Source organism: Balearica regulorum, chromosome 6 (genome assembly GCF_011004875.1).
Source record: "Balearica regulorum gibbericeps isolate bBalReg1 chromosome 6, bBalReg1.pri, whole genome shotgun sequence".
In the NCBI taxonomy this organism is placed as follows: domain Eukaryota; kingdom Metazoa; phylum Chordata; class Aves; order Gruiformes; family Gruidae; genus Balearica; species Balearica regulorum.
The window spans coordinates 27181950-27326128 of NC_046189.1; the positions used below are offsets into that span (position 1 = coordinate 27181950).

At 44.7% G+C, this 144179-nt stretch overlaps 1 protein-coding gene across 1 annotated transcript; it reads left to right on the plus strand.

The window, feature by feature from the left end:
- The first annotated feature begins 7372 nt into the window (after positions 1–7372).
- BIN1 (bridging integrator 1) lies at positions 7373–108645 on the plus strand. Its single transcript, XM_075756994.1, is given in 19 exon segments — positions 7373–7408; positions 7410–7472; positions 51124–51204; positions 57945–57999; positions 58438–58532; positions 60453–60548; positions 64943–65050; positions 67729–67821; positions 73075–73160; positions 74942–75017; positions 76878–76960; positions 84517–84667; positions 88529–88657; positions 91532–91639; positions 93455–93478; positions 97112–97204; positions 97993–98103; positions 99520–99621; positions 103076–108645. Coding segments are annotated over 19 exon segments (1683 nt in total). The 5' UTR covers positions 7373–7387; the 3' UTR covers positions 103184–108645.
- Positions 108646–144179: the final 35534 nt, after the last annotated feature.

The window sequence follows — 144179 nt, forward strand, 5'->3', positions numbered from 1 at the left end:
ATGACATGTAAAAATGTCGCATAATCTGTGAAGAGAAATATATCAATTCTAACTAGATGACCCTCAATTCTCAGTCTCTCCAGTATTTCATTGTCAATCATGGATCAAATATTTGTCTATGAATAAAAGAACACTGATAATTCAGCAAAGTTGGAAACAGCTAAATATCTGCATCAATCGAGTACAGTATTTAGAATGTAGGTAAGAATCCAGATTGGAATAGCAAAGAGCTGTTCACATTAAAAACCACTTTGATGGGATCGTCTGCTCTTTTCTTTCAGAATGGCTTATGCTTCATTCCTGGTTTTCTAAGCCTGTACTATCACAATGCATGGATCCACATTATTTTTAAGGTGGAATAGTTGAGTGATGCAGCTGGCATCTAGATAATATAAGTGGTTCCAATGCATGAAGGCTTACATACAGTAAACGTCTACTTTAATTTTCTCGAGCCTGGTCTTTTCTTTTCACTAGCAATTAACCCTTTGTTGTGCACCAAATAACCATATCAAGAATAAAGTACATGCATAGTTCGAAAAATTCCTTAAAGTCCCTATAATATCCAGAAGCATTTTTTTCCTATATCATATTTTTTGACTAGAAATGCAAACATTTGTATTGATTTACCTTTAATAAAAACTAGTGACTGAGAGTGGGTTTTGTAAAAATGTACAGTTAACTTTTAAATTACTTACTGTGGATCTTTAATTCTTTTGAGGTCTTCACTGTTTTTCACTGAATCTTTATGAAAGTCTTTAACAGAGTTGATAAAGCCAGCTGGTGGAAATGGCTGATTTGTTACAAGTAAGAAATTTTTTTTTTTTTTTTTTTACATTTGTCTGTCTTGTATTTTCTGCCGTTCAGTCCTGGTCCAGGACTAGGAAAACACTATTATAAATGTCAGTAATTATTAATTAGAATAGATTGTATAATAATGGTGTATTGAATATGTGCAGAAAACTGCACTTGCCCAAACCAGAAAGTTACCATCCTCATTTTCTGAAAAATCAAATCCCAAACACTAAAAGCAGAGTTGGATAATTTTGAAAACTGAACAAATCTGAAATGATAGTGAGCTTACAGTAAATGAAGGTGAGAGAGCTCTCATAAATAATTTGTAGTGAATGAGTCACTCAATTTGGTTACCAAGGAAATGAAACAAGGCTATCGGTAAAGGGAAGCAAGGAGGAAGACATTGCAACTGGGGCAACTGTTACCATTACACAAGTCTTCCTGGTATGGTTATCACCAGTGTGAAACCTTGTGGAGGTATGTTTGATAGAAAATATTTTCTGGATTTCACTGATCTTTTGTCCTGTCGATATGGTGTCCTGGTGGTACGACATGCTTTGTGCTATTCTACCAGATAGGCCATGTGTTCTACCATAGCTATAGATGGGGATAAACTGGCCCGTCTATCAGAGTATATAATTAATTTCCATTTTAAAAATATTTTAATAAATAGTAGAAGGCTTCTGGAATTCTCAGAATAATTTCCAAAGTAAGCACACGATTCTCTCACCTGCTCCCTTGTTGACTGACAATAATGAAAAACTAAAAAGATTTGTTTCATATGTGCCAAATTTCTTCTTTTCCCACATGACAGTGCACATAGAAATTTTGGTGAGCTTCTTGGAAGTGTATTTATTTGTGCAATGCTTATGGACCATTCCCATACTTTACTCACTTCATGTATTAGTGAAGGGTAGCTAATCTGTCACAAATCCAGACCCTAAGATGATTTTGTGGTGGCCAAATCCACACAGGCAGAAAACAGAAAAAAGCTACATGCAGCTGAATCAAGCATCCAAAATAGCACCTGGATAGAACAGAAATTTGATCTGAATTTTGAAATTCAGTGAAAAATCTGCCAAAGTTTTGAGGTCCCAGTAAGATGTATCATGAACACCACATAATTCTCAAGAATTCAAGCAAGCTTGCAATCAAGGGACAGTCTTCAGTGAGATACGAGACAAAGTTTTAATGTCATTTTATTTCCTGCCTCTCCCCTTTCTGAGCAGGTGAGTCTTTGAATTAGACTGGCAAAACTCTCAGCTTTTGAGCCTTCCTTGGTATGGTAGCAGGTATTTTTTTTGTGTTTGGGACATGAGAAGAGTCATTTAGGTATCATCTTCTGTTTCTCGTAGTGGAGGCATTCAATAGAAGTTGTGAATTTGAGATGTGGGAGATAACACCTTCTGGACACTATTTTTAAAATCGAAGTTGTTTCATCTTGCTTTCGTTTTAAGGGACAGAACACATAATCACCGAGGTTTTATCTATTATTTTTATGGCAGAAACTTCCTAATCCTTCCCAGCACCTTTCTGTGGGAGAACAAAGGAGAGTTTGCATGAGAAAACAGTCAGAAAGGAATGCTAAGGCAAACTAGATGATAGTGAAATTGATGTCTGAATTACCCTTGATATGTTATCAGGTTAAAAGGAAAGATAGAAGTCACCTTTGTAAGCTCTTCCTGAATATTGTCCCGGAAGAATGCATAATCTGCAATGGAAAGAAAAAAGTGAGCAGGCTGTTTAAGGCAAGCAAGGTTGGAGTCAGAACTCTGTTAGATTTTGCTACATAATGTATTTTGTGTAATTTGTTATTTTCAAGGTGTTGGATTTACTGTCTTAAATTAATCCTTCAGCTGACATCACTAAAGCAAGGGAGTGGTGCTGGCAATAAGCAAGGCCAACTGACTTGTAGTGTATGGCTAGAGTTAGAGCTGGAACAAGACTACGGATCCAAACAACCAGAGCCTTTGGGGTTGTTTAAAATGCAAACCTTGGCTTTGAATACAAACAAGAAATCATGATTGAAATACACCCATCTTGCATTATATTAGTTCTCAGGGAGAAGGGCTTTAGAATTCCTGGAATAATTTATTGCAAATAATATTATTTAATATGAATATAAACATTTTAATAATTCAATAATTGTATATTTATGTTTACTGTAAACATCTTTGAGCTCTACCAAATATTTTTAAAAACCAATAACTATAAACTTAAAATCAGAACTCCTTGCTGAAAAGAAACAAAAATAAATGTAACTGTAACAGAGAAAATATACTTCTAGTTCCATGAATGGTAGAGACCACTACTATTGTGATTTTAAAATTATTTATTTAAATGAATTGGATTATACATGAAAAATTTTGACACCAGTAGCAGGGAAGCAGATACATTTTGATTATCACAGCTTATATGTACCTCTAAGCACACAGCCTACAATGAAAAGGTTCGAGTCAGAAAAAATAAATATATGGTAATGGACATATTGCTGAAATCACTCTTTTAAAAATAAAATTTTATACCAATTTAAATTAGGAATCATGAAGAAAACATCCTGCTTCCAGATGGACAAACTTGGCAAAATATGAATAATAATAATAATAAAAAAAGAGATGTAACAACAGTTTGTGCAAGGAAGGGAATAAAAATTGTACCTAAACTACAAAATAATAGACCCCAATCCAGGAAGCATTGTAATTGTAAACAGGTGACCTGTTCATCGCTCTTTAATGAGGCAGCTGAGAAGCAAAATGCACTTACGGGGCTGAGACCTAACATAGGCATTATTGGCTAGAGTATTAATCAGTTAAGAAAGCAATAAAAAAGCAGTGGTAGGTATGTACATGTTAAATACGTGCGTTTGTGCTATTGTGTTTGACAGTTGCTTCTTCACTGTGAACTGTGTAAATGAATCATACTGTCACCAGGGAGGTGGACTACAGGTGGGTTTCATAACCCATCTGGCTTTCTTAACTTTAGCTATTTAAGCAATTCATCTAATCTCCCTCTGTAGCTAAGGGGGAAGGGAGATGTTTCTAGAAGCTGTTTTACCTTTTATCATCCTTTGGAGGTAGTGATTTCTCTCTTTTGACTATAAAAGGAGCCTAGGTGACTCAGCTAAAATTAAACTAGATACATTTAGCTGGTACAGTTCGGTGAAATGAAGTGTCCTAGGGTCTAGTGTTAGAATAAATGAGACAACTATGCGTATATTGAACTTAATGCATCTCATTGCAGGAGATGGATATAAGCATTAAGTTCTGCTTCTTTTAACTCCAGTTGTACAGAATCTGTCACTGACAGCTTCTACAAGGTTAGACAGCCCTGCCTTACAATGACACAAACCACAAATGAACGTAAGCATGAAGTTGCTAACCTGTGTGTTTATTACTATTGACATATGAAATTGTTTACATTTATAAGATTGTAAAAAACCTATAAGCTTGAGATCAGAACAATGGTGTAGATGTGAGACTGAAACCTCTCCTGTCCACAAAGCAACAGCCTTCGGCATGTATCACCTGGCTAAAATGGCTTATATGTTCATCCAAATGCATAGCCACTCACAGTATGTGATGTTCACTGGGTCATGCTAGGGGAAGCCCTGCAAACGCTTTGCAGCTTTGGTGCTGATCCAATCAAGCACAGAAATAACTAGGAAATGACTCATGCTGAGAGGTGGATGCTTGCTGTTAATTCCAGCTTTTAAAATGAACACAGTTTGTCATCATTTTTCATTGTGGTGAACTTCTGTGTCTGGCCACTTTTTGTTTCACAATTGCCTGATATTTGCCATGGAGTCTCTTTTCAGCCCATGTGCTGCAGCCATTCGTTTTTCACTCGAAAGGACGTAATCAGACAAAAATCCCTTCAAAACCAGTTTCACTGAAGAAAAGACCTAAGCAGAAGAAGCAAATATATGAAGTAGGACGGAGAGGAATGTGTTCTGACCCTGAAACATCTGTTCTTTTAAACGTGATGTTACAAATGTTTAACCACATGTGCATCTTTCACTCTTAAAAGCTCAGTTAAGGAGGAGGAGATAGGGAGTGAGAGACAAAGATGGGAGATTAATTATGTTTCCAGATGATACTGAGTAGTGAGATGTTGCAAAATTATAGATGATACTGGACAAGAAAGGTAATGTGAGAATACCTAGTAAGGGTGAAATTATGGGCAAAATGAGATGCATTTGGGACAAACACACAGTTGTGTATCTACAGAAAAACACACAGAAATATGAATACTAAATGTAAAGCCAGAAAGGAATTGAATAAAATTGCAGTTTGCAACACAGTGTGGCATCACAGGTACACACACGCTTGAGTCTGTGTATGTCTTACATCACTGCATTTTTCTCACATACAGCTGAAGTACATGCCTAAGTATTTTATTAAATAGGAATAGTATGTCTACTAACATAATTGAAGTATAGCATGGATTTAAACCAGTTCCTGAACGAGTTTTTTTGTCATTAAAAAAAAAAAAAAAAGCCATTGTCATAACAGGCAAGAAATGCAGAGGCACTATCTCAGGAAGCCTCACAAAGAGGTGTTGACAGGTTCTCTGCCCACAGTTTCTAAGGCCTCTGGCAAGACAATTGGTTTTATTCCAAGTTCTGAATGAACAGAAATAGTACTAAAGCAGAAATGGGAAACAAATAAATGCAATATAAGATGAGAAATCTGGCCTAGCTCTCTCAAGTAATCACCTTCAACATTTTTCTGTTGTTTTAGATCGCAATGGTGAGTGCTACCCTACCCACTATGTGTGTGAAACTCTGGAGATAACAGTCTTCATCTGGCAAAATAAAGACTGTATGAAATTGTCTTGGAACACAGGTAGGTTTTGGTACTATCTTACAGTTAAAATACGTGTAAGAGATGCATCTTAAAGGCAAATGCAAGTTCCTTACATGTCTAAATTGCCTGCAGAGCATTGGTTTGGTTGATACTGTACTGGGTACTGTGTGTGCATGAAGCAGATGTAAGGTCCCCCAAAGAAGTATGACGAGTGTGCAGAAGCAGGCTAGGAAGGAAGCTTCCCCACCACCTGACCGAGCCCCAGTGTGTGGAACTGACGGAAGCTTTGGGGCTGAGTATTAGGATATGAATAACAGCGCTGAGGTGGTGGCTTTCTGTATTCCAGGAAGCAGAACTTTGTCCTATCTTGTAAAGGAATAGAGTTTCACAAAAGGAATTTGCACAGAGGTCTAGCAAAGCACAACCGAAGCCCTGTTGGGATGAAAGCGTTGGCATAACTGCTGTGTATGCAGTCAGGAAGTCCAGGCTCACTGAAGAGGGACAAGGGCAGGCAAGGGGCAGGATGCTTATTTGGGCCAGGAGCAACAACACTGAAAAGCAGTTGAGTCACAGCTGAAGAATAATACCATACAGACTAAGGTAGCAGGAATTCAGGGGAAGTTAGGCATATAAAGCGCTCTGTGCAGCCATGGTTGGCTTTCTTCCGGTAAATATCCCATCACTGCAATGTCTTCTGCAGTGGAGACACACAAAGCACCCAGCTCCACTGTCACCCTTACGCCCTAACGGGAACAACCTTCATGTGCAACCATGCTGAATCCAAAATCTTGTGCAAATCCAAAAACATGTAAAAAGCTGCTACCACAGCACATTCAAAGTTTTGTACAAACGTTAACTAATTAGTTGTCCTAATGCTTCTGTGAGACATGTGGATCAATTGATTACTCCAGTTTTCTAAGAGAGAAGGCAGAGGTGAAGACATTTACCTGGGTCCCATGATAGGTTGGTACATTAAAGGATGAAAACTTCTGAAATTTCAGCTCGCTTTTTAAAATCAAGGGTTTGATTCACTTACAGATACCCCCCCCCCCCCCCGAATGTAATTTTCTTACATTGTGTTTGTAAAGATCCAGGAATAATTTGAAAAGTACCTTTGTTGTATAAATTTAAGAGTATGGACAATCAGTGACAGCAAGTAGTGGTACAAATCTCTTAAAACAAGTTAAGAATGCTATTCTGCTGCAGGATGAAAGACAACAGCAAACTGGTACCATTACCTAAGATTAATCACTTGTTACTGTGCAGCACTCTGTAATTGTGGCTACTAAAAAAAACTAATATAGCCATTAGCCAGCGTCTCTATGTAATGTTCCTCATTTCGCTGTTTTGAAGTATTAGCGGCTCCAGTGTGGGAGGCACAGCTCCTTCTCACCGGGATGCCCCTCGGCGTCTCTCCCTTCATCCCACCTCCCTCCTTGCGATGCTTCCCAGCTTTTCCCACCCTGCTTGCCGACCCTGGGGGCCTGGAGACGGCAAGCAGTGTGGGGGGGGAACATGGCAAACGCTTGCCCCCAGCTCTTCTCCCCCGCTGCCAGCAGCAGCAATCGCACCCCTCGCAGCCGGGGTGCCGGGCTGTGCCGCTGCTGCCCCCATCCCGGGGCGACGCGGCCCCTTTAAGGCGGCGCGGAGTGCACTGTCCCTTTAAAGGCGGCGGGCGGGGCGGGAGGCAGGCGGCGGTGGCGGCCGGGGCCATCGCCTGCCCGCCGGGTTTTTCCCCCCCTTCCTGCCGGCCCGTCGTTCGCAGCCGCCCGTTAAAAAGAGGAGGCAAGATGGCCGAGCTGGGCAGCAAGGGGGGTCACCGCCGGGAAGATCGCCAGCAACGTCCAGAAGAAGCTGACCCGGGCGCAGGAGAAGGTAGGGCAGAGGGGGGGTGGGCGGGCGGCCGCCGCCGCCGCCGCGCCTCCGCCTCCTCCTCCCCGCCGTGCGGGGGGCGATGCGGGTACCGGGGATGACACCCCCCTCCCTAAAGCAGAGACGCGTCTCGCGGCGGGTGCAGCCGGCAGCTGCCTTCCCTGCCTGCGGGTTTAGGGCTCCTTTGCATCCTGAGAAGGCAAAAATATCGCTGTTGTGAGCTGTAAGGGTTTTACCATCCCTCGGCACGCTCAGGATAAGCAGAAACATGGCATCGGATTCAGCTGGAGACACGGAGAGGGAGGGAGGACAGAACGCCGCACGTTTGTTTTAAATATGCAGATGCTTATTGTTTCAGCAGGAGGAGACCTCCTTTCTATGGTATTTAGGTTGTGCTTTATGCGGCAGTTTCAAGGAGCGGTACTGTATTTTGCAATAGCGCTAAATACGTAACCTTAAAGAAGGTGAGAAAAAGGAGACGGGCACTTGCTTCTAACCACAAACCATGGTATTCCGTTACTTGCTTTACTGACCTTGAGCTCCAGATTTTGGAACGGTGGTAAGGGAAAAACCATACTGTCTTTGAAAATTGTGCCGATGTCCTGATGAGGGAGGGGTGTTTTCTGAATCCCGGGAGCCCTGTCGCTGCTCTCCACCTACCCTTGTGCCAGCAAAAGGTGCCAGGAATATGCAATGTATACTTGTCATGCTCATCTCTCTGGCATGCTGAATCTGATGCCAGATGCCTGCTCTGTGTAGGGATTATCAGACGTTTTATGCAGGACATTGATCAGCTGCTTTATCTCGGGCACGGCTCATCTTGGTTTTCAGTGATTTGCTGTGAGATGACATTGACTGAATAAGGACTGGTGCATCTTCAAGGGAGGGGGGGTGAACGGATCTGCCCACTGCTGCTCTTGTTCCCTGGGAGTTATCTTTAGCAGCTAGATTTAATCTAGGCAGTTTGGGATTGGATGCAGTGCTGGCCTGAGCCTTGTACTGGTTGCTGACACTTAGAAAATGCTGCTGGTCAGAATGGCAACCCAAACCTGTTGGCCTTATTTTGCACATAACTGCTTCCACTGGTTTAAGCTCATTTACTGAGACTAGAAGCGTGCTTTGAACTTGCCTGATTGCTTGGAAAAAAAACCCCAGGTGAATAGCAGATCCAGTATGGAACTGACTGCAGCAACAAGATCCTGGCTTGCTCCTTAGAGGAGAGGGAGTGTGGCCACATCTGTGGTTTTTCCCCTTATTGTGGTTCCAGGAGGGGACAGGGCAGAGGAATCTGTCTCCTGGCATCTGGGTCTACCCCTGAACTCATCATAGATGCTAAGTTCATTCTGTGTTAGCCACCAGATGGCAACCATATTTTTAGTTAATATTAAAGGCAGGTGGTAAAGGCTGAGCTCTTTGGTCTGCTGCTGAAGTTACTGTATTTATCGGTGCAGCCTGGAGCCGGCGTGGCCTGCCAGGCCCTTCCCTGGCTTCTTATCTGAACACACACAGGTTCTTCCTTCCTTAGGAGAGAGTTTTCCACAAATTTCTCTCAACTGGAGATCCAGTTCACTTCCTTGCTTATTCCTGGTGGTGACTGGGGATGTGGGAACAATAATAACTAATAATAGAGAGCTTAGCTGTGTAGTGCGGTAATTGCACATCTGAAATCAGTTGTTTGTCTCTACACAGGAAAAAGCACAGCTCCTTTTCCCTCCAAGGAGAAAAGGAAAACAAACCCAAAGCACTTGTTTAATAAGTTCACGCAAATCTAAGCCCTTCGGCCATTGTTATCCTAATGCAATGAACAACTTTGCTTTCTGGGCTCTCAAACAATAAAAAAAAAAAATGGCATTCCTTGCTTCATCGTCTGACTGGCCCCTTCATACTGCTCCAGCTGCATCTCTAACAATTCCTTTTCGTGGAGTGTTAGGTGTTTTACCCTTGTCTCTAAGGACAGATGTTTCACTGAGAGCAAACATGCATGTTGAACTTTCAGCTCATGAGGAAAGATACAGCTGAATACGAAGGGAAGCGGAAGGCACCAGTGATTATGGTGCTATACTAGTATTAGTTTCTTGGTATTTTGTTTTAAACTGTGACACTATGTTAAGCAGGAAGGGTAAACCACATGCCTAGAGATAAGGACCAGGTGTTTAAAGAGGGGAAAAAAAAGGTAAACAGAAGTGTGCAGAGGTAGGGTCTGGGTACCAACAGACAAGCACTTAAAAATGTATTAGAATGCTGAGTGGGGTTGAACTTTCCTTTTGAGGCTAGTATAATTTGAGGCTTAAAACAAGCTGACAGTGTTCCTTTTACGTATCCTTCTTGGATTTGAATCTAGGATAAAAATTCTTCCTTCAGAGGGGTAATCTCCCTCCTAACTCGAGCCTGAGGCTTTGACTTCAGCAATTTCCTTCATGGTGAATTTAAGCCTTGTGTTAAGCAAAGAATGATGTCTTTTTGTTCAGTGCAGAATTCTCACTGAAACACTGTACACATCCTTTTTTCCCTTCTGAGATGGCTATTATGTAAGTATGTAAGATATTTCTTCAGAAGTACTGTTTGTTTTGAGCCTTTCAGCAAAACTGTTGGCTATTTTTGGAAGATACTTTCTCAATTCTGCAGGAAATATGGGGCGGATGGTTAACGATGCTGTTTGCAAATGGGCTGTGCATCCTTTTAACCTTTCTGTGTATTCAAAGGTAGCCTCAATACTTGGCAATAATTTGCCCGTTGTCCAGTGAAATGTATCAAATAAGTTGATGCCTCTGTCCGGAGGAACCCACCTGGCAGAAAGGACCCATGCAACCATTTCCAGCTCATGTATCGTCCTTTGTAACTAACAATTAGGGGATTTAGGCTGGAAGTTGCACTTCGTTCATTCTGTAGTTAGCTGAAGGATTTTCAGACTGAGATGTTGAGGTTTGAATGTTTCGTAATTCTAAACTTCTTAAATGGAGTAAAATTGTAATTGTCTCCCAATGTCCTGGTGTCTTGGAGAGAGCTAGTGTTTTGCAAGCTCTTTTAAACTTTGCCAGTAAGGATTTGAAGGGTTTTTTATGTCTGTATCCATCTCATCTCAGTTAAAATTTTGTGTTTCTGCTATGTGACTCAATTTTATCTTAAACTTTTGAAATTTTTAAAAATCTCCCCAATTTCCACAGTCTTATTTAGCTCGAAGTGTCCTATTTCTGTATATGTCAGCCTGCACATGCACAACATTTCTGCTTTGAACTAATTAAAACAGTGGCCTCAGTGACTTGATGCAATCCTGGTGCAATGGTTAACTCCTCTGCGAGGTTCCAGGAGGGGGTTTTGTTTCGGGGAAAGCAAATGGGTGGGGTTTGTTGCTTGGCTGGCAATGAGGGTCCTCGTCCACAGCATCAAGCTCTGCTTTCCTCCAGCAGGTTAGGCAGAGATTCAGAGTGGAAATAGGGTATTGGCTGTGCAGGCGCTGACTGCGAATTTAAATTGCATACAGATTAATAGGCACGTCCGAGGAGATGAATTGTGAAGTTGACGTTGGAAAGAGGTTTTTCCTTGGGAGCCTTTATTGGGTGGAGAGTAGAACGGGATGAGGGTTTTTTTTCCCCTTTGTAGAGCTACCCTATGGGAGTTGTGGTCTCTTGCTCTTTTTCATTACAAAGCTGGGCAAAATGAGGAGTCTGTGCTCTGTAACGTGAATAGGCTTGTCATATTTTTTCATGTTTCAACTCTGATGTACCAGCAAAACCAAGGCATCCCTTTTCTCCATCTGTCCCTAACCAAAGGGGAAGGCTTTGTCCCAGGACCTGCAAAGTTTAGTTTGGACATCCAAACTCCTTTGTGTTGGAGGTATCGTTTAGGTCACAGACCTCTGCCACTGACTTGCTGTGTTGCCATAAGGGTTCACTTCTGCTTTCTGTTCTTGGCTTAATTCATTTATCCAATTGATGTGTACCCACATCTATGTTTGCAAAGTTTCCCTGATTAAACCTTCTGTCAGAGGAAAGTTCTGCTCTCCTCTGGCTGCACAGTCCAAGGAGGCTGGGCTGTATTCCTGGGCTCACAGGGCCAGTATGACCGTAGCTGTTGGTAGCCATGCTTGCTGATGCTTATTCCCGCATTCTACAGTGCGGGGAAAGAAAAAAAAAAGATTTATATGCCTATAAACCAAAGGCTTTGCCAAAGAATTTGCAGCCCACTAAGGAGAAATAACCAAGGACACTGGCCCTAAAAAGGAATGCGGAGGACTGCTTTTGGCAGGCCCCTGGGGCCTGATGTCCCAATGCTTTTTGCAATTAGTCCTCATGTAACAATTGTAGCAGCACAGACTGTGTCCAGAAAGGATCTTTTCCTTTCCCAAAACCTTACTCTTTGTTTCTTTCCCCTTGTAATCCATTGCTGGACATGAGGAGGTTGTGATTTGGGCAGAACAGGGTTTGCAGAAGGCATGGCATGCATTTTCAGTTTGCCCTGATAAGACTTTTTTTTTCCCCCGATAAGACATGCTCCAGTAGATGGAACATGGCAAGTAGGAACACCTAAGAATGAAATCTCAGCCTTGTTGAAGCAGGTGGGAGGCTATACCAATGAGCAGCACCCAAGAACCTTAAACCAAATTTAAATACAGCTGTCTTCAGGATTCAGGCTTGTCAGAGGCTGCCTAATCTGTAGAACCTCTGCAGATGGGGAGGGAGGCTTTATATAAAAAATGGTAGATGCTGTCTTATTGAGAAGAAAATACCACATCTACCTACTTGGGAGGAGGGAAGTTCCTTATTGGTTTTCCTTCAAGAACCTTCTATCTCTTCAAAGCTTCTACTGGTTTTTGCTTGGCTTTGCCACCAACCATCCTACCTTATGCAATCTGCCTTGTTGTGCCAGTGAAGTACAAAAAGCCTGAAGAGCTGCAAAAGTTATTCTCTTGCTGACCCAGCATGAAACTTCCTTTTTTTCCTGGAGACTCCCCAGAAACAGGAAAGGGGCTTCTTACTTTATATCTGTTAGCTTGCTTTCTCAAGAAGGCAGGGCTTAGGTGACAGGTAGGGTCTCAAAAGGTACTTTGTGCCTAAAGGTTGCTGGAAAACAGGCACTGAATAGTGGAGGGAGAGCTGAATTAATGCCCCTAAACGTACAGATGATTCCAGTATGAGCTCAGACTGTATTACTGGATATCAGATAATCTGTATGGGGCAGGGAGGAGGTGAATAGAGAACCAGGCTCCACATGTGTCTTTGCCCAGGGAATGGTTGATTGGCAGGGGGCGCTTACAGTGCCCTGCTGAAGGTGCCCCTCTGTCTGGGTGTTGGCCACGTATTTAATTTAAGAAGCAGAATCTCACGAATGGATGAATTTTCTGATTGGAAAAGGCCCAGACCTGTCCCTGGTCACTATCTTCCCTGTAAGTGTGAGTCTTACAGCCAATCCTCTTCAGTGCAGCTCTTGTGAGATGAGGGCCACCAGAAGGGATCTGTAAGATCTCTTTGTCAATGAAGACTTTTGGTGAGGCTCTAGGCAGGATAGAGCTAGTGTTACAGAAGTCATCTGTTGGGGGGGTGCCATCAAACCTGTGTCTGTCTTCTCCCTCCATCGTGCACACTGATTGTTAAGCTAGGTTTTGTGTTTCTAGGCACGAATGTTTTTTGCAGCATCACAAATGCTCTTGGCATGTGACTAGCAAATGACGTGGCTAGCCAAGACTTTCAGGAAAGCTGCATGCAGCCTGAGGTGTCCAGCATCTAGCTGGACTGGGGTCTTGGGAATACTGCAAATTTTCCTTTGTTTCTGACTCATTGGACAGAGACACAAGACCTGGTTGCTTGGAACCAAATGTGTCATAAAGCTCTGGTCTTAGAAATTTTGGAGTGACAAGAGGGTGGCTTAGGTTGACAGGTGTTAGAGTTGTTATTTCTTTCCCACTGTTGTGATAGTGACCAGACACCTGAGCTGCCTGCCATGTGAGTTCTGCAACTTTGCAAGGATTGTCTTATAGTCCTGGCTGTCTACCTGTACGTGCAGGGATCAGACTGTCTTCCCAGAAGTGCTGTAATGGCAACTAGATGTTATTGTGAAGATAGGCTCGATTTGCCCAAGCAGAGCAGACTTGCAGCCCTGTTTTCTTCAACTGGCCGCAGCTCAGCATGCAGGGCTCCCTGTGTGGGCTGGCAAAGCCAGGGGTGTGCAGAACCAGCTGCTTCTGATGTGGGATAAGACTCTATTAATGTTGACCAGGAGACTCTGCATTCTCCAACCCTGAGCAATGAGAATGGGAACAAATATTAAAATATGAATAAAGCTTCCTTAGAGCTGCTGGCAGGTGGAATAGAGCATCAAGGTCCATTTTGACGTCAGCCCGTGTTTTAGCCTTCTCTTAAGGGACTGTGTATTTGCTTTTCTCCAGCACCTGCAATATTGAATGCATGACTGCCAGCAAACTGGTACCATTTTGACATTCATACTGCTGAGCTGAAAGGGGGCATCTCTCACAGGAAGAAAGTTGGAAGAGAGAAGAAAGTAATTTACATTGTCTTGCTAGTTAAAATCAATTTTAAATATTGTATTAGTTGACTATTTAATCCTGTCAGAACAGGAGTGAGGAACCTCAGCAGAAATGCCTGAACTGTTGGCAGTAGTGCAAGGGATGAATAAATCTTGGCAGGTGTTTTTTCAGCAGGTGCATGGAAGTGACTGATGGACCTCAGACAGTTCAGATTTCCCTTGGAACATCTCCTGACTTTGCTAGCCTCTGAAGATGCTTGATCTTCACAAAGCTGGCAAGTACTGCAGGGTAGGTCCTGTTCCTCATTCCTAGAGAAGAAATGGAAATGTAGTTATTAGCAGAAAATAGGGTTAATGATTTTTTTTTTTCTTGTTTTAGGTGACATTTTTCTTATGCTAACTTGTTTGCATAGTTTTGTTTCTTAGCTGCTACTCAGAAAGTACCTCTCTTTAGATTTATAGTTCTGTGGTCTGAAGGAACAGCCTGTAACCTGAATAGGTTGTACAGTTGTTTAATTATTTTTTTCCCCTTCCCCCCCTCTTTTTTCTAAGTTTCTCGTTAATAATGTTGAGAGCTTGCATTCAGGAAGGGTTTGGATGCTAGTTATATTTGAGGAAGACTTGGAAGCCAGAGCTGGGGGCATTACACAGACCTAGACAGAGGTCTGACATCATCACTATGAAGCAGCTTATGAAATTAATAGGTACTGTGTTTGCTCAGACCTCTGCAAATACACATGTATAGTATAGGTTTTTCTACTATTTAGGCTGTGATGGAGTAAATTTTGTTCAGACCTGTAGCTAGCAGGTTAAAGTTTTTGAAAGTCAGCATTTCCAGAGGAGTGCAGTTAGGAGAGTCATAAAAGCTAGTGTCGCCTTTCTTTTTGTCTCTTTAGAAGAAAGGAGAAAGGTCTGGGTGGCAGTTTTGTTCTTAATATAGGCTGCCAGGCAGGATGGAGAGTGCAAAACTTTGCCAATAAGGAGGAAAGCAGTACTTAACAACAACTAATCCCTCTGTGAAAACCATGGGCTGCATTTAATCTCTTGATAATACACAGATATGAAAGTCTGAAGTACTGGCCTCTCTGCAAGGATTTGACATGCAGATTCAGAAAGCTGGTAACCTGTTGTGAAATTTTTTTTTTTTTTTTTTTTTTTAGTCCTTCATTGATCATGTTTGGCTTGGGTATTTTAAGTAGGTTTAGGACTTTTTGTTAAAACTTGCTTTAAGATTCATGCTAGTTTCTCAGTTCTTCTCAAAGTTACCTTTTCAAGAGAGAGATTAGAGGTTGATATAGTTGAAGTACAAACATTTTTCACTGGGCAATTGCTAACACTCTGCTTTGAAACTGTGTTAGACAGAACTGCAGTGCTTGTTTGCCAGCAGGGACGGAAGGGGAACTTGATTCATACAGTAACTACAGTGTTTGAAAACACAGCTAAAAGTGTTTATGTTTTTGGTTGTGGTTGGGTTTTTTTCTTAATTTCATGCTACTTGGCTTGATTGCACATTTTTGTCAGGCCAGAAACAATATTGCATGACTTACCTTCAAAGTGAGTTGGTTATTTTGAAGAGTGAATAAGCAATTATCTCCCATTGGATTTATTTGGAATGGTGCCAGTGAATATATATGAAATAAGGTATAAAGACTGACATCTACTGAAAATGTAGATCGTTGCATCATTTTCCTTAACAGAATGCTGGTCCTGTAGCTCTCTCTGGTACTGCTGTTAGGGTAATGTTGCCCATATAGTAAGTCTTTTGATCCTACCAGCTCTGGGATTCTGAGTGTGGAAGGACCAACCTTATTTCTGTTCCTACTTCCTCAGTCATTGGGGGGTGGGGGGGGGGGGGGGGGGGGGGGGGGGGGAGGGCAAAAACTTGAGGGGAAAAAGTAGTGTATTTAAAAAATACAGGGAATTCCTTTTCTGGAAGCTGAATGTTCAGCTCATTAATTTTGAATTTTCAGGCAGTCGAGTGGTATCTTGGGGAGATACTTTCTTGTCCCTCTGTCTGTGGGTGGAACGTGACCCCTCTGGTCCAAATGTTGATTCTGACACAAGAGACCAAAAAGAGGATTGAGTAGTTGTGGCAGGGAAGAGCATGTTTCAAAGGTTGCTTTGAAAATATATTTTGAAAAAATTCTGATGAGAGGGATGGCAGGCTGTGTGAGAGAAACAGAGCTCAGGAAATGTTTAAATTTGTTCAGGTGGAGAAATATACTTGGGTTCTGCATTGAAACACTCCCTAAGGTACAGGTTCCTCAGCAGAGGAAATGAAGTAACTATTCTTCTGTGTGTTGAATTGACTTCTACAGTAGGAGAATACTAAGGATTTTTCTCTTTTCTGTCTGTTTAGACTGAACAGCTATTGCAAAAAGCCAAGCCTAGCTGTGTGTTAATAAACTTGAGCCATTGAAAGAATGTACCCACTTTGAGAATGTTTCCCTCATCATGCATACGGACAGTATGGTTATTTGTTAGTATCTGCAGTGTGATTGTATTATATATTACCAAAAAAGGCCATTCCCTATACTGAAACAATTCTAATGTAAATATTGGACAGTCTCAGATAATTAAGATACTTTGGTTTGTTTCAGTAAAATTCTGTATTCCAGGAGACTTAAAAGGGGTTTTCAGATAGTTGCAGAGGTTTAGTAAGGCTGGTTTTGTAGGCAAGGGTGCAAGGCTATTTTTAAGCAGCAAAATTTTTATGAAATTTTTTTATGAAAATACATAAGAAAGTGAAAAAAGAGATTGGCTTGCTTTGGAGAGGAAGATCAGCTGTGTGTGCAGGGGAGGGTTCGGAGACTGACTGTGGTGTGATGGTGGGGATTCGGAGAAAGTCAGAGGGGTGACATGATCTGTCGATTGTAGAGCCCTGTAGTGGTACTCTACATCCAGTTGCTCACGGTCTGGGACTTGTCTGTGAATGGATATCAGCATCAGTTGCTAGACTAGAACTTTTTCCGAGCTGGAGTCTTGCTCTCTTTATTCCCTGACCCTTAGTGAACATAAATAATTCAGGGAGGAAATGTGCGTTACCAGGGCTGGATGCCCTTACGATGAGGCTGTGGGTACAGTAGGTGAAAAGACCTGTGCTGCCGTGCTGGATGAAGGTGGTCGATGTACAGCTGGGGTGGTTTTATCTGGAATTTCTTGTAAGCCATAAGTCTCCAGTTGAGGCCCTAATTTTTGAGGAGGCTCTTTGAGAAGTGCGTTGTGGTGCTTTTCCCCTCCAAAGACATTGTGGTCCAGATTCTCAGCAAGTACTCTGGCAAAGAAGCCGACAGGTTTACACCCATTCACAGCAGGACAACTTGGCGCATCAAGCCCAATTCTCAAATTTGCTGTTACTCGTCCTTCAGCTTTTCTGAAGTAGAGGCAGTCCTCTCAGGTGGAAAGGAAGAAGAGCTATTCAAAAGCTGCTTGGGAAGAACCAAGAAGAGCCGATCATCTGTGTTGCTCCATATGTTCCCACTTTGATGGGACGAACCACACTCTGTAATCCAACCTGGCTGCGGAGGGCACAGTTTCTAAATTCTTTCCCCCATGTCTGATCCTTTGTGGCTATCGCTTCTGGTTCAGGGTGTCCCAACAGCTGATTCCAAATGTCCATGTCTTTCCCTTTGCCCCCTCATGCATGTTACGTGTTCCAGATCTGTCCTGCATTTGAGAAACTTCCATCCTTGTTCAGCAAGGTGGTCATGAATGCATACAGGAGCTTTCCTAACCTCTTAAGGGTTCTGCACCCAGCCTGTCCCTTCTGGAGTTCCTCTCGCATCGTTCTGCCTTATAAGAGCTCCTCTGCCCCTGTCCCTCCTAGCACACACCTGCTCCTTTATCTCTTTCTCCAGCTCAGGCATGGCCCCAAATGCCTTTTATGTTTTGTCCCAGTTTGGTTGCTTCATTTTGCATTAGGGCCTGCGTAGAAACAAAAATACTTCTTGCAAATGTATCAGCACTTAAAATGAGTGTTGCAGGGGAGGAGGTGGAGGACTTGAGAAGGGGGATTTGTGCAAACAGCACTATTTATGCTATCTATTCCTCTTACTAGTGTTACTGTTGGCTATAGATAGGGTTTAATTAAGCTATGTTAAATGCCTAGCCAAGTAATAGACATCGATGTTGCTGAAGTCCCCTTGCCTGGAATGTCACATTGATGCCAGCTGAATTAAGTGATGCCATTTGACCTTATTAACTACAGAGTTATGATGTAGCTACTACCCAGCTCCACAGTTGTGCCCACTTTTTTTGGTCTCTGATTTGGTATCTGCTTAAGGCTGGGGCAGACAGAAGGTAGGGTGGAAATTTTACCACCTTTCTAGAAGATTGTTTCATGTTCCCTGCTTCTTTATTTTCAGGATATTGATAGATACATGTTCTCCCCAGTCTCTGATTTGCTGAAATGCAGGAACTCTGGGGAATTCAGTGGTTTTAGCTGCCTGCTTTGAATAAGAGTAAACCAAATGGAAACAAAATTGCCCAAAAGTTATGAATTAAGCATACAACTACACATAGCCAGGATGGCTTGATGGCACAAGCACACCTAACAGCTGCGTGTTTGGTGGTCTGTCTCTTGGGCAGTTACGTGGTAGAGTGGTGGACGTGCAGCTCGTGCACCCCAGACTCAACAATCCAAGGCTGAATGGTCAAGCTGACCCTTAATACAGCCTATGTGTCTTCTGGTGGAGCTGTGAGCTTTCAGCACCTCTGGTATCAGGCCACCTGCTTAAGGTGTCAAGGTTGAAACATTCAAAGTCTGAAAACTCTGGCTTAAGCTCTTAAGATTCTTAATCTCCCACACTTCTTGAGGTAGCTGCCTACGTCCGGCTCTTGGTTTGGTCTGGTGCAAGAGATCACCACTTCCAGATGGTTATTTTGCTGCCTTGTTTCCTGCTCTGGACACCTGCTGCTGGAGCACTTTGTGCGAGTCTTCATCCACTTGCCTCTAGATAAAATCTTGTCTTTGTCATACCCACAGTTTGAACTGACCCAGCTACTTTAGGTTTCACGTCACTCTTAAACCATATCTGCCACCAAGATGTGTCGTCTCCAGCTGCTTCTTTTCTCCTCCTTTCTGCATGCTGTTGCCCCATTACCACCCCCAGATTGTGCTGCTTTACCTGCTTTTCTTTCAGGCCTGTCCTCACAAATAGGTGCATTTGATCCACTTGCATCCAAGTTCTGGATGGGGGTGGCAGCAACGAGCACAGTGACAGGGGAAAGACTAGCAATTCGGGGTGCTCAGGAGAGGATCTGTCCTGAGATGAGGGTAGAGTGGAAGTAAGCTCAGGTTTGACCAATGCAAGTATGGCTGAATAAGCAGGACCACGGAGCAGTGGGATGGTGCCTGAGCTGGAGCAGTGACCTCTTTCCTAGCTCAGCTTAACTAGACCTATAGCTAGCACCCAACTTCTTAATTTTACATTATCTTTCCATTATATTCTGACTCTGAAACCCCTGACTGAAGGATATAAAATAGTTGAGGAAAAAATTGAAAGTGAAGTCTAAATGGCATTTGCTCGGATTTGTCTTTATTCTCAGAAGAGTAAGGGGTGAAAAAGCAGGACATTTCCATGTTCTTCCCAAAGATAAATAGGGGGCTGAGAGTAAGGGCTAGGAGAGGGAGATATGTATGCTTTCTTTTTAACTGCTAAAATCTGTCAAGCAAAGGAAAAGACAAATAAAAAGCTTTATGTTTTCCCAATAAACTCTTATAAAGCAAGGCAAGCTCATGCGTGTATAGGAGGGGTGGGAAAAAGTCCACTTAATACAGTGAGTTAGACCTGGAGGGAAGATGATGTATCAGTCGAATGTTTGGGGGTGAGTGAGTGGGTGGGAACATAGATAAATCTGAGGAAGAAAAAAAGCAAGAAATAATTCTTGTTTCAGTTTCTTGTATACTGTTGGTTATAGCCAAGAACCAGCCCTTGAATTTATGCTAGGGTACAAGCTTAGTACTTACCTGGGCTGTAGCTATCGTACAGGGCAGGCATAATGCAAAATTACATAAAGAAATGAAATATAGACATAACATAACAAGACTGAATCACCTAATGCAGTAGGAGCCTTTAAAAGGAACCTGGTTTTGAAGGTGCTTGGATGGCCTAGGGATAGACAGACACTGAACTGCATGTAAGTATGTAAGCAGAGCACAACATGACTGCAGAAGCCAAACTATGACGTTGTGTCAGTGAGAAGAGGAATTGGTTTTCTGTATTGTCTGTGACAGCATCACTCCTGCTGTATCGAGACTTTAATTTAGACTTGAATGATGCTAGAAGCTAAATTGAAAAACTGTGGGTGGAGGGGGAGGGAGAGGGAGAAACAACCTAAAATGTTGAAAACAGTCAAGGGGCTAAAATATTAATATAAAAAATCATGGAACGTCAGGATTTGGGCTATATGCCTCTCGGGCCCTCAGCCAGTTCACTAGCTCGAGACTTGTCCTTCCACGTGCTCTCTGTGGGAGAGGAGATGGCTGGTTTGAGTCAGTGGTTACATAGGTAAGAGAACCTTTCTGCTTAACCGATTCGCCATGTGCAAAGGTGGTGAGAGGTAATGCTTGCAAAAACATCTGGAGAGCTGAGAACTTATTTGTGTGTTTTTGTAAACATGCCGTAGAACTGCCTTGGGGAAAACAGCTCTTGCACCCTGGAGATGTACTCTGTATTTTCCTAAACTGCTAAAACGGCTGCTTTCTTGTAGAAAGCAAATCCTTCTAAACGGTTGATGCTAGAATATAGAAGGTGCATTAATTTTCTCTTGCAACAACAAATACAGGTTTTTAAGCTAGATCTTTGCTTCTACTCTGATTTCAGTTTCGATCAAACAACTAATATTCACTTATTTCCACGGCCAGCTTTTTGTTGCTGTGGTCCAGTCCTCCCACATTGTACTGGTGTTTTTGTTGTGAGAGCAGTTTCAAAGAGGTTTGTGCTACATCTTGGTCATTTCTGAAAGTCATTTGAGAGACTTTAATCTGTATTGAAGTAATTACATCCTTAATGTTAGTGCTCCCATCACCCCTATTTCATTTGTTTTTAACTTCAGTGGCAGCAAAAATTGGTTGTTACTGTCAAATGAAAAAACTTTGTCTTTACCCTTGATTGCCAGACTCCTGGGTGAATTCATGGTAATCTCAGGTCAGGCTGGCAGGCATGGGTGAAAAAGCTCCCCCCACTCTCAGCCTCTTCATGTGCTTAGTAAACTGATTGTGACTTACTGCATGTAAAGAGAAATGAGGAGTGAGGCTTGGCTGCACAGATTAATGAACTCTAACTGATTCTCTTTCTGAGACAAAAGAGAAAGTGAAATGATGTTGCAGTTCCTTGCCACCTTAATTTAATTTCATGGTATTTGATGGGTGCTAACAGCAGCTTTCCTCTTCTGCTGGTTCATATTGCACCATGGTTTCTCCTGAAAATGGGTGCCAGACCCTCTTTTTCAGTTACTGCTCAAAGTGAGTGCTCCCTGGGAGTACTCATGTGTTCAGAAAAGCAGTCTGTTGTGAGGGTAAAGAGTCTGAGTGGCTTCTCCTTCAGTATCCCAATGTATTTGACTTTGACAGCTGCAGTAGGGGCATAGATGCCAGTGACTTGAACAACTTAGCAGGGAAGGAGGGGAAGATGATGCTGCTGTCATCTTGAGAAGTGCTTTTCTTCCACACAGGGATAAATGTCACTCTTAAATTAGGTGAGAAGATGCCCAGGGTGGTTGCGGGAGGGAACACTTCATTTCAGAACTGCAGTAAGTTGCTGTCCAGCCAGGTATCCCTTGGTATGCCAGGAAACTCTTTCAGCAAAAGTGTCCTTTCTGCAGTGCGCATGTCTTATTCTGGGGAGCTGACTCCATAAATACACTATTTGGAGGTTTTGGAGCGTAATATTCCCAATTACATTACCTGCAGGGTCACTGTGCCCTCTAATGCAGCTTGCAGCCGGAGAGTGGCTTTGCCATGTCATAGTTACATGCTTAAAGAGCATTACTCTGATTATCCAGGAGGGTGGATTAATGGAAGTTAATGGATAATTGGAGGAAGGGATAGATGCTCGGGAGGTGAATTTGAGTTGGCAGACTTGTTATGCAGAATGGGTGCAGTCTGCTTGTGGAAAAGTAAATCAAAGAAACAGGTGTGGGGGAACTGTCCTTGCCTTGAAGAGCTTGGGGAGACAGATAGCAAGATGCTTGCGTGGGAAGTTGAGTCATTAAATTGTCACTAGTGAGGTACTCAGTAAAGTCTTCTGGACTAAAATGTGGAAAAAATAAAGGATCCTTCTGTCGCTCCAGATCTTGGCAGCTAAACTGGAATTGCTCTAAGACCTCTGTGTTTTCTATCTCCAGCCCCCTCTCATGGTGCAAGAGGCGCGGAGTCCTACCCGGTGGGACACTGGGATCACAAATAGGAGGCAGTTAGAGGTTGCATGGCAGGCCGATCTCTGTACCAGCCATGAGTGGGTAGAGTTGGTAAGGATTTGCCCATCTCTGTGGTGGACAGAGGAGGCCATGTGGCAGAAGGGAATGAAGGAATGACCTGGCCATTGGAAACCTGATGTCCAGTGGCTGAGACCAGCAGCATGCTGGGAGTTGTACAAGCTGTTTGATGAGGAAGGGAATGGAAATGTTCTCCTGGTCACAGGAGAAGATCTCATTGTGTAGAAGGATCAAATGTGTTTTAGGGAGCTGAACAGGACAGCTCTGCATTGGAATTAAGAAGAACAGGAGAGAGTGACGGCTGCAGCAGGGCTTCCAGAGGAGTAAACAAGTCTTTCTGCAGGGGAAGTGACACTAGTGCCAGTTTTCACCTAATTTGTGCTACTTTAGAAGAACAGGAAAGAGATTGCCAAAGAAATCCCTAGAGAGTGATGGTCTGCCTTGTCCTTCTGGAGCATGTGTTTGTAGGGACCGAGTCCTGCTCTTGAACAGGCCCTTAACACTAGTGCTGACCTTGGCAGGGGGTGCTTGTGCAATGCTGACCATGTCTGTCCTCAGAGCCCCGGAGACCCAGATATGTGTGCCCCTGGTCCAGCAAAGGAACAGTAACACAAGTTGGTTTCCTGGGTGAGTTAAAGTTTCACCATCATGAATGGGGCTGTGAATGAAAATCAGGGTGGGACAGTGGAGTGGCAGGCCTTGGAAATAAAGTCCTTCTTGAGAGCCTGCGGTACCTGCCTGCCAGCCTCCAGTGACGGGCAGCGGGAGGCAAAGGGACAGCTGAGCACCCTGCAGCACATTCTTCGAGCCCAAGGATGGCACAGGTCCGAAGCCAGTGATGCTGTAGATGTGGAAGGGTATCAAAAGCATTGATGGATATTTTTAGCCAGAATGAGGAGGGTCAAGGGTTGAAGGGGCCAGAAAAAAATCACCCATTCTTGCGTTTTCAGTCTCCTGATGCTTAGGAACCAGGTGCCCTCTTCAAGGGATGACTAATTCCTTGTTTTGTGGGGTGGAGAACAGAAAGCAAAGCATTTTTTTCCCCTCATCAGATGAAACAAGCACTTGTTTTTTGGAGGTGAATTTGTCATGTTCAGAACCTGCTGCTTTCAGAGCTTCCTTCTCTGTTCCCCCTTGAGCTGTTAGTGGATCTGTGGCACTAAGACATGTCTTTTTAATGTAAGCCTTAGCTCTCTAGTACATTGTAAAATCAAAGACTTGACTAATATCTCTTTCTCCTTAAAAAAAAAAAAAGTTGGAGCAGGGAGAACCCTATTCAGGCCAAGTGTATTGTTCAGTTGCTCTGGTTTGTTATTGTAGGGTTGTATCAGAACTGGGCTGTGAGTATTTATCTAAGCCCTTCCTGTTCCCTCCCCAAAGATAAGATCTTTTCTGTGGTGAAGCAGCTGGGGAAGATATGAGAAGGGGAAACCTGGGGTCCGAAAGATGTGTAGTCTTGTGCCATGCTTTAAGTGCTCACCTGTAAAGAGTCTCTGGATGATGAAGATGAAAAGTGGAAAAGGGTGAGAGAACAAATTCTTACTTTCTTCCCTCCATTGCCACCTTCCTTAATTTTCTGTAGTAACCCTCTGATGATATTTTTAATCATAGACTATTGACCCTAGTGGTAATGATAGCTCTTCTACTAACCCCATGCACATGTACCAACCTGGATAAATTTTTAGTGTGTTATCCTGAAGCTGTGGCCAGGATAAGCAGGGATGTTAACAAGTGGCTGGTAACTTGAGGAAGATGTATGAAAACAGGATCTGTTTTCATGGTGACAGGCTGAGAGATGAAAATTCATGTATAATGCTTTCTGCTGCCTTTGCTGTCTGGCTCTACTGCTTCCTTACTAAACTCCCTTGATCTGCTTTCTGTTTGTTGCTGTCATTCTCTCTGGTGTTTTTTCTAGCTGTCAGTCAGGGATGGCTTGGATTGATTTTGCCATTTGTGTAAAGAAAAAAAAGTGCAAGTTGGGATATCCTCTGCTGAAGTCAACTGTGACTGCTCTGGGAGAGTTGTGCAGGGGGAAGAGGAGGAGGTCATGTGAGATCAGTCAGTTCCCTGTCCTTGTGCTTTGTCCATGAGGCATGCTGGACTGATGCAACTTATTTCTTTGGGCTTCAGAACTAGTTCTAGCTAGTAACACATGGATGGCAGAAAAAATGAGAGGCTTGGAGAAACTGTTGTGTATTTACCTGTGTTAGTATATCTTGGGACTAATGTCTATGCATCCTGGAGGCTTCAGTGCTGTCTCTCTCAAGCACTAGGTCTGACTTTGAGAACTACCATGTGGAAATGTTCTTTTGAACCCTTTAGACTGACTTTCACTGCACAGTTGGTGTCCTTGCTTCTCAGAAGGAAAAGACCCTGTGTGGCTGAGATTCAGGCTATGCAAAGCTGACTCAAGGTTGCAAAAGTAAACAGAATTTTTCATTCTGCCTTCACCATCATCACCCAGTTCTTGAAACCTGGAAGGCTGAAAGACGGCCAGGAACCCAGTCAACGTCTTTTCTTCTCCAGCAATAGCTGGGCTTATCTATGTGTCAGAAATCTTTATCTTGCAAGCATGTACTGATAACAATAGTCTTAGCAATGGTAAAGAACAATGTTCTGAGTTGTGAAGTCATATGCACGTGACTTTTATTGTGTGTCCTCAGGGGCTATGTGAGAATACTAGTCCCAGTACGATAAAAAGGAAAGGTAATGATATGGAAAGGCATCGTGATTTGTACAAAACCAAACGGAGCATCTGTGACAAAAGCAGTTTTTCAGTGCAGCTTTTCCTAGTTTTGAAGGGAACTGTGACAGCTTTTCCATTCCTTCTGTAATAAAGGTTAATGTTTAGTATTGACCTACATGTAATTTAGGGTTGCTTCTTATCATTATTGCAGACTCCTTGTATAGCCACAGGCAAGTTATTTGTTCTCTAGAGGTCTCATTCTGACATCTGCAAATGATAATGAGAAAGTAATTCTGTGTTGGGGTGAAAAAAATCCTTGAATACGTGCGTACGTGCAACGAGCCATTGCACGCTGCCTGCTCTTTTCCTGACAGTGCTGCTATAATGTGGATAAGACTGCCCTGTTCTCTGTAGCAGAAATTTATTAGGTTTGTGTTGTCTGTGGTGGTGAAGATCAGCAGAGCCAGATTGCCTGCTTTCAGCAAGCGTCTTTGGCGTGTTTATGTCCCTGCTTTGGAGTCTGAGATGAGAAGGAAAGTGTTTTGGTTTGTGCTGGCAGTGCACTGGGGCAGTACCAGTGCTTTTGTGTGATGCACTTGTTTCTTTTGTTACAGAAGAAGGTTCGGAGGAAGATGTCCTAGCATTTCATGTACACCGGCAGGTGCATGTGGAAAAATAGCTGCAGCTGGATACTGGTTCTTCACAAGATGTTGGTGATCAGCTCTGATTCTGCATATATTTCTCTCCTTTCATCTGCTTAGCAAGCATCTAACTTCAGCAACACGTCATTAAAGTTTCTCCTTCCAATCACATCTTCCTTCTAATCCCCATGCAGTAATCTCCAGCCATCACCATACTTGGCAGGAAACCAAGTGCTTAAAGGCCTGGATGCCCTCATCAGGCAGCTACCAAGAAGGGCTTTCCCCAGTGAGATCCAGGGGAAACCCTAGGAGCCTTGTCATGTCACTGTGTTTCCAGCTCCTTTTTGTTGTAGGAAAAAGTGCCTTGACTGTGTTTTCCTGCTCTTGGAAAACCTTAAGCTGTCACATTACACAACTCACTTTTTGGATTTTCTATCCTCTAATTCTAGACCAGCCAAAACACAGGCAACTCTTCCTCTTCCAAGCTAACACTTCTTTCTCAGGATCCATGTTGTTCCACAGTAATATCTATTTAGTTGTTGTTCTAGATCCCTCTTGCTGTAATTTTTCTTTTTCTTCCCATCATCTTTAAACTTTGCCTGTGGCAGCTGTGCAATCAGAGCAGAATCCAAATGAAGCTGCCTCTTTGATCCTAGCCTGCATTTAATCATAGGGCTGTGGTTGTTACTGAGGAAATAGCATATCAAGGTGCATTGGCTCTTCTCTCATCCAGAAGTTTAATTAGAGATTTGGGCAATATACAGTAGTCTCAGAGCTCTGGAGGGATTGTATGGAATTAAGGACCCAGGATACTCAAGAGTGCGTTTCCTGCTCGGTAATACCTGTTACTCTTGGTACTTACTATACCTAAATGAAGGGCATGTAATAGATATGACACTGAGTTCCTGATGCCTGTGAAACCTCTGGATTTTGAGTTTTGCCTTCCCATAAGTTTTCCCCTTTTCCTGGGAGCATTTTATGCCTTCTGGTAGAAAATCAGAGTTTTGTCTGCCCCAGAGTTGTTTCTGTGGAGCAGTTAAATGGAAGCTGGGCACACAGAAGTGTTTTGGAGTTTTGCCATTACAGATTGATCCCCATAATTTTGAGTCATACTGTATGTGGCTTAGAACAGGAGATTCCCACTTTTTGGTTTCTAAACACTTGAATCTCAGTGAAACCTTGAAGTATTGTAGAAAGTGTGCAAAAACTGAGGCTTGGAAATAACTCTGGGTGAGTGAAGCCAAAGTTTTCAGTAAATAAACTAGTTCCTAAAACACTTTGAATTTGAATGAGTTTGAGCCTGAAAATGTGGCTGACTTATCTCCATCTCCCTTGTATAATTAAAAGTTAAAAAAAAAAAAAAAAATTGAAATGCCAAGACCAGAATTCACCAGCTTATCTTGACATAGAAAAAAGCTTGGCTGTGATTCTCCCTCTTTAGAAATGGGAGTGAATTTTTAGTTCTGTTGAAATACAAGTTTGGCAAGTCTAAACCTTGATTTTTTTCTAAGGACTTCATGGATAGAAACGGGACACGTTCTGTTCAAACTGCCCAGCCACTGAATCTAGTCCTTTAGCCAAAGGTCCACCCTCACAGTCAGTCTGACTTGGTGAAAACAATGGCCCAGCACTTTGTAAGAGGACCTAAGTAAGCACTGCTGCTGAGAAAATCAGTTCCACCCCTTGTGAGCCAGGCTGGGACATCAGAAACCATGGGTTACTTTTAACGTGGATCTGTATTGCTATTTTTAATGGAGGTTTGTTTCTCAATCCTGTTCAGCACATGGCCACTCAAATGCTTGGGTTAGCACAAGGGGAGGCAGTGATGTAGAGACAGGAAAGAGAGTGGGAAATGAGACTTTTTCAGTGTCTTTGTTGGGAAAGCTTTAAGTATTCATTAAACTATGGTGTCTCCAAAGACTCCTCTGTGCTTTGGGGAATTCTCCAGTCCAAGGCAAATTTTCTTTTCATCCCTCAAGCAGGATAGGTCTGTTCTGGAAATGAGGATGGAGGATATGCTCTATCCATCTGTGCTGGAGAATGTACTTCAAAGAAACGTCCTGGTGTTTCTTGCAGGAGATGAATTAGAGCAGATCTTTCACCCTGGAAACTGCGACCATCAGATCTCTCACCTGGAAGTGATTAGGTGGCAGTACTTTTGAATGCTTTGTATGTGTAAGCTGTCTACAGAAGATGGCTTTCACATGTCCTTGCCAGTGTCTGAAGGTTTTTATGATGGTACCCTTCTTAAGAGCGCAGGTCCCTTGGACATGCAGCCTCCCTCAGTACAAGTCAGAGGTAGGAGCAGCCCAGCCTATTCTTTCCTGCCCCATCCTGTTTCCTAGCACTGCTGGAGTTGATCCCTGTTGATTCTGGTGCGGCTGTGCTGAAAGCCACCGGGGACAAAGGCTCCTTTTGTTGGGAGCTGGAGCCATGCGCCCGGACGTGCTTCTGGGCACTTGCCTCTTCCCAGGGTATCACACAGTGATTTCACTGCCTGCTGGGGTGCGTGTCCCTCAGCTCCGTGCTGGCGGCACTGGCCAGAGAGTGTTTCTCATTGTCATATTCTGGGAGAGGGAGGAGAGAAAAGGCATGAATAAAGTGGAGGCTGAGGTTTGCACAAGAGGAAACTAAATATTGGGTGAACGTGACCCTTTTATAGCCAGGTGCAGATAACAAACAGTGAATCAATAGGGACAAATAGACTTTGTTCCCTGTTCTCTATCTTCACTGTTAAAGATACTTTACACAGCTAAATCTCAGTTGTGTGGTTGTTTGTTTTTATTTTTTTCCTCTGAAACCTGTCTTTGTTTAGGCAGTACTAGCGTTGAATACTTTCAAAGCTCTGCAGGCTGCACATCTCTAATACTAAAGCGTAGTGGTTGCTGGGGAGAGGAGTTGGAGGAGCAGGTTGGGATCGGAGGCATGCGCTGGAGAACGACCCAGTGGTACAAGTTCTCCCTTCTCAGGTTTCTGTTCCTATCCGTGGGAGCACTCCAGTTCCCCTCCTTGCTTGGCTGCGGTCACAGAGCTGTTTAAGGAGGGGGAAGTGAAACCTATGGCAGGACAGGATCCAGCAGGGATGTTTTATTCTGTGTCCGTGACTGGTGGGGAAGGGGGGCAGCAGAACATGTCTTGCCAATGAGATCTTAAAAGCTTACGTTTAATCTTCGAAATGCTGTCTCCCATGCCCAGCAGGTATCTGCAGCATTGTCCAGTGTGGTGAGGAACCGGGCAGCTGCTGCAGCAACTGTTGATGGTAGCCTCAATGCCTACACCTCTTTCTTGCAGGTGATAGTAGAAGTACTGAGGTGATGGCACTTGCCTCATGGGAATGAGGGCATGGAGCAGTGTGCATGTTGTGTTCGTTTTCCTGAGCTATTAGTGTGGATAGCAGCAGCCATGGAACACTTGCTGGTTGCTGTCATGATTCATTTTTATTAAAATCATGCCAAACCAAAATTAGTATATAGGAGCTGCCCAGGAGGCTGATGTGACTGTACTGGAAAGACATCTGTGTGGGTTAGCACGCGTCACGCTGACGCCCTCTGTGCTGAGGAGGGAGGTATGTCTTTGCCTGCTTGCAGCAGTTTGCTGCAGTCACAGCACGTGTGTTGCTGAACGTGAGGGTTGGTGGCTGGGTTCGGAGCCTTACTGGATGTATAACATGGGATGTGCCATGTTTGGACAGCTGTATTGGCAGACCTGGCACAGCTCTGTGTTTGGGGATCAGGAAAGGGATGTTACTCAATTCCCCCGACTCCTGCCTGGGAATTATAGAAAACAGAAAAATCTTTATAAGGTTTTTGGAAAGAAAACTCCTCATCACTGTGGTTCTTTTGTTTTTTACCCCACTTGCTCCAGGATTAAGTCTTTATTCATAATTGGAGTAGATTGTCTTCTGCTTGTCTAATGAGGTGCTTGTTCTTTTGTCAGACATGCCAGGTACTGGTACTGTTGGAGGGGTTAGACCTGCCAGACTGTTGTGTCTAAGGTGAAGTCTTTTTTTCCATTCCCTTAGCCGGGTAGTCTGCAAATGTGTCAGTGGGATTGTAGGAGGGTCCCTTAAAATCATGATGAGGAATATACCTCGTGAAAAAAGTGTTATCCATGCTCTAGATGAACTAGGGCAGGGCTTCAAACCTTTTCTTGAGCCATGGGGCCCTAACTTTATTTTCCAGGGGTTTGGCCTTCTCTATAAATGCCAAACATACAGTTTACTTTCCATAGTTGTTCTTCATGGGCCTTGAAGTCTGCAGAGCACATGCTGAAAATCACATGACATTCTCTTCTGTTTATTACTAGATCTGTAATTTCAACCCAGTATCTTCTGGCCTTGCTGTCTGGTTGACTCCCAGTGCTGTTTACACTTTAAGATTCTAAGCAAATAGTAATATGTAGGCAAGCACCTATAGTCCCTCCACATGTGCTTGAGTTGTCCTCAGTCTGCTTCTCTGAGCAAAGAGTTTTCAACTTCTCTTTTTTTGAAAGGGAATTTAGTTTAAAAGCTGAAGTCTGTGTGCATGGCTCTGATTCTGTGTGTCTCCACTTGAGCTCTCTTCCCCCTCTACTCCAAGCCTGGATCTTGAGATCAGCCTTCTGTGCACAGAACTGTTCTTTCAGTTCATGCAGGTTGGTGGGTAGATACCAGCTTTCCCTTCCCTTTACCCTCTCCCTTTGTTCCAGCTGGCCTGTCACCCTATGATTAGGACTCAAGGGAAACAGTAGCTTACCTCCTTTTGGTTAGTGTTACAGGTGATTCTTCTGACTATCAGGCTGGGAGCAGCAAGCACTCAGTGGCTTCTGTAGCACGTCCACTCTCTGGTTACTCATTGTGCAGGGGGATCTCAAGACAGGCAGCCTTTCTTTCCACTGCTGCCCCCCCCCCCCCCCCCCCGATATTTCTCCCCTCTGTTCCCTTAAATGATTCCCTCCAAGTTCAGCTAAAAAGGAGGGAGTGAGCAATGGAAGTGTCAGCTTTGCTGTCCTCTCATTGGCAGGAGATTTTGGGATACAGAGCTGGGCATGGCTTGAGCTCTTGGCAGAAATAGCTGTGTAGAACAGCCTGCTTCCTGGGCAAGGGTGCCTCAGAGGTGCTATCCTGATGGAGCCATGGGTGCTGAGCTGGCCAGGGATCAGGGTGAAGGCAGGCATGGAGCACGGCACAAAAGCAGCATGTGTCGGCCCTGAAGCTGATGTATGGGGGAACAGCTCTGCTCTTGGTCTCCTTCTCAAACTCTGCCACTTGGTTTGGCCTCCTTGGTTGAGGCATAAAGCTCATGGAGGCTGTCTGTCACTCAAGTGAACTTGCTTTTCTTTGCCTGACAAATTTCTATGTACAGGAAAATTTTGGAGGGTCTGTACCCTTATGGGAAGATGTTTTTAGGGGTTTGCAAACTGAAAAATGTTGAACCACCACCCCAAAACCTAGCATGACTATTGCAGAGTGAGCTTGGACCTTTATTTGGTTCCTAACATGGTCATCGGCATCTGGAATTCTTTTGGCCCGTCCTACAGCACCTGATGTAGCAGATTTGTCTGTGGCAATGGTCTAAAACCTGAGTGGGGTTTTCTCTCTGCTCTGGAGACATTAGATGAATGCTGACAGTGTACCTTTCATCTGTCCTCTCTATTCTTGGTGGTACTTGCTTTATTAAAACCTGATGACCCACCCAGGCCACGTTGAACCTCTAGAAGCACAGTATGTTGGTGAGGGCTTGTCACTGTGCCCATCCAAACACAGGCAAAGCTAAATTGCCTGCTCAAACCCCGCTGCCAGAGTGGTGAGATGGCTTTGCACCAAATGCCTCCCTCATTGATCACCTTGTCTCCACTGAAAGAGATGCTTTTTGGCAATGCATGGTGGAGGTTGCTTGGTTGATGCTGCTGTCTTCCTGGCTGTCTCGGTTCATCTCACTAGGTGAACAGTTCATTCTCCATAGGTGAACAAAACCTTAAAATCCCTCTAGTCATTGAAATCTTAGTTCCCTCCTTTTGCTGGTTCTGCCTCTTCTCTGACTTCAGCAGCAGCAAGAACAGGAACAGAATGGGGAATGACCAGCTGAAGGGTGACTGTCAAAACAAGTCAATGACAAGTTAACAATGGAGCAAATCCACTGCAAGGAACTGGGCAAGTGGAAAAGGCCTCTGCTGTATTTTATGTGTGGGACGAGGGAGTACAAACTCATTTGCATGTAATAATCTGGAATAATAAATGCTTAAAATGTTGACTTTATAGTAGAGATTCAAACGTGTTACTCCCTGTTCCAGAGGCAGAAGCTTTTCAAAAAGCTGTTTGGGAGACTGATTATTACGCAAAGTTGTACATGACTGTGTGGAGACAGTTAATGTTTAAATGAGGCAGATTTTAAAATAGATACAAAGCATTTAAACACATCCTGTTGGATAGCAGCACAAAACCTTGTCTGTTCCTTTCTTGCTATTTGGATTTCATGTTAAATATTGTGATGATCATCCTGCAGCAGAGTGAGTTGAATGGAGTGCTGGCATTTTAAGAGCTCTGCTGGTGAATCTACCTCAAGGTCACAGCCTGGTGCTTTTGTCATTGTGGTGGTGAACTGTTTTTTTGTTTGTTTGTTTTTTGCAGTACAGAAGATGAGCTGGTCTCGGAGCACAGCCTGACTAGTTAGTGGACATGGTTGTAACATATCAAATATGAAATAGAAAGTATACTACACTGTTTACTCTTGTTCCAATGCACACAGTCAGGTCTTTGTATTTTCCCTGCAGTGCCATCACGTCTTGTGGCGGCACTGCGCAGCCAACCCTGAACAGAAAAGGAGTCTGTCCACCTTCCTCTTAGGGCTATCTAGCTGCAAGGCTCTGGGAGTGGCTGGGACGTGATTGTCCATACTGCTGCAGAGAGTCCAGGACTAGAGATGTATTAGCAAGATCCTTAGTCTGACTTCTTAAGTAGATTGTGTATCTGAATCATTCTTGGTCATCCAGTGTAGTGCAAGGTGTTTACTGCGTGTCAATTTTAACAGGCTGAATATGAAATGAAATACAAGAGGCTGTGAATGCTCTTAGATATGGAGAGGGCTTCTTTGGTTCAAGCACTGTTTCTGTGCTGAAGAGTTTTGGGTGATGTTTTACAGCTGGTGGTTCCTGTGGTCTGTGTCTTAGGCAGGAAGCTTTCGCATAGTCTGACAAGTTCGTTCATCTTCAGAGAGACAACTTTATAGCAGCCAGTGGGCCACATGAAGATGTACAGCGATATGGTTGGTATGGTAAATCATGAAGGTCTGTAGTCATGAAAACATCTTTTTCCCCTGTGATGCAGAGCAAAGAGGGTTTACAGCCTATATAACCTCAGATAGTTGGACAGAAGCACTCTGATCCACCTTGAATCTCTTGATTTGTCTAGTATACACAGGCCCAATTAAAACCTATCTAAGGTGGAATTTCAGGGCAGTAGCTCTTGGTACTGCAAAGGGAATCTAGAAAAAGTTCGTGAAATATTGAAATTTTGGCATCAAAGACAGATTTAGTCACTGGAGATAGATATCCTTCTGATGGTGCTTTCACAGCCTATGTTGAGTAGTAGAGGAGACTTCACACAGCTGTGCAGATGGTGGTGATATAACCCAAGGGTGGGCAACACTGAAGGGGCATGACATCTGTTAAACAGCGGTGTTGTGGTTAAAGAGTCCTGCTATGATCCAGAGGTGAGCTTGAGTTTTACCTGGACTTACTCTTGTCTGTCTCCTGGTAACCTTTTGCAAACAAACTCTTGGGCAAGAGGAGATAAAAGCAAATAGATGCAGTTTTGGCCTTCCTTTTTCCATGAGTGCTGCTAGCTATAGAAACAAGCATGCTTTAACCACAGAAGGTCAGCAAGGCCTTTAGGCTCTGGACAGACATCTGATTTTATTGTTAGCCTGTATAATAAGATTAGCACCAAATGACTCACAAAACGAGTCAGGTGGTCTTTAGTCTTCTGTAATGGGGTTGGTATGAAGGCATTTTCATTATCATGACAGAATGTGGCTGAAAACTTGGACAAAATCAGATCTTCAGTAAGAAGTGTTTTCTGTAGGAACTCTCAACTTTAATCAAAACTAAACATTGAAAGGGTGGGGGTTTTTAAACAAAAAGCTGAAAATTCCCCCAGCGAACCCATGAAAAAGATTTTGTTGTTGAAGTTTTTGGTGGGAGAGAAAGCAATGCTTTCTCCTTAGCTCCGTGGTGGACCCAGAGGTGGTCCTGAACTTCCTGATTGAGGGGGCAATGGACATCACAGCTGAAGCTAGAAGCTATACCAGGTTTTCTTCTGGAGGGTGAGTTCCTAACTCCTGGGCTGCTTCACTCGTGTACTTACAGGTTGCAAGCTGCTAATGATTGCTTTAGCATGAGGACTTAGTGTTCATAGTATTAGTAAGTAGGTGAATCTCCATAGTAAATGAAATCTATGCTAAATAAAGAGTATGTGTTACAACACAGACATTCCCCTTTCTCTTAACTGCTTCTGTGATGGTGGCTGGCCACAAGTACGGAGGGCACAGCAGAGTTTGCTCCTATTGTAGGAGCAGAGTAGTATATCTTTATTTTGTCTTCATTTCAAGCTTCCTGTAACAATATAACTGGCATAGTCAAAGGAATAAAATCAGAGCCACCTTGCAAATATCAGTTTATATGTCATCTTGAAAATGTTCTGGATTTTTTCTCGTGTTGAAGTGAAACTAATCTTTTTTTTTTTTTTTCTTTAATGAGAAACACTAACCTATGTAATGGGTTTAGTGGCTTTAGCTTATCAAGTAGTGTGATGGCATAGAAAAGGGAGTTGTATTTTAGAAGTGGAGATCCTGGCTCGTTAATGAAAATGTGACTGGAGTTAATAATTTCTGGCAAGGTAACTTATCCTCCTTGTAACGTTGCATCTCTCCCCTCTTGTTTATTATCTGGCTGTGATAAGTTTATGATCCTGTTTTGTAACAGCTTACAAGGTTTAAAAAGGACTTTGATTTGCACAACTTTTGCAGGAGGGAACAGAGAAGCCCAGACTCTGATCCCTCAATTTCCAAGAGGCCCCTTGAACCAACTCTGAAAACATGCTAAGCGTGAAGTCAGCTGTGCAGGAAGGGTGAGAACTGTGTGCTTGGCTCTTTTTGCAGGTGCTGGGATGGCTTTTAACTGTGGTCAATGTCTGTGTACCAGGTGTATAATAAAAGCGTGTGAGGATGGGGAACAGAAGATCACCGAGCCAGAGGGAGGCCAGGAGAGAGTAGCTGGGTGGACCTTTGAGCACGTGGATGTCTTGGCAACCTTTATGATTCTGGCTGATACTTCTATCAGTCTTATCCTGACAGACAAGGATTGAAGGAATGACTATGATGTCTGTAGACATGCGTGTGCTTTTTAGTGGATGGTCTTTGGATACTGGATAAACAGAAAGATCATTAGTAATGTGGTGGGCAAGGAGTCCTCGGGTGCTGGTGGCTGCAGTTCCAGTGATATACGTGACTAGGGACCAGGATGTGGGATATACCTCCCCTCCTTTAGGTACTGCCCAACTTTGCTCCATGCAGAAAGCCAAAAATCACATCTGCTTTTCGATTACTCTTTTTCTAGGGACTGTTTCTGCTCTGCCTTAAAAGGTCTGTATTAGAAATTTAAGCTCTGTAGTGTGTAACAAGACCTCCCCTTCTCTGCACCCTTTCATGTCTGAGGTGCAAACAGGAGTGAGTGGGCTGGGTTTTGTCCACAAGCACTGCCACAAACCTGGAATCATTCAGCCAAAAGCAACGGTGTTTGCTCCCAAATCACTGAGAATCTACCTGTTTCCCAAAGTGTCTTATATTCTTGGAGAGCCCTTTTGAGAGATGAAAGACTGCAGGTGCAAGGTTGCCCCCCTCTCACTCCGTAATAGGATGCGACTGGCGGGATGGGACGGTGAAAAGCAAATGCTGGTTCTTTGCAGGACGCATCTCAGCAATGATGCATGCGAGCTGAGTGCAGGCTCAGCCCGGTCCGCTCGTGTGTGCTGTTCTGCAGACCAGAGGCCAGTGCATCGATTCATGTATAAAATGTTTTTGTTTTCCATGAGTGATGCAGACTCACTTACGATTTCCAGCCTTTCAGAGCGGGGCTGTAACATGAAGTGGTGGCATGTGGAGCAGGGCCTTAGGAGAGCTGCAGGTTGCTGACAGTTCCTCTGGTTATTAATGACCGCAGCAAGGGCTTGCAGGTTCTGAGAATAGACTCTGCATTTGCTTTAGAGGAGACAGCTGACAATGGTGTTTGATACAGCAATATTTCTCTGCCTGACTTTTGACTGACAGTGACACAAACTCGCTCTCCTCCCAGCCATGACTTAAACCTGGTGACATTTACAGCAGAGCTAACTTCTCCAGTCTAAGTTTAGATGGTGATTTTTGTGTTTGTCTGCATGTGTGTTTTAATGAGATTAAAAAAAAAAAGCAGGAGAGGGTTTCTACAAATAAAAATGGAACATGAATTTCAAACCATAGTTGAATGAACAAGGGAGGTGTTCATCCTGCATGGATTTTCATGGTCTGGTTGCTGTGATCCTTGTTCAAGGTAGCTGAGTGTTGGAGGGTTATTACCTATTTTGGCACTTTTGGTTTGCTGTCATGAAATATGTGGTAAATATTCGTAACTATGAGGCCGTCTGTTTGACAAGGTGTTTTTGGATTTTTGAGGAAGCCGCACTTGGAATTGGCTGGTAGCCTTAGCCCCACCTGTGTACAGCTAATGGCATGTATTGTGGGTGTATGTCCATAAGCCATCTGGAAATAGCATGTGATCTTAGCTGACTGCTGAGACTTCATTTCTTGCCATGCATCCATGTTACTCTTTCCAAAGCTTCTCCTGTTAATGACACCCCCTGGAACACAACCCATCCCAAGAGAAAAATCCTACTCCCTGCCCCCCACCCAGCAGAGAACCGAGCTGGCAACATGCTTCTCAGCCTTGCCTTGAAGCATAAGCAGTGTTGGGGCAGCCTGTTGCTGTCCCATTTGGTCCTCAAGCAAGTAGTGCTGGAGCATAGTGTGAGTGAGAGCAGATCCTTGTCCATTGGTGGCTGAGCAAGAGAGGTGTCTTGAGCTTCTGCATAACTTTATGCTGTTAAGTGGGATTGAGTGGGAGCAGTTTTTAGTCACTATCAGTTTCAGATATTTCAGATATTCACTATTTCAGATGAATGACCTAAAGGGAAATGGTTTTGTCTCCCCTTACAGACCTTTGGTAAGCCTTCATTCTTTCAGGAACATGACTTTCTTCTGATGTGGTCTTCTCCAAGGCCTGGTCTAGCAGCAAGTCATATAACCCCAATAGAACTGCCTTTTAGACTTGGCCCTGAGGGACAGACACTCTGTATCCTCCACGAGATGCATGAAGGATTTGCACCTATGTGCAAATAGTGAAAAATGGACTATGAAAGCTGGTGGAACTCAATCCTTTGTGAACATCATGAACAACTTATTTGCCACGTGTTTCTGGAGAGTACACCTGTGACTTCAGGCAGTGCTAACAGAATTACTTAGGCAGAGAGGTCCGATGGCAAGTAGTGTCCAGAGAGGCCGTCTGCATAAACCAGATGAACCCATTTCAGAACAAGACTAGTGTTTAGAAAAGTGATTTCAACCACCTTCAATAGGGAAGGAAAGCTCCTGGGTTTGGCTCCTTTTTTTTTTTTTTTTTTTTTTTTTTTGTCTAAAATGTATGATCGGAGCAGAGGGACTTGATTGCATCAACCCCTCCAGAACTGCTTCATGATGTCAGCAGTCCCTGTATCTTTACACTTACCTTACCTCACTTCTGAGTTCCTTGTCAGGAACAATTGGCTACCTGTGATGGGTGGGAAAAGATTTGCTGGAAAGTCCTTTCTTTTACCATTCTTTTTGTTCTCTGTTTCTACTTCCCTTGCTCCCTGCTCTTAAAGTATGCAAAACTACACTTACATAAGCAGTGCTAGCAGTGTTTTACACTGTCACTTGATATTTGTTGAGTGGAGCTGCATCTTTTGTCTGCAGGAGACTTGGGGATTTTCAGTTCCATGTGCTTTGCAACCTTTCTGCCCTTTGCTAAGACAGGCATGTGGTCCAGATTAATTTTTGTTAGTGTGACAATGCATTAGTTCTGCAGCAGTTCTGAAGGGTAAAACCCCAGGGTCGGGATCCCACTGTAATCAAACAAATCTGGAACAAGAATAGGCCTCCTGCCTTGAGGTTGCATACAATGAGCGATGATGCAAAGCAGAGCAAGCTTGCAGCTGCACTGGTGCTGTAATCAGCAATCCTGGCGGCCTGCATTTGGGATTTTCTGGGGCATGGTGTGCAGGTGAGAGGGAGGAGTCAGTCCATCACCACACCTGTGAATGAAAGGTGCAGAGCTCTGCTGATCTTATTAATATTTTTATTTCAATAGCTAATTATAGGATAGCACCAAAATCCCTAGTTATTCCATGTGACATCTCTAGAGATGAGTGGTAGATTGGTATTGCCTTTCCTGGAGGAGGATGGAATGGAGAACTTTTTTTTACTTTCCACACGCCATCAGATTAAAGCCATTTCACAGTAGCCGTGTACCTCCCTAATGTTGTCCTTGAGATCTTTGTTAGCAGTTTTAAATGACCACCCCTGTGTTGTTTCATGACCCTGTTTTTAATGTTGATGAATGTATGGTCAATAGCAGGAATAAAAGCGATCTGAAGGTCTTTTAATGGACCCCCCTCCAATTGATTTACAGTGACAAAATTTCTTCAGTGTGCCTTTTCCTTCTTCTTTGAAATAACAGCTCATGTCCACTTGTTTGTAATATATTCAGCATCTGTCGACACCCTTCTAGCCTGGAGCTGAGTAGAGAGCCTTCTTGTCCAAGGCTGGTAACTGAGCTCAGACTGCCGTCAAAAATAAAAGCTGCTGAGCTTGAATCAGATCTGGTTATCTGAGAACTGGAAACTGCGTGAAGGACAGAAGCCACTGAGTTGATAATTAGGAACACTTAATGTTTTACCTTGGCTAGGAGATCTTGATATGAAGGTTTGAGAGAGGATAAGTGTGAAAAACTACTTTCCTTGAATCGCTGTGTCCTGTACCCGGTTTAAGGATTTAGCAAATTTAGTGCTGCTGCTCTAGCATATGAAAGAGCCCTCTTTCTTCTGCTCCCCCCACCTTTTTTGAAAAAAAGCAGCACCCTGAGGCTCTTTTCCAACTCTCTGGCTTCATATGCCAAACTCACAGATACAGATGTTCATGAAACCCTGTTATGTGATGCAAGTGTGACAGAACTTCAGCACAGCACTCTTCTGCCCTGAGATGGTGATATCAGCTGAGCTGGGCTTTCTGGGCTGGCCTTCACATCTTCTGCCCCATAAGAAAAAGATACTTGAGAAGTCTGTGCAGCACTGTGTAGAGGACGTAGTCGTGATCAGCTGGGAAGAGGGGGCAGCTGAACTCATGTCATCACCTGCTGTGGGAACGCATACGCGACTGGTGACATGGGGGTAGCATCCCCTTTCACTCTGCTGGTAAATCTGTGCCTGATGTAGGCAGGACGGTGAAGTGTGAAAGGACCCTGTTCTCCACAAATGGCAATATCAAGCAATGTGTCATTTGTAGTGTACCTGATATGGGTATGTCAGGTGCCTCATGCCCTTCACCTTTGATTTGTGCTTTTGGGAGAAGAGGGTGAAGCATTCTGGATCTGATCTTTGGAGCAATGGAAGCATTTGCTGCCAGGCCAGCTGGGTGGTCCCGGCTTAGTCTTTCCATGGTACCTCCCCTCTAAAGATCTCTAAAGTTCAGTGTCCATCTTGCTGGTAGCTAATAGAGCAAACCTGCCTGATGTGGATCTGTTCACAGTAGTTGTTGGAAGGAGAGGGCCTGTTCTTAAACTCAAGAAAATCTGGGGACTGGTCGTATGACTTAAAACCTTCTGATTTTGTTCAGAAATGTCTTTTCACTGTTGACCACTGAGAGGGTGTTACTGTAGGGTCTCTCATAAAAGAAGGCTTCCACGTTATCAGTTTTAACAGTCCTTGCAAGCATATTTTGGACTTTTCCTAAGACAGCTAATAAAAGCACTGGATGTACTACTGTTAGGGGAGCAATTCTATTTGTGACTTTTTTCTTTTAAAAAAAAATAAATTATGTTACATTTTAGGTGGAACATTGTGGTGTAGCTTTTAAATATCATGATATTGAGAAGATCTGAGTTTGGGGTGTTTTGGTTTTGTATTGTTTTTCTGATTGATTTTATTTCTTTTTTTCTATAAAACTCAGCTGGATCCATTAAAAAATACTATGAACAAGTTTTTGGTGGGGTTTTTTGTTTTTTGTTGTGTTGTAGGTTGTGGTTTTTTTCTTCACTTAAAGTGCTATCTGGAGTAAAAGCAAGGGAGTGCATATAGAGCTTGCATGTTTCTTCGAAGATCTTGTTATTTATGGGCTTTTTGCCAAAGCTGATGCTACAAAAAATTGACTGAGCCCCAGGGCTTTGTGTACACTTGAATGTCATCTTTATCTCTTTCCTTAATGAGTCTGTACGAGGCTGGAATTAGTACAGATTAGCTGCGTGGTACTTCCTGTGTGTTTTGGTTTCAGAACTCTGATTCGCAGAACAAGTCCTACTGCTGTTTAGTGGAAAGCCAAGAATCAACCCATCACACTTGCTGAGATTTAGATGTTGTAGCCCAGTTGTGAAGGAAGTAGCAGTGAGCCTTTGCAGTAAGGTAAAGGAATATGAATGTTTTTTAAAGCATCTGTCTACTGGCTGGGCATCTGTATTTTACCCATTGAATTATCTGGATGCCAGCATGCTGTGAGTCCCATATAAGAGGTATAGAATAAATTATCTGTTAGTTCAGGTTCCTCATGATACCCTGGGAACTTAGAGAAAGTACTGGAAAGAAGAGGACTAGATCAGTAAATGACCTTCTGCATCAAAGCAAAAAAATTACCCCCAAAATACCGAACACTACACCACTCCTTAAACCCATATTTGTTATAATAAAGTCAAATTTCAGAAGGCTGGAGGCAGGATGGATAGATGATAGATTTAACCTTGGTTTCCTGCCTACGTGCGCAAGGCTTGCCAAATGGAATTGGATACAAGCTACTTGTATGGTCAAAGATGGGAGGATAAAAACAACTGTTTTGCAGTAGCCCGAGAGGTACTTCTGCTGTAAGCATGAAGTTTTCAGAGAAAGTTGAGATAGAAGCTGTTGGCTTGTTACTCTCCGAGTGCTCCAGGTGGTGTAGTAGATGAAAGCAGCAAAAAACTTAAATTTAAAAAAAAAAAAAAGCCTACACCAAGGAGGGGAAGAGGATCATGGAAGTCACTCAGCAGACAGCTATTTTGGAACCAGCCTAATTCCTGACAAAAACCCAGTTCTCTAGTGGGACCTAGCTAAAATGTGAATTGCAGCCATGTCTCATTTTTGATTTTTAAATGCACAAGCCTTGGACAGTTGATTCCCAGTACTCAGACCTGTATGCAGGAGGGCTCCCAGGCTTTCCATGAGTAGCAGCCCATAGTTACATGCAAAGAGTAGGGAAAAAAAGTATGTTAAGACATTTGGCAACTGAAGATTTTAGGCTTCTCAATGATGTTTAACTTTTTTTAATACGTGACTGCTTATTTCTAGATCATAAGAATTTGCCAGGTTCTGCCTTCTTTTGGAGGATTTGTCTTTCTGAAACCTGTAAACTAGCTGAATAAAATAAATAAGTAGAAACACTCTGGACTTGAAGTTGGAATTATTCAGCATAATGTGCTGGAATATTATGTCTTTGCCTTCCGTAACAGTTTGCATAACCTTTCATGGTTTCATCAGAGAGTTAATAAATGCTGACAAGCCTTCTTCAGTGCAGCTGGTATATGAATTTAGCCTGTCCACAGACTATGATAGTATGTGTGTGAGTGAGTTACTACAAGTCTCTAGACTGTTTCTTCTCCAACATCTTCTGCTAGCTGTCACCTACAGTGGTTCAGATTGGTTAGGGCCCTGAAGTCTTGGTGAGTTATACAGAAATATACAAGAATTGTATAGGTGAATATATGTGTGTTTAGAAAACTTGTGCAATGTGGGTACCCATGCAGTAACCAACTCTTGTAGCATACAGGTTTTTGCCTTAAGATAGGGGAGGAGAGTACCTACACACAGAACCTCAGCTCCTATCTTTGATGTTTGGAGCAGTTAAACTTTATCATCTCAACAATGTGACTTGAGCTTGCAAAAAAGCATTTCACCTGTCCTGCAGGCAACATGTGGAAAGGCTACATAGGCAGAATGTCATAGTTTTTGGTGGTGGAGGAGAAACATCCAACTTGGATAAGTTATCCGAGACCAGGGTTTCTGTAATTACTCTCCTGACTTGGGGGAGCAGGAAGCAGAATGAGGCTGGCAAAATTACTCTCTCCATCCTCTGAAGTCCTCATACTTGACCTCTCTGAATAAGGAAATTTCAACTTTTGGAGGAAAATGCTCTGCTCAGGAGGTGGTGGGCCTCAACAAACTCCTCCTTTTAAGAGGGAGGGATTTTGCAAAGAAGTTTGTGCCAGCCGGGTATCAAGCTTTTACCCTGTCCCTTTGTGCAGCTGCTTTCCTTCCTACTTTCTTCCTTTAGTTTACTTGTTGACAATATACTATAGCTAGAGACAGCGTGAGCAGATCCTGGTAACGAACGCTTCCCAGAGTGAGTGGCATTAAGGCAGGGAAATGTCAACTCCCAATTTAGAAAAGTGATTTGATCACAGGGTAGAAATTGAAAGCAAAGTGCTTAGAACCTCCCTCAGAAAGAACTGAGTACTGTCAGTAGGGTGGGAATGAGCCGAGGGGGAACTTGTTGCAGGTTCTACTCCAGAAACAAAGAAGGTCTTTATGCTGTTTCTCAGAGATAGATGTTGGTCTTGCTAAGACTGGGGTCAGCAGATAATACTGCAGATGCTGAGAGTAGTAGAAACAGAGGAAGAGATAACCTGAGTAATGACAATCACCCCGGCCTTTCTCCTAGTGCAGAAGATGAATTGGGGTTCTGGGCCTGTGTTCAAGAGGGCTCTTTATCTTGGGCACAGGGCTCTGCCCATGGGCATGGCGATTTTGACTTGCAAAGCAAGACAGCAGTTCTTTGAGCATGGCATGGGAGCCAGCTTCTTGAACTCCGGGTGCAGGAACAGCCTGAGATTTGCTAGACTCATAGTGTGGGAGGAACGTGAGTCTCCGGACCTTGGGCACACTTTGCAATTTTGCTACCCCTCTGTTGTGCCACAGCACCATTCCTTATCTTTAGGCTGTGGGGTGGACACAGGAGACCGACTAATGTGCAGAATTAAAGTACCCAGAGTCTTCTCCCTCCCCTGAGGGTTAAGCCTGATTCTTCTCATTGTGTTTACCTATGGTGTTAGGACACTCTATAATGATGTACTATGTACAATGATGTAGTCTTTGATAACCACTGCTATGAGTGATGTGAATCCCTTGTTTGATAGCCTGTAACTTGAGAAAAGTGTCCCCAAAGGGAGCCAAGAACAGGAGGAAGCATCTTAAGAGCGAAAGATTTCACAAGCTTGCTCCAATTAGTCTTCGTAATGAATATTGTGAAATAATGTAAATACCTTTACAGAACAGAATGTAAATACGAAAGTAGTACTGATTAACATGCTTCTACATGTTTTTGAGATGTTTCAGTGCAGCAGCTAGCTGAATCTTTGCATCTGTTTGTGGTGGATGCCTTGCCCCATGAGGAGAAACTGAGCACAGTAACTTGGACTTGCTTGAGGTCTTGCATGAAGCACATGGTGCAGTTAGGAATAGCTTGACCCCACAGGGCCATCACTACAGGCTTCTACCTTGCAGTTGCTTTAAGGGAGACCTTTTTGGATTGAGGATGGCAACTGCTATAGAAGACTCTGCTGCAGCCAAACAATCCTCTTTTTATGCATCATAGAAAAAGGGGAGTCTTCACCAGTGTATTCAAAGGAAAATGCTGAAATAAAGCAAGCATTCTTACATGAGCATGGTGCAACATGCAGCTTCAAAACTGGGACAGGTCCTTTTTGTACCCCCTTCTTGGGGATATTACTCACTACTTATGACTCAGCCTTAAGGATAAGCTGACCATCATTCCAAGCCAGCAGACTTGAAAAAGTCCTGCACCTGCTGTGCTTATTTCTATATCTTGTCTTACACCTGGCTTAAACTCGAGAGGTGTGTCCTGAAGGTTCAGGTCATGGTGAGGCTGCTCTTTAGTAGCTGTCAGAAGCAGATATTGAGTTGAGCCTTAAAGGCAATGCAGCATGACTTTTGCTCCTACAGAAATTTTGTAATATAGTGCCTTTAGGGAAGGTGCCAGTGACATGTGTTTCCTTGCCAATAGGCTATATGCGCCATTATTATCTAGTCACGCTTGGATGTGTGTTACACTTCTGACTGTGATATGGAGGAAGGAGTGAGGTCTTTCTGGGGAGGGTATTTGTTTGGAGACAAAGTGATTGACCTTCTGTTGCTGTCATTTTTCAGGATTTGGGAAGACTAGCTTTGGAATGGCCTTACAGTGTCCATCCCCTATGTGGAGTGGGATCAGTCTGCCTTAGATAAGCATCTGAAGTGTGGTTTAACTTTCAAAAAGGTCTTTCATTAGCAAAGGATCTCCATGCAATCTATTCTAATGATTTAAATTCTTCACTGTTAGCATGTTTTTGGGTGATGTTCTGAGACTTCAATACTGTAATGCGATCAGAAAATTATATTTTTAGTTGTTTGGGTTTTTTTCCCTAGTCAGATTGGGGTTTAAAATATGACAAGGCATGCAAACTCTCACATATTTTAATTAGAGGGACATCTGTGAAAATCAAAGTTAATGTGCCTTGAGCTGAGCACTCAAAACTGGCCATCTCATCTCTCTGTACCTCTCTTTTTCATTCGCCAGCTGGGTATGCCAGGGATAAATTTGGTGACTCTGTGACATGCTGAACAAACACTCCTCTTTGCAGCTATATGGATGTGACATTGGACATGGATTTTCCAGGTCATTCAGGAAGTCTCTAACAAAATGTGGCATTGAACCCTGATTTCCCAAGTGTTGACCCAGTGATTAGCCCTGTCTTTTGCAGGATCTGTTGAACCTTGTCAGCAAGTGAGAAGCAAACAAGGACCACTCTGTCTGCACCAAGTGCGACATTGCTCTTTCCCATCTTCCAGTGATCCGAGGGTCTTGTTGATCGCTCAGCCATGCGAATAATTTTCTCAATTTAAAATGAAGTGTTAATATATTTGGAGTTTCTTCCTCTCCACCCCCATCCTCCTTTGTCCAATTGTTTCAAATAAAGACTTAATTGTGCTAGGCTTGCATGAGGAAAGCCAGGCTGGCCCCAAAACCAGCCTAGAGGCAGGCATGGAGGGCAGGAGGACATGCCCTGCTCCCAGAGAGGGGCAGAGGGGGAGCAGGACTCCCGCTGCTGTGCTTGCTTTTCTCCTTGAGTCTGAGTGCAAAACCAAAATTATTCCATGAATGCAAATCTACTTCATTGAGCAAGTTACATTTCATTTGGGCAGAGAAGAAACCAGGTTTTAAAAAAAGCTTATGAAGCTTCCTTTGTTCGTACCTTACTAAGTTACATGGCTTTTTGCTTTCCATCTGACTTGAACGCTATTTTCTTCTACCCCTCTTCCGAGGATAATGTCTTCCATGGAAGAATAGGCAGCGGCCTGAGATCAAAGATTTATTTGTTCTGTTGCTAGTTGTCCCATTGGCACATGCCAATTTGTTGCAATTCAAAATTAGTCACAGTATTTACTGGCTCTGTGCCCAGTTGGTAGTTGGAGATGATGCACTGGAGTTGGCAGATACAGCAAAAGTCAGAGGCATCCTTTACAAGGGATGGAGAGGTCGGGATGTGGAGTGATTTAGGAGCATTAGGCCCATATGAGTAAGATGTAACCGCAGGCCCCTTCTCTGATGCAGTGGGGAGTAAGATGTGGACCTGCAGCGCTCAAGTTGTCTGCTCTGGCTGTGGGCTTAATGACTGTCCCTTCATCAGGGCCTGATCACCCTAAATTCAGATGTTTCAGATGCAGATTTAGCGCTGTTTGGGATCCACAAGCTGCATTGAATTTTTGCCTTCGAACTCATCACCTGCATTCTTTAAACTGGTCTTTGGCCTGGGTGACCCATATGCCATGAGAAATAGAGGGGTTTTAGGTTACCAGTTCACATAATGGGTCTACATAATATTTGCTGAGAATATTTGGGATTTTAGGGCTTTCGTTGTGGCATTGATATTTCAGAGGGGAGCGAAGGAAGGTGCTGAGTCAGAACTGTGGATGCATTAAGCAGCTGGCGTACATTTCTCTGTTAGAAAGCATAAACATGAATCTGTTACAGTTGCTTTTTAGAGCAAAGCAGAACTGCATTCTAGTTGGTCTGATACTGCTTCTTGATGCTAGCTGCTGCTGCGCTGCTGGCAAATGTTTGTCCTTAATGGAGATCACTGTTCTACATCAGGGAGTTTGGTGGTCACAGGGCTGATCTCCAGATCTCCATTTCCTTCATGCCCGGTGCTCAGAGCAGAGCATGGGACGCTCTGTGCTAAGCAGTGCAGGGGTTTGCCTTTTGGGGATGCTTCTGCCCATACACCTAGAAAAAAGAAGGTAAACTGTAGCCAGATGAGATGCTTCCTTTTGAGTCCTGCAAAACTGGTGATTAGGTAATGCTCAGTCATCCTGTGAATCTTACAGTCTTGCTTTTGAGAAAAGCCTGCAGCTCAGATTTCCCTAAGCAAACTTTCCATTTTGCTGGGAAAAGTTGCTGGTTTTAAAGGCTATTTCATGCCTTTACTTCTCTGACCATTCCTAGCAGAATGCCAGATCTGATACAGAGGATTTCCAGATTTCTTTGTCACTTCTTCTGTGTTACCTCACTTCTGAAAATACATCAATTCAAAACTTCCTGCAAATAGCTCTGCCTGCATCAGCAGATTACAAATACATCCATGATATGAGAGGAATGTGATAATTTACTTATTTTGTAATAGCATCTTGCCTCCTAGGATCTTAAAGTGCTTTTAAAACTTCAGTCAAACTCTGAATCTCCTTGTTCCTTGTTGCTTTTATTCAAATGAAGGGAAAACTGGGGGTCCATGGCTGGGATTTGGCTCTGGAGATGCTGCAGCAGTTGGTCAGGTGCCTGTGATCCTAGTTTATGAGAAACGCAGAGCACCTGCAGATCTAGCTAATTGTTGGAAGAGACCTGGTTTCTGAGCAATGCTGGAAAATGGTGTTTAAGTGTACAAATATGTCCGGTGTCTGAGGCCAAAAATATTGGCTGGAAAAACGTCCCCATCCTGTCGTAGTGAATCCATAGTGAGCCAAGACTGGAACCCACAGCAATGCTGGAGCCCCTCTGAAATCCATCCCACAAGGTGTTTTGTGGGATTCATACAAGTATTTCCTCCTTCACCCCAGCTTGCACCATCTTGAAATGAGTCCCTATCCTTATGCAGGGCTAGGACTTCCCAGGTCAAGGGCAGACCAAGGAGCCTAGCCATGGTTGCTTCTTAATCTTTTAAATGCCCGCTGCCCGGTGTGGTTTGCCTCCAGACAGCAGCTGACAGATCACACCATCTCTGATCCACCCTGAGATTTGGGAGCCGTAGCGGGGTCCTGACTCTTACCCTGGTAAATCTGCTCCATTAATAGCTATCAAAGAGCCTGAAGTTTCCATCCGAACTTTATCTGGATTTGCAGCAAGCTGGAGGATTAAAGACCATTGCAGGGGAAGGGAGGGAGCAGCCGTCGCTTACCCGGAATAGCCTGACCTATGACGGCACGTACCAGCCTGGGGTGGGGAGTTGTCCTGTGAGCTCACGGGTTATTAGCAGTGAGCACAGACATGCCTGCAGTCAGCAGCACACCCAGGGCCATCTGCTCCATCCCAGGCTGGTTTAGGAGGTTCAGAAGGATTTGTTAACACAGCTTGCCTGTATGGCTCTTTGATGGGAGCGCTGGGAGCAGGCTTGAGGGCCAGCCTTGTGGAGCCATCATTTTATGCTGCTCAATGACCTTAGGGTTTGACCTCTGGGCTGTTTGTATGGGGCAGATCTGTTTTTGAGGGAGAGCGATATGAGAAGATAACCCCTGCCCTGCTGCAGCCTGGGGCTGTTGTCTCTCTGCTGTGTCATAGCAAGTAATAAAAGGATCAGAGTGGGCTGTATGGCTGGGACTCGCCTATAGGGCCAGTGGGCGTTGGGGCACAAGCCTTCATCTACCAGGTGGGGGAAGAGTGTAGGAAGCAAGAGCAGATTTTTGGTGTAGCCGGGGATTCACTTCTCACAGCCTCTTTCTTGTAACTAGTTTTGTTTTCCTTGCCTTGTTCCTCTGCTCGTTCGCGTCCCTGAGTCCTCTGTTTCACCCACCCCATGTCGTCACTACTGTGGAAAAATGCAGGGTTTCTTATTACTTCCTCCCCCCTCGTTCAGAGCTGCTCCTCAGGTAAGCATTGCTGTTACAGCAGGAGTTTTTCCCTTAGAGATAGGCTGTGAGTTAGAGCCCTTTCCAGTGCCCAGTGTTTTGCAGGATTTGTGCAGAGCACCTCAACATAATGGAACAAGATCTTCACAGCTGGCTGGATAACCCCAGACTCGGTGTGCTTGTCCCAGAGGAGTGGTGGAACTGCAGATAACATGGGAAGCAGGCGCACGGCCACCACAATGAATACTGTGTGGGTGCTGCTCAGTGTTTTACACCAGGAAGCACTGAGGCTGTTCTAAACCTTTGACCCTGGCGACATACTCCAGATTCCTCCCAGTTAAATGGTTTCCTTCCCTCCCCTCCAGGCCTGAAAGCATCATGTCTCTTGACTTGCCAGACAGATGCATTGCCCCGTAAAAAGCTTCATTGTATCCCCAACAGTTCTGTTGATCTGCACATTGGGAACATCATTCCAGCTTTGGAATTTGCAGCTTGCATACTTCATGTATTGATGATGTGTACTACTGGTGTTATGGCTTTTTGGACATCTAGGAAGTCACCCAGCAGGTGGGAAATCCATGCTCCATAGATCTCGTACCCAAGGGAGTAAAGCTGAACATATGGCCTTTGAGCAGCATCCTTTCTAGAAGAGATTCACCATACCACCTGATGAGAAAGATGAGGCCACACTGAATCCTTCTCTCCTGCCGGCATGGCAGAGAAATGTGTAGCCTCAGTGGCGTTGCTGTGGCATGTGCTCCCCTTCACTGGAGCAGAAGAACAAGGCTGGTGTACAGGACTCTGCTTGTCCAACCAATGTTGCTGCTTCTGCTCTCCAACAGGCTCTTCTGTGCCAAGGGTTTGAGAGGAGGAAGGGAATATTTATGCTTTCTACATCCTGTTGCGTAGACAGGTTTACCAAGTGCTTTAGGCGCTTCTAACTGCAGTGTTTGCTGCTGTCATTTGAGCTGCAGAAAGTTGTGCTTCTAAGTCTGGAGGTTTTCGGTTCAGCTCTTGGATGCAAAGAGGACAGTCTTCATCTGTATGTGTCCTTTCCCCCACTTATGCTGACATGAATACCTCAGTGATTCCTGGAGGTGAAGAGAGACTGTTGAACAGAGGGAGAATGAAAAACAGTGATTCCCTTCTATACATTAAATCCTAGCCTAAGTAAAAGGGGAGTTATGAGCCGGGTGCTGAATGACTGCCCTGATTTATCGTGTCCAGTGCCAGAGTCAGTTGTTGCAGTCAGGGGTGAGCTGGGAACATGTGCGCTTGTATGCAGGAGAGGGCAACTGAGATTAGCCAAATAGACATAACACAAATGTCCTCTAGCTTGGCTGTGTAAAAAGATGAGAGCGGGCTAGTAGGTACGTTGGCAGTTGGATTAAATGATCGTTGTAGGTCCCTTCCAAGTGAAAATGTTCTGTTCTATTCTACTTCCTGTTGCATGGACCTTCTCAATGCCATTTGGGGGACCAAACATGGAGGTCTGATCACTGCCCTGCAGGGGAAAAGTCCTCTTTATATTCTGTGAGAAGATCCATGGGTAGGAGAAGGAGCTGGAGGAAGCTGGTTTGGGTGGCTGTCATGACTACCTGGCAGTCCCTCAGAGTGGCTGCTCTGGAGATACTTCCTAGTGGCCTTCCTGTAGACCTGATGGCAGTAGCATGCACCTGCCTTTCCATCTTGACCCTCTTCTGTCCAAGAGGGGCCGAACATGATGGCTGTGACCTGTGGCTAAAGGACTGCTGCGCTCAGCAGAGCAAGAGACACTTCAGCTTTCCAGTCTTTCTGTCTCTTGGGCAGTCATGCTCTTGCCAGCTAGGGCTCCCTTGCTTTTTGAGGTGTTCCCTCAGCACCCTTTCTAGCCCACCTCTTGCTCCCCAGAACCTCCTGTTACTGAGGACTGGGTGGGCTTTTCTCTGTTCTTGCTGGCCCTGTGAGACAAGGCTTGCTTGCCTTTTTTTTTTTTTTTTTTTTTTTTTTTTTTTGGCATGGTCAGGTTTTATTGTTGATTAACGAAGTTGCTGTATTTGAGCTGAACTGGCTATAGTTTATGTCCTTGTCTCCCTGCTGCTGGAGTTGCTTGGGGCATGACAAGTAACTGCTGCCCTCCGCCACAGCTGTGGTTTCCCCAGCCCTCTTGTGATGGACCTACCTTCCTGCCCAGAAAATGAAGTGCTTTGTTCAAAGCCTGGGAGTGATCCACTTAACTGCATGGGGAGATCATTAAGAGAGAAGTGTGATAAGGGAAGTAGTCTGATAAGGATTTTTTTACAGGCTGTGGGGAGCTGTGCTGTGCAGGGAGGCAGGAACAGGGCTGGCTGCTGACACTCTCAGACGTGACACTTAGACTGAGCATGACTGAGTATCACGTAGATTCATGGTGTAAGGTCCCCAGTTGCTCTCAACAGCCAGCTCCTGCCAAGCATGTACACAGTGAGAAAAGGTGGGATTTTCACTGCTCCAGCCTCCTTCTCTCTCTAAGGAGGTCTGTGCATGGCTTTCTGTGTTTTGAGGACAGTCCAGCTGTTCTGGGAGCAAAAAAAAAATCTACCCTGTCTGTACCAGAGACTGGTGTTAAACCAGGAGAAGTGTTACCACACAACACAAAAGGCATATTAGGGATGTGGTTTGTTTCTTGCTCGTCCAGGAGATAAACACCACCATTGCTATTGCTTTGTCAGCAAAAAACATTATACCAGTGAATGACAAACCTCAGTCATGCTCTTTGGTACAGCAAAGTATGAGGTCTGAGTTCATCCTAATTTGTCTGTAAGTCCTTTTTCAAACTATGACTGTGCAGAGAAATATTCCAGAAATTCTGAGTGCAAGAATAAGGGAGACTTTTAAACTTTTCCTTCTTTCAGCCTCATGAGCAAAAACTTGTTTCTTTGTCTCTGCTTTGCTGTATCTGTGTTTGAAGTCTCCTATCTTTCTCTTCTCTTCCTGCAGGTCCTTCAGAAGCTTGGGAAAGCAGATGAAACAAAAGATGAGCAGTTTGAACAGTGTGTGCAGAACTTCAACAAACAGCTGGTAAGATAATTGGTGATATGTAATTACACCCTGGGTTTCAGTATTCACTTCCAGTCATCTGGTGCAATATGCAATTAAATCCCACTAAATTAAGCGATGCCGTAGGCCTATTGAAGTGACCCACAACTTGTAGCTGTTAACTTATGAGAAATTACACTGTGTCTTCCAGTGTCCCTATCATGGAGTCAGTGGGAGTGTATGCTGAAAAATAATACTTGTTCTGCACTCAAGTTTAGGAAAAGAAATAGCTGAACCGGAACACTTCCTTTATTTAGCAGCTGCTTTGTACTGTAATTTTTCCTGCTGGACTGGAAGCAGAGATTTAAGAGCAACATTGTGTCTCCAAAAGATGGATAGGATGGGAAACAGAAAGCAAAAATAAAATTGAACAAGGCAGATTGAGTTTCCTAAGTGCAGCGAAGGGCAAAAGAGACTAAGAAAGCAAATGGTGAAAAGGGAACATCCTTCGATGGCTAAGATCTAAATCTAACTTCCTCACCATCCTTGCACAATCGCTGTGTCAGGCCCGACTCATTATTCTTTTGCATGTCTGCTTCATCCCTATATTTTAGCTCACAGAAATATTTTAACAGTGTAGCAATTTTGCCCCCCGCCCTTCTGCTTAAACAGCAGTGCATTTATATCTTGATCTGGGTGTGGTTTTTTGGTTTTTGTTTTTCTTTTTTTATCCGGAGCTTTCACCACCCAGAGAAGGGGAGAACATCAGTTACCCCAGGGAATTTGCACTGTAGTGCTTGGTGTTAAGGGAAGTGTTATTTCTGTTTCATGGCAGGAGATGCGTACCACACCAAAACTCAGGTGGTGCTGAAGAAACCTTTTAGCCTCTTTGTGCCCTGATGTATTTAGGACCTTTTTCTGGAGCTGTTAGCAGCAGCTGCATCGTGTCTGTTGAGACTCAGCAGATGTGGTTATGTGTCACAAAACCAGCTGAGAAGGGATTTGCCACAGCTGAGTATAATGAAAATCTTTCAGTCTGACTTTGACTTATGTCTAACCAGAGCTGGCTGCGGATTCCTGGAGACTAATGCTCATTCTCTTGGCAGCGATAGTAGCTGTTGCTCCAGAAGTTCATGCAATATCTCTATAGCATGTCCACCAATGATACTCTCTTGGACACAGAGGAATACAGTTTGGCTTCTTTCTGATGATATGACATTACCAGGTGTGACTTTTCTGTATCATTTTAAAGATCAGCAGTGAGGAAATAGCATTTTTAAAGGAGTAATACTGAAAAATTCAAATTCAAACTTCTTGATCTGGCTGTCTGGGATGGCTTTTCAGTTCCCAGAGCCACAAGTGCCAGTGGTGCACTGAGAAGCCTGTTAAAGAGGCACTGCCTCTGTACCCCTTACAGCTGAATTTCTTTTCCTGTCTTGCAAAGCCGGGCCGTGAACTAAATTGTCCAAATACTTTATCAAAGGAGCTGGAGGCTGCTCTGCATTTGCTGCTTGGGGTCTGTTGGTTTTGCTTTGGCCCTCAGTTTCCCTATTACTAAAATAAATGCAAACACCACCTGTCTTAAAGGGCAAACCATAAATGCGTGCTAGCTGGATTGTTAGGATATCCAGGGCTGAGGAATTCTTATGATGCCAAGCAGACTGGGGAAAAAACCTATATGTGCATATACACATACTTGTTTTTATTCTTATATGTATGATATATGTGTGTAGTATAGCTACGTGTGAGATTTCTATGGCCTTTCCTTACAAGGTCTGCTCCAGTGGGAAATGTAAGTCTGGAGGAAAGCTGATCTTTTTGCCGCAGGCTTGTGACAGTACAGCTCTCCTGTAGAACTGACTGGGGTGAGACCAGGCAGTGGCCTTGTTTGCTGCTTGATTAGAGGCTCCTCTGACTCTAATGACTGTGTTGGGCCACTTTGCATATGTTGCCATGTGTGGGTTGTCAGTGAATGAAGAGCAGGTCTAAAAATCACGTACTCATTTTCAACCAAGGCGTCTTGTGATTCTCAAATGGTGATTGAGCAAACGTAAGGGAAAGCATTGCACTTCCCAGCTCTCTGTCCCTTCAGGTTCATATAAGAGCATCACTCTGCGCTCTCTGAATGGTAGGAGCTTTTCAGCTCAGACAGATGGATTTACTGCGTGACAAATGAGCTGGACATAATCGTGCTTCTGCAGGGCTACAGGGCTCGCCTGTGTCTCTTGAAGGCTTGACGAGCAGCACAACTGGCCCCCATATCACTCCTTCATGACAGATTATCTTTGGCAATTAACCTCCCAAGAAGTTCATTCGAAGGCTCCCCCCTCCTTCCCTTTACCAACATCCCTTGTGTTCGGCCACAAGGGTCTGTCCTGAAAATTGCCCTCACAGACATGGGAGCAAGAGGCCCGCTGCAAAGGTGTGACACAGCCCCTGCCTGAGGTGTGCCAGGCTTTGGCTTCTCTTTCCCTGCGTTTGAGATACTTGCTGGAGAGACAGAGAGTGGGAGGCTGGTGGCAGCCCTTACACCTGGCACCGCGTTGTGTTTCCACTGACAGAGCGGCTGGGTTTTGATACCCTTCATGAGCTGTCACTCGTGTGGAAGTTCTGGGTTGGTTTACAGCGTTTCACACCAAACACGTGAGAGACAAGCTGCTGCTGGCACGGGCCGCATCCATCTCTGCCCATAGCCCACGGTGTTTGGCACAGCCTCAGCATGCAGGGCAGACAGCGTGGACTTAGTCTTTGCTCTTGCAGCATAGGTTTGGCTGTGGACCATTACAGTCAGTAGCTCAGAGAGAGACTTTCTGTCCAGGCAAGAACCCTTCATGCCCAGCATTTTCCATTTCATCCTTGTGTAGCAAAACAAGTTTAACAGTTTGCCTCGTACCCCAGGTTGGGAGCTTCTCACCAGTTGTTCATGCTTTGCGTCTTAACAGCTCTGAAGTTTTGCTAAGTAGGGGCTTATCTGGGGCTGTTGTTTCAATGTTCCCCCTCGCCTCCCATAATTCCACAGTCTGCTTTTCCAGCCCTATATTAGTCTAATCTGGAACCAGACATTACCTGTCCCTCTCAGGTGTAGAACATCCCTGCTGATAATAAAAATGTTTCCCATCGGAACTGCAAAAGCAGGGAAGTTATGTTAAGAAGGGGTCACAGTCTAATGCCAGCATGAAAGAATTTCTTTTGAAGATTGCGGGTGAAGAAAGGGTTTCAGGAAATCTCTCTACTACCGAGAAACAGCTCTACGGAAAATCACATACTTAGCTAGTGCTTAGTGAAAGGTATTGTAAATAACACACACGCGCACACACACCCCCACCCCCCCCCCCCCCCCCAACAAAACAAGAAAGCACAAAAAGAAACCAAACCACTGTTGGGTTTTAATTTAACAGAGCTGTAAGTAATAGGTGGTTCATTAGGTCTTTGGAGAGAGAGCTCCTCTGGCCTCCCAAGGACAGCACCTCTATTTTTAAATATGCATCTTCCAGTACATACTGTCCTTCATATTATACCTGGTTGTGTTATAGGCTCACAGGGTTGAATTACAACCATACCTCTAGAAATTCCCTCTGCACACCCTTAAACCTACTGCTCTTTGATAACTGGGAAGTGGATTAATTTTCCAGATTCCGGTTTAACTCTTCCCTACTTTTTTTTTTTTTTAACCTTTTTAGGAAGCATCTTAAATATGCACTCAAGGGTGTTGAAAGCTTCTGTTCTATACAGTATTTGACAGTGTCTAACTGCGTTGCGAGAGGTGTTTGTGCAGAATCGTGGTTGTACTTGACAGCTCACTGTAGCCTGCTTGAAGAAAGCAGGTGCTGCGTGCACAGAGAAGAAGCAGTTGCCAAAGTTTCTCAGGAAAGTGTTAACGCTTAATAAAAAGAAACCCTTGTAGTAAGTGAGGAATCTGCTTTACTGGTGAGCAAGAAATAAAGCAATGGAAATACTGAAGAGGGACTTGGATGGGAACTCCAGGTGCCCAGGGAAGCTGGGGAAATGGATTTCATGGCAAAACTCTGCACATGGGCCTCTCTTTCTGCCTGCAGATCTTACAGGCTGTAAAGTCTATTCACTCTCCCTGGCAGGCTTGATACTTTTAAGAGGCTTAGGTAACGCCATCGTCATGGAGATCAGCTGTAACTCTGACTTTAAACATCAGCAAGGGGTAACTTAGACCACTCCAGCTGCAGGATGTAGCACTGCATATTGGCTGACTGCACATCGTGGCAAGACAAGTGTCTAGAGAACAGCAAAGGCGAGTCGTGCATTGCTGTAATTGCATGCTCCAGTATTCGGGACATGACTTGCAGGTTTTTCAGGTGGTCTATCTAAAAATCTTGATTTGATGTTAATTTTGATGCCGATGTACCTCTCAGGATCCTTTTGTCCTCATGAATTTGGGACTGGGTATCGAGACTTGAAGAGTTCATGAATGTAGGTTCTGTCATATGCTGCTTTAGCAGGACTTGGTCAAGTATGGGCACAGTTTGAGAGGTGGTTTCTGGTTTTTAAATGCTGTAATTTTGAGAGTTACATTCTAGACATTGCAGTGGCCAAAGTGTCTAGTGGGCAAGTTCTGCAGAGGACCTTCCCTGCTGATTAGTTTCAGATAACCTGGAAATTGTGTGTTCGAATTTAGTAATCTTTCAAAATGATACAGTTGCAGGATGACAATGTATCTATCTGAGGGATTTTGCATACTTTCTTCTGTGCCATTTCCTCTTGTGTTCTGACATTTGATCTTGCCGTTCCAGAATGGGATTTCTAACCTGGACCAATGCTAGGCTCTAAGCCATTCTTGCTTCCTGCATCAGGCACAAGCAAACACACGTAACAGCGTGACTGAACTGCTGCTTGTGAGCTCAGCCTCCCTGATGGTCCGCTCTGTGTGTGTGTGCTCTTTGATTACTCTGGCACCTCCTCCCTGGTGGTTTCTGATTGCACTGCTAGGAAGGTCTCATCCGCCCAGGTTTCCACATTCCCCTTAAGCCAGTAAAAAGCTCTACATTTGTTTGCCTTGTGTTTTAAGAAGTCCTAGGACTTTTGCAGCAGATGTCATTATTCCTTTCCTCTTGTACTCTCTTTGGGTCAGTACCCAATACTTCTCCAGGAGTCTGACTTTCTTTTATAAAAGCGGCCAGCTCTTTCCCATCCCTTGTTTCCTTTGTTGATGGCAGTAGGAAAAGAACAATTGTGAACTCATCCAGAACTTTCAAGGCAAGGAAAACAAATTGGGCCATAATGTTGGAAGCAGATGGATTTCTCCACAAAGCTATGCTAGCACTGCCACTTCAACAGTTGGGCAGATTTAACCTCTGTTTAGAGAGCACAGCTGCACTGGGAGCACAAGGGATCACAGCATGAGCTCAGTTGAGGCAAGAGATGCCTGAGTCGTGAGGAGGGCTGATGGGAAACATCTGCTTTTGAAGCCAGTAGCTCTGAAGCAGCTGTCAGAGATGTCCCATGAGCTCCTTGTCTCTGGAGTTGTCTTCAGCTGTCAAAATTCATTATGCTGGACCCCCCCGCAATGGGACACAAACTGAGAAAGAGGAGGAGGAATGGCAGCAAGCTGTGAGGAAGGTGTGAGGTATAGTTGTCTCTTTCCTGCATTCTTGTTTTTGCAGCTACTTTGGGGGATAGTGAGGATCCAATGAGATCCCTCAGGGTAAGGGAAACCCTTTTATAACAGAGATCTTTGCCTCTTAAACTTTTTCTGTACTTCTTGCATGCTCCAGAGGTTGTCTGTGCAGGCATCCTCAATGTTAGCTCCTTCCCTTGCTTTGACATGCACTGTGGTAATGTTGGTCAGCTTCTCAAGCCTTGCACTTCCTTTTGTTTCTGTTTGTATAATGTCACTGTCTGGATTTGGGAGTATTTCCCTGTCTGCTTTGCACCGCTGTCCATGACACGTGGCAAGGTAGAGGGACGGTGGGCCTCAGTATGCTTATCCTAGTGCAGGAGAGCAGTCGTATGGGGAGGGCATATACGTGTGCACATCTCAACCAACTTCACTGTGAAAATCTCCATGACCCTTTCTAACCTGTGCTCTTGTACTGCACTGCAGATGTGTCATCTGAAGGCTCAAACTGGCAAAACTCAGCCCAGCTTCTGGTTTTAATTCTTTGTTTCCTAGTGAGTGAGATCTGCTGGCAGGCCACCTCCACCTTAGTGAAGCTAAAGAAAAAGATGGTTAACTCTGTATTTGCAAGCCCTGCTGCACAGGACAGTTTAGAGAGGATGTCTGGGCAGGTCAGGGGTCCCTTGTACCCACTTTGCACTGAGGTTTTGGTTTGCAGTGTGGCAGGAAAAAGTGGTAAGCAAAACTGCTCCCAAACCAGTACAAAATAAATCAATTGGATCTGTCTTCTATATCGTACAGCCTCCCTTCAGTTACAGTTATTGCATAGACCCACTAGCCCTTGGCTTATAAACTAATGGCTGCCCTTAGTACCCTCTCTAGTTGCTTGTTCAAAATCAAAACAGTAAAGCTGGCTCTGCTGGGAAAAGCAAACCACAGCTTTACACACATCAAGTTACTCGGTACCTTGGTGGTATTGTTGGCCAAACGTGCCTGCAGGCTGTGGGCTTACCAAGTCAGAGGGCTGTGTGGTCTCCCTGTTAACATTTATGTTGCATGTGGTCATAGGGCTGGTGCGTAGCCTATCTGCAAGACCACGTTGGGTTTTTTTTTTAATTTAGAAATGCTTTACTGCTCCTTCTTGCACTCTCTTTATATGAGAAAATAACTGATGGTCTTCCCCTCACGTTCACAGTCCGAAGGCACGAGGCTGCAGAAGGACCTCCGAACTTACCTGGCTTCCGTAAAAGGTAAGGTCTTCATAAGCAGAGGATTGTTTCCCCTCTAGTGCTTACATACGCAGTGAGGTTTCTGCAGCCATCCCCTTCCTGGTGTTTCCTCAGGTGTGAGTTGTAGGAAAGCTCAGTTTTGTCTGGGTGGGGGATCTTCCAGAATCCTTCAGGACCAGCTGGGATGGAATGGGGTTGTGCTTTGATGCTGAACAGGTGGTGCTGTCTTAGCAGATAGACTTTCATGATGAACACAAAGGGTTTGATGCAACTGCATCCTTGGTTCCTTTCTCTCTCTGGTTACCTTCCACCTCTGTGTTATCAAGGGTCAAACATTCTGTAAGGAAGAGCTTAGCATTTGTTATAACTCTCCTGTGTCCCCATTCCTCAGGTTGAGGGTTAAGCTGTGAGAAACACATTATTTCCTTCTTTCTGAAGCAGTTCCCTCTTCCTTCCTAGCCATGCATGAGGCCTCCAAGAAACTGACAGAATGTCTGCAGGAAGTTTATGAGCCGGATTGGCCTGGGAGAGATGACACAAATAAAATAGCAGAGGTAAGACTCTGTCCAGGATGTGGGGTCACCAGGCTTGATCTGTCAGCAGAGATGAGCTTTGGAAGCTCTGTCTGCATGCCACGTTTCTTCAGACGTATGACTGCGCAGAAGAACTGGGAGAGACAAATTCATCATTGGGAAGAAGGGAAAGCTGAAGGGATGTGCCCTGTACTTTTGTCTGTGTAGGACGCTGTCCCTGGATGCTTGAATGCTGCACAAAGTTGTATGCTTGTGCCCACAAGCAGTTTTTTCCCCCAACAGTGGCTAAACAGGGACAGAGGATGCCAAAAGAGAGTTAGTAGGGTCAACTGGATGCATTGCTTATGCTCTGTGCAAGAGAAAAGGGAGACTAAATCTATGGCCAAAGCATGGTCAGAGCAGCCATTGTATAGCTGTAACAACTTCCCACTCACAGCGGTACCACCAGCTGCCATATTTTGCTTGCCACCTTGTTTGGCTGAGCCATGTTTCACCCCAACCTGCTGCTGTTCTCATCCCTTGGTGAGGTGATTGTCCAACTTTCCCAGGTGTTTTCTGTGGATCTTAGGGCACAACCTGTCACTTGATAGCTTGGATCCCCCTTGGCATGTGTGTGCGGTGGGTCCAGCTGGAGGCAGGTGCCCTCTGCTCTCCTGCTCAGCTGTTGTGCTGGGCAGCAGCTGTGACAGCTCAGCTCTGTGGATCCATCTGCCACGAGGCTGCAGGACTGGGCTTATCTGCAGCTGTCTGTGGCATTGGAGCAGTGAGGAAGGAATAGATGGGAGAGCAGGAGAGAGATTCTTCCCTCCTTCTGCATTCCCCTGCAGAAAATCTCACCTGAAATAACATCTGCATCTTGCCCAGGAAATACTGACTTCAAAGCAGATAAATCAAACAAAACCTGAACATTTCCAGGTCAATTTTTGCATTAACATGGAAACTTTCCATTAGGAAGTGCTGTTGCAGTAAATAATGGAGTTGTAATTCAGCTGCTTTGGCTTCATGTTCTCTGTTGGCCTTGTTTCTTCCTGAGCCACTGCGGTGCCTCCTGGGAGACTGTCCCTTCAGAGGATTTGAGCCAGAGAGGTCAAAGGGAGCAGGAGTCCTGAGAACTAACTGTAGCTATTCTGAGGGGCTGTAGGAATATTTCCAGCCCTCCACCTCCTCCTTTAATGCCTTTGTTTATATTTCTCTCTTTCAGGAAAAGACAGGCAGGAGATAAGTGCTATTCCTGCAAAAAAAAAAAAAAAAAAAAAAAAAATTCCCACATAAAGGGGGCATTTTTCCTGAACGTTTTAGCCAAACCCTTTCGTTCAAGTGGAAAAACAGGAGAAAGTGTCAATTTCCACCTAATCTAAAGTGTTGATGGGAAGTTACTGTGCCTGAGATAAGATCAAGGATAAAGTGTGCACGGGTTAGGGTGCAAGCCTTGGATGTGACCTCCATTGGGCTGTGGAGGCAGGTGGTGTGAAGGCTGAAGACTGCTAAAATAGCTTTCTGTTATTGTTCATTATCCTCCAGAAAACTGTGTTGTAATGAAAAGCAGAAAATGCTGCCTAGCGGTGTCAGGTGTTTCATTCTTGTGGCTGCTGGGAGAAGAAGGTAAAGTCAGCCTGACCTTCATCTTCCCTTCCGTTGTATGGACTTGGGCTAGCACTGTGGAGGAAAAGATGGGTCTTCAAAGGGAGGTTCGTGAAGGGCACTGTGTCCTTGGAGAGGTCACCTGAACTGGCAGCATCAAGCTTTCTTCTGTGTTTCTACATTTCTGGCATGACCTCTGTTTTCAACTAACTTCTCTGCTCCTTAGTTTTTCCAAAGAAATGACTATTTCTTAAGAGCTTTGGGGGACTGAAACTATTGACTTGTAGCACTTGTGGAGGAACAAAAGGAAATACAGAGCTCTATGTTCTTAATAGTTGGCTCATTAATTTTGTTTTTCAGAACAATGATCTCCTCTGGACGGATTTCCATCAGAAGCTGGTGGATCAGGCACTTCTGACCATGGATACGTACCTTGGCCAATTTCCAGATATTAAAGTAAGCTTCTATTTAAACCTTTTGATCTAGAGAGTCATAGAAGATGAAACCTCATAAGAATATATTTCTTGCATCCCCATCTTCTTTAGGAGGATGTGTGTGCTGTGCTGCTGCAAGCTGTCCTTATAGAGCAGCTGAGATCTTTGCAGCTCATGTGAAAATGTTAGGTTCTCCTTTTGGGTTTGAAATAAGAGTGAAGAATACAGGGGAAAGATGCTGAAGAGAAAACATAAATGCGAAACAGGAGGATCCATAAAATTTCCTATTGTATCACAGTGCAGGAGGGCGGTGTCAGCAATAACTCACAAGCTCTCAGTCATTCTCTTCAGCCCTTTGGTTTTTTAACTTCCTTACAAGTACAAAGCGTGGAGGAAGTTGCATGTGGCAAATGTGCTTTATAGGTAGAGGCTGGTATGGAAGGTAGATTAATGTGTGTTTCCTGAAGTCCTGCTGTACATACAACCAGCTTTTTGCAGAGAAGGGGGAATGCTGGATAGGTGTTTTTTTGGGGGGAGAATGTATCCAAGGACCTGGACCTCCCTTCCCCCGCAGTTATCTCCCCTCTGTTCATTTTGAGAAGGTTATGCAGGAAATGTCTTCACCACATGGAAGTGCTAGTAATGATATCACCATATGGGAAGTATCAGCTTGGCTTCTTCCCAGTGAAAACAACCCTTTCCCCACCACATGTCTCCTAAAACGTTTGTCAATATTTGTTGCTTCAGGAGGATCGTGGTGTATCAAAGGGGGGCAGGTCACAGGCTTGTAGAATGATCCCTGAACAGCAGTGTCCTTGCCTCCTGGGGCTTCTTGGTTTTGCTTCATTTTTCCAGCCTGTTCTGTCCCTGGAAGTCTGAAGTGGGGAAGGACGAAGACGCTTGCTGCTGCTTTCCGCCCGCCCAGGGCTGTGGAGCTGATTGCTCCCTGCGTGCCTGGGTTAGCAGCGCAAAGGCTCGTGCACTGCTTCCTAAGCAGAATGTTTTATTTCAGGCTCGCTGTAGACTCAGACTTCTGCACTTCTTCAGTCCAAATCACATTTTACTGGCCTTGTCGGCAGTGCACTGGGTCACCTCGGAGTATCATGTTTCTTCCGTGCTTAGTATCTTTAGGATTTCTTAATTCTGCTGGGGTCCCGCTGAGGTTTTATTGTGGGATTTTAAAAGCAGCACAAAACTAACCAAATTCCACCAAAACTCAAGGTGCTGGGCATGGAGCTCCCATGGATCCTTTCTGTCTTCCAAATGGGTCACTAAGGTGTTTCTTACTCATGTCCCTTTCTCAGTCTTCAAATGATGGTCTAGAAAATGGGAAGTTAAAGTAATTTTATGCACAATTTAAGTAATGCTTTAAAGAGAGCACTACTCATCTCTGCTTCCCCTTCTAAAATGAGAGAGAATTTGGCTTTCTGTTGGTTCTTACAATAACATATGGAATTATTTCACAGAGTTGTCTATTTGTTTAAAATGAACTTTCAGTGGTATGAATTTAAAAAGGTCAATATGTTTTTATTAGTAGTTCAGCTGAATGCATCATCCTCCCTAACCCAGAGCAGTGAGAGGTGCTCATATCAAGTCTGATTTGTTCAACTGGTAGAAACTCTTTTAAGTACTGTTGTTGAAGGTTGCTACAGTTGTAGAAAAGGGTAGTTTGGCTTCAGAGAAGGTATTAGAGTTCTTTAGGGTGGCAGGCAAAAAACCCCCAGTAATTTACAGAATATTTCACTTGGTTTTGGTTGTTGTGGTAATAGTTTTCTGTTTTGTGTTTTCCACAAAAGCAAATTTTCTGCTTTTCCTGGAATTCTGGCATTACTGTGATAATGAAAGATGATTTATGGAGAGAAGATGGTTTTAATTTAGTTATGGCAAAGGCCTGGTTTTTGTTAACAGCCCAGTAATTCCAACGTGTGATGAGTTAGATCATGCATGCATTACTTTTTTAAAATTCCAACATATTCTGAAATCTTCTTCACTGGAGGGGCCGGACAAATTCCCTTGAATTTGTTTTACTTCCAACAGGATCCACAGCAGGAATGTGAAAACATAGCATTCCTTTAGTAAGGAATTTTTGTAAGTTAAAGAGAATAATTTTTAAATGTTGGATGGGGGGGATGTGAACAAAGACTCTCTGTTTTTTCTAATTGAAAAAAAGGAATGCAAAAAAGTACTGTATCCTTTCTTTGCAGGTCAGTTTCTATAGCTTCTTGGAGTAGGACTCTTGCATAATCTATAATATTATGGAGTGAGTGATTACTCGAGGTTGCAGAATACACAATAAAAGTACAGGTCTCTGCAGTGATCCTAGAGAAGATAAACCATAACCCAAGTTCTGAATAGCTGTGGAATTGGTGACTTTCTGTCTTGCACTGAAACTGGTGCCCTGTTTCTACTAGGTTTAAAACCAAATATTGGTAAGGAGGGGAAGGGAAAGTGTTTTGTGGTGGTTATTTATTTATTTAAAGGAGACTAAAATTAGGATGGATTTATTGCAAAGCAGTAAACTCTGTTGGAGTTCAGCTTTTATCATCAGATAGAGGTGGGTAGCTGCAGCTTTCCTAGAGTCCTACAAGGAAGCTACCCTGCAGCCTTCTAGGACTGGCCCAAATCCCATTCCTGCCATCACAGGCAATCGTGTGATCGGTGGTTACTCCAGGATGACTCGTGGTGTATCCATAGCTCACAGCATTTCCACGTGCTGTAGTGGGGGGTCAGAAGACTGGGGCTGCAAAAAAGGGCAGGAATGACCTTGTTGTGAGAGATGGGTGACACTGAATCAAACTCTCTGGTGGGGTGACACGGAAACCTAGAAGTGATTGTTTGCTATGTCACAGAGGTGGGCAAAACTCCCTCTATCTCTACCAGTCTGACCCAGGGGAAAAATCCTCTCTCTTAAAACACATGGCCAGATTATGGATTTATCTGGTCTGCGTGGAAGATGCATTAACTAGCATCTCAGAGGTCGTCATATTGCTGGAAGCCCCTTCTGACATCCTGTCTCCGTGCCCAGCTGGCAGCATGATGTCAGGGAGGTGTCTTCTAGTGACCTCGACTGTGAGGTGGCTCAGCTTCTTTGTAATTCCTCTCTTGGAGTGATCTGAGTGCTTTGAAATCAGTTTGGGTTTGCGCGTGGCTGAGATCCTGCAGATCTGCCGTGACTCACGTAGAACGGTGACTGCATCATTTGCTGAAAGTGCAGAGAAGTGCGTGTAGGAGACGTGCGAACTGGTCCCAGCTGGTCTGGCAGAAAGATCAGCCCTGAGTGTGGTTTTGCAGCTTATCTGCAGGAGCCATGGGAGAGGAGACCGCATGCCCCTGCCAAGTGCAGCGGGGAGCGGGGGGATTTTGCTTTTGCAAGTAAATCCCAATGCTGATTCTTCATCTTGCACTTTCAATTTCCCTGGATGCTGTGGTTAATTAGAAACCTTTCTGGCTCCTTGCCATGCCTTTTCACTCCAGTTCCACAGCCTGTCTCTAGACTGCTGATTGCTGACACTGGACCTGACTCTCCAAGCTGGGGTGGTGCTAGGATCAGGCTGGGAAGACCTGTGCTCTGACCCACATAGTCTGGGGTGTTTGTAGAGAGTGCGGGGGTTAGGGTCTAAAGGGGATGGATGGTGCTTAATCCAATGGGCCCGAGCCTCGCCAAGGTGAATCTGTGCTGGGGGGAGAGGGCCTGAGGCACCTCAGGTGAAGAGGGGTAATGGAGGATCAGGCCACAGGCCTGACTGTCTGTTCTGGATTCTCACCCATGGACCTGTCAGTATTCCATCCCTGAACACGGTCTGGTACACAGTTGAGTCCCTCCTCGAGTTTGCTATGGCTTCAGTATGCCTTGCCTATTAGTGACACAGTGCTACGGGTTTTCCCTCACACTTTTCTTGCTTAATAGCTGGTTGCAATGGACCACTGCCTGTGGCTGCTGTCACTTCTGTCTGGACCTCCTGTTGCAGGGTCCCAAGTGCTGTCCTAGGCGTATCCTCCGCACGCAGACGAGTGCTTTTGCTGTGCTGGCAACATAAATGCCTTCTTTTGTTGAACTTAATCTTTTGAGCTTCCACACGATCTAGGCTTGTGAGCTGGTTAGTTAGAGACTGGCTGCAGCCTTCAGGGGGCCCTGAAGATGATGAAGCAAGGTGCCCATAGGATGCAAGGCACAGCCCTTTGCCTGGCTGGGTCTGCACTCCTGAGGAGCTCCCTCTAGAATGGTGGTTGTCACTGGTGGCTCCCAGGGCCACCTCTCTGGGCAGCCTGTGTGGAGTATCCAGTGAGCGTCCATGTGTGGGCAGAGCATGGGGTGCTCTGGAAGTTGGGTGAAGAGGAGGGGCGTTTTCCTTGAGAGGCTTTGGGGTTTTGGCTGCTGGGGAAGCTTGTCACAACTCTTTTCTCCATCTTTCTTAGTCTCGTATAGCGAAGCGAGGAAGGAAGCTTGTGGATTACGACAGTGCCAGACACCATTTTGAAGCCCTGCAAACTGCAAAGAAGAAGGACGAAACCAAAATCGCAAAGGTAAAGCAAGCAAGAAGGATGTGCAGCCATCCTTTCATTCCATGAGGTCTGCAGTTGGTTACTGAGCAGTTTTTAAGTGCACCTCTACCTCTTCATTGGATGTGTTTTGTTCAGAGAGGTGTAGTGAACTGGTGAAGTTTGGCTCAGTATTTCAGTCTCATATGTTTAGTTCTAGGAAGCAAGGTGGTCTCTGTTGTGTTGGTTCAGACACACCATCATCAGTGAGCATCTCTTGGTGGCCAAGGCCTAGGTGTGCATTTCCTCAGATGTTGCAGGACCAGTAACCTCTGTCAGGAAAGCCTGTGTGCCTCTGGGAGAAGCAAAGCCTTGTAGTGCCCCATCAAAATTTGCCAGTTTATCTGCTTCTTGGGGCTCTGTCTCCCCATCGTATAGCAGGGGTGAGAGTGGGTGTTACTTGAGGTTGGCATTGTGAAGTCTTCTGATATTCTAAGACAGACACCCTTAAGAGTGTGAATTACAAGTTCATTGGTGGAAATGCACCCTATGCACACTTGATGACTGTGTTCTGTTGTCTGTTGGTCACAATTACTGCACAATAAATATGACTGAAAGCAGCAAAACAAGACTTTTCTCTTGTCAGAGTGTGGTTCCATTCATACTTGTGAATAGCTTGATCTAGGGTTAACCGCAGAGTATGCCCAACATGCAAGTGCAGGATTTTTTTTTTTTTTAATTAAAATAAATGTCATTAAAGACAAAATTTAGATTTTTATTTTAAAGGTAGCTGAAGAAACGTGATAGTGCTAACCTTGTTCTAGAGGAGGCATGTGGTTCAATTACCTGCCGAGAAAATAAGCTGTGGATTACTCCTGTACCCCGAGTGAATTTGAACCCACGTGCGCCACTCCACAGGACAGATCTGGACACAACAGAATAGTCCAGGGCTGGGGAGACATCTTTAATTCTCTTGAATGGGGGCCATGGCACATCAGGACTCTTCAGGCTAGGAGCATTGCAGAAAACAAAGAGCCTGGATCTGTATCTTTTAACCAGGCTGAGAAGAGTTGTCATCCTTTGCTTAGAGTTATTTCTGGTAGGGGGAAATATGGTTTATGTAAGAGATGCTAGTGTTTCTTCTGTATAGAAGAAATAAAGATGCATCTCTCGCCCAAGCAAAAGATCTGCATTTAATGGCCAACTGACAGTAGTTTTATTTTTAAGCTGCAAGTCATCGGTCATGTGCTCACCCAGTGCATGCACTGTGATTAACCTTGACAGACAAATGGGAGAGAGATTGATGGCTCAGGTGTCATTGCATCATTTGTGTGGCAAAGCAAGTCTTGGTTCTGTATGCAAGGCATGAGGCCCAGCTGGTTGTGCCTTCTATTCAAAGCAGTACTTCACTGTGTTTGCGGGTAAGAGCAGAATTTCCCTGGGGCGTGGTATTAGCATTGGTGCATGCCTGTGGGATCTTTGCTGCAGTGGAAATGTTTTTGTAGGAATTCATCTACTCAGGTTGGTACCTGGTGATCTGCACAAAAGAGGCTGGCCGCCTTTGTCATTGCTGCACTCGCTCATGTTGCCCCAAATGCTCATGTAAGACAAGGGATTGTTTGTTGCTCTTTTGTTAAATGATGAAGAACGGTGCAGTTTGATTGAAATGTTGAGATTTAGGAGTTGGTGCTCTGTTCCTGATTCAGCCTGTGCAACCGTCTCTTAGTACTTGTTTTGTACTCTTCTTGTTAGCCAAAATGTGCAGTAGATCAAATCTTTCCACCCTCTGCTTTAGGCCATAAGCTCATCCATGGGATAATATGTGACACTGTCTTGATCCTATAAAGATGGGATCAGTAAGTCCCCGAAAGTTATGTCTGGGTGTTCTTCCCGAACAGGCAGGTTTCAGAGCCCAGCCTGCGACCCCACGCTGGCAGTCTCGCAGCTCTGCAGGGCTGTGGGCACCAGCCGGGGCTCAGCGTGCGCTAGGCTGTCATAGGAAGTTCACCTCTCTGTTCCTCTGACTGCGATTTTGCTCGTGTGACCGTTGAAGTAGGGTTGTTCCAGTGTACGGTGTTTTGGAATATGATGATAGGCCCCTAGTAAAGAGAAATCTTGTTTATGACACAGCATACAAATGGAAACTGATTTGATTTATGTTTCATGGTATGGTAATACAAACAGCAATGCAAATACTTTTTTGGAGCTGTATGGTCTCTTTTTTTCTTCTCTAATGTATGGATGTTCTTTTCCCGCTCAGGACTCCTGCCACTTATTGCTAAACTCACAACCTGCCATTAAAATAAAGCACTGTGGACTTTCAGCTGTTGCATGCAAATAATGACAGTTGTTAATTAATCCTGACCTCTCTTTAAGGAGCTCTCACTTCACAGCCATGACTTTGGAGTAAGGTTGTCTGTGTGCTAGGCCACTAACAACAATATCTGTTGCTCTTTACAGCTGCCTGGCTGGTCTGCAGTATCCCAGCCCACACTGGAGCATTAATTACTGCTAAACTTGGCATGCTTCAAAGGATTTGTAACTGATCGGTCCGGGATGTTTGTTTTTTCTCTCGCCTTAGTGATACTGGTTTGGCCCAGCCTCTAAATACACTCTTTGTTGTGATTTTAATTTTTTTTATCCTAAGAAATATATGTTTGTGTCTCTCTTGTTCTCTGTTTATTTTTTTTCTCTTTTCACTCAAACATGCTCCCTCCCCCCAGCCTGTTTCGCTGCTTGAGAAAGCCGCGCCTCAGTGGTGTCAAGGGAAGCTACAAGCTCACCTCGTTGCGCAAACTAATCTGCTCCGAAATCAGGTGACTGCTGATCTACCTGGCTCTAACCCTGCATGCGCTATTTTGGGCTCTAGATTGTACCATGCAACTAATCTCTAGGCAACGTTCACTCTAGTCCCCTCCGTTAAGTGTGTCCTTGGTATTCCCAAGCCACAGTGGGCACGTGGAAGTTGCTGACCAATGAATGAATTTGTGTCTGGCCTATTGATTTCTAATCAGGTGTGCTAATACTGAACTATTGTTTTCTCCCCCTAAAATGAAATGAGGATGAAGAAAGGCTATAGAATAATGCCAAGGCAGGTGATGTAATGTAGTTCCTCCAATTATTCCTTTCTTTTTCTTCTAAGAGAAGCAGTCAATTTTTATTGTTGCTGGTTCAGAAAAAAAAAAAAGAAAAAAAAGAGGAAAACATTGGAAAAATTGGCTTCTGCATTTCTACTGTTGAGTAAAGCCAGAAAAAAACCTCATTGCTTCAAAAGCAATTTCTATGACTGCCAAGTTAAGTTGCAACATGATCCCATGGTAAAATCCAGGTTTCCAAAATGGGCACTGTCCTGGCTGTTGTGGTCTAAATGAACTGTTTCTGGGTGTACAGAGGTTCACTCTGGGTAGGAGAAGAGGTGGGCCCAGACCAAGGAATTTGCACCCCATGTAATATATTTGAACAGTTCCAGGTTGAGGTCATGGTTACGTCATGTGGCAGAACTTGGCTGAACATTGAGGTTATAGCATCTTGAGGAACATGAGAGCAGCTCAGAGAAACTGCAGGGACTAAGGATTTCAATCCTACTTGCATAGGAGAAGTGTGGCTTCCTGATGAAATCTCCCTTGGTATTTACCTTGGAGCTCCTTAAGGGATAAGAGGCAGCTGACAGAAGACAGTGAGAAGAAAATGCTTTCAATGGACAAGGGATAGTAAGTCATTACCCATACTGGGAGGGCGCCAGTTACCTGCTCATCAGTTCCTGGTGAGCTCATCTGTTCTCATTCAAATGCTCCTACATTTTCACATTCCTTGTCAGTGAATGAATTGCAGCTTAGAAACATTAAATCGCTCTCACCTTGTAAAGCACATGGGTTTTTCACAGTTTATGGCTGCAGATCAGGGAAAAGACTAGATTACCACATCAATAAAGCCTGGGGAAAGAACAGCTGTTAGCAGTCCTGCTTAAGATGCATGGCAAAGGGAGGAAATACGTATTCATTCTTGATTGAAGGGAGAGGGACATTTGGCAGCCTGCCGGGGCTTTTCCTGTGCCTCTACCACGCTGGGAACGATCTGCGTGGTTGTGGTTCTTGACTGTTCTGTTTGGCTGGCGGTATTTCTGGAGGACTAGAAAGCAGGTACGGGAAGTTTCTGAAGCCACAAATAAATAAATAAATCAGCTCTTGGGCATTTTTCCTTCTCAGACTGGCTGGGGTGACTGGGAGTAATACTACTGCCCACAGATTGCCTAGAGAAACAGTACGTACGCGTGCTCCCTCATCCATTGCACTCTGATCTTAGACTGGCTACTGAGAGCTTATCAATAAATTCACTGTATTGGGTGGCTTTGCCCTAAAGCAGGTGACCAGGGGGTACGTAATCTTTCCACTCGCTGTGTTGTGGGGGTGTTAACCTCCTGCTAAGTGACATTAATATTTTCAGTCACCCCAGATATTTTCAAATCAAGTTAAGTCCTCCTTTAAGTTTTTCCTCTTTCACTCTTGAGCTAAATAATACCATTGCTAACCTTAATTTTTTGTTTCTACTTGTGTGAATCTTTGAGTTTTGGTTTATTTATTTATTTATATTTTGATTGGGGACTAACAGAAAAAAATCTTAATGAAGAAGATTAGTTTGTATTCTGAACTTGTGGGTTTTTCAGCTTTTCACAAACACGAGCAGGCAGCAAAAAAAAAAAAGGCTTCAGTTTTTATATTTGCATGACTTCAAGACTGAAGGCATTACTGACAATCCTAAATCTTATTAAGCTCTTGATAAAAGCAGAAAGGCTGATAACACTGCATTTATTGAAGAGCTTCAGAATGTTAAACCTCAAAAAAAAAAAAAAAAGTCCTTCCCCTTACCAGCAGCTGGGTTGCTGTCTCTTCTTCTCTGATAATTTTACAACCTCCGAGCAAAAATGAGGTCAGCAGGACCTATTATTTCTACTGTAAACCCAAGCCCTCCCTTCAGCATGCAAACTGCTGGCTTTTTAGGCCTTCAGCAGATACTAACAAAAACAACACAGTGGTGGGTTTCTGTAAAGTCTCCTGGGGGGTTTGCTATTGCAGCTCTCGGTTACAAATTTTGGTGACTGCAGTTTTTGAAACAAAAGGGAAAATGGCTTAGAACAGCAAATTTTTGCCTTTTTGCTAAGCTCCCTTAAAATGCTGAATACAGACTAAAAAGCAACATCCTCAGTGCTGCAGCGATAACAGAATGATATCTCTGTCTGTAAGGAGAGCCAGCACGCCGGAGTCCTGGGCTGTGCTGCCCTTCTGAAAGGCGGGACTGGTAGGGTGCCCAGCTGTCCTCCTTACCCCTGCCTCATGGATGTCTAAACTATTTACTGAGCAGTGCGTAATTACCATAGTTCACAGCACAGTTTTTGAAGAGAAATGGTGACCAGATTGCCTGAAAGCACTAGGCTGGATATTGCCAGTCACTCATGAGTGCTGAGATGCATCATGGAGGAACGTGATGGGGAGTGGCTGTCCCCCCTGTCACAACTGAACTGGCTGTGCTTGGCACTCTGAGCCTTGGCTAGGGGGAGGGTCAGGAAAGCGTGTGCGTTGTCCAGCTCCTGCTCAAACCTTCCCCCTTTCAGGCAGGGAGAGGATAGGAAGAATTTTCCGAGGTCACATTTCCTGGACCTGGGCATTGCGTCTTTCCGCCTCAGTTCTCCATCAGGTTGGCAAGGACGGCAGCTGAAATAGGAAGTGTGCAGCTATGGTAGCAGTGGGCTCTGCCCCTGACAGCAATGTCTTTCCTGCTTTCCCCACTGTACTGGGTGAGCTGGCTTTTCTTCTAGCAGGGCTCATGATCAAGTTGATGTCTGTCTTTGGCTCCGTCTGGAAGCAGTCTGGGCTATCTGCTGTCAGGACCCCTGCTTGAAAGCAAAATAAATCCCACTGGTGAGAAGATCCCTGGGCTGACAAAGGAGCAAAGAATTCATTCAGTGCTGTACCTGGGACTGAGGCACTAGATGGATCCCCGATTCCTACAGCTACTCTAGAGTGAACGTTGCCTGTTGCTGATTTTGCCTTTGCCTCGGGATGTCACAATATTCACACATTGCTTTCCTAGGTTCTTTGACCTTCTGAACAGGTAAACGAGAGAGGGAAAGACTATTATTATATTCAACGTATCTGAAAAGCTAACAGCATTCAATGGTGCCTCATCTCCCAGCTATCACATCTCCTGAGTTGATTCTGGTACCAGTCTAGTTTGGAAATTAGAGTAAGATAAAGCCAAAGGATGGACTGGCATTTTTTTCCCTCCCTTTAAAATGGTTCCATTAGAAACATTCATTCATAGAGGAATTTTAAGGCAGAATGAGTCTTTGTGATCATTGTCTCTGATCCAGCATAAACTGTGTCTCTGTTTAAATGGGTTTTTTGTTTGTTTTGTGCAAACTCTCTCGAAATGTTGGGGTTTTCAGTGAGTGTAGCAGTGAAATACAGGGGTTTCTGGGTGGAAGTATCATGGCCCCTTCTCCCACTGCCTATTCCTCACAAGGTCTGCTTAACTTTTGAATACGTCCCAGTTGTGTCTTTTTCTGGCGGAAACTTTCTCTTCTGATCTTGAGTACAAAGTCTTAGCCTTGCCTTTGGCAGCAATGAGCAACCCTCTGAAAGGTGGAGCTAGCTGGAAAGTAGGAGGTACTGTGGCTTGCTCCTAAGTCAGGAGAGAAATTTACAGTGTAAGGATCTTACACAATACTGTGAGGACCAGGACCATGAACTGCAAAATATTTTTAAGTCCTTTGTCCCGTCAATCCTATCTTTGCACGTAGCTGTCACTAAGGGGCAGTAAGCTGGATTTCTTTAATTAAGCTGGCACAAGGAAGATAAAACTTCATTTTGTAGAAGAGGTAGGAATCTGACTGCAAGCTCATAGAGAGATCCAGTTCCCCAGTGCCTTTGGGCTCTTTGCAGAGCCCTGCAGCGCTGTGACATTCCTGCAGTTGTCACGCATAAGTAGGCACTCGTGCTGACCTTTCTGTTAAGATGCGTCGTAAAGTTGCTCGTGCAGGGATTTGCCATCCTGCGTCCCACTGCACAGGGTTATGGGAGAATGTGGTGCTGTTGCAAATTACCAGATAGAAACATTTTAATTAGCAAGCTTTGAGTTTTAAGTCGGGGTACTGAAGAGAGGAAGAGGTCACCTAGGCTAATACAGGAAGGGGAATGTGCTTGTTGCTGGTGTCATCTGTCAGCAACAGAAACCAGGATCATCCTTTTTGTCACGGGAACCTGGCAGAATTCACATATCAGTGTTGGGGTCTGTCAGTGTCTAGGTCAAATGAACAGATGAAATTTAAACTCTCAGCTGGGAGAAGGAGGTCCTGTACAAGGCCTATTTCCTTTTGTGTTGATGTCCAACAGCCAGCCAGGGCTTGCTCTTGTATTAGATCCTCAATGATAAGAGTGTGTGAGACCGCTGAAACCAAGACCTGCTGCTCACGCACTCCAGCTTGCCCTCCTGCTGGCACAACTCATGCTTTGCATACCCTTCCTTGCTTCTCCAGTCAACTTTGTGAGAGCTGTATCAGCCAAGGATGCAGACCTCCTCTCTTCCTCAGAAGAGATGGGGCTTTGGCATGACCTTACCCTAGCAGAGAGAGTCCCCATGAGAGAGGACTCTTCTTCAATGCCGTTTGGGATGGATTTCAACTTTCAGAGACCTGGCAAGGGGCAGGGACCATTATTATCTTCATCTATATCTGAGCTGGAGGCTGAACTGCCTGACCAGCTCTATTCAGTTTTTGAAGCCAGGGAAACTTAAAGAACTTAAAACACATTAGTGGGTGTTTGAACTACTTTCTGAGTATCCAAACAGGGAAATCCCTTGAGAGAAAACCTGAGAGTAACACATGTAAACTGAAGGGGTATCAGGTCATGTGCAATGCAACTCGGGTTCCTGGAAGACTCATTTGGGATGGTGATAACCCCCATGCCAGAATTTTGCCTGGTATCCCAAAGAAGTCACAAAGAGTCACAGTTGTCCCAGCCCTGCAGGGTACTTGTCTGTGCTGGAGCTGACAATCTCCCTTCTCTGTTATTAAGGCTGAAGAAGAGTTAGTAAAGGCTCAGAAAGTGTTTGAAGAAATGAATGTTGATCTGCAAGAGGAGCTGCCCTCACTATGGAATAGGTGAGTGCTGGAAGTTTTCCCAGGGGCTGGTTGGAAAGAAGTGAAGACCCAAGCTCTTGTATCACTGTTCTCCTTGGCTTGGACTTGCTCTTTTTTCTGGATTATCTCAGACAGTCTTTCCAAGGATTCCCTCCAGACAGGTTCACCCTGGGCTTTTTATGCTTTGCTTCATGACCCTCATGAAAAACTCAATTTTACCACAAAGAGAAACTGTGTCTCTATGCTTTGTCTGATTAATCCCTTTGCCCCACCAACTCTGCCCAACTTTCCTGGGCAATGGCCCAACTTCTGCTGTGGACAGCAGACAGAGCAGGCTGGGTCACTAAGATTTTGGAGCTGGCTGGCTGGAAGGAACATCTGCAGCTGAGTGGGTATGTCAGCTGACTGATGAAGGGAAGATGAGATCTCAGAGGGGGTTTATACAGTCACCAGGGTTGGGGAGAGCCCAGAGGTGATGTCTTGATCACTGTGTCTTGTCATGCAAGCTTATGAGCACCCGGTGAAGCAGCAGGTTTAACACAAGAAGGAAGATGAGAGGGCAGGTTGCTCTGCTTTGGGTGAACAAAGATGAGGAAGGGATCCTGGTATGGCTGCCCTCCCTTGCCTCTAAATGTGCTCCTGGCTATGTGACACAGGACCCAGTGAGGAACTAGTGGTTATAACTGTCCTGTTGTGCTCTATTTAACAAAACATATTCTGGGCAGAGGAAAATAGGCTGAGAGAATAGAGGAAGACTTGAGAGACTGTGGATTTGCTATACCAGTGAGTATGGTGATGAAAAGGGAGGAGAAAGAGACAGATCGACATTAGCTTGCAGGATGAAGTGGAGGGCAGCAGAAGCTGATGTATGGGGAGAGCACAGTGGAAAGCAGGCAAAATCCTCCTAGGAATGGCCCAGTTTCTTATTTTTAAATGCAGTGATTGTGTCTGGGTGGCAACAGGGTGGGAAAGCAAAGTGCTGCTGTCTGCCTTAACTCCCCTTTCCTCTCAGCCTGTGTTGGGACTTTTTGCTCAAAGCAGCGTGCAAGCCTGACTGAGGAAGGAGCTGGGAGGAATACAGGCATTGTGGTGGTTCCACGTGCAGAACGGTGATGCCGCTGCCCTTAGACAGCATCTACCTCCTGCTGTTGCTCCTCCAGCTGCGTGCTGGTACAGCACTCTCGGTTGGCAGCTGGCAGGCTGGCTAGAGGAGGGAGGGCAGCAGGCAGCTGCTGGGATTTTAAGGTGCCACAGGTTGTTCACAGGCTCCTGCTATCCAGCTGATCCTTCTGCTTTCCTGTTGCTCTCTCTGCCTAGCCTGTGCTCTCTTACTCTTCTGCCCCTGAAGCAAACAGTTCATGCTTTTTTGCTTCCCCTGGTGCTGAGGGACTTCAGAGTGAATTAATAACTGTTGTCCTGCCAATTCCCCCAGCTCTGCCCACACTCCATCTGTGTCAGAGCCTCTATTCTATCACCCTACCACTGTCTCTTTTTTTTTCTCCCCCCCCCCCCGCTTCTTACCCCCAGCCCTGTATCTGCCTCTCCCTTTAGCCAGCACAAATTCAGATCCTATCCCACCTGGCCTCCTCATCACCTTAGGCATGTTTGCCCCATACCTGGCCTTTGCTCCATCACCCCCTTCACGCTTCTTTGCCGCCCTTCTCTTCCAGCTTGTACCAGATCTGACAGAATTGAGTTTGAATGGGAGTGGTGGGTGGGAGGTAGCAAAAGGGGCAGAATTGAAAGTTTTTGGGAGAGCATTGTGTCCGTTAAGTTCTTCTGTCTCATTTTTCATTTGGCAGTCGTGTTGGTTTCTACGTCAACACATTCCAGAGTATAGCAGGCCTAGAAGAGAACTTCCATAAAGAAATGAGCAAGGTAAGGTAACTAACAGCTTATCCTACTAATACACCCTCTTCTCACTGTTATCAAAAAAAGAAAAGAACTGAAAAAAAGGGCTGTAGAAACCAGAGCATTTGCCCTATGTCAGAGGAGAACGTTAACCCTTAGTTTTTTCTGACCCATCTGGGAGAAAGGCTGTCTGAGATAGTCGTGTAAAGGGATGGAGCACAGGGAAGAGACCACAGGGCCATGCAGTGGGGGGAGTTCAAGTCACTTAGCAGGTCTCATTTGCAGGTCTGCAGAGGGAAGAGAAGCTGCTTTCAGGCCTCTTTCTTGCTGCCTTTTTCAGTTCGTCTACATTATGGATCTGTAACCTATAACCTGGACACTCTCACTCAGCCTGGTATCTATTTGCCTTCTCCTCTGCTGCCTGGCAGCGAGCTGCTGTGAACCCTCGTCTCTCTAACTGTGGGGATGAAAACAGGAGGGAATCTGCAGGTTGGCTGAAGACTGAGACCCGCCTCAGTCTGGTCCCTCAAGAAGGTACTTCCCAGCAGTACCTCTCTGCTTTGGCTTCTTTCCTGTCCTGTGACCCAAAAGAAGGCATTTGAGTGCTTAGCATGGCCCTGGCATGGGCTACCAGTTGGCCATGAGTTGGGAATCACAGCAGTGAGCAGTGTTGTAACCTGGCGGTGGCAAGCTGGGTCCTGGTGCTGTGTGCCAGCACCCATCAGAGACCTCAGGAACAGTCTGTGGGAAAGCCCCCCACTGCCACTTTCATTTACAGATATGTTCTTGTTCTTTCACTTGAAAGCTAAAGAAGTCTTGAATTCCTTAGGTCTGTACGCTGCTCCTAAGAGTTGCACGCCCTCTGTAAACGTTGCACTAATCTTGATGAGTGACTGAGAGCCTAGCTGGAAAACTCTTGTATTCCCACCCCAATGTCATCCTGACAACAAGACAGCCGCTAAGCAACAAGCAACATTATAGTCCTTCAATTCCCAGCAGTCGGGGGCCCTCTGCCTTGGTGTAATGCATCCATTTGGAGCCCTGCTGACGTTTCATAGGGACATTTCCAATTAATAGCCTGCTCTTCTCCACTGAGGGATGAACTGATTGTTAAGAGTAGGGAGGATTGTTATAATTATCAGTTTGTTGCTGTTAAATCACATTCAGTGAAACATGGGAAAGATGCTTGTTAGACAGGAATTCTCTTCTTGTATCGTGTCTTGGATTTTTCTTTCCTGAGGAGTTTTGCATGAGAGCAGGGCTTTTGCTTTGTTCCATAAGAACCATCTGTTTCTTATTACTGCTATAACATCCAATTAACTGCTGGTGTTGCCGTCACGATGCCTCCAATGTTGATTGCATTGGATCTCTCCTCCTACCAGTGATAAATCTGGCATCTCATCTTGTTTATGAATTGGCTGTTTCAGAATAGGAGTGTCTGGAGTGAATATTCCAGCCTTTGGTGCCAGGGAGAGTTTAACCCCTAATATAGCATTTCTGCAAAGATATCCAGGTTCCGCTCAAACCTAGATGGCCCAGGTGGCCTGTGAAGTCAAGGCCTGTTGTTGACTGGAAGTCCAGCTGCCTTTGGCTCTACAGTTGAAATGGCCATGTCCCAAGCTTTATAAGCAGGTCTGATGTGTAAGGGAGACAGCATTCCCATGAGGTGCTAGCAGGTCCTCAGCCGTTTGAGTGCTCTAGCATTTCATACCCCACAGAGGAGTGGAAACAGATGTAGGGCTGTCCTCTCCTGGGACACCTGAGTATGTGCACGTGTCCAGGCACAACCCTGTGTTTGGTCAGCCTGGGCAGGCCAGCCCAGACTCTCTTCTGGCACTTGGGCTCTTTTCTCATTCTCTTTCTTTCTTTTGTTTTTGTATTTTGCAGTTGAACCAAAACCTCCATGATGTCCTGCTGGGTCTAGACAAGCAGTACTCAGGCAATGCCTTCCCCGTTAAAGCACAGCCCAGGTCAGTAACTGTGGGAGTAGTGTCTTTCCCTCAGCAGGGGAGGGGGGACAGGGATGTCTCTACTAGGGGTATTGAAACCTCCATGTTGTCAGCTGGGGAGTGATTTGACTACCTGCATATAGCAGCCAGAGCTGGCTAGAGCGTGTCCAAGATTGCACTTGGGGCTGGGGGACACAATGCAATACATCTTACCTTTCTAGAATAGCATCTGGCGGCCTAAACTTTCATTGGGTGCCGATATTCAGGCAACTGACTCTCAGGTCTGCTTTTTTAAAGTCAGATTCCATGCACTGACATGTAATACTGAGCTGCCCTTCCTTCTGGGTCCACTTGCCAGCACCTGTCCTGTTCTTTCCCTCAAAAGCTTCCACCATGTACCTGCAGCTTGTGAGCTTGAGCACCAAGAGCCCACTTGTTTCCCCGGCCTCCTCTTTCACCCTCCAAACTTGGAACCATCCATTTTCCAAAGCCTTATGCCCCTCCTGTGTACCTAGCTGAGGTGCATTTCCTCTGTGTGTGTTGTGGAAGTAGTTGCAGCCGCGCTAATATGAGACCTCCTGATCTCAGAGCACTTCCAATCTGCACGTATGCAAGGAGTGAGTGTCCCCCAGGCCTTTAGTTTTCTTTCCTCAGCTGGGTCCAGTCCTGTATGGTTAAGTGCAAGTCTGCACATTCTCTAGCACTGAGAGGGGAGGGAGAGGTCAGGCTCTGGATGAGGCTTGTCTGGCTCCCATCCAAATGTGTGAGTGATGAAACAGTGTCAGGCTCTGGCTTCCAGCTGCTGCTAATCCCACGTGCCGGGTGAGCAGGAGCACAGCCCAAGTCCTCAATTGGTGTATTGATGGAGGGAGGAGGTGAAGTCAGCGTGAAGTAAAGGCAAGCTGTGCTCTGAGTGCATTCATTCGGAAGAGCTAGATCAGATATTGAGACCTCTGTGCTCCCTTGTCTCTCCTCCCAGTTTAACCTCCTATTGCAGTTGTGCATAGATGACTTGCGTGTCCTGCTCCAGCAATGTATGTGGCGTTTGTCAGCACTAAAAAAGAGGACATTTGAGTTGAATTTGGCCCCTGAATTTTGGATTGCTAACACAAAACTTCCAAGATGCTAGTAGGAATGCTTCTTCTGAAAATAATATCTTCTTCCCAAGTTAGCATGTGGTGTCTGTTGATCATCACAACCCAACAAGACTGAAGCCTTGTGAGAAGGCCGTGGTGCCCATCCTCTTGCTGCCATATGCCATGTTGCCTGATAGCAGCATCCTCCAGGGTCCTTGGAAGAGGATGAGGCAACAGGACGGATGAAGGCTGTAGCCATTACTTTGTCCAGCTCCTTCCTCCTCCTTACTTTCTTCCTCAAGGAAGTGATTGCGAGCCGTAGTGACAGCCTGGCCCAGACATGTTCATTGTTGTTGTGGCATGAATTTTCTGCCCTGAAAGAGCTTCCAATGAATAAATTATCTGTACTCAAGATTCCTGCCCCCACAAACTGCTGGCCTCGTCTGGGGCTGTAATGGGTCTCTCGGCTGCAGTTCTGTGCTCTTTGGCTGGCTACAAGACTACAAAACCGAAAATGAGTGCGCACACAGAGGTCTCTGTGAGGGTTGCAGTCTGAGTGCTGCTGCTTCATCACTTACTCCCTGCATCTCGGCTGAGATGCCAGACCTACCCCAGAGCAATGCTCTTCCTCCTGAGCACAGTGGACAGGGTGTTGTAGAAGGATGTAGCAAAGGTTTGGCAGGATAGTAAATATGTTTTGCAGTGACCAGGAAATGCTGTGAGGCACTTCTGTCTCTCCTGCACATCTGGCCTCTCATTGTGGTGCAGGGCTGGAGCGAGAGTGCTCACAAGGAAATAGCCCTTACTGATGTGATTGCTCATTGTGGTCTGCAGCAGGAGCAGATGCTTCCCTAAGCTTTCTCTACTGGGAAGGGGATTGGATATGGATACAATGGCAGGAAATGAATGAGGAGGTGTGAGAAGAGAGGCAATTATCTGTGCACATCATTGTGGTATTCATGCGAGCCCCTACAGAAATATTACTGTGGCTGATGAATCTGATGCTGGCTGTGTAGCACAGTAGCACAGAGCAGCTGATGTATTTCTGGGAACCTCAGACGTGTTTGGGATTTGTTTCTGAAAGAGTTTGAACATTCAGGGCTCAGATGCCTACAAGACCTAGGAGATCTGTAGCATTATCCTAGTATGATTGGACTAACCAGAATAAGACATAGTAGGAAAGCTGCTGATTAGCTTCCACCTATAAGACTGCTCACAGATTGCATTAGTAAAGGAGAATGGGGAGCTTGTTTCGTGTGTACCAATATTTACAGGGGAGAGTGAGGAGCTGTAATTACCTGTGGAAAAAAAGGATATTTACAGTTCTCTGCTGGTCTATACAACTTCCTTTTTCTTCTCCATGTGCACCCTGGCCCCATATTGCAATGTGCAGGGAAAACTAGTTTGCTCACATGTATGCAGATCTTTGACAGGCACAAAAAGCCCTCTCCTACCCTCTTCAAACCAGGCCATAGCTTTCTAGGAACCAAGGAAAATGTATACATGTATTTTTTGTGTGTGTATCTGTGTGTGTGAGAGAGATATCTTGTCATCTTGATTACATTAAGCTTTGTGGCACCAAATGAATGGGTGCTTGGAAGCTTAATTTATCCTCATTGGTTTGACTGTGCCATCCTGTAACGGAAATGATTTGCGTGCCATCCTCAACAGAAAGAAAACTAAACTGTTCGCCAGGCTGAGGAAAAAGATGAGCAGGTACCGGTACGGAGAGCAGCATTTCAATTTGTGTTTGATTTAGTTCCTAAAACCGGAGAGGCTGTTGCTGGACTCTAACAGCCTGGCACGTGTTAACCCTGTGATGGGAGAGGGGTCCTTTGCATGATACGATGTGTTCGTGGCCTGCTGGGTCCTGCTGAGATTTCTCTGTGTCTGGATAATCCCATTAACTGCTTGTGTGCCTGGTTTGAATCCTTGCTTCTTTTCCTGTCTAAGAAGGTAGTGTGAAAGCTCAGACATTGTCTGTTCAGTTGGTTTTGTGTGACTGAAAGTGTGGTGCTGGGTTTTCCATGGGAGGTATGGGCAATTTTGGTGATTAAAACTTCGAGTTTTACCTAGTGGGGCTTGCCCTTTAGAACAGGTCTGAAAAGCTGCATTCTCATTCCCTGCCTGGCCAGAGAGGACCATCAGGCAGGTCTTTCACATTCAGAAGTCCTGTTCTATCTACCTGTTGCAGTTGGGAGGATGATGAGGTGGGAGAAGGACACTTCCAGCTTTGCTCCTTACTTGCTCTGTTCTTGAGGATCCTCACTGTCTTGCTCCATGCATTTAAAAACTTTGTGCAGGACTGAAGGAAAAGGAAGCCTGTTGTCTTATATAAAGAGTAATGTCAGCATCTTGCCTTTCAAGACAGTGATGTCATTGAATAACTGGATTGCTACAATGCCTACAGTTGCCATAGCCAAGGTCAAGGACTCTGACAAGAACGTGCTCTGGAGCAAAGTGGGAATTGCTGCATGATGTCATGGAAACTTCCTCTAATTTTTTTCTTAGTCTTTGTGTTGGTACTCCTTCCATGGAGTCCTTATAGGAAGAAAAAAATTAAATTATAATTTTCAATATGATGTCCTACCAGCAATAAAAGCAAGTGCTGGTGGATTGGGATCCTTGCTTTTCTGATCCTGGCTTCCCACTGACTAGGGCAAGTCACACAACGCTTCACTTTGTCTCTGCTATGCATCCTTTGTAAAGGGGGAGGTTGGAGGGTAAGGAATGGTAATTTCACAGGGAAGCTGATGGGCAAATCTTGATTTTGTATCCTTAAATGAAAAGTAGTAAAGGAATGTCTTGTGGTGTTACTATTTTGAGGTTTTCTACTGTAGGAAAAGAAGGATTCACTGGAGTACTCTGGATGTCCGTCTCTGGTCAGACCACTGTTGTACCTGCACTAGGCAGGAGGTTTAATATTTCAAATCACGTAAGAATGGATGGATCCTACAGCAAAGGGAACGCTAGTAAATCTCATCTCCATGAACTCTAGCCACAATGTGCTCCTGCTCTGCCCTGGTAAAGTCCAACTGGCCCAGCAGTTAAGGTGCCTCACCTGGCCTGTGCTGGGGGTTTCTGCTGTCAGAGCAGCTGCTGGGGTCACAGATAAATGTGCAGCCCCTGGTGCAGGGAAAGGAGGGTCTGGGATCTGCACTCTTTGATCTGCAGCAAGAATGTACACTTGTGCCACCGTATGTTTGGGTATGTGGGTGCTTTTTCCTCCTTTCTCTTGCCCCCTCTTTTTTTTTAAATAATACTCCAGCCTGCTTTGGTGCTAAAAAATCAATTACTTAAGGCCTCTCTGAGCCTCAGTTGAGATGCCAACCTTCTTTTCTTTTTAACTTGAGAACTTGGCAGGAGGTGACTGGTCTGTTTTTACCATATTGGAAAGCAGGTTTCATCCTCTAATGTAGGATTGTTACAAGCACACGGGAACCCCATCTGCAGATGTTATTTTGGTCTTCCAGAACAGATGAGGCAGCCCCATGAGAGGTCTGGGAGCTCAGCAGCACTAAAAGAGTGTGGGGGATTTTGGCTTTCCCTTCAGCTGCAGTAACTGCATTAGACCCTGTTCTTTGCTCTCTATTTGTGAAAAAAAGTTGACATCCCCTTCCCCTTCCCCTTCCCTATATTCCTGGATTTGGCATCACTTCCCAATTGCTCATGGGAAGGGAAAAGAGAGAGCAATGACCTTGTTTTTTTGACTTGTTTTTACTGTGGTACTCACGTTTAGTCAGTGGGGACAGTCCCTGCACTCTTGCTTTTCCCTGTGTTTCCTGGAGCAAGCAGTCAGTTTGGAGACAGGACTTTGCTCTGTGTGGGCAGTGTGTGCTCCCTGGGGACCCATGAAAGACAGAGGACCCCAGTGACAAGCTTGCTTGATGCTGGTTGCACTGGCTAAATGCGTGCAAAGCAACAAGTGCAGGAATGAAGGTGCTGCTTAGGGGGCTGGAAAAGTCTCAGCCAAAATTAGCACTGGCATTTTCCTAGGGGGATCAGCCAACACATCAAACAAGCTGTAAATAGTACTGACTTAATGAAGGCTTTAGTGTGGGGCTCTCTCAGCCCTTGTGGGATGAGGGGAAGAAACTGGGCTGCCTCTCATGTGGGAGCCTTTTATCAATACATCTGTAAATTAAGTCACTGCCATGCACCAGAAATAAGGCACTAAAAAGCTGTGTCATGGCCTTTAGAAAATAAGCCTGAACTCCTTTCTCACTGGGACAAATGGCCTCTTCAGGTCCCTAGAAGGAAAAGCCTACCCTTGTGATGGTAGGCCAGCTGATAGCCAGTAGTTCCAATATTCCCAGTGTAGTCTGGGCATTTGAGGAGCCTTGGCAGTCTAGTTGTAGATCACTGTATCCCCCATCTTCTCCAAGGTGCTCTCAACTCTAGAGAAGGTGACAGTATTTTTTCCCCGAACTTTAGCATCAGAGGACATTGTTATTTTCTGCTGTTCCCTGGTGACTCCTATTTCATGCAGGACTTCCTTACCTTCACCGTCCAACAGTTACTTCTTTTAATCTGTAGCACAACCTTGTCAATTTTGCAGAATCCTTCACACAACCCACTGTTCTGAAGTGATTTCTGAGGATCTCTGAGGAAGGACACTGTAGGCATATCCAGTCAAACTGCAGAGCTCAGGGGTTGGCATACGTGTTCTTTAGTCCCCTCTCTTCCCTTTTTCCTTCTCCTTTCTCTCCTTTTCCCTTGGTGTGTGTGCCCTGGTTGAGAGCTGCTGGCAGAGAACGTCATTGGGTTTGTTGCATCATGTTGGTGTGCTGCTGGCATCAGTGTCATCGAGAAACATCTGACCTGCATGCAGACCTGAGAACAAGTGCTTTGAGGGGAAATGTGCATTTGGGGTGTGGACTTGGGGAGAAAGTGGGAGCGAATGGGTGAGGGCGAAGTGAATGAAGAGGGAATGGGATGGGGAGCTTGAAAGCTGGAATGCTGAGCAGGGGGAGATGCTTGCTTGGAAGGGGAGGTTTGTTGAAATGCCTTGCTGTCCCTTCCTCCTCTTGCTTTCCCCCTACTCATGAGTGTTTAGGAATGAGGCCATCATGCATGTTAGCCAATGACCACCCCACCTCGGGCATCCAAGTATGAGTGGATGTATGTGTCTGGAGCTCGGGGCTCCCTTGGGACAGAACAAAGAAATAATCGACTTGATGTCCCTGCAGAATCAGGTCTGCATTGCTCTAGTCCTGGCTCTGAGCTAGGGTTTATTGTCTCAAGTTGGAGGAAAGGATCTGTTCCTTCCAGCCTCCTCCAGGGCCTTTAACTTCACAAGAAATGTGACTTTATAAGTGGAGGCAAATATCACTCCCTGTAGATGAGGTTGCACAGCCCTTTTGCAATATTCTGTAATATTCTGGTTTCAGCTCTGTATAGCTTTGCCAAACTAACCACTTCTGCAAAAATATCCCCTACCATTGTCTGTGCTTCTGCACGACTTGAGATAAATTGATTAGTTGCTTTTTGGGAGCTGAATTTCAGCCAAGATGATTCAGCTGTTCCTGAGAATTAGGCTGGGAAAATGGTTTTACCTTTATCCCTGTTGAAATTCTCTGGTCACCAACTTCTTACTAAATCACTCATGATTCTGTACTTTGAAACACAGACTTGACGTTTGGCCAGGGCATGCCCTTAGGGAAAAGCGTGTGCCTCTTGCCATTTCTTTGAAAAATCTGTCCAAATCTGGCCAAGTTGTGAACAAATAAATGGCATGTGGTCCTTGCATCTTAATTCCCTGAAGAATGCCTTTTGACTGTGTATCAGAAACAGTTCTGGAATAAGGACCAACTGGAAAGGCAAGGGCAGAGGGGTTCATCATTGAGAACAAGGCTGGGGAGACTTTCCATAATAGAGAAATCTTTATTAGTAGCCAGAATCTCACTGTTTCTTTGCTGTCTGGAGTGATCTGTGCAAGCTCTGGCTACTTTGCCCCTTTTCCAGCTTAGCCAGTTAGAGGAATATGATATTCTATGATTACAACCTTAGTTCAAGCGTTGCGAATCTATTAGTCATAACCCATGCAGGTGCCAGTACAGTACCACGTAGAAAAATTCTTATCTGTAGAATTTAAAACTAAATGAGCTGCACAGAACTCCTCCCTTACCTGCTTCCCCAGTATCAAAAGACTGTGACTTAATGTCAGGCACTTACATTAGAATCTAGCAGAATTAAGGATGCTTGGTTGTTTTTTGGGTTTTGTTTTTCTGTGTCTGAGGCAAAGTAGGAATTTAGTGAGAAGTCTGCTGCACAGTAATGCTGCTGCAGTGTGTTGGACTGCAAATGACTCAGCAAAGATGTTTCTCAGAAGCTTATAGAGGCTTCAGTGTCTTCATCACATGTCTGGGCAGCAAAGCAAAGAGATGGAGGCCACTGATCTGCGCTGGTTAGCACAAATCCTTCTAGGCCTGGCTCAGACTTCTCTTCTCTCTCTCTCTCTCTCTCTCTTTCCCTCTCCATTTCTCTCTCCACTTTCTTCAGTGACAGCACCCCAGCGAAAGCAAATAAAAGCCCCTCGCCTCCACCAGATGGATCTCCCATCACCAGCCCTGAGACCAAGACCATCAACCATGAGCTGGAATCATCCACTTTGGAAGCACCTGGGGCAAGCATCCCAAAGTCACCATCTCAGGTAGCGTCCCCATGACATTGACCATCTCTCTGCACTATGACTGCTGATGGCACAAGCTCTGTGAGTCAAAGACATCCATCAGTTGTTTTTTTGGACCTTTTCCTGCTACTGAGCACAGAGAATATGACATGACAGTTGTTCTCCTTCACTGCTTCCTGAGAATGCAAGTTGCTCATTGGTCATGTCTATATCATATAGGGAAGAACTAAGCTGTCTCTGAATACCTCTACAGGGGGAAGGCCAGTAATACATTTTGTTGTCCAGTAGGATGGCCAAGAAGATCCATTTTGTAGCTAGGTGAGGAAGTTTGTTCTTTACGTTTGAATTAACCTGTGGAATTCAGTGGTCCACTTCCTTCTCAAGAACTTCTGTATCTGAGGAAGATTCAAAGTAAAAAGTTTAATATTGATAAGGATAAGGAGAACATCTGTACTTTGCATGATGTTTTACTTTAATCCCAAGATAAAATATTATGGTAAAAATAAAGATGTTATATTCTTATGCTATGAAGAAATTAGGTGGGTACTAGGAAGAAGACTGTCCATTATAAGGAGTCTGATGCCTTCCGTGTGGCCTTTGTTAGTCCTTTCCTTACACAGGAGACACCCAGTGGCATGTCTAAAATAGAAGACGTGGCTCCTACTACTCAACATGTGCTATGTTTTACTTTGGGATTTAGAGAAAATAAAACATTTGCTTCCTCTTCCCATTCCTCTATTGCTGTCAGGAAAAGCTTAGTAGGGAAAATTAGTAACTAGGCCAAAATTATGTTTGGTGCCAATCCTTGCATTTCAGTAAGTGGGACACCAGGGAGGAGTCTTCCAGGGAGAATTAAAGCTGAGAAGGGTTCTGGCCAAACTGGTAAGATAAATCCTATTGCTTCTGAAAAGAGACAGGTGCAGCCCAGAACTTCCTTGCTGTTGTCATAAGTAGCAGCGTGATTCTAAATCCAAGCCTGTGGTGTAGGCTGTCTCCTGTTTCTGGATAGCCTCTCACAATATTTTTCCCTCCACTGTATTTTTCATTTTCAGGATTATCTAGGGACAAAAAGGGGATATTTTTACATTGGCAAAAGGGTATTTTCCAGCCCTGTGAGATGTGTGGATGCCTGGCAGTGTCTTTTCAGGACTTCTTCAGGGTCTCTGCACCACTCAGCGTTGCACAGCCTAGAGCGGCTTCGCTACCACCCTGGCTAGGACCTTGAAGTAGGGTATGTGTATGGGGGAGAGAAGATAGTGCATCCAGAATTGCCTTCCTGGGTTTTTCAGAGATTGCCATAACTTGATTAAGATGTGGAACATTTGTACAGATTTATTGAGCTGTTCACTGCAGACTTCACTCACCCTGCCTGTGGACTTGTCTCACTGAGTTTGGCTTCTTCCCTGTCCTTTAAATAGCACACATAAGCCTTGTTTTTGCCAGCCTGCAAGTGTTTTCTCCTTCACTTGCTGCCTTCCTGCCCACAGGAATGGGGCTGGAGGCACCCCTTGTCAAGCAAGCAGAATGTTCCAGTGCAGCCCTGGCTGGAACCTCAGATGGGCCAGAGGCAAGACTGAAATGGTATTTGCAGCTAATGCTGCCACCACCTGGCAGCCTTTTCCAACCTGTGTTTAATTCATCTTCCCAGGCCTCACCACAATGAAGAACAAGAGCTCCGCTCCATAGTCATGCTAGGTGGTAAGAGGTGGAGCTGGCTCTGGAGGGAGGGAGGACAAGGACAGGGGTTTCATACTCAGAGCAAAGCCTGGTGTCTGTATGGATAAAGTCTAGAAACTGTGTGTGAGCTTGCCAGGCAGCTGGAAAACACACGTGTCCACTCTCTCAATGGTGCTTGGCTTTAATACTGAAATCTTCACAGGCGTCGTTTCTTCTGACGCATGGGTAAGTGATTTGTTCTACGGAGGCTAGGGGCTTTATCCCCTGGGGCAGGATGGAGCAAAAAGCAACAAGTACAATCCTCTGGCCTGTTTCTGTCTGAAATACTAATGCAAACCATAAGCCAAAGGCTGTAGAGAAAGGCAGCAAAACAAGAGACCGAATAAATACTAACTAAATGTTGAACTGTTCCCTATGCCAAAAAAAAAACCTCTTTTACTGTGCGTTAATTCTCAAAAACAGTTTATATCTGTCTTTTGGAAGAAGCGACTGCTATCAGCTCTCTGTACTGAGTAGTTTGACAATGACACAGGACTTTAAGGGTCTGTGAAATTTCAAAGGTCAGACTTTTGCTCTCAGTTACACCACTGAAACACTGTAATGACGCTTTTGAAATCAGTGCAACTATGTTCCAAGTCAGCAGAAAATTTTAGAGGATTTGTTTTATTCTAGGCAGCAAAGTTGTTTGTGCTTGATGAATTTCCAGGTATAACCCAAGGCGAATATACAATCCTGTTGCCTTTAAAGTCTGTAATTGGAGCCTCCCATTTTTGCAGATGGTGTCTCTGTTCTGAGAATAGCTTTTCCCTGAAATTTCTGGTCCCTTCTTGCAACTGGCAAGCAGGGGATTTTCAGGAAGGGATTGTTCTCAGGAAATACGACACACCACCTTCTGCTAACGGTGAAAAGTTGGAAGTGAACGCACTATTTTCATTATTTCCCTTAGTCAGCTCTTCAGTGGTAAATGTGTGATTGCATACTCACTCACACTCTTTAACGTAGGTTAACCCAGTAGAAAACTGGGCATATCCTTAGCAATATAAGTGACGTGTAGAGCTCAGTTATGTGCTGGAGGAGTGTGAATACAGGACTAAGATTCGGGGATTGCTGTGTTTCAGATCTAGGCCTGACACTGATATTCTGGGTTCCTGTTGTCAGGTCTCTGAGTCTTGTTACCTTGGGATCCTCAGTACGATGAGAAGATCAAGTAATTCTAAACCAAAATAGAAATGCCTCGTCATTGGTGAGCATTGTTGTGGTGCTGGGAACTTGTATGGCTGCTTTGTTCCAACACAGCAGCAGCTTCCTCAAGTTTGATTTGATTTAGAAATGATCATTGAACCTTGGCCACAGGAAAACGTGAAAACAATGTGGATGGGTTGATCTAGGGGAGAACCTACCACAGCTTCCCACAGGGTTGTGGATGCAGTGTCAGGCTGAGTCTTTTAGCATGATGGTGGGTATTGGGGTGGGTTAGAGTTACAGGGTCAGACTTTGTTATGCATTCTGTAGGATCTCCACTTGGGAAACACAACTTCATTAGTGTCAATGCTCATTGGTGAAACTGAGAGCAGAGTTGGGCCCACAGCAGTCATGGCTTCTCAGAAGTTTGAATTGTTCCTGCCTAAAGCTGAGAAGTGGTAAGACACCATCATGAGCTCCTTCTGACCTTTCTTACGGTACACTGATAACCAATGCACCAGGGAACCAGTACTGGGCAGATCAGAGTCTGTCCTCATGGTCATGTACTCGTAATAAGAGAAATTGAGTCTGACCCCTCATTTGTATGGTAAGTACAGCAAAGGGAGACTGATCTGGTCTATTGAATCATGTTTTCAGTAATTGATCTGTTCCCTTCCCAGTGGTTCTTTTGAAGGTTGCACATGCTTTAATTATGTATGCATGTCCTGTCAATGCATATTAATTGTGTTACGCTTCTCCTCTGCAGAGAGAAACTTGCCCACGGCTGAAGTGTAACTAATGATGCCAAACCTTCTCTGGAGGCGTGTGGTTGTTTTTTTGTTTTGTTTCAATTCAGCCCTTCGCCCTCCCTCCCTTTCTCTTCAAGTGGAGTTGATTGGACCCTGCTCTTGCCTGTGGTTATTATTTCCCCCACATTCAGTTTTTGTGGCTAACCTGGTTCCTGTCTCTGGTTTTTTTTGGTGTCGCCGTCTGTGCTGTGGCCGTGTGCTCACTTGCATGCAGTTGAGGAAAGGGCCTCCGGTGCCTCCGCCTCCAAAAGTCACCCCCTCCAAGGAGATCAAGCAGGAGAACATCATCAGTCTGTTTGATGACAATTTTGTCCCTGAGATAAGTGTGACAACCCCTTCGCAGGTTAGCTGCTATGCCCTGCCTTATATTTGTCTGCCTCTGAACTTTTCCTTTTGACATTTCTTCTCTTTGGAGGTGCCAAGCCATGAAACCTGGTCAGGTGAAGGAGGAAAGCAAGCTCAGCATCAGAGCTCAGAAGGCAAAGGGTTAAATAGGAGGCTAACTTAGAGGGGAGGGTGGCTAGAAGGCAGCTTTGACTAACACATTGCCCTTTGAGAGCTTTCATTCATAGAAGAAATGGGAGAAATGCAACTGCTGAAGGTGCCAGAAAGTAATCACTGCATTTGTTCAGCAGCAATGCACATGGATTATGGCTCCACTCATATCCCATGATATGCTCCCTCCGGACCCACTGATCCTGGGTGTGGATGAAGCATGTGCTTTCTGCTGTTGTACATCCCCAAGTGCTGACCCTGGCTTCTGCGCCAGTTCTGGGAGAGGGCAGTTTTGTGCTTTTCACACATGGGCTTTGTGGTTTAAGGCCCACACCTGCACAGGAAAGGCCAACAGGAATTGCATGAAGTTCTCTTTCCAGAGAATAGGTGCCTCCAGGTTAGATGGGCAGGACTGTGCCTGCTGTGAATTAAGGACTGCTGACAGTGTCTGTCACTCTTCACCAGCCAACGGTTCCTAGCAGAATATTTCTTTCTTGTCATGTGGTACCTTTTGAAGCCCTGAAAAAGGAAAGACGTTTTCAAATTATGTATTTTCCTCTTTGCTTTCCTTTTGATTTACATCACTGCAAGTGAGGATAACCAGGTGGGGAATTCTGTGTTGGATCTAGGAGAATGGCAGTCCTTATGTATGTAGGAGCCTGACCAGATTTCTGGCTGTATCATGAGATACCTGCATCTATTTTTTTTATATATATATACACACACACACACATATTTTTTTTCCCTAAATGCTTGTTAATGCACAAGTAATGTCTATCACTGCTCATGTGACTCATTCCCTAACTTCTTCTTGCATCATGCTGCTACATTGCCTTTGGTTTGCCACCTTCCACCCAGCTGCTGAGGAGCAGAGGTGGAGTGGGGAGGGAAGGAAGTCCATGTCAGAATTAGCATTGCAATAGATAATGTCTACAGAGCAGAGAGATGATTTGATACTGGTGTTGGAAGGTGGGGACCACAGGCAGCTGAGCAACTCTATCATTTTCTGTGCTTCCTTCTCCTGTATCATAATGGACAGCTCTGTCTGCTCCATGGTTTGTATCATATATTTCCATGTAAATGCCAGCCCTTAGTCAGATGTACTCTTCTGCACCTGATCAGTGCTCTGACCTAGGACGGGATCTGCTGTGACTTTCAATCAGATGGGAGTTCTGAGGGAGGACTCTGGTTGCCAGAACAATCTTCACTGAAGCACCAACAGCCGCTAGCTTTTGGTGTGTTGCCCAGGGCCATTCCTGTCAGATGTCTTAGCTCCAACGAGCTGTCTTGTGGGAGATCTGGGTAAAGGCAAGGGGTGCTAGCCCTTGCACATAAGTCTTGAATGGTAGGTAAGCTTATTCCATGACTGAAGCCTTTGATGTCTCACTACCAAACAAAGCTAAAGATTGGGGTTGGAGCCTCTCTGATGAGTGGCCTGGATGTGCTGGAGGAGTGTACTAAAATGCCAATTGGTTTTTGCATTCTGGTCAGCGTTTATTATTACGAGATAGGAAAGCTTTGTTCCTTGTCCCCATCCCTGTGGGGCTCAAAAAGAGATGTTCATAAGGGAGAGAAAAATCTAAAAGAGAATTGGAGCAAGAGGAAACTAGAGGAGGTGAAAATGATGGTAGTATGGGTTGTATTCAGAGGACTTTGTCTTAAAGGGTGTCTCTTGGTACTTTCCAGGAGTTTTTCCATTGTGGGGCTGTGATATAACTGTGGAGACCAACCTGCCACACTTTGTGTGTTGTTGGAAAGGTAGCTGAAGCAGTAGGGCCAGTGAGCTGGGAGGTCAGTGGAAACAGGGGCAAATCTTCCAGGACTTCCTGGAGAGAACAGCTTCCTCTGACGCTGAGTAGAAAGGAGTGTCTTATAGTGATTAGGTTAAATCTAAGACCCAAAGGTTCAGTTTTGAATACTAATGACTCATGTCCTTTGTACTGACTGTTTTATTAATGGTAGCGAATATGCCATCATTGTCTTTAACTAGAGCGTTAATCAATCAAAGGGAGTTATTCTGCTGACTTTGAAGAGAATAGCAAAGCCTCTCAAATTTATGCTTTGTTAGAAGACTCGTGCGTGCATGTTTCAGGCATGTCCAGAAATGGAAACCATTGAAACCGGCATTTTTGGATTGTGGAGTGATTCGAATCCCTTAGCTAGGGTGAGCTGCCATATTCTGTATTTCTGTCTCAGAAGGCAGGAGGGAATTGGGAGCTTTGGGAGTTAACCCTGAGGTCTCGGACTTGCCTTCCAGCAGTTTGAATGGTTTTCTGCCTGGATCTGTGTTCCTAAGATAAGTTGTATGGATGGCAGCTCTTCTGTATGTGACTGAGGGAGCCTGTCCTGGGCATTCAGTACAAAGGCAGCTGGATGAGCTATGGGGAATAGATACAAATAGAAGAGAAGCCCTTCTGAGTCAACAGTGGCAGTGATCCTTTTGACCACAGCAGGTCAGGTGCTTACACCGTGTCAGCTCATTTGGCCAGGTGGGAAGATGAATGAGTCCTATAGAAAAAGCTCAGGTTTGGTTTACAGTGGCACCCATGCAAATTGCCCATGATTGCGGGCACCAAGCAGTTAGGAGTCACATCAGGTGTTTGCATTGCCACCATGTCTTCTGCGCTTGCAGCCTTAGCTCCTGGATATCACATATCCTTCTACTGTGTGCACGCGTGTGTGTCTAATGGTCGTACTGCTTTTCTTCCTCACTGCTGCCAAGTTTGATGCCCCTGGGCCCTTCCAGGAGGGAGCCAGCCTGTTGGATCTGGATTTTGATCCCATTAAACCAGATGCCACTGTGGGGAAGACCCCCACACCCGCCTCCCAGGTTGGTTCATATCACCATTCCTTCTACCTTCATAACTGACTTGTTGCCAAGTGTGGCATGACCTCCGCCCACGTGAATGATAACGTGGACCTGAGCTGTGGGTAGCTGGGCTGGATGCTCAGACCCGCGCCTTGCAGATGGACACCTTGGTCTTCTCTGCTGGATGTGTAAGTCCAGTGAGAATCAGGTGGCTATTAGCTTGGCCACAGCCTGGCACTAGGTGTTTGTGGGATGCTTATGCTTTGTTCTGATGATCTACCAATTGACAACTTGTTCAACTTCATGTATATCCCTCCCTAGATTAGCATCCTCTGTATGCTATGTGGATTTAAACTGTTACTCTGTGGATGGGAATTCAGCTTCAGTTCTGCGCTTCTGCTATAAATTGCTATCGAAGGGATTTTTAATAAACAGACACTGATAATCTGCAGTTACTTAAGGTGAATAAAGCTGTAGACGGATACTCAAGAGATGTGAAGCCCTTGTTTTTCTGGGTTAACATAGTCTCTATTCATAGTTAAGAAGTAGCTTCCTCCCTGAGCATAACGCTGCGCAGTGGAGTATCAAAAAGGAAGATGCCTAATTCTGGTCTGACCTGTACCTGGTCCTGTCCGCTGTTGGAGGCAGGTGGACTGCACTGCATCTTATATCTAAATGGCTGGAAGCTTCAAAGAGCATCCTGAATTTGGCTGTTGTCCTCACCGAGACAACTAAGTATGAAATGGTTATTTTTTACTTGTGGTTGCCATTAAAATTTGTAATAAACATAACTGGGATGTTTACAGTGTTTCTCCAGTATCATTATACCAGGTAGACCTGTATGACACAGATTTTTTAGCAATAAGACCTCTCTTATTAGAGAGATCAAACATTAGGTATTTAATTCTTCTAAATTAAAACACTGTATCTGCAAAATACTAGTTATTATCATGATTTGATACACGCCAATATGGCAAGCTACCACTTTCTGGAACTTTAAGTGGGCAGATTGGCGTTTCGTGTCTGATTACCTGACAGAACAAACTGCATGCTAGGATAAGCTTTCTTCCAAAAATATTATTTACTGGGATTTTTTTCTTTCCTGAATCACCAGTTATAACTTAGATAATTGGGTATACTGGCATAGGATACGAGTATACATTTGGCTTAAAATGGAATTATTTGTTGCCCTTGTGGCAAACAACAAATATTATATTGAGTGGGGTTTTTTAAACTGCTCAGCAATAGCATATTTAGTGTTTTAATGTATTTATTATTAGCTTCAGAAGTCATTAAAAGGGTCTGAAACCAGTACTTTTTAATGGTAACCACAGTACAAAACCTAGCGAAAACCACCTAATTTTCAAAGCTGTCAAATTTATTTCCTATAGGGTGGGCACTATGGCAAAGAGGTTAAGATATTTCACTACTGATCCAAAGATACCAGTTGAAGACTTGTTCTGAAACCATGCTAACTCTATTGGGTGAAGGGGATACATGGGAACATATTTAATCCTGCTGGACCACAAACTCATGAGGTTTGTTTTCTAGCTCTGTGATCTGCCACTGATAACCAGCTGTGGCTTGGTGGCTGTCTCCCTTCATACTAGAAGTAGAAAAAACCATTATTCAAATGCCTTGGTCCTTAAATTTGAATGTGCAGTGGGGAGGGGTGTATAAATTCAGGTACTAAAAAAATATTTTTAAAAAGTGCAGAGATAAGTGCTGTTGAATGTGTATGTCTGCTTCAGTCTGATCAGCATCTGTAATGTTTGTACTCAGTGAAATAATCACGTATAAACATGTTTTATTTTTGTTGCTCTTTGACATGCTTAGTCTTTACCTTGGGATTTATGGGAGGTAAGAACTTCATACGGCTTTCATCTCTCATCATATACTGTGCATGTGCCAGTGCTATCTCTGTGTGTATACCTGTCTCCTTTCCCTTGCTGCTCTTCCTTTCTGCACACCCCAAGCCAAAGTTGCTCCATGTGCTGCTGAACCCACTTTTGCACCTTCTGTGAAACCCCAGGGGCAGCCATATGTTTGCAAGTCACGCCTGGCACTCTGAAACTTATATCTCCACCAGCACACAACCCCATTGCCTTTCCTTGCTAACTCATTCATCTTTCCGTTGGCATGATGGTCCTCAAACTTCATCCTACTGTGTTATCATCCTCACCCTCCACCCCCGAGTATTTCGTAAACTCTGTACATCCTGTTGGTCTTGTGTGCAATGCATAAATGTCTCAGCTGTCCCTCGTCCTTACTGCTTGTACTATTGGGTATACATACATGTTTGTGATTATCTGTGGTGTTTGCTGTTCATTGCCAGAAAGGCTGGTGTGAAATAGCTCAACCTGTGTCTACGCTGAAAGTTTAAGTGCAGGCCCAAGACTTACCTGACATCTGCCTCAACCTCAGCTTTGGAGCTTGCTGACAAGGGAGACCCTACACATGCTCTGCATCTGAACCAAAGTCAGACCGTCATTTATGTCCTCTGGATATATCAAGCCTGGGAAGGTCTCAGGATTGCTACAAATTAGCCCATTGGGAGATATTTCAGGCACTACTTTTGAGCCCCTCTGGACAAACAGCCAGCAGCGTGCACTGAAAACGCTTAGTTTGGGCACTCAAGCCTGCTACTTGAGCTGGCTATATCCATGGTGTAGATGTAAGCACGTGTCCTTGGCTTATCCTGGGGAACAGAGTCCTGCAAACCTTTCCATTCTCAAGGGGCAGATCACCACCTAGAGTCAATACTTGGGAGGACGTGACTTAACCGTTGCTGAGAGGACTCACTGTGGCCAGTGCTCTCCTTCACATGGGCTTGGGTCATGTTGAGAAAGATGTTTCCCTTGTGTGTTTTATCAGCCATCAGTGTTTAACATCTGTCATTCCCCTATATGTGCATTGTCAGTCTGTCTTAGTAAGAAAGAAAAGAAGTCTGCGTTTTCGCAAGGAAAGATCTTGTGCCTTTCAAGTGGTTGGGCAGGGGTGATGTATGACTGCATCTGATTGAGCTGTGCTTAGAGTCTGGGGTGTAAAAAGTGTTTTGAGCCATTTCTTCCATCCTGGAAACTGATTTCACCCAAAGGACAATTTAATCAGCTGGGGAATGCTACTGAACAAGATGTTGTCACCATGCAAATTCTGACCTTGGCATACCATACAGGGTTAAAGAGCAGAGCTCCCTACAGCTGGGGAATCCTCCTCTTGCTCTTCAAGTCTTCTGAAGTGTTTTTGCTCTAATGTTGGTCTTAGCTGTTGATGAGAGGAGACTTGCTGCATGGTTTCATAGTCCCATATGCCATGAGGTTAGCAACCGCATAGAAACTTGGATGTAGCAGAACTTGCTTAGTTCTGCAGACTAGGAAACCTGCATTTGGTGTGTATGATGTTGCTGTTGGAATAAGCAAAGCTTTCAAACCTGGCAACAGCAGTGAGCAATTCTTCCTCTTCCCCCTATAGTATCTTTCCATGACTGTAAGTGTTTTTATAGGCCATGGGATACCCACAGGTACATAAAATAGAAAAATAAGTAGCTGACATGAAAATGGCTTTTGTTGAAATCCAGGGGATTAATTTAGATTCAGTTTCTCTGATTATTAAGTACTGTTTTTGCAAATTAGCTGCTTTTAAAAAAGGAGCTCATGTTGAGCTCCTTTTCAGTTATCCACATAAAAACCATGCTTGGCCAGATAGACTTGGGCTGGCATCTCTCCCAGGTCCAGTTTCACTGAACCCAAATAAAAAAGCAATCTGGAAGTGAACCTAATTAAACAGGAGAAGCCTTTGTAGCATTTCATATGCATACATTTACCTTAGCACTACCAGAGCTGTTGCGGGAATGCTCTGCAGGATGGGAACAGCTCTGCTATTTGTAATATCCTCTGGCTATAGAGGCCTGTGGACATGGGGATGGGGAGATGTGAGGAAGGAGATGATAGTAGGAAAGTAAAGCATGTGTTAAGTGGCACCATTGGTGAAGCTGAAGGTGAAGTAATGGCTTTTTGTTAAATCAAGGATTTATTTCTTCATTATTGCTGCTGTTATTAGAAAACTACTTGGAGCACTGTGGCAGTGTGTGGCTAGTAGCCAGATGGGTGTGGAGTTAAGAGTTACCATGGTTGTTGCTTTACACTGGTCTTTTGTACGGTCGGGACTATGAGAACTGCAACATTAAGAGATCTGAACAATGCCCTGTTTTGAACATTGTTGTATTCAGGGGTACATGTGTTTACCAAATATATAAGGCATGTAGGCATGCTAAAACTAGTTTATTCACATGTATTAGAAATGGGAAATCTCTGTATAACAATCTATTGTGCAAGTACAAAGTGGATATCTAGTTAGATTCTGCAAAGAGGTGCGTGTGCTATCTGGTACAGAGAACAAATGGATATAGACTGGCCATGATGACACATGGGCTGCAAATTATACCCCTGAGATTCTTGTCAGGGATCTTCCCAGATGCTGCCTGGCCAGTCTCCCAAGGGGCTGATCTGGCAGTATTGGTGCTACCAGGTCCAAGTACTTCCTGTGTTGCTGCAGTTTCTGGGAGGGGCAAATGAGTATCTTTAATTTTGTGTTAAAAGAGACTTAGCCTGACTTCAGGCAAGGGAGAGCAAAAGCTTTAGAAGCTGTAAGTTCCAAAAGCTGGAAGTGTATCAGAGATGTTTGGTTGGTCTTTTGTTGTGCACAGAAACCCCTGTCCCCAAGCTTCCTTAAACAGTCCTTGCCAGGCAGTGACTTCTAGGTGATGCTGAATATTTCTCTCTGGTGGCGGCAGCTTTTGTGCATTAGAAACTCCCCTCTCCACCAATACAAATGTGCACACACACCATGCAGAATGTTCATAGCAAATTCTTACTAATAGAATATTCACAGCAGAATCCAAATTCATGACTTTCTGGGCCTGTCCAAAATCAAATTGGGTGAAAGTTAGTTCAGTTTGATTCAATGCCAATGTCATGTGAATGCTGGGTCCAGACTAAGTTCCATATCTGTGACATTATTACCGTGCTTTTCTGTTTCTGGGAGTATGCAAAGGTTTAAATATTCCTTGATTGTTGATCCTTGGAAGCAGCTTATTGAGAGATCCTTGTCCCTTGGCATGCAAGCAGACTTGTGTATTCATGTAGAAGCAGGCAATCTAGATGTAATAAGAGATACTGTGCATGGGTAAACTTTCATGTTAGATCCTGAAACAAAAAAGGCACACAGGATTTTTGCATTGATTTTCTCTAGAGTATTCCGTGCTGCGTGGCTGGAATGAGGGGAATGCAGGCTTTGCTATGATTTCACTGCAGAGTTGCAGAGGAAGAGGGAGACAGAAACCTAGTGAGACCCGGAGGTCCCTCACCTATTTGTCAGCAGATGGCAGTAGGCAACAGCGTAGAGTGCTTGGACAGACTGAGCTGCACTTTTCTGTGCACACACACATGGCTGTAATGAGCGTAACTCTCCACCTGGATGGCTTTTGTATTGCAGCCTGCAGAAGCAGCCAATGCAGGAGCTGAAGCAGCTGGATCAGAAGCAGCAGCTGGAGCTGAAGCATCTAAAACCGAAGCTGATTCAGGATCGGTAAGCAGCTTGAGGGACAGCAGTCTCTTCTCTCTGTCACATCCCTTTGTCATGCAGCAGATGTGGGAGGCTGGGCTGGGAAGAGATGTGTGGCTGTTTGGAAAACCACATCCCTGCCTCCCCAGCAGTTACAACGCTCTTGTTCAGAGGGCAGACTTAGCCATTGCATTTTATCTGTATAATGCTTAGGAAGAACCTCTGCTGGAAGATCCACAAAAAGAACTGTCCCTTCACCCATGTTGTGAAGCCAGCCCACAGTCCACATTGTGCTAAGCTCGCATTGTCTGCTGGATTCCTCCTTGTTCTCTGTTTACTTTACCTACCTTGTCCCTTGGGTTCTGCTTGTGTTCCCTGAATATCCAGGGTTCCTCTTTTTTCCCTGACACTGTCACCTTTTTAGGGGACTGGAGTAGGTCCCATGTCATTGCTGCTTGGTTCCAGTAGGCTGTCACAAGCAAGTTGTCTGTTCCATGAGGGCTCTACAAGAACTGTGTCCTGACCACAGTGAATAGGAAATGCCAGGCAGTACAGTCCCTGAAAAACTCTAAATACACTCCGCTCTTCTGCAGCCCTGAGCAAAGAGAGACAGCGGTCACCTCTCCTGCCTTTTCACTGCTGCCTCAGCTGTCCTTTGGGGTGTTTTTGTCACTAACTGGTGTACTGGGAAAACCCACTGAAGCCATGGGTAGGGTTGTGATGTGGATCCTCCAGGGTGGACTTGGAGCTGCAATTTTGGATTCTCTTTTCTCAATGGCTTTTTTCCTTCCCTGGCTGCTGCTGCCTATCAGAGTTCTCTGCCCGCTGTTGTTGTGGAAACTTTCCCTGCTACTGTCAATGGCACTGTGGAAGGAGGCGCTTCATCTGAAAGAGCTGACATGCCCCCAGGATTTCTCTTCAAGGTTAGTGCATGGTGGTGGGGCACTGAATTCCTGGTGATTTTTTTTTTTTTTTTTTTTTTAAAACCTGTAGTGAATTAACTACTTTTGCTCAACATGACCATGGGCTATGCCACATAGAAAGGGAGAAAGGAAGTTGAAGGAGAGATACACCTTCCTCTCCAGCAGCATGTCCCAGCTTCATGCCATTCCAAGTGCTTCAGAGGACTGTGCAAGAGCATCTGTGTCTAAATATCTGGCTGTACTGTGTAGCAAAACGCCCCCTCCTCACTGCTGCAGTTCTTTCTATCGTAGGAGTGGTAGTGTCAGTCACAGACCATGGGTAGTAGATAAGAAGTTGTGCTCCAAACTGGAAAGATTAAACTTTGATGCAAGTGGCAAATGAGGAAGAGTTGGAAACACCAATAGGGACTGAGTGCTTCGTGTTTGGGGAAATTAGACAGCCAGGATGAACAGGGAAAAATATAGCATTAGATAGGGAAGTATGGTGGGTATTCTGAGTATGCCACAGATCACTTGCAGCTTGTTTGGAAGGTGTGGAGGAATGAGTGATTCTGAGCGAAGATAGGCCACAAATTTAATACGCATAATGGAATATGGTGGCAAGACAGCACAGATGCATCATGCTGTGCAAGTGAGAAATGACACTCTCCTTTTTTGTTTGTTTAACCTGCTATAGGAATGCTTTTCTTCTGCATAATTTTTTTGGGGGGAGATCTACCAAAAGCAGAAGAATGACAAAACCATGAAGAACAATAGGAGGCTCATGACATTCAGACCGGTTACTGACAGCATTATAGATGATAGTGCTCGAAGTGGAGAGCTGTGGTATGAAGTAGAAAAGCTGTAACACAGATGTTGTTAGGAATTAGGCTGAATACCAAAGAGAAAACATGGCAGGATATGATCACTCGAAGATCCAAACTGATACTCTTCCCTGTGTTTCCTCTCCCTGCTTGCTGTGACAGGGATGGGAGGCTATAATCACTAATAGTCTTGCAGTCCAGCTGCAAAAAGAATACAGGTCACCATTCAAGTGAACATAGCCTTTCTACCATGTGAGGTTTTTAGGCCCATACCATGGGAATTCAACCCTCGTAAGGAAGGACAGAGAGGTGCTGATGAATGAGTTGAATGAGACTCACCAGGATGCCCTGGTGGCAAAGATGAGCTGCATGTCAGGCTGTATGAACAAGCATGTAGCCATTAAATTAAGGGAAATGGTTATTCCTGTAGATGTGGCATTTGTGATCCAAACTTGCCCTGCCTCAAGCAGCAGGTTGGATCAGATGGCCTCCAAAGGTGCCTTCCGACCTGAATCATCCAGTGAGTCAATGAAGTGGAAAGCCTTGTCACCCATTACAGAGCTAGATGAGAGAAGGCTGGCCTCACCCAAGCTCTCCTTTCCTCTCCCCGTAGGTCCAGGCCATGCATGATTACACGGCCACCGACAGCGACGAGCTGCAGCTGAAGGCCGGGGACGTGGTGCTTGTGATTCCATTTGAGAACCCTGAGGAGCAGGTGAATGGGGAAGACAGGGTGTGAACCTGGGCCGGGAGGAGCCGAGGGGATTTCCAGAGCTGCTTCTTCCTCCACTAACAGTCGGCTGGTTGGTGCAGAGCCATCAGTTTGTGGCTGGGAGCTGGCAGGAGAGCCGGTTGTCCTTTAGCTTGAAGTTGGCTTCCTGCTACAGAGGAGGACTCTGCTTGTGATTGGAAGGCAGAGATACTATCCTGCATAACGCATGTGAAATAGCCGTGGCTACCTGTCCCTATCAGCGCATTTGAGCCAATGCAATAGCCCAACAGAGCCCATATTTTGCCTCCTCACTGCTCCTAAACATGATGCACATTCCCTGTGACCACTGCAGTGCAGACTGTGGCATTGGCAGGAGTGACCCACAGGTTATGATGATGTTTTCTACCCACTTGTGAAATGTTGGAGCTCTGAGAAAGCAGCTTGCCGTGGATGATGTCTTGCACTCCAGCATAGCAATGCCTATTTTCAAAAGACAGCATTTGGTCAGGAGATGGCAGCAGAACCAAAGGCTGGAACAGGTTGCTCAGCCCCAGAGAGCAATCTTACTGTCCATCTCCAACCTGAATTGGCAATGTTTTTCTTTAATCTGAGCTATTTCTAGAAGCCTTGAATAAATCTTCCTCACTTGCTGTGTTTGAGGGCTTCCAGCTGATAGTTTGCAGTAGTTTTACTACTTTGGCTGAGGGAGGTGGCGATTTTATAAAATTCATGCTCATGTCTCCAGGTTTTTGTTTGGAGAAGGAAGGGAATTCTCCAAATTGATTCAGTAGTCACCAGCTCTTTGGGTTTGACCAAGCTTAGACATGATCTGGATTCCAACAAGGGGTAAAGGGAAGGTGAAGTAGTTCACTGGCCACAGAAGATGTGGATCCTCTTTGTGGCTCAGCTGTTGACTTTGTGAATTATGGAGGCAGATCTTGCTGCTGCTTGTGAAATGGGAGCTATAAGGTGCTGACAGTTCCTGCAGAGCTATGTGCTCTGGGGGGAAGGGTTGTATGGGGAAGAGGCAGTGATTCCTTCTGGAGACAAAGATTCTGCGTGGGACTGCCCTGCACAAGCATTTGTGAGCATTTCTTTCTCAGAAAGCTTTCTGGATGGGAAATGAGTGGCAGCTCCCCTAGTTTCTGTGACAGGAGATGGCATTTGTGGAGCACAGTTTTTCAATGCCCTATGTTTGCACTCTAGCTGGATGTGGGTGCAACAGCCATGAACTCGAGACTCTCCAAGCTGCAGAGGGTGAGCTCTGAGTGTTGCTAACATGATGCCATAGCTGCACTGAAGCCCCCTAACCCTCCTACAGTGTATCCTGTGCTACAGCTCATTTCCCTAACCTAGACCATACCCAGCCAGAAAACGTTGGCTGTTAACATGTGCATGAACTGTGCACGTGAGTGGAGGAAGCTTAGGATGATAGACTGTAATCCATGTCCCCATCTTGCAGCTTAGGTGTCCGTTTGGGGTACATCCAGGCCTGGATTCATCTCTATTCGTAGAAGAAGGGGTTGAGTGCAACAATGCTTCTAAGCTGGCACTTCAAGTGACGTGGTTCAAAATTGGCAAGGGTCAGGCTGGGTCCTTGTGTCTAATCCCTACAGCTGAGGAGACCCTTTGTAGCAGGATGCAGTGGGAGTGATGCATGCTGTATGGTACAGACGCTATGTACAAATGGCTGAGCTTTTGTGCTTGCTGTGCTGTGAGCTGGAAGCTGCCTTCCAGACACTTGGGCCCAGCATCTTCCACCTAGTCGTTTGTCTTCCTGATTTATGGCATGTCAGTCCTTCCTCAGCCCCTGCAGCTGGCTGCTGCAGATGGGCTCCCGTCTCATGCCATTCCCATGACATCTCCTGAATGCTCAAATCTAAGGCAGCAGCAAGGGCTAACTGAGCCTGCAGGCACCCAGCACAGCCTGCAAGGAGCAGGGAACTCAGGTACAGTGTCTGGTCTGAGCTGCTGCCACATGAAATGTGCAGAAAACAGGACAAGAGGGCAGAAGCTGCAAAATGGCAGTGGAAAGCAGTACGTGCCCCATGGATCACCCCTGGCGAGGGCTGCGTCACTCCTGCACTGTGCAGGTACGTTTTTAAAGAACAAGTTTCAAGGGAGGCATTGCTTGGCCTTGAGTAAATACCCAGGTAACTCCTGCCATTTCCAGGAAAGGAGAAGTGGCAGAACAACTATGTGAACTGCACACACGCATGCCCAATTTCCCCACAGCTTAGAGCATCTGGTTGCCTGAGCGTTTCTGCCCTGGCAAGTTATGTAGCTGGATGTGCTGACATATGTCTACATGAGCTGGATGCATGCTCATCCAGCGGATGCAGAACAAGCTGTCAGATTTGGAGGTGGTGGTTCCCTGTGCAGTTCCATTGCCTCATGCTGCAATCTTAGCCCATAGGCTGCCCCACTGCAAATGAGTGGGCACATTTGCATGTTGAAGGGGTGCTTCATGGTGGCAACTCCAAGACAAGCAGCAAATAGAGTAGCTGCACATCTGAGCTGCAAGAAGTGCAGCTTTCCCACCTTGAATATCTTGTCTCCCTTATGTGCTTCAGGTGGAGCAGAAATCTTGGTGCTGGAAACCCTGCAGAGAGCAGGGAGAGGGTGGGAAATCCGATTCTTCTCCTGAGCAGGTTCTACCAGGCAGGACTCCATTTTGCATCCCTGTTCATAGGTCTATAGGTTTGATGGCTAGGGACGACCCTTGTGAGAGACCTTGAGTGTTATATTATGTGTAGCACAGTTTGGGGAGTTTTATCAACTGTATCTTGCATCAAGCCCAACAGTCTATTGGGTTTTGGGAAGATGGGTTGAGGTCGTCAGCTCCCAGTTCTCATATGTAGACCAGATTTCAGCTTAGCAAGCAAGACTCAGTGCCTGTGTCAGCTCTCTAAAATGCTAATCACCCAGGTGCCATCACCAGACCAGGGGATGAGCACCTCCAAGGAATGATTCATCCTTTCCAAAGACCTGTGCCTGAGATGAATGGGTGAATTACGCTGTGGAGATGCCCGTGTCTTTTGTGACTATGGAGAATGCTAGACCCTTCATGTTTAGGCAGTGAAAGGTGGGGTAAGTGGTTCCCAGCCTGTAGCTCTAGAGACTTTCTTTGGCAGAATTTCTCCTGCTTTGGTGGGTGTAAATTATGGCATGTTTCTATTACGCTTGCTAATTGTTTACAGTTTCACTGCCTCTAGACACTCTGGGTCAGATAGGAGTTTTGGTACCGACTCTGGTGAGATGTGGCCTTCTCCCTGTTTTAAAAGGGAATGAAAGCATTTTTTTTCTTCCTTCTCCCCCATCCTCTTCCTGGATTGTCTCCAAGCCAACTACGAGCATGGCTTTGATAATGCCTTGATACCTTCTTGGCCTGCACTCTATAAGAAAAATCCCCACTTGCATCTATCCCTCAGCATCTGATCTCTGTCTTCTCCTCCAGGATGAAGGATGGCTGATGGGCGTGAAGGAGTCTGACTGGATCCAGCGTAAGGAACTTGACCAATGCCGAGGGGTTTTCCCAGAGAATTTCACAGAGCGGGTGCAGTGAAATCCCAAGCCCACCAGCTGCATTTCTGCTGGAAGAAAGCAAGTTTCCTGGTAGATAATTGGAAAACAGCAGCGAAATGAAAAGAGAATTGTAAAGGAACAGAAGCCTGAAAAAAATGTCAACTTAAAGGGTGTGTTCTTCTCAAAGGGCAAGGTTTCAGAAGTAAATTGAAATTCAAAGTGTTATCAACATATATACATAATAATAATAATAAGGCAAGTCAAATACCCTCCTCCCCCTTTGGTTTTAACAGCATTTGGATTCAGAGGACTGATGCAGAAGCCAACTCGGTGCGGTTCTCTAAATACTGCATCGACTGAATTGGTGAGATGTCAGTCTGATCCCTGGAAAGGCAGTATTTGTCTAATGGCTTGAGAGTAGAAGCTGCATTTGCTCTTGGGTGGGTTCATCTGTTTTGTCTTGAAGGTGGCTTGCATGGCAACCGTAAAAATTCAGCCTTCCCTACATGTTCAACCTACAGTAGGCCAAACTTTCTGTTATGCTGTTGAAAAAAATATTTAGTGTATAGTGTTCACCAATACAATGTGTGTGTGTGCGTGTGTGTATTTTATTTTCTTCCTTTAAAACAATGTTACACAAACTGTGATTTTGTACATGTAAAGATAGAACAAACTATATCGAAAGGGCATGGAGAAGACGAAATGTGTGAAGCTGTGCTCAGTCCAAAGTTCTTTCAAATGCAGACACCTAAATTCTCACAAATACTAAGGGGAATAGACAACTTCAAGAGAAACCAGACAAAGCAAGTGGATGCCATTTAGATGGCTCTGAAATTTAGGAGAGGGAATCTTCTGCCCCCAAACCCCTGTAGGCAGTTTCAGAAAAGCTTAGATTCATGTAGGTGGAATATAGCTCTCAAATCTGGCTGGTTAGAAAATTTGGTTTTAAAGAAAGAGACAAGGGAAGAAAAATTTTCTTCTGAAAGAATGTTTAAGAAAAAGTACTGAGGAAAAAACAATTTGCTTTCTGTGGTTTTAATTGGCATTGTTATTTGTGGAATTGTATTTCTTATTTTCCTTTGAAGAGTTCTGTAAGTGAAATATTGTTAGATCAGCTTTCTCCAGTGCTGTGCTGGTGATGAAATTAACCTCTATGAAAACTGCACTCTTGAAATACTCATTTAAAATGGCTGCATGACTTTATGAGACTTTAATGCATTAGAAAGGAAGGCAAGAACATCAAAGTGTCAGTGTCAAGAAGACACTCTGCAGTCTAATACTGATGCTGAGACCTTTCCTATACCTTTCCTTTGCTCCTGTTTGTTTTCGAGTTTTGTTTTTTAGTTTAAACAAGCAGATGACAAGGCTGTTTCAAAGTGCATATTACACTTGTTAAAAGAAGCCGGTCTGACCCTCCAAGACTCTAAAAGTCCCACAAAGGTACTTTAAACTTTACTTGAATACTGATGCAGCTGGCAAGCAGGTCATGCTATTACCATTTTTTATGGCTTTTTTCCCCCCTCACGATCTTTTTGCCTTGAAGTGATTTTTAACAGTGAGGTTACCTCCTGCTGTAAAGGGACAGGATCACTTTCTGAAATAATCTTCCTAGCTGGTAGGAGTTGACTTTTGTCAAAGACGCACAGAATGCTGACACACACTACTGAAAATCCCACCTTTTCTGATCTGTTTTGATCGGAAAGAACATTGTATGGCATTTTTTAAATTTTTAGTTCAGAGGGAAGAATCAGATTTTAACCGGAAACTGGTAAATGCAAGAATTGGTGGAGTTCCTCCTGCTTTCAGCTTGGTAGATGATCTGTGCTAGTTATTTACAGCAATGTAACAGGCATCAAAATCTGTCCTATATATCCAAATCCCATCTCTCCCCCCCCCCCTTTTTAAAAAAAAAAAAAAGTGCAGGAATTTATATTTTACATTACTGTTACAAAACCCAATAGTATTTAGGAGTAATTGCTCACAATACGTAAGGACTGGACTCCACAAGTTATAGTATGGTGAGCTGTTGCTTTAGAATACTGCCCTGTTTGATTTTTCTTTTTCTTCTTTTTCACCAGGATTGTCTTTATTATTACTCTATTTTTGTGCATTTGTGACTCCCATTACTCCTTTAAAGAATATTCGTAGGAAAAAATATACATTTAAATATACATAGAAATATATATATTAAAAAGCGGGTTGATCCAATTAACATAATGCTGTCAGCTTAAAATGTTTATTTTTATGCAAAACCTGTGGATTATTGTTTTTTTAAAAAAATGACAAGATTCTAAGTACCAGAGCTGTGATTTTTTTGTCTTGCAAGTAATTGTTCTAGAGCCTTTAGAAAGCTGTGCTGATCTCTAATTTATTGTGGGGTTTCTTTGCTGTTTTTGTCATTGTTGTCTTCTGCTGTGTTTGAACCAGACGATTGTCCCAACAAAGATCCTTGTAAGGCCTTTTCATTTCATTGAGCTTGCAAAGAAACTATCCAGTACTGTATTTTCCCTGCAGAAGTGGTAACGCTCTGCAAAAAAGGGACGTTGTGTTCAGGTCACGTGACTGATGCTCAAATATGACTGGTGGGGAGAACGTTGGCATCTCTCCCCATTTGCTTCCCCCTCAACCCAAAACTCCCAACCCCCCAAACCCCTTGCTTAGAGCAGGTAGGGAGGGTTACCTGCATCTTGCATTGCTCGCAAATAAGTGGTGCCAGTACATCTCAGTCACATGCAGGATCAAACCCACAGTTTATAAATTGCCTTATATGAGAGTAGGATGGCATAGCAGGAAGCTTGTAGATGGCAATGTTTTTTGGAGCCAGGAGGTCTTTTATCTCCTGGGTCATGTTCAGCCCATTTAAACAGCCACAACTCCCATTTTCGGTATTTTTACATCTACTAAATACCTTGATTCTGGTTGGTATTACCTGGTGAAATGAGCTTCCCATTTTTTTTGGCTTAGGACTGATTCAAATAGAAAGAAGGACAGTAAAGTCCCGAGTAGGCTGTGCCCACAGTGGTTTTTCAGTTTGCAGGCTGAACTGAAAAATCTAGGGGGAAAAAAGTTGTAAGGGTGACCTGAAGTTGTGAGGGTGACCTGAGACAATTTTTTTCCTTTTTTTTTTTTTTTTGTTTTGTTTGTTTGAAAATGAAATGAAAAAGGGAAAAATCAAAACATAAAAAAACCATTAAAAAATCCTTTCAAACCAAAATTAAGTGTTTCATTTTTAGGGTTGCTTTTTCACTTTTTTAAAAACATTATGACTTTGGCTATAACAAGTTGCTTTGAAGCAAAAATGTGAAACCTGTTTTGAAAATGCTGAAAGAAAATGTTTTAATAGTCTTTTTGCCTTTGCCTTCTCTTCTTATTCTGACAACTGGTTTCAGTTAACCTTAAACTGTGTTTTTTGGTGACTACATCATCCACTGAAGAGAACCCAAAGAAGCCTGTTGCCCAGTTCTGCTCCACTGACAGGCACACTGGACACATTTAAGGGATTACCTGGTATCTGGCCCAGCAAAGCTGCCGTTTTCTCATCTAATAATCTTCCACTTGGTTGTTTTACTGGGTGAACAATAAAAGCATCTCTCATCCCATGCCATTGACTGGTTTTGTAGCTTAGAAAGACATTCTTGCTCTATTGGTCTCAGTTTGGTCATAGATTTATGACTAGGCTCCACTTTGAGCCTAATCCCATTGTGCAGTGGGAATTATCATTTGCCCAAATGATAAGAAAGAAAGAAGGCATTACTTTTCTCACTTTTTTCTATCTTAACAATGTCAATCTTTATTAGATAGAATTAGGGAAAGGTCCCAGGATAAAGATGAATGCATTGTTCCAGGCGGGACTCCTACATACTCTGCTACTTTGGGCATTCCTCAACTGTCTGCTTTTAGCACCTTGCTCTTCTTGGCTGTGAAGGTGATGCAGTAAAAGGGATTGTGCAGGCTTCGTTCAGGGTGCTCAGAGCTAGTCACGCTTTGTGATCTGTTTGCCACAATCTTTGAAGCCTTGTTCTCAGTTGCAGAACCCTTTCCTGTCCCACTGTCCAAAGACCGTGGCCAAGGCAAACACCCTCGAGTCAAAAGAGGTCTCTTTTATGACCTGGAGCAGGTGTAAGGGCTCCATATTCTGCCTGGAATCAGGATGTCAGCTCAGTGAAGTTTTGCAACAGCCTCTAAAAGGCCCAAGGCTAAGGAGCTGCTTGGGGAGGACAAAGGGATGGTACATTATTGTTTTCATTTTGGGTTGATGCGCTGACTGCCTTGCCTCGTGGTTTCAGGGAGGTCCAGAACCTCTTTATTTAGGGAGAACAAAATGTCAGTGGTCAAGATGCACGTGGTCAATACAATAACAGGTGTCTCTCCCCTGCAAAGGACACTGAGTTCAGAGTTTCCCCTTTCCTGCTCTGTGCCAGACAGATTGAATGCTCTCTGCCACTATTGTAGATGTTTTGGATGCTGTGCGGTCCATACCCCAAAATAATGAATGTCCTTTGCTGCAGGATGCAGAGGTGTCTTGGCCCTTTCTAGGAAGAGCTACCACTCTTCCACACACAAGGCCTGTGTGCTTCTAATGCAGTAGCCTCTGTGTCTCTCAGCATCTGGCCCTGCTCCCCAGCTACTCCTGCTTCCCAGCCTCTCCCATGCTCTTCAAGGATGATGGTAGCATAGGGCACTTCCCACCAGCCTCAAGTGCAAAGCTAGAAGATGCACTAACTCACATCCATCAGCAAATCCTACTCAGTGCATCGTGATAATGCTGGTATCAGGAAAACAAGTAACCACGTTTCTTCTCTGGACTGCCAAAGGGAAGCTATTCCTTGCTACACAGGTACCATCACACCTGGCGCCGGTGCAGACACTTCTGCTTGCGTGTTCTCGTTTAGGCATTTATGAGTAGTAAACTCCTGGTGGAAAGGGGTCCTGTGTGATGCCCAGAGCTGGGTTGTGCTACCAGCCCTCCTGAAGCTTGGGGTCTGTAGCTGGCACATGGGGGCTGAGAACTAGAAGGCCATTTCAGAAACTTTGTTTATGAAACTAAATGGAGAAGCTGCAGCTGTGAAGACTGGTCTGTATGAGCTCGTACGTTGATGTGTCTTATGGCTATAAGTCCTTCACCTGTTTTTACAGTGTATTCTGCTAATCCTGTCCCTAGTCTGCATTTCGTGTAGATGGTCCCTACTTGAAACTTGCCAGATGCAGTCCTGGGCTTATTGCTTCTCTTTAACTGAATCAAATGGCAACGACTTTGGCAATGTATTGGCAGTCTCTTTTCCTTCTGTTAATTCAGTCTCTGAGTTTAACCACAATGACCTGAGAAATGTTTGGGTTTTGAGTGTTTTTTTAATTATTTTAATTCTTGTTTTGTTTAAACAAAGCTGAACAATTCCCATTGTATTCAGAGCTGTGACACCCAGTTCCAGTGACAAGCACTAGATGGATTTGTCCCATTTTGTTTCTTGGCAATGTTCAGAAATATAATTTGTGTCATCCGAAGTCCTGTGTCAGTTTTTCTCTCTCTCTCTTATTTTTTCCCCTTTATATTAAGGGGCTGAAACAATTCAGGACTTTGTCCTCAAAGAGGTGAGTAGTTTCAAAGGCTTGGTTTGTCCAGGCACCATTAACACTGGGAGTTAGTACAAACACATGGGATGGAGAGGGCAATGCTGGCGCTTCCCCGAATGAGCACAGCAGCAGGGTAAGCTCTTCTAGCAGTCCTCTCTGTTCCAGTATGTTGTGATGACCTGACACTGGATAAGTCCAATGTATGGAAAGATATGAGACCTTTACTTTTTAATAGCTATTAACCTCAAGGTGGTGTGATCTTCACCCTCTAAGGCAAGTTTATTGACGGGAGTATTACAGCAAAGGGGTGCCCTGCCCCATCTGGCTGAACATCTCCCAGCTGCCTTCACCCTGTTGGCATGCCTGGGCGAGCTCTTAGTTCCTAGGCTGGCTTTGGGGTCTGCTCTTTAACGGGGCAGTTTCTTCACCTGTGGAAAAGGGATGTTTCTGCCCTTTACCAGGGCACTTTGGGATCCTGGAGGGAAGGGATTAGAGGTCCATAGCTGACTGTTTTGGGGCCACTCCCTCGGACGCCTCATTCCAGGCAGGCTCGGTGCAGCTGCACACAGGATACTGTGTGTAAATGGCGAGTGCTGGCCGAAGGTTGGAATATGATCTGATGCAAATTGGTGCCAATTAGCGCTTTGATGAATGGACTGCCAGACTCCTCCGTTTTAGCATGCGGGTGTGCAAGCCTCAGAGCCAGCGTGGGGAGCTGGCCAGACTGTGCTTGCATGTTTCTTTCATTTCCAGACGGCCCAGAGGGTTTAGTGCCTTTTAGCCTCTCACCTCTGTGGTACTCAGATGGACCTGAATCAAATCCTGCGGCAGAGGGAGGGGAAGAGGAAGGCTGTGCTCCTGAAACTATTGCTGCAGTCGCTGGCACGGGCTCTGTCTCCGCTTGGCATGCCAGCTCCTGCCAGGCTGAACTGGGCCAGCTCTGCCAGGGCTGGGAGCTTGCAGGGTGGGAATGAAACCCTGCGGCATGGGTGCTCTGTGTGTGCCTCCTGTTTGGCCTTCCTCATGCAGTTTCATTCCAGCACCCAGAAATAAAAAGAAAACTGGAGGGGAGAAGGCAACTGAGGGGGAGCAGCGTGCATAATTCATTGTCAGCTGCCTCTGCTCATCTGCATAATTCATTCCCAGTGATGTTGTCTTGCTCCAGACAAGCAGCACTTGGGCTCCTTGGCCATGTGCAGACTGCAGCTACATGAGCCCTGGCAGCACATTTGGAGGAGAAACAGGTTTGCAGGCCTCTGGGTCCAGCCCTAAGAGCCTTCGCCACGCTGCAGGGAAAGCTGGGCTCCACTCTGGGAGCACAGACGGAGAGGGAAGCCTGTATAGTTGGAGGAGGCACGTGCGGTGCCAGGCGAGGCTGGGATGGGTGGGAGCAGGCAAGGCAGAGGCTAGGGTGTTACATTCTGCAGGGACTGGCATTGACTGGTGCCAGTTGCTCCATGGCATCTCCACACGAAGGGTGAGAAGTTGGTATCAGGGCTGTCCTTCAGTGACACACCACCTTGCCCTGGCAGGGAGTCTGAGCCCCAGAGCAGAGCTGGGAGTCACTTGGCAACCCTGAGGGAGAGAAGATGGGAGTTTGGGACAGCCCTTGGCAATTTCTCCTGTTTGCTGGCTGGGCAAAGCCGGTGCCCTTTGCAGAGCAGGATTGCTGCTTCAGCAGGTGGAGGAGCCTCTGCTGCATGGCCCAATCCACAGAGCCATTAATAATGGTACGGGAACAGGAATTCAGCAAGTGCCCATGATTAATTAGCTCATCATGGGCAGTTAATGGCCAGCCTGTTCTCCTTGGCCCTGCAGTGCAGGTAATGGGCAGGTATCTCTTCTTACTGGGCTGGGAGGCAGCGAGCTGGGTGTGAGGTGCAGCCCTCTGCCAGGAGTGGTGGGCAGAATTTGCAAGCTGTTTTGATGCACTGCTGATAGGTATTTGGTGAGATCGTTTTTTCAGAACTTGGGATGATAGATCTATAAGGGGACTGGCTAGTTATCGGAGTCAGGTACCTAACTCTGTGGCAGGGGCCTGATCTAATATCGGCTTTACTTTTCCAAGCAGTGGCGTTATCCCATGTCTTGCCTGCACTTGGGAGCGCTCCCTCTGACTGAGGCTGAGTCACTTCACGCATACTGTGCTTGTCTCAGCACTTTCTCATGAGTTAATAAACAGAAATTCAGGTACCACCTAGGCTGCATCAGGCACGGGGGGGTGGCAGAGCCAGGCAGTAACAAGGACATGCAAGCAAGGCTGGCTTTTGAAATGGGGATGAATCAATCAGTTCCACAGGTGGCCCTGCCAGGCAGGAGGCTGAGCTCCACCAAGAGTGGGTCATCGCCTCCATCCCAGCTGCTTTGCAGTAAGGTAGGAAAAAGAAGAGCTCTAGCAGGAGTGCAAGGTATTAAAATTAAATTGCACATGCTCATGTCGTTTGGTCAGCGTGACACAGCCCAAGGTGTGAAATGAATGTGATGGGACTCAGGCTGCTGTTGCGCCAGTAAGAGGAGCAGTGAAAACCTGTTGTCCTGCATCCTGGGCTAGGATCATGTTCCCCTTTAGGGAACCTTCTGTGACTGCCACAGTGTTGGCTATTATGGCAGAAGTCAAGCATTTCAGAAACCCCTGTGCTGCAGACTGTAATTTCTCCTATGTCCAATTCAGAGACCTGTGAGAGCCTCCTGGAGTGACTTCCCCTCTCTAATGTCCAGGATTGCCACTGTACATATCTATCAGAGTCTGCCAGGAGAGACCTGACTATTGATTTAGCATAATGTGCTGTATTTGCTGTTGAAGGAGACGCTGTGTTTAGGTGTACAGTGATCCAGCCTTACAGAGGCACTCGTGAAATCTGTGAGGGGCTTACCTCACTACAAAACATCCCCAATATCTGAGGAACACCACCTGTATGCCAGACTTCTGGCCCCCGTAAGGAAATCTGAGGAAAGCTCATGCTGAGACCATCCGTGCTGCAAGCAGGCAGGGTGTTTTAGCAGCCAGGCCATGGCTTTGCTCTCACTGATCATGCGAAGGATCACATTAGCCGGAGATGCTTTCAGCCCTCTAAGAGCTTTCCTCATAACCTGTGACAAGCAGCCACCTTCCTAAATCCTCAGGAAGTTGTTCCTGGAGCCATCTTGTGAAGTCTCGTGTTCATCTTCTGCATCCCAAGCCCTCTTTCCCAGGGGCAAGCACATCAGGGAAGGGTGTATGCCCTGCCTCACAGAGGTAGCGATGTACCAGATCAGGAGGACAGGTACTTCATTTTGCTTTTCCCTCCCCTATCTATCTGGCAGCTCCCAGCATTGCTCACTGTGGCTCAGGCTTTCTGCTGTTCTGTGAACCAGACGTCGCTCTTTCCCATATGATACAGATGTTTTTGCAGGAGTGTAAATTATTCCCATCCAGTAATTCTTTTATGAAACACTCTTCCTCTGCACAGTGAAGAAAAATGCAACTGAAGTTGGTAATTAAATGTTTACTGTTAAGTACTTTATATATCATATACTATAGATCATTCCATTCATTAAACAAACCATTTAACTCCCCTTAACAGCATTATTGTCTATTATTAGGTTAATCAGCATTCACATCCTGTAACTCTGCATTTCTATCTAATTAGCGTTTCTTTCTTTCTTCATATTTCTATTTAATTAAGCTCAGCATCAGAGCTGAATTCCCTGTATTCAGCACTAGGAGAGGACTTGATCCTTTCAGTGCCCAGGGGGCTGAGTGGCACAAGTTTTAAGCACTCTCCTTGGATATCTGCTAAGGTTTCCTTCCCTGAGTCAGTCCCTGCTTAATTCTGGAGAAATTTGTGTCCATGTAGGAAGCTGTAGGCTTGACACCTTCCCGATTATCTCAGATTATCTAAGAGCTCCCTTATGCATTGTGGCTGCAGCTGGTGTAAGGGTGCTGCAATGATTGTGCGGAGCATCCAGCCACTGCTCCAGCATGAGGACATGGTGGGTTTGCTGCTCTTGCCTTTGTCTCCAAGTCTTTCTGGCCCCATGGATATAATGCTATCAGGTCACTGGCAAATTTCGTGTCATACAAATGACTCTGTGTGGCATCCCTGGGTAAAGGCACCAAGAGTTTGCAGTGCTGGGAGTCTGACAGATGCCTGTTGAAAGCTCTGCTGTCCCGTCACCAAACCAATCTAACTTACTGTTAATGTACTGTCTTACCCACTTAAGATTATCTTAAGGTTAACTTAACAGTGAACCACTGTTCCTTACTATCCACACTAGCGTTTGGGTGAAATCTTTGTGAATCCATGGCAGTGCTGGTGTTTGACCTGGTATCTGCTCAGAAGACCTCACCCTGAACCAGTCCATGCTATTGCTCAGAGCGCCAATGTGTCAGAAGGTTTCCACACTTTTCTTCCCAAATGAAGACAAGTTTTTTCATCAGAAAAGAAGAAACACGGAAAATAAGTCAAAACGTGGTTCACAGATTTTTAAATCTGGATTGTGCCATCTCACTGGGAGTTTCATTCAGGTATGTGTTGAGTAAGGAGTTTATTTTTTTCCTGGCTAGAAAGGCAGGGAGTTTGTGTTGTGAGTGGCGCACATTTCACTCTGGATGTCAGGGTAAGGATCAGCAGCTGGTGATCCCTGACCAGGGCAAAAAAATGGATGCTGGTGCTCTTCCACTTGCTCCCAGGCTCTGGCAGTGGGTAAGATCTGGGGCTGGTGGGACAGGACATAATACCTGCCTGCACATGGGATTTTGTCAATGAACATCAGTTTTATATGTAACTGTACGGACCCCATTTGACAAACCTTCGCAGAGTTGCTCAGGCTTTGATCTCCAGAGGGACGCGCTTGTAACTGAAGTGGTGTGACCCGTGAAATGGGTGGGAACAGGGAGGCCACGATGCCGTGCACCAAGCTGCATGAGGCTAGGCTGGGGTTTGAGTGCTGTTATGACATGTAGCTCAGATCATGCCTGCTGTAACATGCTCTTTTGGCATAAATGTGTGCTCTGTTCTTTCAGTCCCCAGCTGTGGGGTCTGCTACAGGAAGCTATCAATTGTAATCTCTCCCCCTCAGACATTTATGGGGATACCCAAGGCACCCAATGTGACAGCATCACTGGAAAGCAGATTAAATAGCAGGCAGGGAACACCTTGCTTGTCACCACTTAGCGTCCAAGCTGCAATGGCTTTGTGGAATTGTCTGGGCCCCTCCAGAGTCCCTAAGCAGCTCTTTTTGCTAGTGCCAGTCCAGAACAATCAGCAAATTGAGTTCTTTTTATTAACTTTAGAAGAAGACATTAGCCTCAGCCAGGAGAATAAAACCAATTTATGAGGCAATTAGCTCTGCAAAAACATTTCAGTCTCCCCAGAGCAGCCATCTGAGGAGCATCTTATTCCAGCTGCACAGCTTCTTCCAGCCTTGGGTTTACATCACACTCCATTTATCATAAATAATAATAATGTATAAAAAAGTGGCTTCCTGATGCGTGAGACAGCCAGGAAGGCCTTCTCTGCCCAAAACTAGACCATGTTGTTGGCCTCCTCTCTTCAGGTGCCATTCCTGTGGTCTGTTACTTGATCGTAATTAATTTTGATCCACAGGCCCTTTATAAGCGGGCTTTTCATAGGTTCTGCTACAGGGTTAGTTGCAAGCCAAAGAACTTGAACTACATGAAGAAGCCATAACAGCAGACTCAGAGCTGTGTATGTATTTTCCAAGTCCCTTTGCAGGAATTGCAGCTTTCTCAAACCATAGGAATCATCTGTTAATGCTGGAAGTTTGGTTAAAACAAAAAATGGGGTCTTCCTCTGCCATTATTATCCTGATATAAAAAAATTCTGGATGATGAAGATGATACAGATGATGCAGGGATGAATGTGAATTGTGGTTGACAGAAACTTGTGGGCTAGCCTGAGACTAAGGTAAAGTTAAAATTCAGTTTCAATGAGCTGATGTAAAATACCATTCAGCTAAACACAGAAGTCCTATTTTCTATTTTCCTGTTTAAACTTTTCCATTTTATTATAAACATCTGCTTTGTGATTTTAATTACATGATGCTATTGTGGAAGGGAAAACTGTACTACCAAACCCCAAATGTTAGACCATAACATTTTTACTACAAATATTCTCAGCAAAGTTCTACAAAACTTTATGATTCTGTTAAATCAACATTTTTTTGACATAAGGTGATGCAGCTGGAGGAGTACTGACCAGCTTTGTTTGGCTTATAAAAGGAGCACTCCTCAGGAGAAGCGCCCCAGGCTTGCACCATTTTCATGTCCATCAGCAGGAGGGAATCCTATAGGGCTTAGTGTGCGTTAAGAAACCCAAGGGGAAAGAAAGTGCAATTGTCTTCTCAATTAGATGTGATCAAAATAGCCAGAAAAAGAAAGGACTGATCCTTGAGCTTTTCAGTATGAATCAGGGTGCCCAAAATACAGAGTTTCTTTGGGAGACTTTTCAGGTGTCAGAATTGGGGCTGTCTGTACCTCTGTTTCTGTCTGAGCCCTGTTTCTGAATCTCAGGAAGGATGTGCCCAGCCCTGAAATGCAATAGTCCTTGCATTTTTTAGGCTAAATAACATGAAATGACAGGGCAAAAATGATGAAAGCACGTGTTCAGAGTCACAACCAGCGGTGTTGGTCCTGTTGGTCACTGTGACTCTGGAGATACAGCATAGGAAGCACAAACCCCAGGCAGACCTTCCTAGCCTTGAACATCCACTGCTGCTTTTGGTCATTGCAGGACCCCTGTGCTGGGTGCGGTGGCCCTAAGCCCTCGTGAGGCAAGCTGCTCAAAGGGGACTGCGTGGGTCACCCAGCACATTCCAGCCTTTCGCAGCAATTTCCCATGCAATTTCCAGTTGTGCGTTTTCCTTGTACTCCATGCTGCAGATTAAGTGTGGGATTTACAGCCACCCAGAAGTACTGCTATCAGTAGCTTGACCAGCCCAAGTCTATCAGTGGCTTTGAAGGCATTTTTTTCTTCTTTACTTTTTAAAATCCTCTTCTGCTCCACTTCTTTCTCCATCATTGAGTTAAAGGTCTGGTTAACATCTCCTTTGGAATAATTCTGCCTTTAAATTTTGATGACTCAGTGAGTCCAGCCGAGGCTTTTTAAAAGCTTTTAATTCTAAGCTTTGGGGGTTTTACACAGCTGGTTAAAACTGTAATGACTTTTCTTCATTCCCACTTGAACTTTCCACTGTTCTGGTGCTCTTTAAGTCCTGCAAGACCTCATTTAGGTTCCATTAAAATACTTGCACAAGGAGCTATACTCCCTTTTTATTAGTGTGTGAGTGTATAAATGATGCTGCCACTGAAGGGATTGAGCGTAGCCTGAAGAAGATACAACATCCTAAGGTATTAGCTATCATGGCTGCACCAATCTGTATGGAGGCTGTAGCAACTGAAATGCTTCCTCTGTGTGCATATGTATGTAATACACCATGCACATACAGCACTGAAGTCATTCCTGCCTCTGCCCTCCCTAGGCCTGTGCATAGTAGTGTTTATTTTACATCCAAGCAGTTTTCACATCTCATTTCACATATGACCAGGAATATATATGCTTCAGCAAGCCAGAGGAGCATCACTGGCCTTAGAGGAAGAATTGGACTCAGCCTAGTTTTTAAAACTGAGGGACTGGTTTTATGGTCAGGGCTGGTGCAAACCATCCCACTCGCTGAGCAGAAAGATCTCGAGCTGAAGAAAACAAAATTATGCACTCCATGGCTAAAGGTGAAGGGAGACATTGACACAACAGTAGCAAAGAGACCAATCTTTCAGCAACCCTTCTCTGCAGGACAGATAGCCAGGGCAAGTCTTTGCCACACACCACTGCTGCTGACAGCCATGGGGTGTCTCCCAGCAATGGCAGTCCTAAAGTGCCTCTCCTTTGTCTGCCTTCACTTGTGAGATAGTCACTAGGCAATTGCTTGAGTGGAAAAAAGAAAAAAAAAAAGCAATGAAAATGGGGGGGAAGGGTGAATTGTGTTGTACTTGGAAACCATCTTCTGTTATCTGTGTTGTTACATGCATCAGATTTGATAGGCTGCTTAGTTGTCTTTTGGCCAATATTCCTGTGCTGATGTATAAAAGTTGTCCCACTTTGGTACTCACTCATAGCAATGTTAGCAGTGCTGTAGTGGAAGCACCTGTCAGCTGGGTAATTGCACGGAGGCTGCTGGGTTTTCCTGCCGATTATGAAACGATTCAGACATCCTAGTGGGAGGCTACAGCACAATGTCTGGGCTGAATTTTCAAAGGCGTTTAGGTGCTGGAAGATTCAGATAAGTGCCTGTGGGGGTTGACAATGCCTGAGAATCCTCTGTGCCTAGATCTTACTGAAATCATGGGTGTTTTTGTGACGAAGCTGCTGAGATGCCTCTGGAAAGGCATGTGTAAGAAGAAATGTGGTTAACGTACCTGGTGTTAGGGAGCGGTGGCGGCCACAAAAATAGCTGATGCCAAAGTAGAATAAACAAGATAAATGTATAATTTGATGCCGTTGCCATTGAAATGGGATTTGGATCAGGTATTTGAAGGGACTTAAAATATTAGAGATCATCTACAAGGAAGGATAGATGGGTCAGGAAAGAAAGTTCAGCTGGAGCAGTTTCAGGAGAGCTAGCTTCAGTCTTTACCCTGCCCCAGACCTGCTGCGCGATGGCAGGAGGTTGTGGAGGCCCAGCCTCTTGAGAACACAGCAGTTGAGGCGGGTTTAGAGGTCTGTCACCCCAAGTCCTCTTTAGTCCCTGAACAGGTTTTGATGGCCGCTGTATCCAGTTTCCATTAAGCGTAACTAACACATTGGTCTCCTTTAGATGTTTGGATAAAATATGTATTTCTGTTACAGAAGATTTTACATCTGCCTCGTTCCCTGGCTCTGCAGGGGAAGCCCGGCCCCTCGCCCAGGCTCAGCCCGACTGGGCAGGCCGCAGCCTGAGGAGCCTTATTGCACGTGCAAAACATGCCCTCAACAGCCCTGCGTAGGTGGTGGCTGCATGCGGCGTCTCTCCCCAGTGTATTCGGGGGTCTCACATCAAAGTGGATGTGGAGTTCCTTATGCTGGCACCTTCTGGTGTGGGTGCCTGTTGTGGGCTGGGGGTGATGGTTACTCTCTGCTGACTGGCACTGGGCAGTAGCCAGGGGCTTCCTGTGGTGTGAGATGGGTTTCTTCTCATCTCCAGAAGTGATACTGTTCACGTTTTCTCAGCAGGAAACCTGTCACAAAAAGCCCAGTACCATGCTAGGCTGATGCGTGTCTCCTAGGGGTTCATCCTCCTTTCAGGACAGGCTGGAAGAAACATACCTCTCTTGTAAATGCCATTGCAGAAGGGATAAATGTCTTTCAGCGTTGCCAGAGACAGCAATGTATGACTTCGCATCTTCAGATATGAGGTTACAGGGCAGCAGGCCACCTTCAGCTGTCAGACGTGGAGAACAAGCAGTACCCTCCTCTTCTGGCATCTTTCAGACTTAATTCTTCCTTAAGACATTCAGATTTTGCTCTCCTCTTGCTACAACCAGGGTCACGGCTGGCTCAGGAGCTGGGCTTTGGCAGTGGTGAGTCCTTGCTTGCAAACCATGCCTTTACAGCTCTTGCAGGACTTTCTGCTATGGCACTCAGGGCTTTCACCATGATCCTGCTGCTGCCACCATGTTGTGGTTGCCTTCCTTTAGCAGAAACATCTCACGCAGATTTCAGATCTGCAGTGTCTCAGCCTGGATCTGCATTTGAGGGGGAAAAATCAGAAGGTGAGGGAGGCTGTGGAGCCCCAGCAAGAGGCATGCTCCCCACATCCAGCCTCATGCTGCGACTGGAAATTGTCTTGCAGGTGTCACTGGTCTGTGGGATAGGATGGAGGAAAGCTAACAGGCCTTATCTCAGCTGGGGAAAAGAGCTCTGTAATTAGGATAAAGCCCTGAAGCTGCCAGCTTTGTAATTTCTTTTCTGCTTTCTTACTACAGGGACATGAGTTGTGTCGTCCGCTCCTCAGAGGATAAAAGTTTTGTTGTCTGGGTCTGGGTTGCACCCAGGAGTGTGGCCTGGCCATTGGAGGGAGAAAGGCAGAAGGTGGATTTTTCAGCCAAAAGTAGAAGATAATGCCACCATTTCCAATGAAAAAGAGGGAGATGAGCTGGGGAGTGTGTTATAGTCATTAGCATGGAGTTTAAAAGAACCATCAGTTCTCTGTGTTTTAAAGTCCAGTCAGTAGCACTTAATAGCCCTGGCTTCCCGCAGAATTCCCTCAGCTTGTTTTCAGTCGCTCCCGACAGTGGGACTGGTAGATTTATATGATTTTACAGCGGTACAAAAGAATTACTTTGCAGTGTGGCACCATTTCCCCTTAATGGACTCTGTGACAAAACAAATTTTGGTGGTGTAAAAGTGCCTGGGCTGCTGGACCAAAGTGGTCCATTTGCAACACCCCGCAGTGAGTGAAAGCCACAAGACTGGTTATAGCCATGCTGAAAGGTAGCAAAAGAGCTAATCACACCAGGCACTTCTAAAAGAACAGATTTATATCACTGTCCTGTGCATTATGAAGAATATTATTCTTTTTGCTCCTGAATTCAGCCCAATGTTAAAGGGCTAGCATGCTGAGCATTGTGTGGGACACTGTGGACAGGGTATCTCCATGAACCATCTTTCAGGGAACCTGTGTGTATTTCTGACATGCTTGTGCATGGGCATATTTCTTCCTTTGAAATGGCTCAGCCCCTGTAAGGAAGCATGCAAAATAGTCCCTGGGGGGAGGCCAGGTGCATGGGGAGCAGCACGGCATTTCGGCCATGGTGAAGTTGCAGAAGGCAAGTTGCGAGCAGGGAAGGATGCAGAATAGGTGGCCCTGGCAGAAGAGGACTAGCACACTGTGAGGAGGGAGAGGAGGTTCTTACAGTCAAATCTGAGACACAGGAGAGCTTGTCGTTAAATGCCGAGGTATGGATAAGGATCTTTATGTCATGGTGTCAAGCAGTCTCTTTCCCTTAAACACTTCACATATTGCATCCTTTTTGGAACTGCAGAATTTCTCCCCTTGAGGAAGGCTGGGAGGTTCAGCAATAGCTCTGTCAAATTTCCTCTTCACTTTCTGTCTATGCAGAACAACCAGGGAATCTGGATTGATGGACTGGTGTTACAGCTGACACCTGACAGGCTTTTATCTAGACAGTGCAGCTATGGGTGCAACGTCTGGTTGACATATTACTTGGACTTTAGGAATGAGATACATGTAATCCACTTTGGAAACTTATTATAGAAGATGTTTGCAGTTAGGCTAGCAGTCCAGTGCCTAGGAGGGGAGAGGAAAAGTCCCTATAGGTTACAATACATTTTATCTAGTGGTAGATGCCTAGCATAGATCAGACACAATTGTCCCTGTTGACTGAAGAGGAATTGAGCCAGCTAGCTCAGATATAGATTTCGTTAGCAAGGTGGGCTGGATTGGGTGTGTGGAGCTGAACTGCACCATATATGGACAGAAATGTTTTGGGTTATCCCATGAGCCAAAAGGAGGATTGAAGTTTCCCATGTTCAGACAACATCTCCACATCCTCTGAAGTACATGCACTCACACAGAGTGGGAGAGCAGTCTACTACCTTTGTGGATACATGACCAATGCAGAAGTTAGACTTGTCATGTCTATCCTGATCTAAACTGATTTAGTCCCTTCAGCCCTGTGGGTGTCATTGGAGAAAAGTGACTTCTAATAGTCCAGCTTACACTCCAGTTCAGCCACCTGATGTACAGATCAACACTTGTTGATACTCAGCTGAAATCTCATGTTAAGTCCCCACACATGAATGATCAGTCCTACACAAATAACATCAGAAGATCAGCCACATAGGTGCTGGATGTGTGGCGTTGGGATGACTTTGAACGAGTAGATATATGTAGAGGAACGTGATCCCTGCTCAGGCCCCTGAAACAAAGCAGTCTGCAGATGCATGTGTCTGAGAGTCTGCAAATTGTGAGTAGCCAGGCTGGGAGCATTGAGTACACCCACACTGCTGCAAGTACATGGGGGCTGGAATGTCATTCCAGGGATCCCACACCATCTGTGGCTCCTGTGGTGTAACCTGAAGGTGATGCAGAGAGGAAAGGAACTTGCTGAAGCCAGAAGAATTTTGATAGCTTTCCTCATGGTTATGGAAGCTGCTGCCTAAACCAGGCAACAAAAAAAGATCCTGTTGCCTTACGCAGCTATTCTTGCTCTGCCTTGCTGGTCTGCACATCTGCAGGAACAGCTCAGGGTGGCAGTGCTGCCTTGTGGTTTGAACCGTTCCCTGGGTTGATTTCTTTTTCTTGGTGACACGCAGGGAGTTGTATCCCCAGAGTGAGCATCAGGGGTTTCGTATGAAAAAACACAGATGCAAACTGCAGAAATCTGTGTCCTGCCATGCTGGGTTTAATTAAGGGCACGCTGAAAAAATCCCTGTTCGGTAACACCTCTCTGCACTCATGCTGTGTGGGAATTCAAGTGGCTTTATGGCAAGGCTGAGTTTGGGCTCGCATCTGGCAAGATTAAATCACTGCCCTGTAGGAAGAGAAAGTTATTTTTATTTTCTGCATTTGGAGTGACTACATGTGCCAAACACACATTTCTGCAATAACTGGTAGAAAGAAAAAAATGTTTAAATGCTGTAGGAAGCATCACAAAAGAGCAACGTAAAATGCCATGCCATTGATCGTTAGTGCTGCCTCGTCCCAGAGGAAAGTGCAGCCTTTAAAGGACAGCACTTCATCTTGACATCGTCTAGCTGGGAGGTAGCTGTGGCACACGTATCTGGTATGGACACAGCCTTGTGATGGGCTGGTTGCTATTCCACTTGTGCTCTCAGCACTGATCTGTCTCCTGGGAATGACTGACAGTGTTTCATGTGTTTGAGAAACTTCAACAGCTGATATACGGATGCAAAATCTACCTACTAAATATGTTTCATTTATTTTCCTGTGCTATTTGTTATCTATGACATCTATTTATCTAATACAATCTACCTTCCTACCTAATTAGATACAGTTGTATACACAGAGATGAAGGCAATGGGACATCACATTTTTTCCCAGGCATGTGCACTTTATGCACCCAAAAATTATTGTCCCTTGTTTTTCCTGGATTTCCAGTGTAGTCTGACTTAAGGTACCTGTGCTATATTATTACGTTTCCCTGAACTGCAGATCTGCTGTGTATATGCTCTGTGCAGTTTATGTGGAACCTGTGGCCCATGTTTTTAAAAGCACATATATTTGTCCAGGGGTTCCCAAATGGAAATAAGGCAGCCCTCAGGATGTGTAAAGAGATATAGAAATATATTTATGTATCTATATATGAATCATAAATCCAAACACGTTGCCATTTACAGTGGTTCTCAATTTTGTGGTGGGGAATTTCGAGGGCCCTGGCAGGAAGGTGTCCTGTCGCAGGCATCCTGCTGCAGGGCACAGTGCGTGAGTACGTATACACAGCTGAGTGCTTCCTCTCTGTAATGCATCACTTGGGATTATTTCAGCCTCAGAGGTAACATCCCATCCTGGCGCAGTGGCAGATTTAAGACCTGAAATATCCTTGAAGCTTTGTTGATTTGGGTAGAAAAGCATCTCCGCTTGTTCTAGGCAGCATCGGGGCTTCCCCTGACCTTTGGCAATGCCCGGGGAAGTTATCTGGCTTTTGGATCATGACTTCTGCTCCTTGTCCAGACGGAGCCTTCCCTTGCCAGCTCCTTTTCCCTCGCTGTGCTTTGGATCTGCTCTTTGTGCAGTGAAGTAATAACCCTGAGCCATAAGGGGGTTAATTATTGTGCTTATAAAGCAGAGTGTCAGCAGTGCTTAGGCAGGTCGTGGTGGTGGATGACCATCTCCATTTATTTACAAATCTGTTTTCTACAACCTATGGCTATGTGGAGTCAAACTTGGTGTTGCCTAAGGGGAAACATCTCTGTCAGAAAGAAAATTTCCTTTGTGTTCCTGCACTCACTTCCCCTAAGTGTAAAACAGCAGGATATTTTGCCAAGGCTTTGGAGACCCTTTGGCTGGAAATAAAAAAAAAGGCAAAGCACAAAGAATAAGGGGAAGTAACAATGTGTAAAATGGAGCCAAACACAGTTTTCTAGGATTTGCAAACCCCACAAAATCCAGGCAGGGCATTTTATCCCTCTGAGCAGGGACAGCATTTGCTTTTTTGGAGGATGACAGATTCTGTTGACTGTCTGCAGCACGAGTCTCCACTGTTGCGCTGCTCCTGCTGCTGCTAGAAAGGGAGCACAAAGGCTCCTGCTTAGTAGACGTGGCCAAGAATGTCTCCAAAGCATCAGACGTCAACATTTTCAATCTCTTCTCTCTGCCTGAGTTGCTTTTCCTTTATGTTTCTTTCACTGCTTTTCTCCTTCTAAATCCTCCCTCTCCTTCTCCCTGATCAAACCCTTTCTCTCATGGCAAACATCATTACTACAGCAGGCAAGATGAAATACGCCTCAGTCTACCTCAATCCCAGTGCAGACAGAAACCCAAGAGAGAAGGGCAAAGAACAGCAAATAAGGAAGTTTGCAGAATGCCAGCACAGCAATGGCAGCGAGAAATACAAGACAGAACTGTTAACCACACAAGGAAATAAATGCTCCTGTGGGAAAAATCCTACACTAATGCCTATTAGCTTAATAGCCCTGTGGTTTAGGTAGAGGGCTGAGAGACAGGGGGCCTGGGCTCTGTGTGCTGCTGTGCCGCAGCCCGCCTGTCGCTTGGGCGGCTGGATGCTCACTCTGCCCTTGGTTGTCTTTGCTTTCAGCTTTGCCACTTTCCTGTGTGAAATGGGAACCGGTTTCTTCTGGAGTTGTCAGACATCGGCAGAGGTCAGCAACACCTGGAGGAGCCCACACTGTTGTCATACAAAGTTCATCGTGTGCGGCACACAGTTGTGTAATGGTCAGATCTCTCCCTATGTGTAGTTCCTCCTACCCCATCTCACTCTGGATGCTGGAGCTGAGTAAATATCATCAGCACTTCTCTTCAGAAAGAGATTGCACACAACGTGCCCAGTCCAAACCCAGAGTGCTCTGCAGGTGTTTGTTGCTTGTTGGGGACTGAACCTCAGAGGAGAAAGGCCACGGAGAAAAGAGAATTAATGGAAGTAAATGGCAAAGCCAGTCCAAGGGAGAGCAGGAGATAATCAACAGTACCAGTTTACCAGGAAGGTTTATGAAGGAAGGAGAGCAAAGCTTCCCTTGGAGAAAAGATAAAGAGGTAGATTATGATATACTTTACTTCATAGTGCTTCCTGAAAAAGAGCCGAGGGCATTGTTTTCTGCTTTAATATTTTGTGTTAAACATTAAAGGGATGAAGGCAAGGAGCCTGAGTAGCTATGATTTAATCCAAAAAGCAGAGATTTTTAGGCTGGGAAGTAGAGGGACTTTATTGGTTATTATTAGACTTTTCAGCTCACAATGGGCAAGTCAATATTTTTTTTATTTTGACTGCTGCTGTTTCCTCCTTCGACTGTTGAATCCTCTCTCTGCCCAGAAATGCCCTACTTTGAACAGAGTCTGCTCATACCTAGCAGATGGCCTAAGGATGCTGAGCACTGAGTCACTGGGGCCACAGCAGGTAAGTAACTTTGAGCACTACAGAGGCTAGATTTGGGGAGGTATGGGGTTAATAAGAGATAAACACCCTGCTGTAGCTGTTAACACCAGGTTTTTGGGGCAAGAACATATCACGTCCCAGTATCCTTTTGCCGTGAGAAGGATGAGACCTTAGGGAGGAGAAATAAGGGAATGAAATTCTGTGTTATGGGTTATGAATGTTCTAGGCAAAAAATTTTAAAGAGTGGTCAAATGGAGGTCCTACTAGTAACTCAAGGTAAGAGACCTTTCTCACTTCAGCTTTACCCTTCTAAGGCTGCCAGGAGTTAACACAAAAGAAATTGTCAGGCAGTGGGTAGATGGTAATGCTATGAACAGGCTTAGGAACCCTAGGGGAGAGAGGGGTCTCTAATGATGAGAGTGTTGCCAAACACTGCAAAAAGCTTCATCAAGCCAAGTATTACAATTAGCTATTGTTCGCTAGTGCTCCTTATATTGCTTAAAAAGGAAGGACAAGGTTCCCTACACCTGGAAATTTCTGCAAGCATGGGGGTGAATTTTGAATAGACACTAAAAAAAAAAAAGGTGAAATTTAATATTTTTCCTCTTATGACCATGTCACGTCAGATTTACTGCCTTACAGTGGCTGGCAAAAAACTTATTAGGAAATAATACTTCTACCTCAGAGATGAGGTATTAATTTTTAATCGATTACTTCTTTGTGACGACGATGGAAGTGGAATATCAAAGACGGGCGAATAGTGTAGCACATGCCCTTGCTGTTCTGGAAGCACATACTGAGCCCTAAGCTGTTCTCAAAGATTTTCTTTCCCAGCTGGCCGAAATAAGACTGTGCCAGCCTTCTGCATCCTGCTAGCTTGTGAACATCTCCCAGTCTTTAATGCGTTCATTATCACTGTGCCACTGCAGGGTGACAGATGAGGAAGTGAAGGCAGGAGGGAGACTTAAACTCTTTGGTTCCAGTGGGAGTGAATTGCTGAAAGATGGTTTATGGAGTTGATGAAAATGAATAAAATCCCCTGGCAGAGGAAGGGAGCTAAATCTGCATTACTCCATGATTTGAAAGGGACAACCAAAGCACGGCACAGGATATCAAGGGTTTATAAGGATGTGTTGGGAGAGGGCTGTGGTGTGCAACTACTACCAGAGCAGTATGAGCATGTGTCCCTGGCTCCTGCAAATGTCTCACCACGACTGTTGCGCTGACAGCCCAAAGCCATTCACTTGCATATACCACCAAGATCCAGCTCTGCTGTTTGAGTCTCCCTGGTTTTCCCATAAAGTGGGTGCCCACCGCTCCAGCCTGCCCCAAGCACTCCCTGAGGGGTCTGCTTGGAAAGGGAGATGCTCTTTCCCCCAGGCTGCTCTCTCTACCTGCCAAACATTTTCTTCACCACAAAGTGAAGCATCTGTTGCTTCACATGGCAAGACTGAAAAGCTAGCATCTGAAGATAAAATATGAAAGGAAAAAAATTGTTTCAGTTGCAGCTGCTGGCAGGGAGCAACATGTAATCAGGGAGGCTGAGAGCTGGTCAGAGGAATACCAGCCCTCAGGCCCTCAATGGCTAACGTTCCTGCCACAAATAGTCAAATATCTTACTTTTTAATATCCCACCCGAGGAAATAGCCATTCCATACTCCCACTCCCTCAAGCTGAAATAATTTTGCCACTAATGTGAATCATGAATACCAATTTCCTGCACTGAGCTGTGTTTCTCCTTGGAAACTTCCCTTGCAGTCGTGAAGCAACAAACTTTGGCTTTCAAAGAACAGGTAGGATCAGAGCTTCTGGTGGTGGGAGGATATTCCTGTGCATATGTATATACACAGATCTTACTTACAAACAAATTAGGGTTTGTTTTCCAAAAGGACTTAATGCCTGATTTTGGCATGTTTGGCTTTGTAAACTTTCTCTTAACACACCTGTCTAATGTGACAAATTACAAAAAAGTTTTCAGTCCCTCTTAGTCTGGATCTGTTCTCAGCTACTTCACTGTTTACTTCAGCATGGCCTGGGGAACATGGTCCCCAGCCTTCTCCAAAAATTGCAGGAGGAAAGTGCCCAGTGCAGTTGACAGATGTATGCATTGATACTTCATGAGTGTGTGTGTGTATATGTGTCTACGTCCATTTCATCCTCAGAAAACACAGATCTGCAGCCTGGTTCATGAAAGAACTTTGTAGCTCAAAGTTCTTTGCTCAAAAGCAAAGCAAGCAACAATGGTAAGTGTAAAACACTTTTTTTTTTTTGTCTTTTGGCCTTTATGATTCATAAAGAAATTCTCCAATCAATCCTAATGTATTTGTATAAACCTATGCTGACAAAGAAAGCACAAGTTAAAAGCAATGCAGTGTGTTGCTGTCTGAAGCTTGTTTCATTTATAATGGTTATTTTCAATCTACTGGGTTGTATGAATACAAGGTGTTTCACACAGGGTCATGCTGCGGTCTCTGTCCCACAAAGGCAAGTCTTGGAGCTCAAAGAAATCTCAAAGCCAACTTTTCTCCCTTCTTGCAGATATACGTTAGGGGTCATAGGTGGAGGGAAAATATAGAGGTAAGTGTGCTTTCAGTCTCTCCTTTGACGGGGCTCACAGCGAGCACTGTCTAAGGTTGTGGCTCCCTGCTTGTTATGCAAAGCAAGTACTAGTGCATCTTGAAACAAATTTTATGCAGTCACAGCCTGCAGATTTAAAAAGTTCCCAACAGGGCTTGTGACTTAGCATGGGCAAAAGGCCGGAGCTGGGAAATGCAGAGGGATGGTCCTCCAGGAAGGACCTGCCAGATTTGGTTCCACCTGAAAAGGGACTCTGGGAAGAGGAGGCAACTTGTTGCTTTCTGTTTTCAAGAAATGGAGAGATGGAAAAGCCTTCCCAGATCTCATTGGTCTTACCTCCTCATCTGATTACTTGGTGCTTGTTGAAGGACTGAACCCAATGTGTGGAGCACCTGACCCCAGTGGGAGCTGGATTTGACCGCTCTGATTTACTCAAGTTAGAATTTGTCTCCTGGAAACTGGCTGAGAGCATCATCCATTACTGTCATATTTGGGTTTGGGTGGATGAATGTCATCCCTGGCCACAGGGACAACGCTGTCACCTGCCAGTCTGGCCTGGAAGAGAAAGGAGAAATGTTCTGCAATTTCAGAGGGAGAAAGATCTACTGGCTGGAAACTAAGTATGCTAGGCTCCTCAAAAAGTGGCCTTTATTTGCCAATTCTTCTTTCTCTGAAGGTTCAAAAGCAATTCAAGAATGCAGAAAAGAGGAAAAATAGAACTGGGACTTACAAGCAAAAAACCCTCTGTTGTGTATGAGGTCTGAACCCAACCCCTGGTTTACATTTCACTGCTCATCTTGGGAGAAAATGCAGTCCTGAGGTTTGCCTTCTCCTCTGCACGGAGCACAGCAATTATGTTCATCTTATTCAGATTCCATCAATTTTTCTTCCTTTTTCTAAGGCCTGTTCTGTTATTTTCCATCCAGCCATTCTTACAGTTGGAAAACGTACATTTGAGAGGCTGACTTGGTTTGCTCTTTCCCTTGGGGAATAATAGATGTCATGGTGTTTAGAAAAATGAAAAGGAAAAAAACACAAGTCTCCCTGCACCAAAGGGTGTGGGGAGAAAACCATTTAAAAATCCACATCCTAAATACTGTAATCTAGAGCTGACAAAGATGCTCACTGACTCATTTTCTTCTTCTGGCTCAACCTTCCTTTAGCCAATACAAAAATTTCTCATAACTCCTGTCTCTCCAGGAAGTTTGACCAGCATTCTCTCAAGCTGTGTGCTTTCCCCACTATTAATATGTAATGTTTGTGGAAGTTCTGACTTTTTTTTTTTTAATATTCTTTCCAAACAATCACAACTTTTTTGTCTCTTTCAGTCCTGTCTGATATCTCGTTGTAGGTGTCCGTGAAAGGCAAATAGACATCTGTGGAGTCTAAAGAGGAGCTCTGGCAATTTTACACAGCTCTTCCCCCCTGCCCCCCACTGCCTGCCTCCATAATCTGACAATAAAATTGGATTTTTGGTATCTCTTTAACACTCCAAAAAGCAAAGCCCTTTCATAACATGTATCATTTTTCAAGGTAATTTGAAGAGAATACCTTTCACTTTCAAATTGCCCTTTGGCAGATTTGAAACCGCTGTTGTTTTGTGAAAGCTCTTGGCATTTAAAACTGCTTTGTAAGAAAGAGGAGGAGGAATAAAAAGAAAATAAAGCTCCCAACCCTGGCTACTTCATGTTCCTTCTGATCTGTCCAGAGCTTTTCAAGTGAGTGGGAAGACGCCGACAAATGCATTCTGAAGAAAATCTCATTTCAACCCTAAATGGTGCTTCACAATTTCCAATTCACGCTGTTGCCATTTTTACAGGAATTGATGGCTGCCATTGTTACCAAAGCTGACAGGCCTCTGGTAGGTTGCACAATCACTGCAACCTATTTGAGCCTTTCATTATTCCCAAGTGGCAGATTTTCATGATATCTCTCTTTTATAGACATTGCTCATTTTTATTTCGCATTTGACATGGCTCTTCCACTTGCTCGCTGCTGGGGTTCAGCGATAAAACGGCTCCTCTAAAGTTAAAGGAACAACAGCTCCAATGCACACCAAAAGTGGCTGGCAGCTTCTGTCCTTCCAGTGTGTTTCAGATGAGATGCTGCTCTGTTTATCATAAATTAGCAGTTGGGTAATTGCCCAACATGCAGAGACCTGGTGTTCAGGCAGCATTTTGCAGACATGCAAATGTCCTGTGAAAGCAAACCTGAATCAAAGGTTTAGGGGCTTTTGTGCTTGACAAAATAAAGAGAACAGTGTTTCTGTTGAGCTGGTTTTGTCTAAAAGTCTCTCTCTCTTTTGTGTCAGCTGGCAAAACCTGGAAGGGAGCTGAAAAATCCCCTGAATGACCAAACTGGGCATCAGGCTGATAAACAGGACGAGTGGAGAAGGGATGACCAGCTACCTGGGAAGGTGAAGGAGCTGAATGGAAGATGAAACTCCCTGGTGCTGAGAGGTGTTTACCTGCAATTTAAGCGACCGGAAAGGATGATATTCCCCTCCCTCCCACATTTTCTCATCGATAAGACTCCAGCCAGCGCTCTGCTCAAGCCTGAATAGAGCCTACGAATGCCCCCTGAGTTCCTTGTATGACACAGACAACACTAAGGGGTGAAAGAGAAGAAAAGCCTTTTGACTAAACCTTCATAAACCCTAGTTTTCAGGATTTTACTGTATGAGATTTGCATAATGTCAAATGGGAGATTCCTGGTGGATCTGGGAAGAGATCTACCAAATCCTCCAATGTCATCCCAAAAGCTTTGTGTTCATCCCCATTGGATTCCCATAGGATTTTCATCTTGCCTTTGCCTTCAACCCCAGCTGTATGTTCAGCACGATTTTCTTCTATTTTTTTAGCCTGGAATTGCTTTGAAGTTGTTCTTTATGAAGATAACTTCTCTATGAGGAAACCACTGTGGTTACCAGCTGTGACTGTCCTGCTCAGAAGGTGATCTGCAGTGGGTTTCTCCCAGCCGCTGGACTTGGGAACATCTTTCTGAAGGTATTTGGACATCTAAAGGCATCAACTGGGATATGAGACCAACTGTACAAGTGTAGTTCTGTAGCTGTTATGTGCTAGTACTTACAATTTAGAGGGAATGTAAGGGAGGACGGATCTCTGCTTCTGCACCAAACCTGTCTTCTCTAGATTTAGTTCAAGTTTAACCAGCCTCTGCTAAGTGTTGTAAGCTGAAACCCTGAAGAAGTCAAATTTCCCTGTAGGGGAGTGCACAGTGAGTGCAGCAGTCAGCGAAAACCATAGGAAGAAGGACGCAAAGGAAAACAGGGCACAAACCCACAAGAACTACTGTATTAGAACAGGCAAAAGAAACGTCTCCCTTATCTTCTGGCCTCACATCATGCAGGCAGCCAAAACCAGGGGCTTTCATGGTGCGAACCTTCGTCCCTGTTTCTGGAGCTTGGGATCATTTCCATAAGGGAAGATCTATTGGTCAATAGAATTAAAAAAAAGGGAAAAAACAGCCTTGCAGTTAAATGAAGAAAAATATTCTGAACAAATAAATTAGTGAGCAGATATTGACAAATAAGTAATTCTACAGCCCCTAGCAGCATAATGGCCATAAATACTCAAGACAAGATTGACAGACAGGGATAATATTTTTATTATTAGATTAAGAGCCATAACTAGCAAATGAAATAATGATTTAAAAAAAAAAAAAAAAAAGGAGGAACTTTTGGGCTCAGCATCCTTTCTTTGGGTCTGAAACAGAAGCAGCAAACTTTCAGGTAAATAAACATTGGGGACAATTGTCCTACTTTGATTTAATTACATGAATCAGTTAAACAATTAGAAAGGAAAGGGTTGTTAAAATCTCAGAAGCAGGTGGGAACATTCTGGTTTGATTTCCCAAGACAAGCTTTGATGATGATACTGAGTCAGGTATTCAATCCCATCCTTCCCCTTGCTGTTTGTTCATGGTCTTATCTTAGCTACACAGCCAAACACTGCTTGTGCAAAGGTGCTGTGAACAGGGTCAGGGAACTGAATGGATTCAAAAATAAGTAATGAAAAAAGTTATCTTTTAGACTTTTTCCTGTAGGTCACAGGACAACAGTAAGGGGAGCAGAAGAGGGCAGTCACTGCTAAAAATTCCAACTCATGACCCCACTGCTTCCAGAACTAATGATATGAATAGCTGATGTCCATTTTGGACCTGGCATCACTAGAAGTTAGCAGAAAGTGGGAAAGGGCTGTCTGGCCACTGTTCAGGCACAGAGGATGAGCAGTGTTGTACCAAGGGCATGCTGTCCAAAGATTGTTTGTCATGTAAGCTGGAGCCTAAGATGTGATATAAAAAGAGTCTGAGGACAGGAGGCCTTTTCATGGTGGATAGTAAAGAAATAGACATGCTTGTACAGAATCACAGAATGGTTTGGGTTGGAAGGGACCTTAAAGATCATCTAGTTCCAATCCCCCTGCCATGGGCAGGGACACCTTCTACTAGGCCAGGTTGCACAAAGCCCCATCCAACCTGGCCTTGAACACTTCATGTTTAGATACCCATGTATCTATGGTTAGGATTTAGGATGGGCTGTTACTATGTGCTTTGTTAAATTCAAGAGTTAGATTTGAAGAATAATCGCCCACGATATAATGGTGAGAGACTCAGTTTCCAGAAATGGCTTTGATATCACTGGAGGCCAGATGCACTACGAGGACAATGTGTCCTTACCACCACTGTGTCTTGCAGCAGCTTTGATAAACCATATCTTGCTCTCCTGATAAAACTCAGACGTAAATATGTTCCTGACCAAGCAAGACATTGAATACATTTCCTTCTTAAGCACAGATGAAAGACCCAGCATGAGAGAAGTTCATATTATTTCTGACCTGACAGAAAGACATGTAGGTACCAGCAATAAACACAGACTAAGAGCCTACAAACAAACCAGGTCAGAAGACAACTATACACTTGTATTCACTGCCTGTTTCTCATATATGGAAATTCTTGCTTCTCCAAAGGACATGCTGGAGTCTCACAGCATGACAGAAAACTGGTAGAGGATGCTGGTTTGCAGACTCCTGCTACCCAGGGCACTCTGTTCACATCCATGTTCTCTACAGTTCCTGCTGGCAGGTATGACAAGAGATTAATTTCATACCGTTAACCATCACAGAGCAAAGTGACAGCTTCTTATTTGATATATAAATTATCCTCTTTCATTATGTTGGATGCTTAAACACACTATCTGAAGATGCATCCTTCTTTGTAATAAGATATAGGAGGTTAGACTATTTTTAATGTGACAGAGGAGCTTGTTTAGAGGATAAATACCCAGCAGCACAGGCTTGCCTGGAAACAAGACAGAAAATATTTTCTCATGTTCAGTTATCCAAAAGCAAGCCCCTAAAGGCTATGGACACACATTTGATGTGTGGTTCCAGTCCATACATCACAAACAAAACACAGTGGCCAGTAATCTATGGCTTTCATGGACATCTCACAGCAGCTGCAGCAGCCACATGGCTGTTGTTTACTCCATGTGTTTTGGGGGAAGGACAACCTCCGTGCTTTGTGTTTTTGTCCTGCCCCGAAGTAAAGCCCTGATCCAAATTTTATCTTTAATATATTTTACCATGCTACTGAGATGGAGGAAGGCTTTAATGTCAGAGCTTAATTCTTCCTGTCTTGCTGAAGCCTTTTGCTTTAGGGAAAGTGTTCTTTAGATGAGTGACCAAAAGCTGATTCAATGGCAGGAGTTTATCAGCTGTTTGAGGTAAGGACTCAAACAAGCTGGTGCCGTGTATTACTCCTCCTGCGCTGCCAGTCCTTGCCTTGTTCCCAGGGATTTGCTGTTATTACTCCATGTCTTTTCTGCTTAATCTCTCACTGTTAACATGAATGATGGGCCATATATGGTGCCTGTTATCTCTTCCTGGAGACCTCGTAGTTAAAACAACATAATGTCTAGGTTGAAATCATCATTAGGCAATTTTTTGAAGGAGTGCAATTTATATTGGGCTGGAGGCAGAGTGTACTGCTGTCTGCCCTCTCCCTGCTTGGTAGAACAGCTCCTGAACCAAAATGATTCCTGATTTACCCTCAAATACCAGAGCTTTAATGGCACCTGCTGAAAAGAGTATTTACAAGTCGGAGATGAAGCAGGTATTTCTGCAGGGTAACATCACCAGCCTTCCTAGCACGTGTTGTCCCCATGAGTCTGATTTTTTTCCAAACCAAACTGGAATATGTTTAGATAATTTCCAATATGATTCTGTGATGTCCCTTATAGCTCTCTGGGATTTTACCTTTGTCATCTTCTCATGCTAGAAGCTCCTACTGCTGAAGAAATCCTGCCTGCCAAGTGCAGGTCCAGAAGTAGATCTTACTGCGATGGTACCAAGTGTCTGTGACGTCTTGTCTTTAAGATTAGAAGGTTCTGATTTTCTTCTACAGTGTTTCCCATCATTAACAGTAAAAAACTAAACCAGTAAGTAAAACAGTAAGAGACATCTGTCCGTCCATCCATCCATCCATCCATCCATCCATTACGTCAGCACTTTTTAACACCTAGCTGATGCCTACCAGCCCATAAACCTCCCTAAGTTTGGAGGAGGTACATTTAAGATATTCTGGCCTTGAACACAGCCCTTAAAGCCATATCCCTTTGATCTGGCAACCAGTCACTCTCACAAAGAGGCTGTCTTGACTTTGCGTGAAGTCTGAGATGGGAGGTGTTAACCCATGTGAGTGTGTTCCATACCCTGCTTCATTTATTGTTTTGGGGGAACATCTGAACGGGAAGGGGTTTTTAAACTTCCTTCAGATACTTATAGAGAAATCCAGGAGGTGTTTTTGGAAGATGCTAAATAACATACTTCAACAGTACTACTGTGTTGGCACATTACAAATATTAGCTCTTTGTAGTTACTGCCTTCAAAGTGACAATAAAAGAGCCAGATCGGTGCATCTATAAGTCATTTGCATTTTGTGTTATTTTCGTATGATTATGTGTTTGAAGAGAGAATGCTTTTTTCTTCTTCCCCCCCCCCCCCCCCAAGCTCCCTTAATTACTTTCAGTTCAGGTTGACTTATCATCTTATTCTAGGTAATGAAAGTCAGATGGGAAACAGCGAAACTTAGTCTAAAGTCAATCAGTCTGTTAAGTTGAATACAAAAACGCACTCGTGGTTCATTCACTCCTGGTAGGGAAACAGAGATGCAGATGATTCCCACTGAACACCCAGAGAAGAAATGAAAAAAAGATCATTAAAGGAAATACCAATGCTGCAGATAGGAGAGAGAATGAACACAATGTGTGCTCTGTCTCCGAAGTGCTGCTGTGTTACAAAAGCACAGGAAATAGTTCACATGAATTTCAGAAGTTTTTATCTTTTCTTTTTTGCCTGCCTCCCTCCCTAAAAGCTCCATCAGCCCAGAGTATGCATGATGTAGTGACACAAAGCAATGGTACTTTTATTGCAGTTTGCATATTCATGTGGGTGAGACTAAAGTGAAGTCCCCGTGAGTTAATGTTTCTGGAGCTGGTTGGGGAGCACCCTGGGACGGGAAATGGTTGTGTGGAGGGTACTCAGCTCTATCCCCTCTGGTTCAGAGGCTGGTGCAGAGCTGGGAGAGGCTGCTATGCTGCGGGCTGTTGCAATAACCTGCCTACTCTTATGCTTTCAGACTCTCTTCTCTACCCAGAGGGCTGTAGTTGATCGATAGAGGTCTTGAGCAAAGGTTGATGGCTGCAGCTGGACCTCAGCAGCTTGTTGGGCTGTTCTTATCACCAGCATGTTCCTGCTTTTGGCAGCCAAGTTTCTTGGTTATTCCTGTCTCCAAGCTCCCTGACGAAGCAGTGCGGGCTAGTGGGACTGCAAACTCTGCCTGCTTGTCCAACCCTGATCAGGTAAACAACTGTGTGTGTGCCCTTCCTCAAGGTGGGACTCAGAAGAGACCACTTCTGCTGCCATCGTGCCTTTCCTTCTGTGCTTCGCTTTCCCTGGCTGTAAGATGAGGGAAAGTTTTCCAAACTCCTTTGGGCAGGTTCTTCTGGACCATCTCATGCAGTGTGCTACAGGGAGGTTAACTGGGCACTGACTCTAATGTCCTTGACTCCTTAGCTGGGAAGATCTATCTGAGCAGAGAAATCCTCATTTTCAGTTCACATTCTGCACATTACAGCTCCAGCAAAATTTCCAAGGTAGGGTGGCATATGTAAAGCATTGTAACTGCTGATTTCTCTCTGCTTGCAGGTGTTGGATTTGTTTTCGGCTCATTGCCATTAATTGGAATGAATTTTAATGACTTCATGTGGCTTAAATTGGAGGCAGTTATAATTAATTCCATGTGTACATGCCAGATATATGCATATGAGAAATCTCTTGATCAAAGAATTGTTTTCTTGCAGGAAGAAAAGCTGATGGTGCCAGCAGCTACCCAGCACCAACCTAGACTATGCAGACTGAATTACTCTGTGGCTGCAAAACCAGCTTCAGTTATTCCTAATCCCTGAGACCACAGGCAAGGTCCCTCACTGTGGTAGTTTAACCCCAGCCAGTAACTAAGCACCATGTAGCTGCTCACGACCCTCCCCCACAATGGGATGGGGAGGAGAATGGAAAAAAACCTCATAAGTTGAGATAAAGACTGTTTAATAGGATAACAAAGGAAAATAATAATAATGATGATGATGATTATATAAAAGAAGTGATGCACAAATGCAACTGCTCACCACATGCAGAAGGAAAAAACAAAACTCCAATGCCCAGTCTGTTTCCAAACAGTGATTCTGCCTCCCAGCTAGCTTCCCCAGTTATCCCTGGAGCATGACGTTATACAGCAGGGAATATCCCTTTGGCCAGTTGGGGTCAGCTGTCCTGGCTGTGCTCTCCCAGCTTCTTGTGCACCTGGCAGGGTGTGGGAAGCTTAAAAGTCCTTGACTTAGTGTAGACACTACAACTACCGAGTGACTACTAAAAACATCAGTGTGTTACCAACATTATTCTCATACTAAATTCAGAACACAGCACTATACCAGCTACTAGAAAGAAAATTAACTTCATCTGAGCCAAAACCAGGGCACTCACCATGATATGCCTTAGTTCCTCCTCTCTGCAAGGAGATCAGTGCTAGGAATCACCTTTCAAAAAGATCTTTGAGATCACTTGACAGCATGCAATGTGACCAAAACCAACCATGTATGTAAGGTAACTGGAAATCACTTGAGGAAAGGGGTGGCAGCTTAGGTCTCCATTACTATCATTTAGTACCATCTGTGAGAGACAGAGCACAGGGAAAAATTGCTCATCTTGACATCTCTCACAAAAGAGGGGCTCCCTTTACAATCCTGATCAGAGTATCCTTTCCTCATATGACAAGAAAAGGGTGGGAAGGTTGCCCTGTATTCATTTTTCAGGCTTCTCCTATCCTTTCTCACTGTTCGATTTTTCCCTTCCAGATGCAGGGCTCTGTGCTAACGAAGATTAAAATGTCTGTGTGTCCTTCCTTGGTGCAGGCACAGAACAAGTCAGTCAGCGTCAATACGTCTCTGGCTTTCATCAGCCCCTTGTGCAGGCAGCCCTGTGGTCTCACAGGGAAGAAGGTGGGTGGTTGGTGGAAATGACCCATTTGTCTCAGCAGGCAGAAGGTGTATGAGAGTGGTTACAGTGAACACATATTCTTCTTTTAGGAGCTCGGAGTTGAATGTCCCTTTTAATAAGGATGAGACACTTACATTTGCATAAGTGTCAGCCTTAATGGGACTTTGAAATGGATAAAACAGCATAGGGATCCCTCCTGTCCAATTGGAGAGGCTGGCAAGATGGCCTGAGAGGAGCGGTGCATGTCTCCCTGGTGTGGAGGGTAATGCCTGTGATCCTCCTCAGCACGTGCACAGGGTGCTGTCAGGAAAATTAATAAACTGTGCTCCATGAGAGACCACAGAAGAGCCCTAAGCTACACAGCCTAACATCAGAAACAGCCTCCAGCATGCATATTAAAAGAGATACTATGAAATACAGGGCTTAGACAATTTTCCAAATTAAAGCAGCTCAGTGTGCTACTGGGATGCAGTTGGGCACTGGTGACTGCCCCTCTATTCAAATGTTTTTACTCTGCAACTGGTGCAGCATGATGTAACTTTTTTTTTTTTTTCCTGGAGATAAGCCATGCTGTATTATCTGGGGTGTTACCATGGACTAGGAAGGAGGACAATGACTGTAGCCCAGCTGCTGTGTAGTAGCGTACTGATCAGCAACTTCATGTGCTGCTCCAACCTGATTTTGAGCCTGAGCTTTGAGTGTGATTCGGTTTGAGTGTCCCTTGGGTGGGTTCGCAGCTCACTGTATTTTAGTTAAGCTTGTGGAGGACTTTCCATGAGGTATCTTTTTTCTTGCTGCCCTGACTCTGTACTATCCTTTTTCATATTGGAGGATGCGAAAGCCTACACAGGGCCAGGGTGACTTTGACATAATTAACCAAGACAGGTCTCTGCAGGGACAATGTGGCTGAACACAATGTTGGTCCTTTAGAAATCCATTATAGGAGTTTATCTGAGAAGATGAGAAAGTGAGTATCTGCTGCTGGCCAAGAGGAAAGGATCTTAATTCATCTACAAAACTCTTCCTTGTAACTATTTAGATCGAATTGCAAGTGACGGCATTCTTGGACAGACACTCAATCAGCCCTAGAGGCATGACATCTTTACCTTATTTTAGGAAAAGGTTCCCACAGAGCTGCCATAATCCCTCTAACTGGACACTGACAGAAACCTGCCATTTTCTCCCCACGGCTGCTGCTGCCCTGACCTGCTCCAATCCTTCTTTGGGGATCTCAGCAGGGCTTGGTAATTCCGGTGTACCACTGTGCTAACGCAGAGATGTGGTTGCTAAAAGCCTCCAGTAAATGCAGGGGGTGGCCAGGGGGCTTGGATCCAATCCAGCTGTCAGTGTAGCCACAGCAAATAATGTATTGACCGAACTTGGCTATGTCCCCTTGCAGGGATCAGATCCTGGTTCTTGCTTCACAACAACTAAAGCTGCTCTGACAGGAGTGACTGATGCCTTTAGATCCAGGAGTCACAGTTTGGTTCACGTGCATGACCCAGCCAATGGACTGTGGAATGTTTTTTCTGAAAACTATTTCTTTGCAGTCTAGATTTGCTTTCAGGCTCTTACATGGGAATGCTACTGCCTCAGAAAGGTTATGCTGTAGTTGCCTTTATTTCTGTCAAAGCGGTTCTATTTTTTAATTGGAGCTGTAACAGCTACGATGATTATAAATAATTTTTGATGCAACTTTCCAGTGCCTTAAAATTCCACTCATCTGCCCCTTTGTTTAGAAAAGGCTGATCCCACAACATCGCTTGTTCCTTTTCTTGATGTCAGCAGCAGCCGCATTAGGATTGAAGTCTGAAGGGTTAACTGACAAAACCATAATCAGTGAGAGTTTCAGCTCCCTGGTGCAAGCTGGGGACATCTCATGCCAGTGATGAGAAGTGAATCTTCAACAAAGAAAGCTGGATAGCAGCAAGACAAATTGCTCATCAGCCTGGTAGCTTGTTGTAAACTGCTGGATTCCTTGTTCTCTATACATTTTTGGGTTCTGCAGCCTGATCAGGTGCCACAATCAAATCCAGTCCTGCCTGAGATCCAGTGGCTTGCATGGACTTGATCTTGCAGACAACCTCATTTCTCATCTGTGAGAAACTTCATGTCAATACCTAGTGGGTCCCTGAGGCAGGACTGCCCATTCCAGGAGTGCAGGTAGTCACTGAGCTCACTTAGCCCTGGGTGTTTCTCTGGAGCATTTTTGCAAAAGCTCATGTAGTTGTGGTATGGATTAGGAACCCAACCATCATGTTTTTTCAGATAGGGTTCCAAAGAGTCGGCAGCAGCTGGTCCTGATGCACTTGACTTTGTGACCTTGAAATGAAAGTGCCCTTGTAACCTTTCTCCAGTGACAAGGAGTAACATAGTGTGACGCTACACTGTGATTTGCCCCCAGCTAGTGCAGAGAGAAACAGCGGTAACGTCTTAAGCTCCACAGCCTTGCCCTGTGGAACAGAGAGGCTTTGAGGCTGCTGGTGGTGGGGGAGATGCTGCCTTTCTGCCATGAAAGTTTGCTTGGAAGTGGAAATGCATGTGGCTTTTTAAAGAAGGGTCTGTAGGGTGGAAAAAAATGAGCAGAAGGACTCTCTTTTTTTCTTTTCTTCCCTTTTTTTTTTTTTTCCCCATAAGAAGGGAAAAACAGCTGTCCCAGCCCAGTGGAGTATGTTTGAAAAGCTTTTGAAAGGCATTGTGAGGAGCTGGACTTCTCTTTAATAACCACTTTCTGCAGCTAAATAAGAAAAACTAACAAAACCTGAAACACCAGTGAGGAAATCAGGAGTCCTCTCACAAAGATTGCAACTACAAGATAAGCTATCCCTGTGACTTAGAGGGTAGCTGCTGGCCAGGACAGCCCTTCAAGCACCTGAGCAAAAAGATAAGCATATGTGTGTGTAAGTGTGTGAATCCTTTGGACAGCCCCGAGTGAGGAAAAACCCCTCACTGAAAGTGGGAGAAGGCAGCGTTGGAGTTAGTGTATTCAAATGCTCCCCGTACTTCCTTTGAAAAATCACACCAGGCTGCGTATTTCCCTCACAGATTATAATGAAAATAATGGCTTGCTTAATGAACCCCGCACATGGTGAGGGAGGCATTTTCTATACGTACATACATACATACCTTTATACATAGTTACACAGTGATTTTACATCTATAAATATAGACATATATGTATACATGTATGTATAAGAAATCTTAGGCATTGTTTTAGGTGGTTCCCTTTGATCATATCTTTCCCTCTGCTTCTTTATGCTTTTTTTATACTTTTCTCACCCACTCACACATTTTCCATCTCTTCCCAAATCAGAACCTGTGTGGCCAGGCGCTGTCTTTCTGCATTTGGCCCACTTATAGCCAGATGAAAAGAAATACAGGGCTTTGTGTGTGTGAAAGATTTTCTCTTTTCCCTGGATAACTGAAAATAAATGGTGATTAGATTAAAACAAACAACCATGTGCTCCTACACCCCACTACTGAGACCGGACCTGAGAAATGGAAGAGATTGCTGGCGTGGGGCTGTAGTAGTCATAGCTTGGCATGATGGAGCACCCTTCAGGCAGAGGAAATAGACCCCCAGCTCGCTTCGTGTTTTATTGGTCTGATCCTGTGGAGCTGTGCTGATTTACCGCAGCAGAAAAAACTATGTTTGTAGATGTGTGTTAGCGAAATCAATTCACCCACTCCAGAGTGCAGGCTGGTGGAGGCTGAGCATAGCAGGGGCTCCGTGCCCGTGGCAGCAGGCGAGCGCTCACGACAGCAAGCGAGAGATGGAAGAGGCAAATGACATGTGAGTGGTGGGACTCAGGATGTAACCAGGTGAGTAGGAAACAGTGATTCATGGTGATGGCCATTCCCATGGCCCTGTACCCACCAGCTCCATGCAGACACCATGGTGGGGCATTTCCAAGCCTGCATCGCTGCCGTGTTGAGCAGCCACTACAGGGGTGTGTGCACACCCCTACATCTGCTTCGTTCTGATGTATGAAAGACTTGCATGGATTTATTTCCGGCACAGTCTCATGCTGTGCTCTTCAGTTTTCAGGTTTCCAGTGGATGGGGTGCTGGTGTGGGATCCCTGCCGAAGGAGGGGTTGGAACCCTCTCAGGCAATGTGGCAGTTTTAAAATCACCCAGCTGTGGTGGAGGGTACAGCTCAAGGCCATGGCCATAGGTTTGCTCAACCTTTCCAGCTTAGCAGGACTGGTGGCTCTTTGACTTTGTCCACCCCGTTTAGACTGTTAGAAATCCAGGTTGTTACAGATAGTCCCTTACACAGGACACATGGGGCCCTTGAGAAAAATAAAGAGCTGCCTGTTAGATTGGATATTAGGAAAACATTTTTCACCAAAAATGTTATTAAGCAGTGGAACAGGCTGCCCAGGGAAGCAGTTGAGTCACCATCCCTGGAGGTATTTAAAAGATGTGTAGATGTGGTGCTTAGGCACATGGCTTAGTGGTGGACTTGGCAGTGCTAGGTTAACAGTTGGACTTGATGTTCTTAAAGGTCTTCTCCAACCTAAACAATTCTATGATTCTACATGGCCATTTCTGTCCCCACAACACAGCCTGCCATGACAGATTTCTTTGGGGAGCATGTTATGACCTTGTGGACCTGATCTTTGGAGTCTAACGTTGTAATGAGGGTTCATCACTACTGAACACAGAGACATTCGATGTGAAGGGCCCCCAGCTCTTGTCTCACAAAGGGGTGACAGGAAAGGCATCAGAAACCAAGGTGATCGGAGGAAGCTGGGAGTCGAAAATCTGAATAAATAAACAATTCTGTGAGCAATGGAGTGACTGAAATGTTCTCGATCATCTCTTCACCCCTTTCTTGTAACACCTGCAGCCTGGGCAGACTTTCGAATATCTCCTTCCACACAACAGTGTGAAGGGGCAGGGAAAAATTCAGCTTATTACTGGAAGTGTTATCAAGTGTGGAGAGAAAGGTTTCCTGAGATGGGGCCAGTGGAGTTTGCAAGTTAGCTGAAAGCACAATGAAAATGCACCACTTAGCGAATGTATAAATAATTCTATACATTATTCTATAGCACATCAAAACACGGAGGCAGCCTCACACGCTTCAGCAATTTTTGCTTCTGAGTGTTTTAAATGAGCTTGAAACCCTCTCAGACGCTTTTCTTCATAGGTGAATGGCTATCCAATGTACCAAAAGCAAAAACGTAATTAAACTTTAAACTCTTAAAATGCCAAGTACCGCTGGGATAACATATGGGTAAAACACAGTAATTGTTTGTATTTACTCTACGTCTAGTTAGCATTTCTTTTCAGGTGCCTGCCAGAAATGCTAGCTTGGGAAAGGCAAAAACTGTAAGAATTAGTTTGTCTTTGTGAATTCAGAGCTTCAAAGTCTTAATTGACTTTCAGTGTGGTGTGATCTCATTACCTGCATGCCGGGAATAGTGCTCTACTGGATGCTGGTAATGCAGTGGGGCTTCTCTCCCATGTTTTTCAAAGCCCTCTCCACAAACACACAGCCTTCCTCCCAAGCACTGCATCCCATCTCAGAGGAACTGAGCACACTGTGTGCAAGGTCTTGAGGTTGCACCTTTAAAATGGAAGAACTAGTCTCTGCTTTCTTTCCCTCAAGTCCTTTCCCCATCTTCCTGAGGCCATTTCAGAGGCATTGGAAACCTCCATGTCCTGGGCATCAGACTAACATGTGTGCTGTGTTGTCCTCTTAGTAGGAAGTAAGGAATTAATCCTTATAAGAGTAAGGACAGAGGAAAAGGTGTCTAAATTGCCATACCAAGAAAGTTTTTTGCTGCCAGGCCATATAGCAAATCATATTAAACCTGTTATATTCAAGTGTGATGCCCTATGTCTCAAGTGTGCTGATACGTATGCACACGCAGCACCCAAGTAATCCTACTAGAAGTTAAAGGATTTATTGAATATATGAGCAGATTTGGACAATGTTCTCAAATCTCTGCTCTGCCTGAGAAGAAATGTTTGTTACATTTCCACATGCTCATGATTTTAATATGGTAACTGTAAAAAAGATACAGGAGAGAAAAGTAAATATGAACAAAACCCCACCTATCTTGAGCATTTCAGATGATTCGTAGAAGAATGTATTAACCTATTATTTGATCTTTCAAGGGGTTCTTGTGTGTGTAACTGGCAGGGGCTGTGCAGGGACTCTGAGGTTAGTAAATACTGCAGGGAATTTTTCTTTTTACAGTTCCTGCCTTTTGCAAAATGAACTTTCCACAAATATTTTCCATTACTGATAAACCATGGTTTCCAAGAAGAGGTGTTATGCACAGGATGCCTTTTAAACTTGGCCTTGGCTTGCTTTTGAGCAGATGTGAGTGAGTCCAATTTTCATACTAATGGGTGTGTTGAGCTTATAAAACATTCAAAGGAAAACTGTGATATAACATCTTAGTAGCATTTCTGAATTTGTGTTTTGCCAGACTGCTCCAGTTTACTGATGGTTCGGGTGGTTCCACGAGTTCCCAAAAGGATTTGCATTTGCAGAGCAAGTTCTTCTGCTAATGCTCAGATATTGTGCATTGAGTTCATTGCAATCTGTTGCAGGGTTGTATCTTTGTTTTGGGGCACTGAAAAGGCTGTATACCAATCCACTCTAAAGATCAGATTTCCAGTGTATTGCTGTAAACAAGATCTCTGGAGAGATCAAAAAATTGGAAAAAAAACCTTATGGAAAGTTTCTGAACTTCTGGGGAGGTTTGATTAATTCTCAAGGTAGAAGATTCCCTTCTGCACCTAGATGCTCTCTCTCCTTGACTTTTGCTCTCTTTCATTTCAAACAGCTGATCTCTTGGGTAAGGCAATTAAAGCAAAAATAACCCTTTTACTCCCACACTCTCTTTTTAAAATGGCTTGTGATAAAGCCTTGCAATAAACACCAGTGGAATCGGTACTATAATGATCATAAGAGATTAGTCCCAAATAGTTTCCTGTGTTTGAGTTTTTTGTTTGTTGTTGTTGGTTTTTGTTTGTTTTTTTTTTTTTGCTTTATTGTTGGTGGTGGTTTTGTGGTTTGTGGGTTTTTTGTTATTGTTTTTGTTTTTCTTTCTTAAATTTGCAGTTTCTGGAGCTCATCTGGTCAGTTTAGCCACTCACAATGCTGACATCTACATCAAACTGTTTGGACTCCCTTAATGGTGAGGGGGCAGAGAGATGCTTCCAAGGGGTCATTCATGCTTCAGGGAGTGCTGCCTGCCTGAAGGGATTAAACCAGTCCTGTTCCCTCAGCAGCTTCTGTAGGAAATATAAGTGGTAAGATCACCAGTACAGAGGTTTCCAGCTGTGTGGTCTGGGGACCTTAGTTTAAAATGCTGTTTGGTAGCAGTTTAGCTCTAGACTCAATCTACACATACTGCAGAACTTGGAGAATGTGAATCAGCAATCCCTTTGCTTGATCATAACAAACTTGTGGCAATTACTCTTTCCTGGTGTGATCTCAGGCTATCCATTGTGAAGGGGAAGCCAATCTCTTTAGAAACGGTTGAATGCTATGGCCCAGTCTTTTATTTCCACCTTGCCTAGATAACAGATGAAAGGCTCATGTGCAAGAACAGGCTTGTCTGTCTCCTGAACACTGTGCTCCAGGGTAGCCAAAAAGTCAATTGAAACCCAACCTGCAGAAAGGCAGTCAGACAAGCCAGAGAGAACTATCTTTCCTTTTAGCACAGTGAGTCTGCAGGTTTCCCATCCAATGCTTTTTGTTATTAACAACCAAGCAACAAG